Source organism: Mixophyes fleayi, chromosome 1, assembly GCF_038048845.1.
Source record: "Mixophyes fleayi isolate aMixFle1 chromosome 1, aMixFle1.hap1, whole genome shotgun sequence".
Taxonomy (NCBI): domain Eukaryota; kingdom Metazoa; phylum Chordata; class Amphibia; order Anura; family Limnodynastidae; genus Mixophyes; species Mixophyes fleayi.
The window spans coordinates 196,557,046-196,701,224 of NC_134402.1; the positions used below are offsets into that span (position 1 = coordinate 196,557,046).

General features: G+C 43.1%; 1 protein-coding gene across 1 annotated transcript; it reads right to left on the reverse strand.

Annotated features, from left to right (window-relative positions):
- Nucleotides 1-15,045: 15,045 nt before the first annotated feature.
- Nucleotides 15,046-88,014, reverse strand: LOC142147615 (AP-1 complex subunit mu-1). The gene is made up of 12 exons (XM_075204731.1): nucleotides 87,807-88,014; nucleotides 75,375-75,531; nucleotides 74,322-74,389; nucleotides 66,389-66,519; nucleotides 64,469-64,616; nucleotides 51,912-52,038; nucleotides 44,146-44,288; nucleotides 43,851-43,922; nucleotides 35,907-36,065; nucleotides 16,891-17,016; nucleotides 16,669-16,744; nucleotides 15,046-15,608 (listed from the first exon to the last, which is right to left on the reverse strand). Exons 1-12 carry the CDS (start codon nucleotides 87,846-87,848, stop codon nucleotides 15,586-15,588), a joined length of 1,272 nt encoding a protein of 423 aa, XP_075060832.1. The 5' UTR covers nucleotides 87,849-88,014; the 3' UTR covers nucleotides 15,046-15,585.
- Between the last annotated feature and the right edge of the window lie 56,165 nt (nucleotides 88,015-144,179).

Here is a 144,179-nt window from a genome sequence, read left to right on the forward strand (position 1 = left end):
TTTTTTCCTCTCCTTATGTCTGATAAAGGGAAAGGCGCACAGGTTACATTTTATACCTGTTCTAAATGTGCTGCCAAACTTCCTGTGAGTCAGCAGGACCAGGGGGCTGTTTGTGCGCTGTGTGAAGTGGGGGCTAGTGGAGTGCGGGCGCTGGGGAACGCCACAGTGACATTCGGGGGAACCAGCATGGGTTTCCTCAATAGCACAGTCTGTGTCTATGCTAGCTCAGCTTAACAGACAAGACGATCTGCTGTTAGGGTTGTGGATGCTCTTACAGGTTCTATTCCTAGTGCTTGGGGGGAGCTCGTAGCAACTGTCAGAGATGGCTGGGAAAGACATGGCCCAGATGTCTTGTCCTTCGCCACCAGTGTTCTCAAAGTGAACCAGCGTGGTCCTCTTCCCTGAGGAAAAGGCTAGACCGATTGAGTAGAATATTAGATTCCCCTAGGATGCTGCCCCCTATGCCTAAGCGGCATCGATCCTTTCACTTTTTTTCTCGCTGTCTGACTCAGAAGGCTCTTCTGAAGAAGGAAGTGGCGAAGGACTCAGATTCCAACCAACTCGGAGACTGTCCACACGGTCAGACCCTTGACCGTGTGGACACAGAGGACCAGCGTAGGATTTTTACTCACTGTAAAATCTGTCTCTCTGACTCCATTGGGGGACACTGCGAGACATTGGGGTACAGTAGCTGGTACGAGGAGTTTGGGCACTTACATTTGTTTAATTCGCACACTACTCCCCTACTATGCCCCTCCTCTCCTGCAGATACCTCAGTTTTGTATAACCAAGTGTATGGGAAAAAGCCAACAGGGCAAAAATAGAACCTAATAAACATAACTGAACTGAACTATGGACAGAGCAAGGGAGGGTGCGCAATGTCCTACAATGGAGTCGGAGAAACATTTTACGGTGATTAAAAATCCTATTTTATCTTTCCTACCACTGGGGGACGCTGCGAGACATTGGGGACACACCAAAGCTGCCTCTAAGGGAGGGATTGCTCTGGAACAGCTGCATGCAATACCCTGCACCCAAAGCTCACATCAGCAGATGCAAAGTCCTGCAACCTGTAAAACTTAGCAAAGGTGTGGACAGATGACCACATTGCCGCTCTGCACAATTGCTCAGCCGAAGCACCAGGACGTGCCGTCCAAGAAGCGCCAACAGCCCTGGTAGAGTGAGTTTTCAAAGTCACCAGGACAGGCTCAGAGGCCCGAACATAAGCCAAGCAAATGGTGGAAGTGATGCAGCGGTCAAGAGACTGCTTGAGCATCATAAAGGAGAAAGAGATCCTTAGGGCATGCGGTCAACATAACACCAAAGAACACGAACCACATCCAATAATTGTGTCATCCAAAGAGGAAGAACGAAAATCTCCTGGTTTAAGTGGAACCTGGACACCACCTTCGGAATAAAAGATGGCTTAGTGCGAAGCGCCGTCTTTTCCTCATGGAAAATTAAGAATGGGGGATTGCAGCAGAGCGCTTCCAATACCGAAACTCTGCAAGCGGAAGCGATCGACTAAAGGAGCACTTTCTTCCAAGTAAGATGCTGCAAATCAAATGGAATCCAGGGGTTCAAATGGGGCCACAGTAGGTCCATTGACCACCAAATTGAGATCCCATGGCTCCACAGGATGAACAAAGGAGGTTGAACGTGAAGAACCTCCTGAACGAACGTCTGAACATCTCTAAAAACCCCTAGCTTGCGCTAAAAATAAATGGAGAGCGTCGAGACCTGAACATTAAGGGATCCAAAGCAGAGCCCCTTATCCAGGCCGGCCTGCAAGAAGAATACCAGTCTAGGAAGGCTAAACCTGGATGTGTGAAAACCTTGGGATTCACACCAAAGGATGTATACCCTCCAGACACGATGGTATATGACTGAAAAAGAAATCCTTCTGGCCTTGATCAGGGTCTCCAACCAGCTTCTGCAAAAAAAAAAAATCTCTGGCCCTTACAATTAGGGTTTCAACAGCCACGCAGTCAAATCTAGACGCTCTAAAGCAGGCCTGTCCAACCTGCAGCCCTCCAGGTGTTGTGAAACTACAAGTCCCAGCATGCCCTTCCAGCTATCAATTGGTTGTCTACTGGCAAAGCATGTTGGGGCTTGTAGTTTCACAACACCTGGAGGGCCGCAGGTTGGACAGGCCTGCTCTAAAGAGTGGCAGAGAAGAGGTCCCTGAACCAGAAGATCTGGGCGCATTGGTAGATGAAAGGGAGGTGGTGCTGCCCGTCTCAGAACCGTGCCGTGCAAGGCCAATGAGGGACTACCAGGAATAGGAAAACCTGCTCTCTTTAACTTATTGAGCACCTGTGAGAGCATGGGTATTGGAAGGGAAGGTACACCAGCAAAAAGTGCCATGGAATTGTCATGGCAACTGTGAATCCCGCCTGAGGGTCTCGAGACTTCGAGCAGTATAAAGGAACCTGATAATTCAATCTAGATGCCATGAGATCGATGTTTGGCGTGTCCCAGTGCTCCACCTGGAGGGCAAAGACCTCCATGTTGAGAGACCATTCCCCTGGGTGAACTGCCTTTTTGCTGAGGAAGTTAGCCTCCTAATTTTCCACTCCAGGAATTAATATAGCTGATATATTGGGAACATGATGCTCCACCCTTACCATGATCCTAGCTGTCTCCTGCAATGTCCTTGCACTGTGAGTTCCCCCCCTTGGTGAGTCAGGTAAGCCACAGCCATGGCATCGTATGACTGAACCTGTAGATGCTTTCCTGACCGGAACCTCTGGGCCTGCGTCAATACCATGGACACTGCTCTGAGCTCCAGCACGTTGATTGGGAGAGCCGCTACCTGGGGTGACCAGAGACCCTGGAATCTCAGGGATCCTAACAGACTTACGTCTATTCTAACAAAGGTCCAAGTGCAATAAGAATGACCTTTCTCCAGATTATGTCTGGATTATCTCCACCCTATGGAAAGGTGAGTGGATTTTGACAGGCTTAAGATCTGCCTGTTCAAGTGCACCTGGGAGCCTTACCACTTTTGAAGAATCTTCCTCTGGAGATGTCGAGAGTGGAATTGTGCAAACTACTGTATTGAACACTGATACCATCGTTCCCAGAAGCTTCATGCAACTGATGAGAGATACCTCTCTCTCCGTGCCAGCAGTGTCCTGGTCTTGCACTGAAGCGATAGGACCCTGTCCTCTGGTAAGTACACTCTCTGGGTCACAGTGTTGAAGATGAAGCTCCAGCAATGCATCAGCTGCGCCAGAATGAGCAAGGATTTCCCCACTGTTGCCACGTCATGATCGCCATTATTTTGGTGAAAACATTGGGTGCAGTCGCTATACTGAAGGGTAGGGCCCTAAATTGAAAATGAGAGCTCAGAGAAGACACTGGTGTCCCCTCTATATTGGTACATGCAAATAGGCATCCTTGATGTCCATGGAAGGTAGGCACTCTGTTCCATTCAGGCACCGACGGTAGGAAGGGACTGCCTCAGAAATGTTTGAAGTCTGACCTGCTTGGTTAAAGACTGCACGTTTAGAATGGGACGGAAAGACCCGTCTGGCTTGGGTACCAGGAAGAGGTTGGAATAAAACTCCTATACCCGCTTTGCCAGCAGCATCTAGATGGCCTCTTGCAGTGCCTTGCGCTTAATGGGACAACGGGACAGGGCTGCCGTGCAGAACCCCCGCTGTGAAAATTGGACTAGGTCTATGACGTGTCCCGGGGCTATAATTCCACTCACCCAAACATCAGTGGTGGATGCCCACTACTGACTCTGGAAGTAAAGACACGCCCCCACCAGACTCTCCCGGAGGGAGTCTCATGCTACGAGCTTGTCACTCAGTCGCGTGGCTCCTAGCCTAACAGCACCTCTGCCTCTACTATGCGCTCCACTGGGAGCTGAAGATTGAACTTGCAACAGGGTACCCGGACCTCTTCCAAAGGAATGAAAGGACCGGGAACGTCCCTGTTGTGGTCTAGTGGAGCTGATGGGATGAGAGGTACTCTTACCTCCAGTGCCCACCGGGATAACTTTCTCTAACTCTGACCCAAACACAGTAAAACCATCAAAGGGCAAGCTTCTAATCTTTGTGTCAGTGTCAGTGTCCACTGCCCAAGAGCGTAACCATAAGGTACGACGGGCTATTAACAGCCACAGCATCCATGATTTCCAGATCCAAATAATCTGAAGTTTCTTGTATAGGTTCAGCTGAAGTGAGAAGTTTTGATTTTGATAAAAATATATGTGACCTATCTCCTAGGCACTTAGAAAGAAACTGAGGTAGCTGCAGGAGAGGAGGGGCAGGGTAGGGGAGGAGTGTGCGACAAAACAACTGTAATAAAGTGTATGTAAACTCCTAGTACCACCTACTCTACCCCAATATCTTGCAGTGTCCCCTAATGGCAGGAAAGAGAAAAAGGTATTCATTTTGTAAGCCATGTCACAGGATATATTGACTAGTTCTTTAATAGTTGTGGGGTGGGGCCAGGATGATGCAATTGCGGAAGGTTGTACTGCTTTCCTGGGAGAACTCCCATAAATTCTGGAGTCTCCCAGGACGTTCTGGGAGAGCAGACAACTATGCAGTAGTGTGAACAAGTGCAGGCAAGGGCAGGTTAAGACATGAAATAGCAGCCGGCCACGCATGCTGGCTTGCGCTCCCTGCCCCTATAATTAGTCACCGTCACTCAGTTTCTTTCTTTGTATACAAGCAGGGGAGAGGGGTTGTCCTTGTATTGCAAACCATCAGTGTCACCAAATTGCTGTGAGCAGAGAAACTGCAATGACCAACACGGCACTCCACTTGTTCACAGCCTATCGATGACCTGGGGAGAAGTGTGGTGTGTGATGCTTGGTGTCTCGGTCAGCAACAAGTCTCTTCTTTCTGAGCATACCGCTCTTTACCCAATGAGGTAAATCTCTATGTCTAACGAACCCATCGGTACATATTTTGCCACCTTAGGTAGTAAACTAAGGAATTAAATAACATGCTTACTAGATACCCAGTTACTAATTTGTTCTGTGCAGTCACAGACCCTCTTTCTAACTCGGGGGTGATATCATCAGGTGGCACTGACAGCAGTATAAAAGGGATTCTCTATCATCAGTCTGTACAAGGTTAATATATCATTATAGAGTTCATTCCCTTGCCCCTTTCCTGATTAGTGTCTATTTATCCATGTTCTGACTTGCATAGGGCCTGCAAGCTGGTATAGAAGTGGCTACTGCCATAGATTATAAACAGCAGGCCGCCCTAGGCTAATACGCTTTCTATTCCAGGCTAATTTGTGGTATTACATTAATTACAACCTTGCTATTTTTGCTGTTTATAATCTATGGCAGTAGCCACTTCTATACCAGTTTACAACATGCCTCACTAAGTTATGTACAGATGGCCAGCTTCTTAGTTGTTCATTTATGTTTGTTGGTATATATGTGGAGCCTCCAGAAAAATATTTATATTTACACGTGATTAGTGCCTTACTCCCCATTAGGATGAGAAACTTCTCTTTTTCTGTGAGTGGCTCTCAACATTGTCAATCTACGGACTCCCTTGCGGATTGGCCTTTCTTTTACCAATCAACGACTCACTTTTCTAAGGCACTCTTTTATAAACCATTACCTGAAGATACAGGATTATTATGCATCCCTGAGGAAAATGTTAAGCGAAACGCGTAGGTGAAGACCACGCGCATCATTTACCTGTCCGGAGCATTACCACGATAGCCCCACTGAGGAACAATCAACTTTTTTGATCCGACACATGTGCATATACACCAAGAACCCAGCCTCGACTATAGAGGTTCATATTATCCCTCTATGCAGCCGTGTTCGTATACCAAGAGAGGCGGAGTGACCTCTACATAGCCCTTCTACAAGGGTAAGTTCCACCATAAAAACCCTACTACTGAGTTTACTTTTGGAGCGTACAGACTGCGTAACTATTTCTAAGATCTTTATTCTATCAGAGATCTCCCATTGCCAGCATATATCTGCAACTTTAAATTCTGTCACAAATTATTTATGCCACCCGTGCTACAGATATACTGGAGCCTTTTGGACTTTTTTGGCTATATCTGATATTCACTGATCAAACTACCAAATGTTTATTTTCAGTGGGTTTTGAATATCTTTGCAATAATTGTTTGAACTGTCATTATACAGGTCTCCTTGACCGATATCAAAAATCACTTAAGTAGCTGATATCAACTACCATTTGATATACTTTCATCAAGCCTTCTGCCTATTTATGCAAGACTGTTTATCTGATTTTATATGTTTGTTTCTAGGCTGTAATCTATATTTGTCTACTTATTGCTTATTTCTGTGTAACAATAAATTCATTCATTTTACAATATACATTGTTTCCATTTGCACCAAGGGACAATATCTCTTCTGTTCTCATTACATTGGAAAGGGCTGGAACTCCCCTTCAACTTCCTATTAGTTCCTATGGCAGCATTAGGCCTCTTATACAGTAGGGAGCGCAGATCCCCAACACATTTTATTTTCTCTACTTGCACCCTAGGCAGCCTATTGGATAATCAGGCCCTGGACCTGCAGCTATTCTTTATGCATTTGGATTAAACCTTGGTATTCCTAACAGTTTGGTACTAAACTGCTGCTATCCATTTAACGACTGACATTGGGATCACTGTCTTATTTATCTGAGTAACAAACGGTTGCTTGTCCCAAATATTGTTTCTAGACTTATCCTCACCATTCTGATTATTGAACCAGCTACCAGTAATTGGGATCCTCCGCAAGAGAAACAGGTAAAAATTCTTCATGGGGAAAGTAACAATCCAGCAAATTTTGATATGGTAACAGAGCAAGGGACAGTTAGTTACTTTAGTATTGAACATTTACAGAGAATGACCTTGGTGCAGCAAGTAAAAATAAAATATACCTTGAATCACATACAGCAAATACAACTTAACATGTCATTTATTCAGAATTTTACTACACTACTACATAGTCCAGTCAACCAACTATCTCTACACCATAACTTTGATAAAAATGATATTTCATTAAAAGGGTAAAGTTTTGCATATTTTGTTGTTATTCCAAAATATTGCACTTTCGAAAGTGATCACAACGTGTTGGTCCCTTGTTCCATAGGTGTAATTCACAAAATGAAAAAGTAAGTAATTTATTAACGTATTAGCTTAGAACGTAGCCAATACCTTGACCTAAATTGCAAACATTTTGGATGTGAAAGAATTAGGTATGTGCACCGGCCACTTTTGGTGTCTCGTTTTGGATTCGGATTTGTTTCGCAAAACACCTGACGAAAGGTTTTGGATTCGGATTTATTTTGAAAAAAACAAAGTGCTAAAAACCAGTTTTGTGTTTGTTTGTTTTTTCACTCCTACGCTATTATTAACCTCAATAACATTCAATAACAATCATTTCCACTAATTTCCAGTCTATTCTGAACACCTCACAATATTGTTTTTAGGTCAAAAGGTTGCACCGAGGTAGCTTGAGCACATAATGCCCAAAAAAAAGGTACAAGATGGAATTGTTCTGGGCCCTCCTTCCCACCCCTCATGAGATTTAACGCGAGACTTGGACGACAGAGCTTCGTTTTCAATTTTTTGCCTGCCTGAAATATCCGAACAGTGCTCGGATCCCGTTCGGATCCGTACTGTTCGGGTGGGCTTGGATTAGCGGAATCTGAGCCCGCTCATCTCTAGAAAGAATAGCACATAAAAATAATGAAACTCGGGGGCGTGACTTGGATGCCATTTCAGGAGGTCGCATGATCTGTGAGCTCTCATAAACTTGTGGCCAAAACCCATAAATATCGGGGCTTCCCCCTGTCCTAAACAACCCACAGTGTCCCCCACACTATCCCTATAACCTCAGGACACTTTCTAGCCTTCAACTGGCACCGGGCAGCTGTGGATGAACGGCAGCTGAACTTCAGCCCAAGCTGTGGTGCGCACTTGAGCCTGGGAAAGCACTAAATATAACAAGCGATAGGTTACCCCTGCAAACACCATCGGCACCCTCCTGTTTCATTGCCGACTTCCCCGCTACTTATTTGACCACGTCGGGAGCGAGGGAGAACCCGCTGGAGCAGCTCACGATCCGCCTCTGGCTTACACAGAGCAGACAACAATCTGCAGTGGGCATGAGGCGCTGGTGGGGGTGGGGGTGCGGGAGCGGCTAATGCCTACCTGAATAGAGCGCTGGTGAGCGGTCGCTCGTTGGAGGGTTTCCTTGCTTTCCTCAGTCGGACAGTGAGTGGCGGAAGTGGACCGGATACTGCGGGCGCCATTGCCACCTTTATTTCCGATATAGTCGGAGCAGAGCCTGCTGGGAGGTCCTCGGCGAGAGGAGAGGTGAACGACTAAACTGCTTGGGTGGTCCAGAGGCGTCCCTGCGCAGGAGTCCAGGTCAGCACAACACAACATACTAAGGTGCACATTCTCAGCCTGGCTGGTACCGTTTCCTAGAGCCCACACTAGCTGCTCTGCTTATAAAGCTGTAGGAGCACCTAGATTACTTGAGCAGGGTCTCATCAGTTACTTTACCTTCAATATTACTATCTCCCATAACTGCTGTAGTGAATCTCTGCTGCCACCCTGTGGTGAAGATTGCAAAGTACAAGTGTTATTATACATTAATAAACCTTACATAGGTTTCGCAGTGTCAAGCCCATTCAAGATCATCTAACCCAGAGGGGTGGAACATCCTAAGTTTATATGAACGGCACATACCTCGTAACAGTATAGTGCTATTTAGCTACTCAGAGGAATCTGGCTAGCAGTAATTTTATAACGCTGGGACTCAGACTGGTCTATTGGCATTGAAAATATAGCTCAACTGTGCCTATTGGCACGGCTCTATTGTTTTCTTCAATTAGTAGAGACACCGTGACAGAGAGGCCACGTCGCTTCGCGCCGAGTTCTGCCCTGGCGGTGGTTGGGGAACAGGAGACCAGAATGCCACCTAGCGACTAAATGAGATGTTAATACATTGGGACACGGGGGAATCCATGACGCGCTAACTTCATAGAACCTCTGCTATAGTAATGGGAGAGAGAAAGGTAACCAACCACTAAGCAAGCTCGCCTATCACACTCCCTAGATCCTACGGACTTTGTCTATCTTTAGGTCTACACTTTTGAAATGCCGCACGAGAATAAAAAACCATCTACTCCAGGTACAGCCTCAATTTTCACTTAAGCTAGAAAAAAAAGCATATCTCGCAAACTTTAACATCTTCAACAGCGCAAGAATCAGACTCTAAAAGCGATGGTACTATTCTGTCAATATCTACGGAACTGAGAGACATCATCAAGACTACTATCCAATCGGAAGTATGTACTGTTATTCAGGAAGAAAACAAAAAAGTAGTAACGGAACTACATAAGGAAATAGCAGCTATTGTCATAAGAACAGCAGACTTAGAGCAAAAAGTGGACGAGGTCTGTCATTTTCAGGAGTTTGTGTCTACAGAACTATCAGATATTCATACGGAGATGGGAGGATTCAGAGAACAGATCCAGACAGAATAACCTCCGCATACGTAATATCCCGGAAGCAATAGACAATGATCTCCTGTCTAAATACCTGAAGACGCTATTCCGGCACTACCTCCCAGATGCATCCGTGGAAGAAGTCCAAACAGACAGAGCTCATAGAGCCTTGCGTCCTAAACCTTCACCGAACCAACCACCAAGGGATGTCAGCGATTTCACTATTATAAATTTAAGGATCAGTTTGTCGCTGCTACCCGAAATGCCACTTCGCTTGCTTTCGAAGGAGTGAACCTCCAAGTATACCAAAACTTGGCCCCCACCACTCTACAAAAACGACGGGATCTCGCTCCTATTACCAAACTCCTGCGTGAACATAAAACTCGTTACCGCTGGGGAATCCCGTTTCACCTCATGATAGGACATGAAGGCCAGTCTCATAAAATTAAGCCACTGGAACAAGGAGTGGCCCTTCTTCCCACCTTTGGAGTAGCGGCATCCTCGATACCAATAACAGCTGCAGCAGAGACTCCGAGACCAACAGCTCCTACGACATCGTGGACGCAAGTACGATGAAGTCAGAGGAAAGGACATATACTTTCGGACTAATGGCAACAAATGAGCACCAGCTATTGGAGATAAACAGAGAGCCCCTCCTGGACGTTAGCCTAGATGAAACATGAAGGGTTCTAATCTCTACACTGATATGGAACATTATGTCTCTCTCCAGTTCTGACTCGGAAACGCTCCGGAACTTAAGTACCTTTTATTATGTTAATATGATAGTTGGTTAGCGACGAGGTTTGACAACTTTGTTTTAAAATAGTTAGAATATTTTAATATTATAATCTACCATTGTATGTTCCAAGTTGTTAAGAAAGGTTAGATAGCATGTTCAAGAGAATAACTTTATGCTTGAGCCTTTTAGCAATTCTTAGATTTCGATTTATGGAAGGCAACTCTTGCCCATCAAGTGGTCTTCTTCCTTGTACCTATGCTACCAAACCCACTTTACCCTTATCCTATGCCTTCTTTACCCCTCCCCCTCAGCCTGGCATCTTGTCCCTCCAATTGCTTTATTGTAATCGACTATGGTCTGACTACTATTGCTACCACCCATGACTTTTTCTGTTATGACTATTAATGTTAATGGTCTCAATACTCCACAAAAACACACGGTATTGATACAGTATTTAAGACGACACTCCCCGCAAATTGTAATGCTCCAAGAGACACATTTTAAACATACTCATCCAAATTTACAATATAAACAATACCCCCAGGTATTTTACTCTACCTCTTCTCAAAAGGTCAAAGGCACAGCAATTCTTCTTAATCATACCCTCAGGCAGCACGGTGGCTAAGTGGTTAGCACTTCTGCCTTACAGCGCTGGGGTCATGAGCTCAATTCCCGACCACGGCCTTATCCGTGAGGAGTTTGTATGTTCTCCCTGTATTTGCATGGGTTTCCTCCGGGTGCTCCGGTTTCCTCCCACACTCCAAAAACATACTAGTAGGTTAATTGGCTTCTATCAAAATTAACCCTGGCCTCTCTCTCTCTCTGTCTGTGTATGTATGTTAGGGAATTTAGACTGTAAGCTCCAATGGGGCAGGGACTGATGTGAATGAGTTCTCTATACAGCGCTGCGGAATCAGTTGCGCTATATAAGAAAATGGTGATGACACCCTTCCCCTAACATTATAATCCAACCATATAGACCCCCCAAGGACGATTTATCATTCTCAAAGGCTCTCTTTCACATACACCCATAACTCTAGCTACATTATATGCTCCCAACACCTCCCAAAAGGCGCTCTTTACTCACTTCTTTGCCAGACTTTCACAGCTTGGGGCGGGGAGAGTAATCATGGGTGGAGACTTTAATACCATCTTAAACACTCAACTAGACCGCTCGCAATCAGCACGTGGTGGCAGTCCCACTACTGATGAAGGATTAAAACTGCAATCTTTGCTTACTCAGGCTAATCTATACGATGCATGGAGAGTACTTTACTCCAGTGATAGAACCTTCACACACTACTCAGTGCCACATGGTACTTACTCCAGAATAGATATGCTCTTTGTAGATGCTCAGACGACACAACACTTGAAAATCAGCCTCCACCGCACCGGTCCCTTGGTCTGACCACTCAACTGTGACTGTGCGACTTGACATTTTGCCAATTTGTGTCCCACGTATTAGGTGGAGATTAAATGACCACCTGTTCTTAAAACAGGATAATGTTAACACAATACGACAAGCCTTAGATCATTATCAAGCAGACAACAGTCAGGATCAAACTATCGCTGCCATAAGATGAGAAGCTCATAAAGCAACTATTAGAGGCCGACTGATTAGCCTAACCACATACGAGAAAAATAAACATAGCAGACAGTCACTAAATTGGAATCCCAAATACAAACCCTCACTTCCCGACACCAGAAATATCCTAAATGTACAACTTACCTTTAATTGCTGGCTCTGAAAGGACAATTAGGCAAACTACTCTCCACAAAAGCTACGAAGACCCTTCAATGACTTCAGCAGCGTTTCTATGAAAAGGGTGATAAGGCCGACACGTTACTGGCTCGTAGGCTTCAGAATCAACGTGCCCGCAACCGCATTGTCGCCATTAGAGATCAGACACAGCAACTATTATACGACCCACAGGCTATAGCGGATAGATTTAGAACTTATTAGAATACATTATATAACCTTCCTTTGGCTGAAGATCCTCCAGATATTAGACATGCACAAATTTTTAACTACCTCCGAACATGTTCTCTTCCCCGCCTAACAGAAACACAATTAGCAATACTAAATGCTGATATTACAATAAAGGAGGTTAAAGTAACCATTAAATCCCTTAGAAATTCAGCAGCACCGGGCCCAGATGGCCTTACAGCATTATATTATTAAAAAAAATTAGAGCTGAATTGGCACCTATGCTAGTTTCCCTTTTCAATACAAACTTGAATGGTAAAAAATTCGAGAGGGACACCACCAGGGCAGACATTGTTATTGCCAAAGAAGGACGAGAACCTAGTCACTATGAGAGCTACCGACCAATATCTCTACTGAACGTAGATCTAAAGCTATTTGCCAAGATATTAGCGAACAGACTAGCCCGAATGATACCCGCACTGGTCCATCCTGATCAGGTGGGCTTCATTCCTACCGGCCAAGGAACAGATAACACAAGACGTGCGATTGCCCTAATTGAAGCTGCTAACCAGTCATGGACCCCTGCCCTGGTGGTGTCTCTTGATGCAGAAAAGGCTTTCGACAGGGTGTCGTAGCCGTTCATGAGAGCTACTCTCAAGAAAATGGGATTCAAAGGGCAATTCATGTGTGCACTAGCCTCCCTATACCATAACTCCTCAGCAGCAGTGTGGGCTAATAGCGCCGCATCACAACCATTTCAAATAGCGAATGGTACCCGTCAGGGCTGCCCACTTTCCCCTTTGCTGTTTGCCCTAACAATGGAGCCACTAGCATCCCGAGTTCGCAATAACCCAATGATAGTAGAGATTCAGACAGATGTAAATGACTATAAAATCTCCATGTACGCGGATGATATTTTACTGACAATCACCAATCCTCTCGCTTCTCTTCCCTCTTCACAGGAGGAACTAGACAAATACGGAGAAGTCTCTAACTTTAAAATGAATATGAATAAATCTGAAATCCTCCCCCTTTATATATATCCTCATCTATTAGACTCTCTCAAACGTCAATCAACCTTTAGATGGCAGTCGGATAAGCTTAAATATTTGGGGATTTAACGAGCCAATATAGTCAGCTATATGCGGCCAACTTCCCCCGGCTCTTGAATGCACTTAATAGAGATCTCGAGAAATGGGACAACTTGTACATCTCGTGGCTAGGCCGCATAGCGACGGTAAAAATGAATTTACTGCCACGAATCCTTTATCTATTCCAGGCGTTACCTATTCGAGTCCCTTCACTTGCGCTAAAGACTTTACAGAAGCAGGTCTCTCGATTTATTTGGGCGGGGAAACGACCTCGCGTGCAAGCCCGCGTGCTTCATCGTCGAACCTCGGAGGGGGGAGTGGGCCACCCAAATATTTCTAAGTACTATATCACTGCACACCTAACTCAACTAATCCTGTTCCATTCTCCTCTTGGTACGAGGTTATGGGTTGACATAGAAGCCAACCTTATGCATACTCTCTCGTATGGATATCGATCAAACGGCCGCCTCTCTCCTCACTTCCAACTAATACCCGTTTTTCACTCCAGATGTGGGACTACTGTACCTGAACATTCCACTTGGTAGCGCATCGCGAAATTATGCTTCCATTATGGAATAATCCAGCTTTCCCTCCTGGACAACAACAATCCTTTTATCAGCTCTGGTCTTCATGTGGATTCAGGTTCTTGAGAGACGTAGCCCCCTTAGGTATTTTTCCTGAGTTTGCAGACCTCCAACGTCGTAACGGCATCCCACATAACCGATTTTACCAATACCTACAGCTAAGACACTTATATCATTCAATTCCAGCACTTAAAACCATTTACTATCTTACACCCTTAGAATCCTTCTGCGAAAGCAAATCCCTCCCTACTGGCTTAATCTTGACATTTTACAGCATCCTGGTGGCATTTCGTCAACCCGACAAAGATCGGTATGAGCTTAAGTGGGAGGAAGACCTTGGAGAGGTATTAGAGGTTAGGAATGGGCTAGGATTAGAGCATGTGTCGCCAAGAGCTCTATATGTGTGAAGGCCAAGTAGAACGCTTATAAATTGCTGTATAGATGGTATTTGGTCCCCACTCGCCTAAAAGCCATTTATCCCTATTCCTCTAACTTATGTTGGAGGAACTGCGGGCAAGAGGGCTCTTTCCATCACATATAGTGGTCATGCCCTAAGATGGTGGGATTCTGGCAAAAAGCCCATAATCTAATACACAGAGTCACCAAGCTACAACTACCCCCCCCCCTGTCCTTCCTACACACTCCTACATAGAATTGACCCAGACACTGGTAAACAAACAGCGCTTGTGGGCCATATTCTTAACGCCACTAAAACTGCAGTGGCAGCAAACTGGAAAAAAACAGAACCCCCCCCCCCCCCCCCCACTTTAGCTGAAATCATAAACAGAATATGGCAGACTTATCGTCGTGAACATATTACTAGTATAATAAATGATAAACCCATTAAAATTTCAAAATACCTGGCAACCTTGGCTGGCCGTCTACGGAACGGATCAACCAGGGATCAATCAAAATCAAAAGTCTAAGTTAAATGAAAAGAAAGATATTGTGACCTTGATTGCAAATGATTTACTGAACAGTTAGCTGACAACAGGATGTCGGGCTGAGTCCCCCCCCCCTTCCCCCCTTTCTTTTTATTCTCTTTCTGTCTTCTTTTTTCCACCTTCAATTCATTTGATATTTAACATTATAACAATGTTCTTATTAGTTTACTTTTATTAACAAACTGTTTGATTTACAGTCTAACCTGTATGCTGTTGAAACTGTAAAATTGTCAATAAAATAAACTTTAAAAAAAACTAAAAAAAAAAAATAATGAAACTCACTTCTACAAAGATTGGAGAACAGCTTTTACTGAGTTATACTTTCATACTCTTCTTTGTAACAGATATCCAAGATTAGGAAGGGGGTTGTCGCATGGTAGCAGGTAACTGCAAAACTCGCTTTCTGCCCTTCAGAGCAACATAAGCCTGGAATCATCTTCATACAAAATGCATTTAAGACAATGGCACTTTGATACAGGCACATGGCAAACATATAATTGGCTTGTGCATTGCAAGATAAGTCAAACATAACTGTTATGGGCTTGCGTTATCCCCATTGGGAAAAAAATAAAAATAATGACCATGCATGCACACAAAACATGTTTTCTCAACTCAAATAAAAGTGTATGAAATATATATATGCAAGATCAATGGCCCATTCTCTCGCTCTCCCTTGCAAATACAGATATTCGTGCAGCAGCTTGTATAATTTTTCTTGTGACCTTCATATTCTGCACATTCCTTCCATGTTCCATAAAGAATTGAACTAACCAAACTTCCATGTAATTATAGATTCTACTAAATTTAAACGAGGAGCAAAGATAGCCACATCTTTACTGTGTTCGAAGTTGATAATCTATTAGAGGGAAGGGAAAACAAAAATTTTGTAAATGCATTGCAATTGACATGTTCTTTTTTTTTTTAAAGATGTTCAGTTTGTAAATTTGAACCATGTGTAAAATATGAGTAACAATCTATAGGGCAGGTCTATGCTATAGCCTTACACGTGCTAAAAATCTTCTTGAGTCCTTATTTGAATAAGGAGGATTAGAACAAATTTTTGGTGTAATGGATTTTGTGGATTACAACTCTATATACAATACCATACAAATGGTCAAGACTAAACTGTGCAATTCAAATCTCTTTCCTTTAGAATGTTGCTACCTAATACTATTCTTCTTCACATCCAAGACAACTCAATTTATTTGTGCAGAGTATCAATAAATTACCATGCAATAAATTTATTCTATTGTGTATTTTTAGACTAAAACAAATAAAACAGCGTTGTAGCGTCCAACTTGTGTTCTGCACATTAGTTCTTGCTTAAATGCCCCTTTTATACTTCCCGAGTCCTCTCTCGCTACAGAATGCCTGGAAGAAGTCACTGCTTCACTACTACAGTGATTACAGAAGTAAACACATGGCAACACTCATAATTGTGGGAGCATGTAGAATGAAAGTGGCTTGACAATGTTCTCTGCACCTCTTCCACCTGTGCCATCAGTCTCCATGCCCTGCAACTGCAGGACGAAGTAAACTGTCCTTGTAGAAAGAGACCAGTGTCAGCTACTGGATAAGGAGCATCTAATTAACCATAAGGGGGAAGAAATGAAGATGTCCCCATCTTCCTTTCTACAGAAAGGCTACAGAATTAGGTCAGGATGGTCCATGTGTGAGCATATTTATATTTGTGAATCTTGATAACAGCTCTTTTCGTCACTGAAACGTATACAATTTAGAGATTTATTTTCAAATTGGATTAATTAGAATTTATATTGGTGGCCATTCAAAATGATCTAATCTGTATTTATGTGCTGATGGCATCCCACCTTTATAAATTAAGTCATTCAACATTTTGTTCAATTCACTTATGTTTCTAAAGAATATTGCTGTGCCATCTGCACAGATTAATTTACCTCCATTCTGGGTTATATACCGCACCCATGGCAAAGCCTGGTATCCACTCTTCTCAATTATTTTCAAGTAACGGACCTGCAGAAAGTTGTAATTGAAAATGGTCTCTGAATAAAATAAATGAAGTTACTTACATTTATAAGAAAAAAAAAAAAAGGGGAGCAAAAATAATGATTTCTGTTTCTGTGTGGAGTTATTACACATTGGTATTTGTTGATACGTACCTGGATTCCAGAGGTGGTAAAGTATGGGATCTCAAACTTCACACTGATAGGTGGTTTTCCCTCTTTATCCTCTGCCTCAACACTTGGCAGGCCAAAGTGTGCTCTCATGAGGTACTCCTTTCCACCCTGCAAGAACATAAAAAGATTTCAAAATTGTTTATAATATAATATATAAATAATACATACACATTTTCTTTGAAACAAACATCTGGGTGAAAGCACTCTTTGATAATGTGCACAGATGGCTAGTAATACACTAAGACCCTTTAAAGATCTGCAGCTTGCCCTTGAAACAACCATTCTTTCTTTAAGTAACGCAATCTACAAATAAGAAAGAAAGAAAGTGGGTGCTCCCTAGTGTAATCAATCATGTTTAATACTAAATAATTCATGGAAATGTGTACCAGATTAAAAGACAGTAAAACACATAGCAAAGAAGCAGTTTAAAAGCACTTCAGCTACTACTGCTTTATCTGTGTTGCAGAGTAATGGAGAACAATGAAGTGTGAATGCCAGGCCACAGATAGTAATTATTTCATAAAAAGGAATGATTGCACTATGCAGCATCCCCTTTTTACATACAGAAGGAATTTTTTTTTTTTGTACTTACTGTAAAATCCATTTCTAAGAATCCATTTGGGGGACATTGCTCACCTTGGGCTATAGAGGGTGCTGTGCTGGGAAGTAAGGCACTAAATAAATAAATTACTTGTCAGGCATGTTTGCTCACCTCTAGGTCCCCATGTACAGAGGTCCTTCACTTTTTAAACTAACAAAGCCCTAAGGAAAGGACTAAAATAACACTCAAACAAAGACAACTAAACATAAAAAGGTGGGAGGGCAATGTCCCCCAAATGAATTCAGAGAAATGGATTTTACAATGAGTACAACAAAAATCCTCTTTTCTCATTCATTGCATTTGGGGTTCAGTGCTAACCTTATGGATGTACCAAAGCTGCCCCTAGTGGTGAGTATGCTCATATAATACTGCATGCATAACCTTTTGGCCAAATCTGGCATCCTTTGAAGCAAACACGTGGAACCTGTAGTAGCTAGTGAAACTGTATACGGAAGGCCAGGTTGCTGCCAGACAATTGTTCAACCGAGGCTCCATGCCACACTATCCAGGATTTTAAATTTTGACACCAACTTGGACTGTAAAGAAGCCCTGATGCACAGAACAGCTGTCAATGTGAAAGATAAGCTATGGGGACCTACTGGACAAGGAAGCCAATTCAGACACTTTCCCACAGAAGACATGGCGAGAAAAAAAAATTAAACCTTCCAGGTAAAATTTTTTAATCACAATTCTTCCAAAGATTCAAAAGGTGGCTTCTGTAGTCCCAAAAAGCCCAAGTTCAGATCCCACGGTGCCACATGTATAACAAAGGGTGGATGTACATGAAAAATTCCCTGAAGAAAAGTCCGATCATCAGGTACAGTGTCCAGTTTTTTCTGGAAGAATATGGACAATGCCAATACTTGAACTTTGAATGAAGCTAATCTCAACTCTTTATCCAGGTTATCTTTGTAAGAATGATAAGAATCTAGTCAATCTAAAAGAAAAAGTGTATACACCTTGCATTCACGCCACCCAATGTAAGTTTACCACACTCTGTGGTAATTTTTAGAAGAGGTCGGTTTCTTGGCTCTGATCATGGTCTGGATGACCTTCTCAGACCCTTTTTATGAAGAATCTTGACCTTGACCGCCATGCAGTCAAAACCAGTTAAACAAAGTCACGAAAATGGCCGCTGGCTTAAAAGATCTTGCAGAGGTAGTTTCCATATTGGTTCTGCTGCCATGCTTAAAAGATCAGCATACCATGACTGAATGACCACCTGCAAAGCCAGTCTCCTGACTTTGTCTCTTGGAAGGGGAGTGGGAAAGAATGGCTTTGCAGGTGGTCCTAAGAGGTCCAGTATGTAATCTCTTTCCATAATGCCTCTCACCCATGTGTCTGCTCTTTCAGGACCAGTGGATCCGTTCTCTTTCAGAGGACGGGCCCTCACCATGGAACTTTTTGAGTGCGGAAATGGAGCAGTCATGCAGATTGATTTTCAGCTGGCTTGGAACCAGGATATCTGCCTAGCCAAGCTTGCTCTTTGAAAATTCCCATATGGGGCTATGGATTGGCACCTTGTGGAATTTCCTATTTACCCATGTAGTGAAAGGAATGAAATCTCCTGCCTCTAGGTCTTTGGTTATTAACGGGAAAAATTTAACTTTTTCCTCCTGTAGCCTGAGAGATAATCTTGTCCAATTCTGGTCCAAAAAAAGACAGTCCCCTCAAAAGATAAGGCTTCCAGAGTCTTTTTGGACATTGCATCTGCCTCCCTAGACCAAAGCCAGATTGTTCACCTTACTGCGACCGCTAAAGCAGAGGTTCTTGATATACCATTGCCTGCATCCAGGACAGCATCGACCAAGTACTCCGATGCTTCTCCTATTTAGTCCACTAACTGTGTCAATTCTGATTTCGGCCTCCCGGACTGTATGTCTTCACTTAGTTGGCTAGCCCAATTTTCCACCGCCTTGACAATAGTATAGGAATAGTAGTAGATTTTGTAAGATGGGTAATTGAAGCATCCACTTTTGGGGGAATCTCCCATTTTTCTGTGTCTGTTTCAAAAAATTGGTAGCTAAACCAAAATCTTCTCGGAACTTGAAATCTCCCATGTTTTCTTCCAAGAGTTCAGACAAATGTGAAGGAGGTAAAGAAACTATTTGTTTCTTTTTCTTTTTAGATAGCAAAACATCAGAATCTACCGGTTCTACATCTTATATAAGGTATTAAGGACCTGTGACTGCTAAAATAAAATCCTCAACCCCCGTCTGCTGGAGGAATCATCCTCCCAGCCAATAGAGTCCTCATAGTCAGAGTTTCCCTGAATCTCACCCCCTTCTTGAAAGGAGAGTTCTGATTCTGAGTCTCTAAAGAAATGTTCCTGGGGGTGAGCCTGGCTCTTACGAGGTTTGGAGGATGATGCAGTCTCCCACAACTTTTCAAGCGAGGAATGCACACGCGCCATACCACATACAGACTTCTCAAAATTCTGATGCCAGGGGGGTTCCTGTACTGTAGCTACAGAATCAGAATCCCTTACAATCTAGTTGTCTAGAGCAAGTGGTGCTGCTAATTTGTCTGTTTTCACTTGCTGCTATTGATGGCACAAAGGAGCTCTTTTGCTGTGGATTTTAGATGCAATAAAAAATGGATTTATATACTTACGTTAAATCCGTTTCTCTGATTCCGTCTGGGGGACACTGCTTACCATGGGTTGTGGAGGGGAGCACGGGAGTTGGCACCTAGCTAGTTATGCTTTAGCACTGCTGACAGACCCCTCCCCTCTACAATCCCCTTGCCTCTTCCTCCTCAGTTAATTCAAAAAGCCTCAAGGAGAAAGGTCAATCAACCAAGAGCATACAGAGGAAAGGCAGAAGGGAGGGATCGCAGTGTCCCCCAGACGGAATCAGAGAAACGGATTTAACGTAAGTATATAAATCCTCTTTTCTCTTTCATCCAGTCTGGGGGACACGGCTTACCATGTGGACGTTCTAAAGCAGCCCCCTAAGGGTGGGACCGCTCTGAAAACCCCGCTCGTAGAGCACCACAAGCGAAATTTGCATCAGCGGATGCGAATACATTAAATTGATAGAATTTGGTAAATGTGTGGACAGAAGACCAGGTGGCTGCCCTGCAAAGCTGGTCAGCAGAAGCTCCATTTCTGGCTGCCCACGACGCCCCTACCGATCTGGTGGAATGGGCCGTAAGTCTCTCTGGCACAGGACGGTTAGCCCTTATGTAAGCTTGCTTAATAGTTGCCGTAATCCATCTCGCAATGGACTGTTTTGAGGCTGGCCAGCCTCTTTTGTTAGAATCATAAAGAACAAACAAAGAATCAGTACGTCAAATCTGAGATGTTCTTTTGACATAAATACGGAGAGCCCTAACCACATCTAACTTTTCCATAGACTGCAGATCAGAATGAGAAGTAGATGAAAAAAACGGAACTACAATTTCCTGGTTCAAATGGAAGGAGGACACTACTTTGGGAACAAAAGAGGGGAGTGTTCTCAATACCGCTCTGTCCTCGTGAAAAACCAGATATGGTTCCCAGCAAGACAGAGCTCCCAATTCCGACACCCTACGTGCCGATGCAATTGCCAATAGAAAAACAACCTTCCAGGTCAAACACCTAAAATCTGCCTCAAGTAAAGGCTCAAAAAGAGGCCCTTTAAGCATGTCCAGTACCAGGTTAAGATCCCATGGTGCTGTAGGCGGAACATAGGGTGGTTGAATATGTAAGACTCCTTGACATCTGGCAAATCCGCTAATTTCAGTTGAAAGAAGACTGAAAGTGCTGATACCTGAACCTTTAGGGAACCTAAACAAAGCCCTGTTTCCAGCCCATCCTGAAGAAAAGCCAATAAGCGAGGGAGGTGAAAAGAAGACGTGTGACATGTCCTATTTTCGCACCATCTGATATAGGCTCGCCAAATCCGATGATAAATGTAAGCTGAAACTGGCTTTCGAGCTTGCATCATAGTGTTCACTACACTGGAGGAAAAACCGCTAGCCCTCCAGAGGCTGGCTTCAACAGCCATGCCGTTAAACTGAGTTGAGGTAAATTCTGGTGACGAGGACCTTGAAGAAGGTAGTCTCGTTGTCCTTCCGCCATTGAGATTATGTCCGCGTACCACACTCGACGCGGCCATGAGGGAGCTATTAGAATTACCGGCAGACCGCCCCCTTGCCTTACTCGTCTGAGCATGCAAGCAAGCATTGGAATCGGAGGAAACGGGTATCCCAACCTGAATTCCCATGACATCGTCATTACGTCCACTGCTACCGCTAAGGGGTCTCTTGCCCTTGCGCAAAACCTGTGAACTTTTTTGTTGTGTCTGGAGGCCATGAGATCTATATCCGGAAGACCCCATCTCTGAACTAGAGACTGAAATACTTCCGGATGGAGTGACCACTCCCCCGGCATCATTTGATTTCGACTTGGGTAGTCGGCCTCCCAATTCTTTATTCCCGGAATGAACACTGCCGAGATTGCTGGAACTTACTGTTCTGCCCAAACAAAAATCTGAGCTGCAATTTTCATTGCGGCTGCACTCTTGGTTCCTCCTTGCCTGTTGACATATGCCACAGCCGTGGCATTGTCGGACTGAACCCTGACAGGGTGGCCCCGAAGGAGGGTCTGTGCCCCCGAAGAGCTAAAAGAATTACCTGAAGCCAGGCTTAATTATATACACATCAAAATCAAAAACCATTGCGAACGAAAAAAAATATACAGGCCTTATGGATCACTCGAATAGTGAAGCAACAGCACGAGGTTTGCACCCCAGAAAATCTTTGATCCTTCCTTCCTTCATTCATTCCAAACAAGCCCAAGAAATATGGTGCAAAATGACCAAGATTCAATGGCCATTGTTTGCACGTACAGAAAGCCAGATCATTTTATCACAATGACATGTGATGTGAAATGGCCCGAAATAATGGATAACTTGGCATATATTTACCTGATCCTGTTTTTAGTCACTGTCAACTTTATGAGGCACTATCAGAGTAGGGTGATCTGCCGACGTGAAAAACAAAATTCTTGGTGGCATGGAACAGGGGAAATTGGTGAAAGACTCACCAATTTACACAAAAAATGTGGTATATAAAGAAATATTTGTTAAATAGGAATTCATTTTTTGTTTTTCTTCTGTGAGTCAGTAGTTGATTCCACATTTGTGGGATAAATGATGCACGGAACTTACCAAAAAAAATGGTTATGGTTCAACATAATCTTATGCTTATTTTTTGGGTATGTATGTGTGCGGGTGTATGTGTGTATATGTGTGTATATAAGCCTGTCCAAATAGAACTGAAAACCAGCACTCAATATGCAAAAATGCTTGTTTCTCTTTCATCCAGTCTGGGGGACACTGCTTACCATGGGTTGTGGAGGGGAGCACGGGAGTTGGCACCTAGCTAGTTAATCTTTAGCACTGCTGACATACCCCTCCCCTCTACAATCCCCCTGCCTCTTCCTCCTGTTTTTTCTAGGTGCCCAAAGGAGTTGGGCTTATTAGAAATAGCTAGTAATTTATTTCATTTATTTTTATATAACTTTAATTTTTCTTTTAATTTTTACAATATAGTAAGGTTAGGGCAGAGCTGGGAGTGTGTTCTATATATAGAGAACACACTCACAGAAGCTGGGCAGCGGTGACAGGACTCTGTCAGAGGGAGCAGACTGCTCTCAATGGCAGAGCATTAGCGGTCACAGTACAGAGTGACAAGCGGTCTCAGGACCGCTGTCACTCTTATAGGCTCCAACGATAACCGGCGCTGCCATTAGGCATAGAGCGCCGCTTATTGTATTACCTCGCTGGCGACCATGATTACATTAACGGACTGCTGAGGTACACAAAAAGAAAGATGGAGAGTCGGGGGCCATACCAAGATTCCCCCTCAGGTGAATAGGAGGAGGCATCGGGGGTATTAACGCTGCAGGAGACCTCTTCAAGAGGCCTCCATAACTCTGCCAGAGACATCGATAAGCTCCTTAAAAAAAAAAAAAAAAAAAAAAGACAGAAAGCTGCAGAGGGGGAACTATCACAAGAGCTCCCCTGCTCTTCAGCACAGATGGTACAGTCCGGTCCTCTGGCGCCAAACAGAAGCCCGGGAAGGAACTTTTCTCCAAGGGAGCAGGCACCAGGACACTGCTGTTGGACTTCTCCCCTGAGTGGCCCTTTTGGCTAAGTACCAAAACCTTTCTTTAACCATTTACAGACTGTTTTTGTGGTTACAGGAGGGAGGCTAGTAGGATTGTTGAAATCTTCTTACTTGCACATATACCTTTTAATCTGTTACACACATACAAGTACAGCTTTTATTACACATTAGTCTGTTACTTGTTGTCTACTCTGTCTCTCTCAAAATATCTCTTATCTAAGTGTGTTTGGTGTGCTTTTCCTTTTTAAAATGTCAGAAAAGGGGAAAAGGCCCTATGGCAAAATATTTTACATGTTCCAGATGTAAAGTTAAATTACCAAATGGGCAGAAAGACCCATTGGCGCTCTGCTCAGTCTGCGAAGGAGAGGTCCCCTCTTCGCAAACCCAGCTCCTTCCAGCCCCACTGACGGAGGAACCGGCCTGGGTAGCTTTCTTGATACAGTCTGTTTCCTCTTTAGCACAGATGATCTCCCAATCTACTCAATTGTTATCTAGTGTGGCAGCCTCTGTGACAAATAATGCTATTACACCTGTGGGGCTCCCTGCTGCCACGGTTTCTACTGAAACGGCTATAGCAGGACCTTTCTCTTTGCTTACGGACCAGCCGCCTGTACCCACAGAACAGGCATGGTCCTCAGCATTTATAAAGTGTTTGGACAAACTTAACCAGTTACTTGAATCCCCAAACCTGCCCCCAGCTAAAAAAAAGCGTCTTAGATCCGCTAATCCTCTCATGGTCCTTTCAGATTCAGAGGGATTTTCAGAAGAGGAAAGAGAATCAAATTTGGATTCTGACCAGGTTCAATCCTTGGAACAGGAAGAAATCACTAAATATCCGTTTATTGATGATTTGGTTTTAGTGGTGAGGCAAGCGTTGGACCTCCCAGAAATGGAGGATCCTAGTCCTAGAGACAGAAGTCTCTTTAAGAAGGCCAAAAGGAAGGTTATTCGTTTTCCCCCTTCTGTAGAACTCAGAGATATTGTTGAGGGAGCCTGGAAACAGCCTGATAAAAAGTTCTCTGTTCCAAAGAGGTTCTCTTCCCTGTATCCGTTACAGGAGGAGGACGTGGTTTGCTGGGAGGAATTTCCGAAAGTAGTTACTCGAGTAGCCCGTTTGGCCCGACACACTCTCCTTCCAGCCCCGGGCTCAGCAACTCTGCAAGATACCACTGACCGCAGAGTGGAATACCAGTTAAAATCTATATTTGTAGCAGCGGTTTCTTCCTTTAGACCCACTTTTGCTTCAACTTGGGTTGCTAAAGATTGGCTTCAGTTTTCATGTAAGCATCAACTAAATATTGTCGAGTCAGCTTAACGGCAGATAGAAAAGGGTTAAACTGGTTACGGATTGATATAACCGTAATATTGCAACTGCTACTTGTTTGTATGTGGACATGCACATATATGCATACATACACACACACACACAGTGGTTGGACAAACAATTAGGATTTTTTTTTTTTTTTTTTTATTTTTTTAAGGTTTGTACCTCAAAATAAGAGACTATAAATCAGAACATGTTTTCTATATATTCAATGATGCAAGTATACAACATAATAGTTTAATTTAGGCAGTTTGCTGCCATATTGTTCCATCAGGTGGCACAGCCACCTGGTGAAATCACCTTCCCGATGCAAAAGCAGTTGTAAAATTAAGCTCAAACAGGATAGACTGCTCAAAAAATTGAGAACCAAAAATTGCCAGGAGAACGTGTGAGGCGCCTTGCAGAGTTTGGGTTTAGAGTTTGTTGACCAGGCAAGAAACTGAAGCAGACACCGGGAAAAAACGTCTAGCATGGGCCAATAAGTAAAAAAATAAGTTTATATAAAGTATTACATATGTGTATTTGCCATTATTTTATCAAACTTTTACAAGAAACTAAAAAATTCCTCACTTACCACTAGGATCACCATTAACGGTAATGTAGGAGGTAAGTGGGATTGTCGATGACATGTCCGAACTACCGTTCACGATAATTACAGAATAAAATTTCTACTATCAGAATCAACAACAGAGTGATACTAACGCACAAGATCCCCTTATGAAAGTAAAATATTATTGTTGACTGCTACGTGTTATTTTATAACATCCTGTATTTGAATATTACATATCGTCGTCATCAGGGAGGTGATGTGTACTGCAGAAACAGATAACGTATAATTGTCCTTATCGTTCAATAGAAATCCATTATGAACATTCTATATATTAAAATGAACGTCATTGCTATATATCTTCTAAAGAGTGTACATATTTCTCTTCCTGAGTGAAATTTGAAATAGAAACAAAATAATAAAGATGTACAGATTGATTTAAAAAGGTATATTAGAGTATATTTGTAACCCCAGGTCTTATCAATAGAAGTTTTTAACATCACTTGCAATTATCTTTACTTTTGATTACTATTTAGGATTAGTAACATTTAGCATAAATGAAAGATTATACACTGCGTATCATTTTTATCTCACTAATATATATTAATATTTTATTGTTATCTCTTTAAAAATGCATATTCTCATAATCACTATTATATAAAAGTTGTGATTTTAATATATAGAGGAATGATAGTGGATTCCTAATGAACTGTACAAGACAATTATATTGTATCTGTGTGTGCACTACATATCTATTGGTTTTCTAATTTGTTTACCAAAAGAAAAAGCAAGAATTAAGTACTTCTTAACATATATATTTGTAGAAAAGTGCATAATAGAGTGCTTTCTTCAACTTAAGAGACAGGCCAAAACTGCTGTTCTAGTAAATGTGGCATTGTAAGAGAGGGTGCTAGAATGGACATATTTTAATATACTTTAGTGCACAAAACAAACCAGGTGGTACATAAGGTGGCATTACAAAGGAGTACTGTATACATTTACAAATCTAAAATTTAAGGAATTCATAAAAATCACATTACATATTCATAAAACAGTGTAAACAATGCAAAATTATGTATGCAATTATCAATCATAAAATATCATCACACAAACATCAAACACTTCATTGAGACTATGAGGGACAAATAACCATTTCAGATATACTCATTAAGTAAACAGAAGTTGATGGATCAGTAATAGTTGATTCATCATATAGTTTCTTAAATACCCAAGCACACAGTTCTCATTCAAACCTGCAAATTAATCAAACAATTCTATGCTGTGCCAAGCTAGCACTGCGTTTATGGATGAGTTAACGATGGTGCCTTAAAGTCAGATAAATATTACTAAATAGAAACTCACTATGAAGACTTGATGGTGCAGAATGTAAACTTACTTGGGGTGTCAGGATGTAGTATGATACCCCATAGGATGTTGCTCTGCTCTTCAACTTCAGTTATGGCATGTGTGGCATTCACGACCAGAAGGCCCACTGAATACTTAAAGGAATTACACAGGTTATGTGTAGTGGACACTAGTGGTGGTGCAGTGCAAGCTGTTTTATTTGAACTGAGATGGTCTGACCCCCAATATTTTTTAAAAGACAATTTTATTCTAACAGTCATAACTGTTGCACCTACTGCTTAATGTCAACTCCTCTAGTACAGTTCTTTAGCAGATGCTACTTGGACTCCACACTCCTCCTGCACATACTTAGTCACAATAGTAGCTGATAAAAATGAATAACAATCACATATAGTAGTTTCACAGCATGACATCAGTTCCTCTCATGTGCAGACACAGTGGACTGAGAATCAAAAGTTCTTGGTATCCTTCACCAGAGACCTTCTTCCTGTGCACAATATCCCTTACAACAGGAACCCTCTTCTCCATTCATTATACCACTGCTGTCAGAACTCCCCCCCTTCCCCCCCTTAAAGTTCTTTATCCATGCAGAAATATAAATGTAACCCCCGCCACTGTAAATAGTATTTGGGTGCATAAGTGAATGATGTGCCTCCTTACTTCAGCTTTCCTCTGCCCTGGTTAGCTCTAGCCTGTGGGCATAAATGACCAAAGGGTCCCTGCTTGTGCAGGTTTTAAAGCAATGTCTTTTAAGTGTAGACACAAGTGTTGTAGGGTAGCAGTGCAGTGCAATAGATATCACAGTAGATTGGGCACAAACTATCTCCATTATAAAATAGAATATCTTTATTTACACACCTTCTTCACTACATCACATTCTTAAACAGTTCCCTTTGTTCTCCTGTATAGATCTTAATGGTCACAGTAAGCGGTTTAGATGTGGTAATAATCACCCCACCACCAAACTCCTTACTCCTCCTGCACTTTACTGCCAGTCTCAATTTAGCCACTCCGTGCTCTCCTGCCCGCAGCACATTATGGGCTGTTTCTCTATTTTTCTCCTGTGTCCACTTTATACAGGCTGCAACACACTTTAACTTAGCCTCTCACTCCCAAGAGTGCTCACAGACGAGGGATCACCCCCATTCCGACAGCTACTCGATAAGCACACACAAGTCTAACACCTTTTTCACAGTGTAGCTTCTAGCTGTAGCTCTCCCCTCCTCTATGTTGGTGATAACTCTTGGTTGGGGTCTGACATTCTTAGATGTACTCTCAGTTCCCAGCTTCCTTGCTTGTTAAATTACATGTTTGTTTTTGCATGTTCAATTACTTAGAGAGTCCTCGCTATCTTTGTAAGCTGATTTTCTACAACAATTTTTAATGCGCAGGCTTCCTTTAGGGCAGACTTGAAATGTGCAGTCACATTATTTCTAGCAGGAGGATGGCATTCTCTAGCTTGGGGTCTCCACTTTTGCATCAGGGTTCCTCTACAGTTCTGATGCCTTGTAGCATACATTGCATTTCCCCCCGAATACCCGGGATCTCCTTCCTCCTCCTGTGTCCTGGTACGGCCTTCCACCAACTGTTACCTCTCCCCACTCTCTGCCTCACAAAGGCAATACGTTTCTTCTCTGCATCCAAGTGCTGGACTGCACCTTCAGTCATGGGAGAGGTGTGAAAAACAACACCAGAGGGGATGTTACATAAATAATGTTCCAATATCCAGAGACTCTGCCATGCTCCTACATCCCATACAACAAGGACCTTTCTAGTGACCATGTTGGAAGTGTTCACGCTCTCACCACTATAAAAAGTTATTAGATTGTTTCTGCTTTATCCATCTCAGTATCTAGGGAATCTCCTCTTGCAATCTAACAGTAGCATAAATACCATGCCTGTGACCACAGTGATATCACGGCTGTTCCTTTGAGGCCAGCGCCTCACTCCTACATGCCCTCCTGGTGACCTTGCCTGCCGTCACCATGTCAACGCTGGGGGCATTACTGTACCTTGACTTACCACTGCAGATTTGTAAAAGTGTGTTGGTGTATTCCACCTTTCTATTACAAACAATAAAATACACATTTCAATATGTTGTATATACTGACAAACTAATTAACCCTTAAACATCCACCCACAGTAGCTTAATATCTTGTTATGCATTAGCACAACCAGGTGTAAATCCCTGTTTCTCCTTCATCCACTCTGGTGGACACTGCTACCATGGGGTTGTATGATGGTGCATGGAGTTGGCACTTAAATAGTTAACAACTAAACATGCTGCTGACTCCCAACTGCAACCCCCGCAGACCTCAGTAATACTAAAGCCCCAAGCAGTGAAGTCAAACAATCAAAACCAAACAGTAGAACAACAAAAGGGAGGGAATGCAGTGTCCCCCAGATGGACTCAGAGAAAGAAATTTAACGCAAGTACAAATATTCTCTTTTCTCCATCATCCACTCTGAGGGACACTGCTACCATGGGGACCTTCTACAGAAGCCCCAAAGGGAAGGAATGCTCTGGTCTACCAGCTTGCAAAAGTCTGCAGCCAAAACTGGCGTCTGAAGACGCAGAAATGTTGAATTGGTAAAAACAGGTAAAAGTATGGACAGAGGACCAGGTTGCCGGTCGACACAGTTGAACCACCGAAGCCCTGTGTTATGAACCTCTGGCACAGGACAGTTCACACTCACATAAGCATGCTTAATCATAGATCTAATCCAACAAACAATAGTTTGCTTGGTGGCTGGCGAACCTCTCTTATTAGAATCAAAGTGCAAAAAGAGTTGGTTTTACGATAAGCCAAAGTCCTATCCACATAAAGCCTCAATGCCGGGACTACATAGGGAGAAAAAGAAGAAGATGGTCCAGGACATCCCTTCCTGAAAAGCCAGAACCACTATATCCTGATTTATGTGGAACACCAAAACCACTTTCAGTAAGAATGCAGGTACCGTCCTTAGTACCGCTCTATCATCATGAACCAGGTAAGGGATCTTACATGATAGGGCTCCAATCTCTGACACTCGACGCGCTGATGCTACAGCCAACAAGAACACCACCTTCCACATCACATCACGCAATTCAGCAGATTCCAGGGGTTCAAAAGGAGGACATTGAAGGACCCAGGGAGCTACCAGTGGTACGAAAGGAGGTTGAAAATGTAACACCCCCTGAAGAAAAGTATGTACATCTGGTAATGAAGTCAGATGACATTGGAAGAAAATGTAAACTGCTGAAACCTGAATCTTCAGTGTACTGAGCAGAAGCCCAGCTTCCAAACCCTCTTGAAGAAAAGCCAGAAATCTGGCCATTCTGAAGGACTCAGGGCTATAAGACTTTCACTCGCACCAATATATATATATATATATATATATATATATATATATATATATATATATATATATATATATATATATATATATATATATATATATATATATATATATATATATATATATATATATATATATATATATATATATATATATATATATCTCCCACACCCTGTGATAGATCATTGCCGAAACAAACTGGTTTACTAGCTCTCATAAGGGTCTCCACTACCCTAGTGGAGAACTCTTTAGATCTCCAGAGTCTGGCTTCAACAACCACGCCGTTAAAGCCAATCAAGGTAAGTCTGGATGATGGAAGGGTCCTTGCCTGAGAAGATCGGGTCCGTGGGGAAGGGCCCATCTGGGTCCTTACGCCAGCAGACAGATGTTGGCGAAACAAACACGCCTGGGCCAATTCAGTGCTACAACAATTACCAGGAGAACTCCCAGCCTTACGCGCCTGAGAACCAGTGGAATCATTGGAATTGGCAGAAAGCGATATCCCAAACAGGAATTCCCACCGCATGGATATCACATCCACCGCAACAGCCTGGGGATCCCCGGTTCTTGCGCAAAATCTTGGAACTTTTTGATTGCGTCTGGACGGCCTCACCTCCTGACAGATTCCTTATAAACCTGAGGTTGCAGTTCCCATTCTCCCAGGAGGATTGCATGTCTGCTGAGATAGTCTGCTTCCCAAATGTCCACTCTGGGGATGAAAACTGCTTAAATTGCTTGGAAAACGATCTCTGCACAAAAGAAGATCTGTTCCACAACCTGTATGGTCCCCGTGCTTTTTGTTCCTTGCATATATCACCACTGTGGCATTGTTGGATTGGAGGTGGACCAGATTTCCTTGAAGGAGGGACGGAGCTCCCCTGAAGAGGTAACAACATGGCTCTCAGTTCGAGAATGTTTAAAATCGGCAGAAAAGCCTCCTTGTCGGTCCAAAGACCCTGAAGTCGAAGATGGAGAACAACAGCTCTCCAGCCCTGCAGACTGGCATCCGTGGTTACCAGGATCCAGAACCACGGGTTGAAGGATCTGCCAGTCATCAGATGTTTGTGCTCCAGCCACTAGCCCAGGGAACGACGGGTTTTCCTGGAAAGAATGATCCATTATGTCTCCAGATGAAGAGGGGATCCAGACCATTGTCTGACTAGATCCCACTGAAAAATACATGAGTGGAACTGATTGATGGCACTATTAACCCCAGAACCCTCATGCCCAAGCGCATGGAAGCATGTGGATAATTTAGGATCACCCGAACAGAGTTGCAAAGATTGAATCTTCTGTTCCCGTAGAAACACCTTCTGAAGGGTGGTGTCCATAAGAAGTCTCAGGAACATCATCCTTTGTGAGGGTTCCAGTTGGGATTTTGGATAATTGATTATCCAACCGTGTTGTTCCAGTATCTAAATAAAAAGTGTCAGGTGCTGAATCAGGAGGGGATCCGAGGAGGCCTTGAGAAGTAAATCATCCAGATATGGAACCATGTTCACTCCCTGGGCTAGCAACCTCGCTGTCATTATTGCCATCATTTTTGTGAAAATTCTCTGGGCGTTGGAGAGCCCAAAGGGGAGGAGGGGGGCGCCCGGAACTGATAATGGGATCTTCCTACTGTAAAAGGAAGGAGGGATTGATGCTCTTCCCAAATGGGAACACGTAGGCAAGCGTTCCAGACGTCTATAGATACCATAAATTCATGGGGTTCCAATCCGTTGATCACCGAGCAGACTGATTCCATGTAAAACTTGTCTACTGTTAAGTGCTGCTTGAGGTCCTTGAGATTTAGGAATGTGAGAAACAAACCGCCCGGTTTTGGCACCAAAAATAGATTTGAATAGAACCCCCGGCTTTAACAAAACCCGTTGAACATGTACTTTTTATCCCCGTGTCTCCCTAGCACACATTCTGACTGTGTATGCAGTATGTGTGTTTTCACTCCCATAGCACGTTTTTGCTCACCCCCATACTGTGCTTGGATATCAGCCTTAAAATATGTAATATATGAGACTGCGTTACATTATTATTACACTGTAGGTGAGGTATTCATACTAGTCTTAATGCGTCCTATTGTTTACTTGTGCCAAAAGAGTAATGCTGGGTACACACTACACGACACCACACGATGGTCGAAAGTCTGCCCAAATGGACGATTATCGCCTCATTTGGTTGGTCGTACCGTTTAATATTTTCGTTCCACTCTCGTTTCCGCTGTGTAGTATGTAAAAAATTCTGAACGATCCACAACAGTGAGTACGAAATTACAGTCATTGCTCACGACAACATGGCTGTAAAAAGTCGCTAAAGGGACGTCCGCTTTTCCCTTTATCGTCCTAAACAAGGCTAGTGTGTATGCAGTCCATGGACCGAGCGATCGGAACAATCGATCGCATGTAAAAAAATCTAGCTAGTGATAGTGCCCCCCCCCCCCTCTCTCTATTCCAAAATCTAGTCAGGCTAGTGTTATGCAAAATGGAGTGAATAGTCATCATGACATTATAGATTGTAAATATTCTGCTATTTAGATTGTTATTTCACCACAGGCTAAAAATTAGAAACTTTAAGATGTGCTTTTAGCTTCATCTGTAGGCAGACTAGATAATGTTTAGTAGTGTATTCACAGGCCAGACAGGGTGACTTTCTGTGTCTGATTTAATCACCTTAATTAGGAAATATGTATTGTATTCCTATGCCTTAATATCCTAAGACACAGCAGACAGCCAAACACACCCCTACAGCCTGAGGCTATTCTGTGGGTATAAGAAAGAGTAGTGGAGTGTCAGGGGGAGATAAACAAATCAGGCTACTGTAGGACGTAATGGTTACTGCCAGCTGACGGAGAAAGGAGTTCAGGAGAAGGACTGCGAGGACCCTTGTTTCTCTTCCTTTGGGTAAGTTACCCTAGAACTTGTGAATCTGTGTTCTCGCCAAAAGTGAGGTGGCAGTGAAGCCAGACCGCTGCCCTGCTGGCAGTCACTAGGGCTTCGCATTCTCAGGAATGGGGCCAAGGACTGTAGGAGCTGGTAACAAATCGTAATCCTACAGTCAGATTTCCCAAGGTGGCCATAGTAGGACGGCATCATATTGTATGTACTACTCTGTCCATTGTGCATACTTGTAATTAATACTCCTGTATATATGTTGGTTTTGTGCCTGTTGTAGTTGTTCCATTAATAAAAGCTACCATTGGTTAAGTTGGGTATCTGTCTGGGTGTAAGTATTTACCCACGTACAGGTCTTTCTGGTATTCCGGACCCTGCAAATAACCCATACCGAAAGAAGAGAAGCGACCATCTGAAGCGTCGCCCATTTTCTAACTAAATTGCGAGGTAAGGAAGTACAAATCAACCACTGAGGAGCAGGTCTTATTATGTATATTATGTACCCTCTGAATACGATTCCCAAGAACCCGGTGTCTCGGGTGGACGCCACCCACTGATATCTGACCAACTGTAGGTGACCCCCTACCACTGCAGCAAAGAGGAGAGGGGGAATCCAGTCATGCAGACGGCTTGACAGAGACCTTGGTGAAGGATCATCTTTTGACATAGGAAACGCTGCCCTTCTGAGACTGTTCGCAAAGGGATTGTCCCTGTTTGCGGACTGGCTCCTGCAGGCTGTTTCTGTGAAAGGACTGCCAGAAGGACCCAAACCTCAGGGTCCTTGGCTTGTGAACATTCACCGGTAGGAATTTACTTTTACCTCCTGTCGCTTGGCTGATCATGCTATCCAGTTCCGCACTGATCCAGAGTAAGCTAAGGCTTCTAACAAATTCTTAGATTCTCCATCTGCATCCCATGACCAAAGCCAAAGGTTCTTCCTGGCTGCTACTGGGAACGTGGAAAACGAAGAGGAAATGGAAGCCACATCTTGAGCCGCTTTGAAGAGATAACCCGAAGCTTCCTTCTGGTGTAAAGCCAAGGGAAGAAATTCAGAATACTGTAGCCATGGCGCTAATTGGTCAGCCCAAGATTCCATAGCTCTGGCAACCCAGGCAGATGAGAACAAGGGTCAAAAATCTGTATCTGCTGCAGAAGAGATGGTTTTAAGAAAACCCTCAAATTTGCAGTCCGTTGGATCCTGGAGTACCTCAGAGCTGGGTACTGGCAGGGTGGGTTAATGGGCTAAACTAACCACCAGGGTGTTCACACCGGGTAAATGCTCCCAATGCACCATTTCTTAATTCAGCAGGGGATAAATAGAGTAGCATACCTGCGAGGGACTGAAAATTTTCTGGACGGTTGCTTCCAAGCAGATTTCGCTATCTCTGTAAGTTCCGCTGAATATGTAAAACAAACAAACAGTCTTGGGCTTATTGCGTTTGAATAACCCCTGATCAGTAAGCTCCTGATCTCCTGATTCCACCATTTCCAGGGTCTGATGCACCACCATCATCATCAGGTCCTGTATACCCTGATTCCTTACATTGTTATCACAGTCTCCCAATGTCCACCAATTCTCCCTCCACATATTTAATTAATTTGGGAGCTTTTTCCTTTATCAGACATCTGTTTATCTTCTCTTTTTCCTTTAACAGAGAATAAATAAATACAGTACAGGCAATACTGTATGGAGCACAGCAGTATCAATCACTAGTTCTGACCCTGGCTAAAGCCCCCAAAACAGTAAAAGATGTAACAGAACCAAACACTGTAATGTCTGTTTCTATTGCATATAGAGTCTGAGTTAATCACCTTATGTGCTGTGAACTAATAAGTCTATTAACCAAGACAATGTTCCCCACTGGGGTACTTAACTGACAGACAGTTTTAGATGGTTCAGATTAGGGCAGCCAGCTGCAGCACAATGCTCTGTGGTGTCCTCCAAAAGTCTGCTGAATTATGGCACGAATGTTCCCGCTCTGAAACATACCAAATAAGCAGGGAAAGTCTCCTCTCACTCCCCACACTGTCAGGCTCCTCTTAACACTCTGCTAAGGATCCCTTTTAATACCCTATCCACAGTACCATAGACTGCCTGTTCCAGCCTCCTTTTTACCTGTACTGACATTTTTTCACAGCCGACGCTGTGCTCTTTGTATGTGCCCCAATGAGCTCCATGTCCCCCTTCGCCTTAGCAGGGGACTTGGTATCACCCTGAAAATGGCCGGAGTCCCAGCACTCTCTGCTACAGGCAGCGCCGAACCAGTCGAGAGATAGCAGTGATAGTGGCTGCCACTGTCCGTCGATCTGTACAAAGTAATTTTTTTTTTCTTTTTGAAGAAAAAGCAATCCGAAAACGGAACTCTGTTCCATTAAACCTATAACGAAAACTGTTTGCCAGCAACACTTATCCCCCTAACCAATCTAATAGAACAAGCTCTAATAAAATAAATAAATCTGACCTAACAGCAATTACTACAGACCAGTACCTAAACAGCACAACTCCTTGGACACTTAAACAAAACTGAGGTCTGTGGGGGTTGCAGAGGGGAGGAATCAGCAGCAAGTTTGGTTAATTTTAAAAGTGCTAACTCCATGCTCCCTCATACAACCCCATGGTAGAAGTGTCCCTCAAAGTGAATGATGGAGAAAAGTTTTATCCTAGTGAAACTGGCATATGTGTATGTGAAATTTCGTCTGATCATTAAGGTATGAAATACCCCTGTTCATTAAGGGGATAAATAAGCACAAATGTTTATTTTAAATCAGTGTAGGCACAACAGAGCTAAACAATACACTCGATATGGTAATGTATCTTACCGGGAAAGACTTTATAGACCACACAATCTCACTATTTTCTGGCACCCATTTCACGCTCCCAACTGTAGTCTTGAACTTGGGAGAATCAGCATCATTTGGAACTGGAATGTGAATCTCCACGTTGTTGGCAGTTGACCTTCGTTTGAACTGACTTTTGGCCTATGCAAAGAGAAAATAGGGCAAATGTTTAACATATTTTTAACAGTTACTCCAAAAGGTAGCATCATTTTGAGAATTGAAAATGCCCTTCCTCTAGCTTGCGAAGGGGGGGGGGAGGAGGGGGGACGACAACACAACCATTGACAAATCTGAAAATATTTTGGTACCTTCATATAGTCTATAGGTCCTACTTTTGCCATTTAACCTACAGTGGATTAACAAATGCTAGCTGATGTAAAAACTCTGTTACAAAATTTTACCTGCTAACTCATTTACTACTTAACTCCTAAACTACCTCATGTATAAGTATGTTTAACATTAACTGATAGTTGTACATTGTGTTAAAAAAAACATTATTCAGAATTGGCAGGATATATAGATTATTTTACAAAGAACAAGACGTCTAATAACTACAGACATTTCAGTCATTATTTTCAACATCTCTACTCCTCCCATAGTGCACTATTTTCTTAATCTACCACAGTACATTTATATATTGAATCTCCCCTGACTAAAATTATTACACCCAGTGTTGCTGTGCCTATGTCTAATAGTCTCTAACAGCAGCTCACATATCAGCTATTAGATCAAAATAACACTATCTAGTAGTGTTAGCATACTAATACTCATTATTGGGTCTCCCCAAAAAGTGTTTATCTATTAAATACAAAGAATCTTCTAACCCTGGCTTAACCCCACCTCTCAAACTAAATCAGTTGAACCCCTGTGCAGCGATATACCATAAGGAGGGGGTAAGGTAGACGTAAACAATAAACATTAGATTTTTGGTCCCATAACAGCATCAAGTTTTATAAAATTCATATGTTTTAACACTATAACTGAGAAACTAGTTTATTAAAATTGAGGGTGAAAACCCTGTTTTACATAGTAACATAGCTGATGAGGTTGGCGGAAGGGGGGGGGGGGGAGACACCAGTCCATCACGTTCAACCTATTTTGGATCTCCTGCGATCCTTCTTATATTTGAAATTGATCAGGCTGAAGAAACCCCCAATCTGTTTCAATCGGGTAAAATCCCTTCTGACCCAATATTCCAGACCTATTTATCCCTAGTTCTCTATATTGACCCTTAATGTATTTGTAGATAGTAATCATATCCCCTCTTACGACGCCTCTTTTCTAAAGTAAATATAACTAAACTAGCTAACCTTTTTTCATAACTTAATGACTCCATACCCTTTATCAATTCTTTCGCCCTTCTTTGAACCCTTTCTAATTCCAAAATATCTTTTTTATAGAGTCGTGCCAAGAACTGTACTCCGTATTCAAGATGAGGTCTTACCAACGAATTATATAGTGGCTAAATTACACAGTCTTCCCTTGCATTTATGCCCTGTTTTATGAATGCCAATACTTCATTCGCCATTGCAGCTGCTGCTTGACATTGAGCACTACTGCCAAGTCTGCTGTCTATGAGCACTCAAATTCTTTTACAGTATAGATTCCCCTAAATTTAACGCATTTATTTTATAGATGTTTTATTAAATGTGTGAAATTAATTCAACCATTGAAAGTCGTATTTTTTTCCTAGTTTAGCTTATTTGTGCATATACAGTGCATCCGGAAAGTATTCACAGCGCTTCACTTTTTCCACATTTTGTTATGTTACAGCCTTATTTCAAAATGGAAAAAAATACTTTTTTCCCCTCAAAATTGTACACACAGTACTCATAATGACAAAGTGAAAAAAGTTTTTGGGAGATTTTTGCAAATATAACATTTACTTGTGTGGACTAAGACCAAAAAAAAACTGCCTATTTGAAATTGCAACTGGAAGTGGTCATGATTCTCCGCAGAGATCCACTTACAGAACCTTCTATTTCTTCCTGAGCTCAACAGTGCAGACACCAATCTCACTACTCAAGAACCATACTTTAAAGAAGACCTGTCTTTTTTTCTTATAAAATAGTTAGCCTTTTAAAATGCTGTGCACTAAAAAGTGTCCCACTGATCTCAAGACAAGATGGCAAAGTCTCAGTTCACTATATCCAGATGTGTACAGTTGGCTGCAAAGAGACTTACTCCTACAGCACCTCCAAGTCAAAGGAGTAGGGGAGAGGTGACATAAGACAAAGTCGACCAGCAATCAATCTCTGCAGTAGCCATTCAACATTAAGATTTCATGCTCTCCTGATCAAACAAATAGTGTAGTGAGGAACATAGTTCTTTGAACATCATACAAACTGCACAAGGTACTATTTAAAGGATCTTTAAAGTAAAGATGACCGGTTGTCAAAATATAGGAGTGTCGGAATGTAAATTGTGCATTAATATGTTGTTAACATATAATGTTTAATTGTTGGATCACTCTATATTATTTCTCTCTATTGTTAAAAGGTCATGGGTGGCAGAAGTTATAAACTTTATCTTACTAATGGTCTGTTCCTAATAGTTGGAGGGAGGTTAAACACCAAATGCTAAGTGTTGTAATTACTCTATTTGCTTGTTCCATGTGCAACTATTTAATAAAAGAACTAATGTATCCGAGTAACACTGCATGGTTAATTGTGGTATATGTTTAAGTGTTTTTGTTTTGTCTCTTTTTTGTTATTTGTGATTGAAAATTCAATAAAAAAGTATCCGATTCAAAAAGATGACTGGTTGTCTCTTTTTTTTATATTCCATCCGTTAGGAGGTTATACCAGTGTCCAAGCAACACTTTTCCCTCTCTCTACAAAATTGCTTTTGTCGCGTAGCAGAGTATGAAGTCTCTGCCCTTCTTTCCTCTCACACCAGTTCAGATTTCTCATCTATCTGCATTCTTTAACCTTCCACTCATCTCAAAAAATTCCGTTTTCCTTTTAGTATGCAGTGACTACTCCCATCCTAAAGAAGCAGTCTTTTGCTTTATTCACTCCCTAAACTTCTCTGTCTTTATCTTTACTTTACCTTGAATACCTGGTATATATTCAACTAGTCTGCTATATCTCCACCACCTCTCTGGAATCTCTTCAATCTGGATAGCATGCACATTATTCCATTGAAACAGTGCTTACTAAAATTTCTAAATCTTCTGGATGACAAATCCAAGAATCATTACTCACTATTCATTTTCTGGATATTTTTTGCTGCTTTTGATACGGTAAACTATACCCTACTCATATAAACCCATTGCTTCATTGCTCTTAAGGACACTGTCTTTTCCTATGTTCTCATTGTACAGTCATGGCCAAAAGGTTTGAGAATGACACAAGTATTGGTTTTCACAAAGTTTTGCTGCTACAGTGTTTTATACCTTTTTGTCACACGTTGCTATGGTATGCTGAAGTGAAATTTAAAAGTTATGAAATTACACTTCATAAGTGTCAAAGGCTTTTATGGACAATTACATTACGTTTATGCAAAGAGTCAATATTTGCAGTGTTGATCCTTCTTTTTGAAGATCTCTGCAGTTTGCCCTGCTGGCGTTCTGTCAATCAACTTCTGGGACACATACTGACTGATGGCCACCCATTCTTACCTAATCAATGCTTGGTATTTGTCAGAATATGTGGGTATTTGTTTGTCCACCCGCCTTTTGAGGATTTCTCAATGGGATCAAGGTCTGGGGAGTTTCCTGACCATGGACTCAAAATTTTCAATGTTTTGATCCCTGAGCCACTTAGTTATCACTTTTGCCTTATGGCAAGGTGCTCCATCATGCTGGAAAAGGCATTGTTCATCACCAAACTGTTCTTGGATGGTTGGGAGAAGTTACTCTTGGAGGATGTTTTTGTACCATTCTTTATTCATGGCTGTGTTCTTAGGCAAAATTGTGAGTGAGCCCACTCCCTTGGCTGAGAAGCAACCCCACACATGAATGGTCTCAGGATGCTTTACTGTTGACTTTTTCTGGAGAGAAGTGCCTTCTTTGCTGGCCCTCTTGACACCAGGCCATCCTCGAAAAGTATTTGCCTCACTGTGTGTACAGATGCACTCACACCTGCATGCTGCCATTCCTGAGAAAGCTCTATACACTGGTGGTGCCCTGATCCCGCAGCTGAATCAACTTTAGGAAATGGTCCTGGCGCTTGTTGGATGTTCTTGGGTGCCCTGAAGCCTTCTCAACTATTGAACCTCTCTTCTTGAAGTTCCTGATGATCCGATAAATGGTTAATTTAGGTGCAATCATACTAGCAGCAATATCCTTGCCTGTGAAGCCATTTTTGTGCAGAGAAATGATAACCATGGTTATCTGCAAGGAAACCTTCAGTCAAGAGAGGCAGAACAATTATTTCAACCTCCTTTTAAAGCTTCCAGTCTGTAATTCTAACTCAATCAGCATGACAGAGTGATCTCCAACCTTGTCCTCATCAACACTCTCACCTGTGTTAACGCGTGAATCACTGACCTGATGTCAGGTGGTCCTTTTGTGGCAGGGCTGAAATGCAGTGGAAATGTTTTTGGGATAAAGTTCATTGTCATGGCAAAGAGGGACTTTGAAATTAATTGCAATTAATCTAATCACTCTTCATGACATTCTGCAAATAGCCATCATAAAAACTGAGGCAGCAGACTTTGTGAAAAATAGTGTGTGTGTCATTCTCAAAACTTTTGGCCATGACTGTATATCTCCAACCATTTTTTAACCCCTTCAGTGCTAAGGACTATTAGGACTCATAGTTAGCACTTTTGAGGTATATGTTGAGGATGAGTCCCTCTAACAGAAATCACTCCTAAGACAAAAACAAGCAAAAACAATAACCACAAAGTATTTGTTGATTCTGGTTAGGGAAAAAAACAAAACAAAAAACACACTTGCTTTTTGCTCACTTTCTTGAAAATTCAATTTCAAAATTTTTGGGGGTTTTAGTGTGTCTTTGCCGCGTGAGGAGGAATAAGCAAAATAATGGTATTTTATGAAAATTCAGAGTCTTACAGAAAAAAAAAAATATATATAATTTGTGTGGTTACAGCACAAACAAACTACTTATATTGATGTTGGAATGTGCTTAGCCCAAAAAGTGCCAAAATAGGGTGAGCACATGGGTACAGCAACTATGTTGGATTACCCCTGCTATTAGTACCACCCTTAGGGTTCTCCTTAGGGATGGTTTTTACTACCATCTACAACAAACACCAGCTACTGTGTTGCAGCTGCCATCTCAGTCATGTCCTTCTACGTGAAACAATCTAAGACTGAACTTGTGTTCCCTCCTTCCATGAACACTCCAAAACACCTGAAATCTCTATTCGTGTGAGCACCACGTCCAAAGATTGACTGTTTCTTCACAACTCCGAATCAATTCCTCACAAAATCATGTTGCCTCAGAAACATCCCACCTCCACTTTTACACCAATGCAAAAATGGGAGTTTTGCATTTACACTAAATAATTTTTTGTTAAACACTGGGGTTCACTGGAGTACATTTGCTTATAGATGTGCGAGTAACGAGCTATGGCACTTTAAAAAATTCTTCAGATAAAAGAGCTCCTCACTCCCCCTCTATACCTCTACAGAACCTCAGTATGACAAAACCCCAAAATGGAGCCTTACAAGTTTAACAACCAATAGAGGGGAGAAAGAAATGTTCAATATCAAAACCTGAACTCAAAACATGAAGAGCAGGAAAACAGAATAAAAGGAGCTAAACTAGAAGGGTATCCAGTATCGCCTGGAGAAAAGGACAATTTTACAAAAATCCCAGTTTCTCCTACATTCTATGGGGGATCGTGCAGTACATTGGGGACGTCCCAAAGCTGTTCCTAAGAAAGGAACTCTCCTTAACCGTGCACAGTACTTTGCACCCAAAAGAAGTATCTCTGGGCACAACCAACAGAATTTTGTAAAAAGTGAGCACAGACAACATGGCTGCTCTGAACAGCTGTTCAGCAGAAGCACCCAGCCACGCCACCCAGGAGGTACCCATAGAGTGTGTAGGATGAGCTGTCACACACCCCAGAACAGGCTGATATGCACTGATGTTAGTCTGACAGATTAAAGACTTAACCCATCTGATAATACACTGTTTAGTGGCAGGCCAGCCTCTCTTCTGCGCATCATACATGACCAAGAGATCATTCGAATGACACACTTCCTTGGTCCACTTTATGTAAATCTGCAAGGTGCATACCGGGAGTCCAGCCCATCTAACAAGTTATCCACTGCCTCAGACCTATCCTGCCCACTCTCCCCGTTAAATGTTCTGGCAGCTGAGATAGTCTACCTCACAGTTGTTCACCCTGGGGATATACACTGCCCTTAAGGCCTAAATGTTTCTTTCGGCCCAGCGCATGATGCAAGCCATCTCCCTCACAGTCTGGGGACATCTGGTGTCTCTCTGTTGGTTCAGGTTGTCCGATTATACCTTTACAACCCCTCACAAAAGAACACAGTGCATTTAGTACTGCTTTCAACTACATTACGGTGATTGGGAGCGTAGACTCTTCCATTGTCCATCAACCCTGAAACCGGTGTTGCAAGAAGACTGGCCCCCATTCCAAGAAGGCTAGCGTCCGTGGCAAGAGGAGTACAAATCGAAATGTTGAACATTCTGGGTGACGGAATGCACTGAGAAGTCAGCTGTAAGAAACGTTCCACTTCAAGATAAGTTTGTTCCGCAACTCCCTTGAGTGGAATAGAGTGAATTGGACTTTTTCAAATTAACCCTCATGCAATAATGCAGTGTTTTCCAACCCTGGTCCTCAAGTACCCCTAACAGCGCATGTTTTCCATATCTCTTTGCTGGAGCACAGGTGTAATCATTAATGACTGACACATTTTGAAAAATCCACAGGTGGTATAATTATATCACTGGTCATCTGAAAAACCTGCACTGTTAGGGGTACTTGAGGACTAGGGTTGGGAAACACTGCAATAATAAAATGGCCAGGAGGGACTTCACTAGGCCCGGAAGAGAGATGATCTGGTAGAGATGATACAGCAGAAACACAGTTGTTGAAGGGTGTCCTGGCTGTCTGTTACATGACTATAAAGAATAACTGGGGAACTTGCTTTTTTCAAAAAGTTGTCCAGATATGGGATAACTGTTCCTTCTTGGCCCACAAGGCCACCATAACCGCCATGGCCTTGGTGAAGACTCTTGAGGCTATAGACAAGCCGAAAGGTAGGGCGCTGAAATGGAAATACTGAAGCCGCACAGAGAACCTGAGGTGACAATGGTGTCCTTCTCAGATCTGTATGTTCAGGTAGGCGTCCGTGCTCTATACTGCTGATCTCAGTGATCCATTTTGAACTTTTCCAGATTTGAGTTCAAGGACTTTAAATTTAAGATTGGTCTAAATGACCCATCCATCTTTGGATTAAGTAAATATTGGAATAAAGCCACTCATTCATTTTCTGACCTATTACGTATCCCCTTGAGATGATGCACATGATCAGAGTCCGATGTCGAACAACCTGTCCTGGAACAGGACAGGTTGTTCGCCAGGGGTCCCTGTGGCTCTCCCACCACAGGGACCCCTGGGTGCGCATCCAGCCTGTCACGCCAATTGCTTATCAGCAGGTTTAGAAGCGGGGCAGCACGGTGGCCTAGTGGCTAGCACTTCTGCCTCACAGCAGTGGGGTCATGAGTTTGATTCCCGACCATGGGAGTTTGTATGTTCTCCCTGTGTTTGCGTGGGTTTCCTCCGGGTGCTCCTGTTTCCTCCCACACTCCAAATTAAAATTTGAAAAGCAAAGTTCTGTACGTGTTAGTGTTTAACAGATATATCTTAAATGATTGTTATTTGTTTCTTAAGAACAAGAACATCTTAATAAATGCTGACGTTTTAGTGCTCATGAGTTTCAATGGATAAGTCAAGATTGTGGATAAATGTACCAACCTTGATCATGTATTCAATACGACTGTGGGAATGTTTTTCTATTACAGATTCAATCCAGATAAGTGGTTTCACCTGAAAGTTTTTAAAACATTAAAAACAGACATTGGTTAATTGTAATATTGACAGCAACATATTTCTCATCTCAGAAAAATATGTTTTGCAATACTATTTGACAGTTACTTGCAAATTAAAAAAAATTATATAAAAAAATAGAATATAGACTACAACAGAGTTTCAAGCTCTGATCAGTATGCTCCGACAGCCCAGTACATCAGTAATATATAAAAATACTTGCATGAGTGTTCAAGCGATAAGACATGAGTTCAAACTCCCCGTCAGGAGGTATGAAAGAAATAGTCCTGTCATTTTCAAATCTAGAAAGACGAACACACTGGTGGAACTTGACATCTTCTAGCTCCACAGACTTGCTCTTCCCACCTGGGAGGGGATAAAATATACAAAGTCATTTATCAAAACCGGTAATTTTTTCCCCCACATGACGACTCTTATTTGCAAATGCTACATTGTACATTTACAGAAAGTGGTATTTGGCTTTTTTTTTTTTTTATATCAGATACTAGTTGGGCTAATTTACATAATGGAAGAAAAATGCTGTCAATAAGCTCCACCTGGGAGGTTAGTGCATACGATTTTAATGGAGTTTTGAAGAATATAGGTCAGTGTAGGACCTGCATATAATGAGGTGCTCTTGACGCTGGGTTGCAGGCGTAAATGTTTTGATCAAAATATGAACTAATACCTCATGTTTTCATTTTGCTATATATACACACACACACACAGATATGCAGTGTTAAGGATAAGTGCTGACAACTGTCTTTCTTTTTTGTATACATATATGGACATTTATATTGCCACGCAGCTGGTACCATATACAATATTGGATATACCGAGCACAGGCTTATTGCCATGCAGATGGTACCAAAATTAATATGGGATATCTGGAGCGTGGGCTTATATTTTCTCTGGAAACGAACTTGATTTCAGTTGAGCTTGGACCGTAAAAATACTCATGCAGGGCAGAACATGGCACGTTTTGCTGCTTCTCAGTGCTGGGGACATGGGTTTTATTCTGCTGGAGGTACTATATGTCTGGAGTTTCTATGTTTCCACAGGTTTGTGTGTATTTGTCCGTGCTCTTCAGTTTCCTCCCACAGTCCAAAAACAGATCAGTAGGTTATTGTTCGTGTGTGTTTAGACTATAAAAGGACTGATTTTTTTTAATAATGATAATAAGTATTATTATTGGCACTCCCTATAAGGTTGGAGTCTGGTTGCAGGTAAAAAACAAAACCTGACCAAAAGATACAGTATATAATTTTAACTGTATTTTTCAGATTTGTGTTTCGGAATCAAAAAAGAGGATTTTTGTACTTACGTTAAATCCGTTTCTCTGATTCCGTCTGGGGAACACTGCTTACCATGGGTTGTGGAGGGGAGCACGGGAGTTGGCACCTAGCTAGTTACCTTTAGTACTTCTGACAGATCCCTCCCCTCTACAATCCCCCTGCCTCTTCATCTTCCTCTCAGTTAATTAAAAAGCCCAAGGAGAAAAGGCCAATCAACAAAGAGCACACAGAATAAAAGCAGAAGGGAATGATCGCAGTGTCCCCCAGACAGAATCAGAGAAACGGATTTAACGTAAGTACAAAAATCCTTTTTTTCTCTTTCATCCAGTCTGGGGGACACTGCTTACCATGAGGATGTTCTAAAGCAGCCCCCTAAGCGTGGGACCACTCTGAAAGCCCGGCCCGTAGAGCAGTATGGGCAAATTTGCATACGAAGACGCAAATACATTAAACTGATAGAACTTTGTAAAAGTATGGACAGAAGACCAGGTGGCCGTTCTGCACAGTTGGTCCGCAGAAGCCCAATTTCTCGCTGCCCAAGACGCCCCCACCGATCGGGTGGAATGGGCCGTAAGTCTCTCTAGCACAGGACGGTTAGCCTCGATATAGCCTGTGTAATTGTTACCCTAATCCATCTCGCAATTCACTGCTTAGAGGCTGGCCAGCCTCTATGAGATTCATTAAAGGACAAACAGAAAATCGGTACCCTGAATTTTGAAAAGCTCTCAACATAAATGCGGAGAGCCCTAACAAACATCTAATTTCTCCATATACACCTGATCAGACTGAGAAGCTGTCCGAAAGACCGGAACCACAATTTCCTGGTTCAAATGAAAAGCTGAATACCCTTCGGAACAAAGGAAGGGAGAGTTCTCAATACCACTCTGTCCTCGTGGAACACCAATTATGGTTGTCGACAGGACAGAGCTCCCAACTCTGAAACTCTACGAGCGGAGGCAAGTCAAGAAAAAAACACCACCTTCCAGGTCAGAGACCTAAAATATGCCGAAATTAAGGTTTCAAAAGAAGACCTTGTAAGCGTATCAAGCACCCGGTTAAGATCCCAAAGTGCTGTAGGAGGAGTATAAGGAGGCTGGATCTGTAAGACCCCCTGAAGAAACATCCTGATGTCTGGCATATACGCTAGCTTCAGGTGGAAGGAAACTGACAGGGCTGATACCTATACCTTTAAGGAACCTAAGCGGAGACCTGCCTCAAGATCCTCCTGAAGAAAGGCCAGAAGTCGGAAAAGACCAAAAAAAGAGGACGCATGAAGAGACCTATTTTCACTCCATCTGATATAGGCTCGCCAAATGCGATGATAGATGTAAGCCTGTTTCGGCTCACGAGTTCGTAGCAGAGGGTTCACTACACTGGGGAAGAAACCCCTAGCCCTCCAGAGCCTGGCTTCAACAGCCATGCCGTTAAATTCAGGCAAGGTAAATCCTGTTGACGAAAAGGACCTTGAAGGAGAAGATCGTCTCGCGACGGGAGACGATGCTTTCGCTTTTACCGCCATAGATTATGTCCGCGTACCACACTCGCCGCGGCTCTGCAGGTGCTATCAAAATTACCGTCAGAACACCCTGCACCACTCGACTGAGTACTCGAGGAATCATGGGAATTGGGAGGGGGGGGGGGGGGAACAGATATCTCAACCTGAAGTCCCCTCGACATGGTTATCACGTCCGCTGCTACTGCCAAAGGTTCCCTGCCCCTGCGCCACACCTGGGAACCCTTTTGTTGTGTCTGAAGGCCATGAGATCTATATCCGGTAGACCCCACCTCTGAACAGCTTCCGGATGGAGGGACCCTTCCCCTGGCATCATCGCATTGCGACTGAGATAATTGGCCTCCCAGTTCTTTATTCCTGGAATGAACACTTCCAAGATTGCTGGAACATATTGTTCCGGCCAAGCGAATATCTGAGCTGACACCCGCGCTGCAGCTGTGCTTCTCGTTCCTCATAGCCTGTTGACGTATGCCATAGCCGTGGCATTGTCGGACTGAACTCTGACTGGATGATCCAGAAGAAGGGTTTGGGTCCCCCCAAAGAGCCAAAAGGAATTGCCTTCAACTCTAACGTGTTGATGGATAGGGAGGACTCCTGGGCTGACCAAAGATCCTGGAGCCTGAGGTGAAGGGCTACTGCCCCCCCAACCTTTTAGGCTGGCGTCTGTGGTGACTATGATCCCTGACCATGAAGCAAAAAGACCTGCCCACCAACTTGTGATCCGGAATCAGCCACCCCTGAAGCAACTTTCTCACATCCGGAAACAGAGAGATCTTCTGGTGGTCCAAATGTAGGTGGGATCCCGACCATTCTGTCAAGAGGTCCCACTGAAAATACCGGGAATGAGCACAACCGAAGGGGATCGTCCCGAAGGAGGCCACTATCTTCCCTAGAAGACCCATGCACAAGTGAATTGAAGGAGTGGGAGAGGACAAGACATGAGATGTTATCCTCTAAACCGACCTGATTTTCTCTTCTGGCAGAAACACCCTCTGTTGTTTGGTGTCCATGATGAGTCCAAGGAAGATCATGCGTTGGCTCAGAACCATCTGGGATTTTTTTTTAAGTTTATTAACCACCCATGGCTCTCGAGAAAAGCTATGGTGAGGAACAAATGCTGTTGCAAGCAAACCTCCGAGGCGGATTTTATGAGAAGATCGCCTAAGTAGGCCACAACCTGAGTTGCCATAATTGACATGATCTTTGTGAAAACCCCTGGAGCCGTAGAGAGGCCGAAGGGAAGAGCCCGAAACTAATAGTGGAAGGTCCCCACCCTGAATCTCAGGAGAGACTGATGACTGCTCTAGATAAGAACGTGAAAGTATGCGTCTTTTATGACTATGGAAGCTATTAACTAATTCTTTTGCAATCCAAATATTACTGACCTCAGGGACGCCATCCAAATTTTGTCCACAGTTAACTGCACATTTAGTTTCTTTATATTTAGGATGGGTTAAAAGGAACCGTCCAGCTTCCTGACAAGAAAATATTTGAATAAAACCTTTTTCTTTCTGGTTTTCTGGGGCTCTGCAAATAATTTCTTGCTGAAAGAAGAGAGGCGACACAACTCTATATTGCCTGTCTTCTCTGTGGATCTCGGGTAGCAGGGTTACAAGAACTTTGTGGAGCAGGACCCAAAAAGATCTATCATTTACCCCCTTGTTATAATGCCCCGAATCCCAGGGTCCTGAGAGGACACTGTCCATTGTTAGGACCTACCTCTGTCTGAGAAGCCTCTAGAATTTGTTTGTTGTCTGTCCCTGGATGACTGGCCCCTAAGAAGGAGGTCCCCCGAAAGGACTGCCTCAAGGAGCTGAAACACGTGGGGCAGCTTTGCCTGCGTTCACTGGCAAAAAGGTGTCTTTGCCACCCTTTGCCTGAGAATGATACTGTTTAATTCCGGGCCGAACAAACCTGATGGTGAAATAGGAATGGTTTCTAGGAATTTTCCAGATTCTGAAACAGCCTCCCAGGATTTCAGCCATAAGGTTTTTCTTGCTGAAATTGCCGAAGCTTGAATAGAGGAAGACACAGACGCTGTGTTCTGAGCTGCCTCATAAGGATAACCAGATGTCTCTTTTAAATGTAAAGCTAGGGAAAGCAATTCTGAATTCTGCAAGGCCTCAGCCAGCTGCTCTGCCCATGTTTCCATGGCTCTAGCGAACCAAGGCAAAACAAATGTGGGTCTGAATGAAGAACCCGCTGCTACCAAATTAGACTTTAGCTGAGATTCAATTTTGCAGTCAGTGGTGTCCTGCATAGTTGCAGTGCCCAGGACCAGCAGGATATTGTGGCGTGCTAACGGGCTATAGGATTATCCACCCTAGGGATTCCTTTCCAGCGAGCCAGATCCTCTTGTTGTAATAGATCTACGTAGGATAATCTTTTTGGTATAGAAAACTTTTAATCAGGTTGTTTCTATATTCCCTCAGCAATAACTCTCCATTCCACCAAAGGAGGAAAACTAATAACCTTTCTTTTGGCTTTTTTTTAAAGAGACTTCTGTTTATAGGACTAGGATCCTCTGCCTCTGGGAGGTCCAAGGCCTACCTCACCGCTAATACCAAATCATCAATGGCCCGATATCTGGCAGTTTCTTCCTGATTAGATACGTGAACCTGGTCAGGATCAAAATTTGCTTCCCCTTCAGAAAAGGATTAGTGGATCTAAACCGCTTTCTTTTAGTAGGGCCCAAATATGGGGATTCAAGTAACTGGTTTAGCCTGTCTAAACTCTTTATTAATGATGAGAACCATGCTGGTTCTGCCGAGACAGGGGTCTGATCAGTTATCAAAGAAGAAGGGCCTGCTATAGCCGTCCCAGTAGAAGCAGCCACAGCAGGACCACCCCTCAGTCATGACAACATTTTGCAATATAGAAGAAAGCGTTGCCGAGCTTGTCAATAACCAAGTAGATTTAGTGAGAAGCTGGGGTAAAGAGGGAACTGACTGTGTAAAGCCACCCAGGCCGGTTCCTCCGACAGAGAGGCTAAAATCTGCTGTGTTTGCGCAGATGGGGGGCCCCCTTCGCAATCAAAAGACAGCGCCAACGGGTCCCTCTGCCCATATGGTAATTTAACCTTACCTCTATAACAACAGGTAAAATATTTTTCAATAGGACCTTTTCCTTTATCTAACATTTTACACCAAGCACACCAGACTTGAGGGAGACTGAGAGAAAAACAAGTAATCAACTAATCAACAGTAAAATTTGCACTTGTCTCTTTAAATAAACAATGTGATTTTAGGCAAGTAAAGAGTACAATAATATTACCCTACTAGCCCCATTTTGTCAGTAAACAATATACAGTTTTTATAAATCTTCAATAAAAATATAATACTTAGCCAAAAGGCCAAACACAGGAGAGAAGTCCACCAGCAATGTCCTGATGCCTGCTCCCACAAGGCTGTCTCTGTTCCCAGGCTTCTTCTTGGTTACAGAAGACCGGAATACTGCCAATAAATTGAAGAGCAGGGGAGCTCTATATAAATTTTAGCTCCCCCTCTTCCAATATTCTGTCTCCATTTTTTATTTTTTATTTTTTTTATTTTATTTTAATAGAAAAATAAATAAATTAGCAGAGTAATGGAAACCTCGAAAAGATTGAGGTCTCCTGCAGCGGTTGGACCCAGATGCCCCCTCCTATTTCTGAGGGGGGATCTTGGTCTGCCCCCTTCATATCTTCCCGGGCTTCTGTCTCATGCCTGCCCGGTTCTTTCCAAAATGGCCGCCGGCTGATGCTCCGATAACCGGCGCTCTATGCCTGCAGTGGCAGCGCCGGTTATCGGGGAGGCTGAAAGGGACAGCGGTCCGGATAGACCGCTTGTCACTCTGATGTAAACCCTGCAAAAAAAACTCAGTCAGTGAGAGCCCTCGGCTCTCATCTGACAGAGCAGGGTCTATGCTGCGGTCTTTTGGGAGTGTGCTCTCTATGATAGAACACACTCCCAAGTCTGCTGTCAAAATAAAAGTGTCTAAACTAAAAATTAAAAGTTAAATACCTGAAAAAATAAATTAAATTAATAATATCACTAGCTAAAAATCTACAGCCCAACTCCTTTGGGCACCTAGAAAAAACAGAAAAAGAGGAAGAGGCAGGGGGATTGTAGAGGGGAGGGGTCTGTCAGCAGTGCTAAAGATTAACTAGCTAGGTGCCAACTCCCGTGCTCCCCTCCACAACCCATGGTAAGCAGTGTCCCCCAGACTGGATAAAGGGGAAAGGGTAATTTACGTAAAGACAAAGGTGCAGTGCAAATTCACAATTGTGCCATCACATGGCAACTTTTGCAAATTCACCTGATTGAACGGGTAAGCGCATGGAGTTGAAAGCTAAGATAACACCCTCTGTGGGGATGAAAAGTTTACACCATCTGATGGGAAGAATTGGGAGATTCAGGGGTGTAACTTGCATGTGAATCAGGTGCAAAAGTGCACTTAATTTTGCACAAAAGCCAAAACAAGAGATTTCATTTAGCAAATTACTATCATTTCATCAGTTGGTAGAGAAGGTGCATTTAGAGGTTTATTGTTGTACGGTTAAGCGCCAAGTCTTTTCGTTACTGCAAAAACCTAGAATTCTCTGGCTGAATAGATATGCCAGAATCTTAACCTTTCTCTATACTCTTATCTACTTGCGTTTTTTAAAACGCATTTCTAGCTGCACTTGGGAGTGCTAATTCAAATACAATTTCCCATTTGCAACATTTTAGATATCTAGATGATAGAATAATGTATAAAAAGATATTTATATTTTGCAGTCACCAAGTGCTAATACAAAAGTGCTAAGATAAGAAAGTCAACTACAGGTAACAATTTGCTAACGCAAAATCAACTGTTTTATTTAAAGTCCCATGACCTCTCTTTAACGCAGGCCTGTCCAACTTGCAGCCCTCCAGGTGTTGTGAAACTACAAGTCCCAGCATGCCCTTCTAGCTATCAACTGGTTGTCTACTGGCAAAGCATGCTGGGGCTTGTAGTTTCACAACACATGGAGGGCCGCAGGTTGGACAGGCCTGCTTTAACGGGTCCCAAACATATTACATATAGAATTTCTCTCTTTTTTTTTTTTTAAATAAAAACAAAACTTGCACAAACTCACACCAGCAGCTCTAGCATGACAGACTGCTAACTTAATTATCTTGGTCCAATAAAATAACAATGTACAAAATCAAATTTACTTACGTCCTGTATTTTCAAAGAGAACTTTGTCATTTAACCCAAGGCGCAGTTCGGGCATTCCAGAGAGAAACACACGCATTTTTATGGAACCTACTATCTCACTGCGCAAGACGTTTCCATTTGCACTCACCTAGGATAAATGTATATTTTAGATTCAGAATTGGTACCAAAATGGAAAATAAAAACCATCAAATACAATACCAATACAAGGGAAATTGCCTAAGATCTGGATGGTCTTGCGAAACTAAAACTGCTTATATGAATATTTAAAAATGTTGGTAAATCTGTTGAGTCCAATTCTAACTTGCATGGTAGAAAATTAAACCAAAAAAACTGATTAATCCATTTTACCAATTTGTTTCAATTACAGCTAGGTTGAAACCAAACATCGTCTATGGGCTTCTCAGACATCAAGAGTTAGCATTAACAAACCTCTATTAAAACTGCAAAAAGAGGATTTTAACTCACTGTAAAATCAATTTCTTTTACTCCATTGGGCGACACTGAGACATTGGGGTATTTACCATGGACTGGAGTTTAGGCACTTAACTTCTTTACTCCTTACACTCCTGCCCTACTATGCTCCTCATCTCCAGCTCAGACCTCAGTTTTGTATAACCAAGCCAGGAAGAAGGGCGAAGCAATACAGAAATTGGCACCAAAAACAGCACTACTTTCAGAGCAAGGGATGGTGCGCAGTGTCCCCCCAATGGAGTAAGAGAAATCGATTTTACGGTGAATAAAAATCCTCTTTTCTCTTTCCTACCATTGAGGGACACTGTGAGACATTGGGGACATACCAAAGTTGCCTCTAAATGAGGGATTGCTCTGGAACGGCTGTGCAACATCCTGCGCCCAAAACTCGCATCCGTGGAAGCAAATCCCTGCCACTAAGAACTGTGCAGAAAATGTGGGCGATGCCACCCTGCACAACGGCTTTACTGAAGCACCTGGATGTGCCGTCTAAGAAACGTCAACCGCCCCGGATAGTGAGATGTAAAGTCACCAGAACAGGATAAAGGGGGCAGACATTTCCATCAAATGGTGGAAGGGATGCAGTGGGCCTGAGACTGGGAACTGACTAGGCCCCCTATTGAGCGTCCTAAAGGACAAAGAGGGCCGTAGTCTCATAGGTAGGAGAGCACGAACTACGAGCAGCCAAAGAAGATTGTCACAAGCAAAAGGAGAGCGCATAACAGAATGCTTGGCTACAAGCTCTAAAATCAAGAGCGATGCAGACACTATCCTCTGGAGCAAAATTAGCCGGAGCGACATACTTCTATATCCTCATGGAAAAGTTAACTGTCAGAGTGCAGTGCACACAATGACACCAGGGGCGATATAAAAAGGAGCAACCCTACCCTGGGATTAACATTTTTTCCCATAGTCTGAATGTCAAAGGTGGCCAAAACACAGACAGACCAACCCCAAAAAGGGTGGGGGCCCTTGAACAGGAAGAGACCTCTCGAAGAAAAGGCTTAAGATACCAAGACCCTGTACACCGGCACTTGAGACTGATGTAGAGCACCTGAAGCTACCCCTTGCGGGAACTTAGGCGGAGTCCTAAATCAGGACCCGCTTGCGAAGGAAGATGACGTAAGGATCCATTGTTGGGACGTGTGGAAACCCTGGGATTCACACCAAACGCTGTACTGTTTTAGACCAAGAAGCCCCTAAGCTTAGGGTCTCCAACGCCACAGAGCCCACCTATACAATAAATTAAGTGCCAGAAAGAGGCCTGGCCACAGATGTAGGCGGACGGGAGGTGTCGCCACCATCTGCCAATGCCTGAGAACCATACTCTGCAAGGTAAATGAAGGACTCCAGGATCGCTGGAAGGGACACTGCTTTAGAAAGCTCTGTACCCATGAGGACTTGGGACCTGGAAGCAACAGGTACACCAGACTGAATTTTCAGGGAACATCCTGAAGTCGGACAATTTAACTAAAGGGTGTATTGATTATGAGCAGTAGAGCAACGGCCTGAGAAAAAACAGTATGGGCGCCCTGGGAACTAAGTCCGGAGTGCTCTGGCTCATTCCCCACTGAGACTCTTGGCCTCCCACTTATTCATGTCAGGATAATGGTGAATAGTATGGGAATATGACACACTGCTCAGGCGATAACCTGGTCGTTTGTGCCCCTGCTCTCGGGCTGTGTGTTCCCCCATGATGCTACAGAAATGCAACAGCCGTGGCATTAATCTAACCAACTGTGTAGAGTTTTCCTGATCAGGCCCTTCTGGGCCTTACGCCCCATCCTGTGCACTCTGCGCACCAGGTTTGAACGTACCGTTCCTCTTTGGGAGAACCCAACAAAAAGACGCTGGAACCCTAGGGATCCTATTAAACCGCCTCCATCTAACGGCCTGTTAAGACCAGGGTCCAAGCCCAGGGGAACAACTGACCTCACTCCTAAATCTGTGGCTATCCACTGCAAGAGAGATCAATGAGAGGATTGGACAGAGAGATGATTAGTGGGTCCGATAACCTGGGAACCAAGCCAATTATGTAGACTCTGTCTGGAGATGACTAGAGAGGAGCATGGAGGCAGACCTTACTGAAAAGTTGCTATGCTGCCTTCCAGAAGCCTGAAGCAACTTCGTAGAGAAAATTCCTGTAATACTGCGCTAGCCGAATCCCTGTTCTGCACTGAACTGAGTGGGCCCCTCTTTCTCCGGAAAGACCCTAGAAGATGGGGTCTAAGAAACGTATCTGCTGTGGCAGATTGGGTGGGGGCCTATGAAATCTTTGCCCCCAGACGTGCGGTTCCAGAGACAGGATTGAGGTTTGTTTGAGAGAGAAAGATGAGGGAGCCCTCAGAAAGTGGCTGTCCACACAAGGTTCTATGGTGACTCGCCAGGTGCGGCGTAGTTCTGTAAGGACTGCTATAACCTCGGAATTCCACGAAGCGCAATGACCTGAGTAAACAAACAGGATTCTGAGCCGGCACTGCAATATCTGTACCGCTGAAGCGAAAGAGACACTGGTGGGTTCTTTCCGACCAGAATGTAAAAGACCCTTATGATGTAAATTGAGGACAGGAACTCTCTCTGCTGCAACCGTCTCTCTCCACCTACCTCTCTGAACACTCCCTCCTTGACCCTCTCCAATCAGGCTTCCGCCCCCTCCATTCCACTGAAACTGCCCTGGCTCAAGTTACGAATGATCTCCTCTCGGCTAAAGCCATGGGCCACTACTCCCTCCTGATTCTCCTCGACCTCTCAGCGGCCTTTGACACCGTGGACCACCCCCTCCTGCTTCACACCCTCCAGTCCATTGGCCTCTCCGGTACTGTCCTCTCCTGGTTCAACTCTTACCTTGCTGACCGTTCCTTCTCAGTTTCCACCTCTGAGTTTCTCCCCCCCTCTTCCTCCCTTCCAGCCGGGGTCCCTCAGGGCTCTGTCCTTGGACCCTTACTATTCTCACTATACACCTCTTCTCTGGGTGCACTCATCAGCTCCTTCGGCCTCAAGTACCACCTTTATGCTGATGACACCCAACTCTACCTTTCTTCTCCTGATCTCTCTCCCTCCCTTCTCTCCAGGGTATCCGCATGCCTCTCTGCCATCTCCTCCTGGATGTCCTCTAGACTTCTTAAACTCAATCTTGCTAAAACTGAACTCATTGTCTTTCCTCCCTCTCGTACCTCCTTCCCCTCTGACCTCTCTATCACTGTTGACAACTCCTCTATCTCCCCTGTTCCCCAACTCCGCTGCCTAGGTGTCATCCTCGACTCCTCTCTTTCCTTTGCCCCTCACATTCACTCTCTCGCCAAATCCTGCCGTTTCCAGCTTTGCAACATTGCCCGCATTCGGCCCTTCTTCTCCCAGGATGCCACCAAATCTCTCATCCACTCTCTGATTATCTCCCGCTTGGACTACTGCAACCTTCTCCTTATCGGCCTCCCCCTCTCTCATCTCGCTCCTCTTAGATCTGTACTTAACGCCACTGCTAGGCTTATTTTCCTCTCTCGCCGTTCCACCTCTGTCTCCCCACTCTACCAAGCCCTTCACTGGCTCCCCTTCCCCTACAGAATCCTTTTCAAGCTCCTTACTCTCACTTACAAGGCCCTCGCCAACTCCACTGCTCCTTACATCTCTATTCACACTCCCTCCCGCCCTCTGCGATCGTCGCCTCTCTTCCCCCCTGATTACATCCTCTCACGCACGTATTCAAGACTTCTCCCGCGCCGCTCCCCTCCATTGGAACAAGCTCCCCCGCTCCATCAGAACTTCCCCTAATTTGTCCTCTTTCAAACGAACATTAAAAACCCACCTTTTCCTAAAAGCCTTCCAGTCTCATGCCTAAACTCCCACTGGTCGGCTTCCTCTCTTTCTCATCCCTTCTTCCCCTTCCGTCTCCGTCTCATCCATGTGCTTGTCTGTCTTCCCCTCCCTTTAGATTGTACGCTCCTTTAAGCAGGGCTCTCCTACCTCCTGTTTCCATCACTTTTAACTGCGCTCTCCAGCTACTCAGTTCACCTCCTCTCCAACCCTCTGCCCTCTGTCTCCTCTCGCTTCTCTCCGCTCCCCTCAGTGACTCTTTACCTGTCATCCGTGCCCACCCTCTTGGGCCATAGTTACCTGCCTGTACTCACTTTTCCCCTCCCTCTCTTTCTTGCTGTGACTGAGCCCCCAGAGTTATAGTGCTTACTTATACTTGTACTGTGCTGTTTCACCTTGTACTGTGCCATTGTTTGTCCTTGTACGGCGCTAAGGATACTTTGTGGCGCCCTATAAATAAAAATTATTAATAATAATAATAATAATAATAATAATGCTCACTGCCTGCCAAAACCGAGCAAAGTGACTACATGGGAAACAAGCAAATGCAGGCCTGTCTGTTGAGGAACTGGCCGCGAAAATGAACCGAAAGGATCCGTTTGTAGACTAGGAGGAGCTTGTAACAAAATACCCCAACCTATGGGAATACCACCAGGTATATAGGTTCCTCACTTAACTACACCTGTATAGGAATTATGTGCTCCTATGGGAGTCTAGAAGTGAGTACACAATGAGTTCTCACTCCTGGCTATGCCCCTCTGCTTAAGAAAACAAAGGCAGAAGGGTCTAAAACGGCCCTTGATGTGGCCTAGTGGAGCTGACGGGAAGAGACGTACTCTTACCTCCAGTGGACCTTGGAGGCTACTGTAATTGCAGCAAATATAGAAGCTCCGTTCTTGGGCCATCCTTCCAGAACCGCCTTGGCTAACTGCTTGGCAGGGGCTGTATGATTCTTATCAAAATCCAGCTATGACCCTATTGGGTGTACACAAACTTCCAGCTTAAATTTGAAATGAATGGAGGGTAGATAACACCCTTCATGTGTGCCTGCCTTGCGTAGGAATAGCTGAATAAGTGAATAGACGAGTCACAGGGTTGTTAACCCTAGAGGCTTCTTACTCTCTAACTATTATCTCTGTCAGGAGAGAGAGATGAGAATGTGTCTAGCGTAGTAATCGCTTATTTGGCTTCCTGCTCAGTATCTGAGAAGGTGCGGAGAAGGTGCGGATGGGACCGCAGACTCAAGTTTCGCATGGGTTAACGGGAGTCTGATGCTTAAGCTGAGACTATCCCTTCTGAGAGTGGATGTGGGACTTTCAGCATTAAGCATTTTTTATTTTGTAAATCAAGAACCACTAGCCATCCTCTATTGAGGAATGGACCATATCCTGGAAGTGGCTGTTAAAAACTCTAAAAAAAAACAAAACAAAATTATACTTACCCCTGTGAGATGGTGAGCAAATGTGTGTATGTCTGGGTGGCCTCGGACCTGGACAGACATAGCCGCTTCAATGTGGGCAAATGTGCCTGCGACAGATCTGATCTGTGTGGGCTGAGTGTGTATAGAAGCGTGAGAAAAGGGGGATTTACGCACCTTTTCAGACCCAAACATCACCTTAGTGAGCTTGGTCATTGATGCTGCTGATGATTTAGGGCAGACTGGCCTTCGCAGAGCTGCTGACACCAAAGTGGGAGCACCTCGTTCACAGACCTTGGGTCCCATAAGCTGCACAGAGAGCATCCGGTCTAAGCTGTTGAAAAGGTAATATATAAATATATTTGGCACAGATATAATGCAGCTCAGACGTATCAACGAGTCCGTATGAAACATAAGGCAATGATAATTAAAGTGTCACAGAATAAAGGTGAATCTCGTCATTGAGGTACATAAATAATGTCAGTACAGACTGTGACTTACTTCTGGAGGTGCCTCTCCAGACATAATATAATGGTATGACACTTGTTACAGAATACATCTGTATGCTATTATACACACACTGCAATATGGATATACCAGCACAGAGAACTGTAGGGCATAAATAGAAAAAAAACATATAAAGAGCATCTTGGCTCGGCTGTTCCAAAGGTAATCCAGAAATACATTTTAGGCACATGTATATTAAAGTACAGACATACCAGAGTATGTCTACTATTCTTGGAAGCTCTTTATGCAGACATATTGCAGTATAAAGGCACAAAGTCACAATAACAAGCCCTGTCTATCTATTAGATGTTCTCTGAAGCATAGGAAATTACAAAGTTTATATACTAGGTAATTCCTAAATATTAGACACCAAGTCCCAAGACTCAAACAGTTCTGGTATATGTGCAGATAGCGCTGAACAGTGTAACCTAAACAGGTAAAACAATACAGAGGTACCGGCAGATCAGAGGCAGAGCGATTGCAACACAACGTATCTGTTTGGCCAGTATCGAAGAATGGCCGCCGTCCATTCCAGGATGCTGAAAGAGGGAGGGAGGAGGAAGTTCCACCCTCCATCCGTCCTCCAAGATGGCTGTCTCCATGCCACGCCGAACCGCACATACCAAGTATGGCTGTCGGTTCTTAGAATGCATCGTCCACTATTGTTATGGTGCCCAGGCTGCGGAGAGCATGAGAGCAAATCGCTTCCTATGGAGTGCGATTGCTTCGCTGTCCCCCTGCTCGTTGTGTAGGGGAAGGAAGGGGGGACTTCCCGGCATGTCCGACGGGCCGTGGAGGAGAGGCTATTGTAGCTTCACTCCAGGCCGTACTAAAGATTTAGACCTTGGCCGTCTATATGGCCGTCCTGATTGCAGTGCTGACTATCACCTAAATGCTGCCTGTATGGCAGACTTATACCTTGTGGGCCAACTCCTCGTTTCAATGGGGAAGACTGCCAGCAAAGGTGCCTATACCAATGTGACATAACTCCTAGGCACTTAAAAAACAAGGTGAGGTGTGAGCTGGAAAAGAGGGGCATAGTTGGAGAGGAGTGTAAGGAAAAAAGAAGTTGTTAAGTGCCTAAACTCCAGTCCCACCTACTATGCCCCAATGTCTCGCAGTGTACCCCAATGGTAGGAAAGAGAAATACAGATTTGGAGGCTTTACGTCTTAAATAATGATCCAAAATGCACTCAAAACAGATCCGTCACACCTGTATAACTCGATTATATTAAAGCTGCTTTGGAGGGAAAGAGTGGTTAAAGTATTTACTAGGTAATAAATATTGTAACATTGTTTTGAGTTTCATTCATCTTATCATATGTTGTACTGATCCTCTATATAAATATTGTGAATAAGGGAAGATCATTGTAATCTACGACAGCCGGGGGTCAACAGCAGTTAGCTTTAATAAATTACTTAAAAATAAATAAATCTGAAAGCCGAGGATGGTGCTTTCGTGCCTCTAGTGCAAAAAAAACCCAAAAAAAACAAACAAGCACAAGGGTGTGGCAATCTTCAGGCCCCTGTATTCCTGAGACCAAAAGGTCCCTTACGGAGAAAGGGTCTTCAGATCTCACTTCATTGCAAGGCTATGGAGGATTCTTTTACCTGAAAAATCGCAAGAAGCGAGGGCATCAAAGGTGCAGACGGGTGGGAACCTTAGGGGCACATCCGCTTAATTCCTGTGGTATCCCCAAGACTTATTTTCTGGGCATTCCGTCTGGATGTTTTTACTTGCCATCAGGCTGTAGGAGCCTGACGGCAAACATACGTGTTGCTGCAACAGGCACCAGAGATCCCTCCCACTCTGTCAGTGTGATATTATTATACAGGGCGCATATTGGAAGGCGGGAACACATCTGTGCAGGGAGTCAGAAACTGCAGACTTAGCGTGCAATAATCTTAATACTTCTCATTCTGAGTTGTCCATCCCAGCACCATTGTTTGTCCTATTATAATATATAGTGTGTGAGCACGGCATCCCGCAGTTGTAAATAGATATGTAAACATGTATATGAGAGAAATATTATGGAAGTGTAATGACCAACTTATGATAATTTATAATAAAAAGGGTGTTCTATTAGTACCTGATTCTGTACATACAATGCATTATTAAACAGTGCAAATAAACAAAGCCTAAATTTCTGGCCAGAAACATATATAAATTACAAATATATCAAAAAAGAAGAACACTGATCGCAAAGTACATATTATTTTGTACTACACATTGTTTATATTCATGCATATAGTTCAATTAGGTTCTAGGGATAGTCTGTCAATCAGAGGCCATAACCATAGACAATGTTCTAGTGTCCATTGAATCCAAAAGTAAAGAGTCACAAGTCTCATGGGCGAAGTTTTGTATTCTACAGTTATTGGATGGAGTTCTACAGTTATCCAATTGTGGCAAAGCTAAACTCCGCCTTCCTCATGATCCTGCATCGCAAAACATCACAGATGCAGGGATCAAGTTCTTATCAGCGGCAAGGGCTTCCAACAGCAATTTGCTTGCAGCCACTACACAATAACCAGGGAACGTACAACTGGGTGAAAAAGATAAAAAGCACACTGTATCAAGACAGTGTAAAATTCATAGTCACAATGCAGATATATATGTTTGAAATAGAATCTTTACTTATACAATAATGTAACAAAATAATTTCAATAACAATCTAGTGAAATGCCTCAGGTACAATTTTCCTAGCGCAAAGTTACTAGTTTATGTATGTTTATCATCTGTAACCCCACATACAGAGTCCCAAAATTATACAGCATTACCGGGGGTAACAAAACATGACACAAGGTCAGCCATCTTGCCTATTGTTTGCATAACATATCGAACACAAGCTCTATTATATGCACAGTCAAAATCTATAAAACCTCAAAAACTCCAACCATTTTGTAATATACAACTTTACAGCCAATGCAAACAATCACAGTATTTAGTATAACTCACTGTCCCCAGCATTATCAGACATGTACAATATATTCCAAGCACAATGTATGTTTAATATCTCTTAAACAAATCATCTATAATATCCAAGAACAATCTAATGCAGAGCATCACTGCTACTTCAATATAATGTACACATCACATAACAATCTCTCTCAATTTCCACACAAATTATTTACAACTCCTATTACTAACCTCCAACACAATTATCTATGATTCCCACGTTACAATATTTACAGTCTTAGTACATACTAATACTTATATTGAAGTCAATACTCCGTGTACATCTATGTGTTGATGCAGGAAGGAATGGGGAGAGAAAAATAGATGGATGTGGTCTTTTCTGAATCCATACCAGTAAAGTGAGTGACAAAGACTGAGCCTAAGGGGTATAGTTACTAAACTGCGGGTTTGAAAAAGTGGAGCTGTCGCCTCAGATTCTAGTTGTCATTTATCTATGACATCTTCACTTTTTCAAACCTGCAGTTTAGTAAATATATCCCTATATCTTTTTATTGCACACCTATTGCGGACAGAGTCCCTGTACAGGAAGAATTCCAGATCTATCCATATGAATCTAAAAAGGTATTTAGTTGAAAACTCAGAGAAAAACTCTGAAAGACTAGTAACATGCCATATAAGGTGGGGGAGGAGAGTAATCTTTTTCATTCACTTTATATGCAATATCAAGCACTTTTATTCCCTCTCTCACATTCTAATTCCTCAAATTGCACTCCATTCTCCCCAAAACATTTAAATGAAATTTTCTCCCAATTTACTTTAACAGCTGATACACAGCAGAATATGCCAATAAATAGTTGCCCTAGATAGTGCTTGATTCTCACACAAGTGTCACATTATCCCTATAACCCATCACCATATGACCCACACTACCTGGAAGTGGCATCCCTAACTACTTTATTCCTTCTAATAATACACAATAGTAGTGCAATCACACGTATAAATAGAAAAGGTGATTATGAACACACCAGTCTCACTGCTGGCTCAACCGCAATTTCTTTACTCTCATTCATGTTCACTAAAATTCTACTTCTGGCCTTTAAATACACATTTTTTATTCCTTCAACCAAACCATCCAGGAACCCCATCTTCATTAACAGACAGAACACAAAAAATTGGGACACTCAATCATACGCATTCTCAAAATCTAACACAAGCACCTTATACCTCTTCTGCCTTCCCATACAGTCTCCAATCACATCTCTTAAACAATATGTAACAAGCAGTGGTTTCACCTTACGTTCATCTATGGCAGGATGGGCAAACTACGGCCCGCGGGCCACATCCGGCCCACTTAGACGTTCTATCCGGCCCGCCAATATTTAAAAATTTTTTATTAAAACATGCATAAAATTATTAGGGCCGACCCTGTGTATTAGAACCTTCATTTTTATGCCTTCCCAGCTATTTCCTCCATTACACTTCATCCTCCTTCCTAAAAGGACACTTCATATGTCAATCACTCAAACACCTGCCCGTCCCCTAGTGGATGAAAGTCATGTGAGAAGAGATGGGCTGGGCCATATACTAAGGCGGATTTCGATTGGCTGCTGTGTTGTCAGTTAGAGGCTCACCAGAAAGACGGATCTGCAACAACCTGCTGAAATAAGTGCTGTGTCTGTACGATCGCTGCACTTATAGAGGTAACACTGCTATATAACACCCTCCCGTCCCATTCAAAAAATATGCATTATATATTTCGATATGAGTTTTTTAATAAATTATATTGGCCCGCCTAAAGTTGTTTTTTTATTTGGCCGGCTCCTGAAATAGTTTGCCCATCACTGATCTATGGAGTCAGTCACGTTACATCAATTTTTTTCCCCACTACCACCTACACCCTTGTCCACAACACAATTAAAATCACCAATCAATATTATAGGCAATTGCCTATGTATGAAAAACTTCATCTTCTCAAAAAGCTCCCTCCTTTGATTTTTTTTTTTTTTAAATCAGCCAATGCCTGGAAAATACCCTTCTCCCGAGTAACTGGGAGTACATGTCAAACCCCAATGGTATAGGAGGGGTGATGAATCCCCTTGGAAATTTTTTGATTGCTGAGAACAGAGGTTATTTGTACTACCCTAACCAACTAACCTTTAATAGGAAAACAAGCTCATTTCAGGTACAGTTTAAAACTGCAGTTTCTATTACAGCTAAATCTACCCACGGCTCTTTACTTGAGCTATCAGTTTGTTCCTGGCACTTGCGTGTCACCACAGCAGAATTTTTGTCCGAATAAGTCGTTTTCTCCTCTCCCTCAGATGCAAAACTCAGGACATTCATGCGATCTACATCAGATACATCTTCAGGGCAGCCATAGCTTGCAATCTCCACACTCAGCTGCATAGCGTCACATCCTTCCATCGCAATTTCTACCTCTGTGTACCTCTGTGTTCTACAGAGTTCGGCGTCATCTTCTGCTGTCCTACCTGGGAGCACAGTTTCACTTGGATTAGCGCATTGCTGGTTTACATACCTCTTCTCCACAAATCAAGTACTTCAATCCCCCCTCACAAGTCGTTGCTCTTGGGATTTCCCAGCTTTGTGTCCTCCCATTATGCAATTTCAGCAAACTTTTACGAATTCTCACGCTCCTGTTTTCTGTGGCCAACTTTGTGACAATTTCCTATTCAAGGTTAGTTGGTTAGGGTAGTACAAATACCCTCTGTTCTCAGCAATCAAAAAATTTCCAAGGGGAATCATCACCCCTCCTATACCATTGGGATCTGATTTAAATAGAGACATGGTTGATTTATTTACCCCCTTCACACTTAAATCGACCACACATAAAGCTGATCCCTCCTCACATTCTCAGTTCCCACGCTCAAGGACCCCCAAATACCTAAAGGCTCTAACACTTTATCACAGTCAAAAGGCAGAGAAAATATTCTAATATTGTTTAGTTTCATTATTTTTTTCATGGCTAGACAGTTCTGTTATCCCTCTGTGCAGTCCATAAATTTAGAGAGTTGTGTCCATCACATATTGGCCTGCGCTCTTGTCATATGTATGGACTTACCAAGCCCCCATTGACATCATACCTCACCACAAATGTCATCACCACACATCCCTTGCCATTAGGCCATTCCCAGAGAAGATAAACAGAACTCTGGAATGGTAAAGCAAAATAATGGAAGTGTACTAAATGGTGAGCTATGCAAGCAGATTTACCATTATAAAAAATTAGGTAAAGCCCTAAAATAGAATATTTAGCATGCAATATTTGTAAAAGAAGATTAATTTAAGCTTTAAACGCAGCTCTATTAAAACTTAACGGAAACAAACTGCATTCATTTGCATCAAAATATTAGCCATTATGGTGTCACTTGTGAGGGAATATGCCGACGGTCTGATAACATTGTGATTACTTACCAGTAGGTTGACAGACTCAATGACATCTAGAAAAACTTCATTCTTCCTATATTTAATCCCCTCTGATCTCCAAGACACAGCATTGGTGACTGTGGCAGGAGGGCGAGGTGCTCCAGTTTCTAGCTTGTGTCCTTCTTGAGTGATGTACCTATAAAAAAAAAAAATCTTCAATTAAAAAACACATTGGGCCTTATTAATTAAGGAGAGCAAAGCATAAAAAAGGAGTAGCTTTGCACCTGGGCAAAACCATGTTGCATTGGAGGGGGAGGTCAATTTAAAATGTGAGGACAGATTTATAGTTGGGACAGGGCATGCCCTAGATTAAGTTTAAATTTCAGAGTAAAAATAAAGCTCTCAAGTATGTGTGTGCTAGAAGAATAAACAGGGCGTATTTAACTTATGTGCAAAATAATAAACTAATTTGCACCTCTTGCATCGTAACATGCTATGTCCCGGAGAATAATTACTCCTTTTTTTGCTTTACTTTCCTCAATGACTCAGGTCCATTGTACTTATTTGTAACAACATAATAAAGGATAATTACATCCAAAACCGAATTATCTAATACAGTGATTCCCAACCTTTTTTTACACTGGGAACCCCAAATGTTTTGAAGCGCTTCACCACGAACACCACACTGTGGTTTTGTTTGCTCTTGATGCCCAGTATATGTAAAACCAATTTTGATATAAAAGTTATATATTTAGTTTTTTTTTATTGCATTTTGAGAGATTATATTTTTTTTTGTCGGTCATAACAATGTTTTGTTAAGGAGGAATTGGCAATTCAGCACATGGCTGATCAGATTCAGAAGTTGATGCTGCTGCCAACATTTTTTATTTCCCTTAAATATAGATCAAAAGGTGGCACTCCTGCAAATGTGGGATGCCACCAAAATAACCACACTAAAATTATATATATATATATATATATATATATATATATATATATATATATATATATATATATATATATATATATATATATATATAGTTACTACTATAAAGTTTCGTATCTCCAGATCTGTCGCAACCTGCAGCTCTCTAGAAGGTGTCAGACCATTCTGATCATTCTAACTCCTCCCTTCCTGACCGGACTTGATATGTCACCTGACAGGAGACCTCAAAGGTAGATCCATACACTTGACAATAAAGTACAATAGTGCAACAAATATATTATATATATTTTTTATGAGGACCCCCAGTGAACACTTCAAGTACCCCATAGGGTTTCCTGAACCCATGCTTGGTAATCACTAATATAATATTCTAACAAAAAAAGTTTACCGATGTAGCCCCGCAACCTCTTAATCATGCCCCCACTGGTCAGCTCAAATCTACATGCTGTGGCTGAATGTCTGAAAAGAATGCTGGGTGAGCAGAATGAGTGTCCTGCGATGTCTGCCGCACTCTTCACACGCCTGCCCCCACAGTCTTCTTTCAGAAAGGCTGTGTGTTGTCCACCATCAACATACATGCAGGAGTAGAGATGCAGCAGGGGCAAAACATGAGGAACCCTCCAGGTCTGAACGCCGGACCCCAACTAACCTACCTTTTGGGATCAGGTTTTACTCAATCTGGGTGGAATTATATTTTATATATCAAGACAAAAACAGTTAGACTTTAAAGCTACTCCCTAGTGACAACAAATACATGCATCTTGGTATGGAAAATTATATCATTAATAGGGAATATTTGCAGAGGGTACAATCCATTAAAAAGAAAAAAAAACAATTACTGAGGCAGCCCTATAACTTCATAACAAAGACAAACTAAACTGAATGGTTAAGTGTAAGACTTTTAGAAAAGTCCACTTAAAATATTCTCAAAATATGGTGAAACTTTCATGTAAAATGAATATGGATGTAACAAGTAAACAAGCAGCAGTCAGGTTACATTCTATAACACCCTCAATACTCACTCTTGCAAGATTTTGCTGTCTGTGGTTTGTGGGTAGCCAAAATCCATTAACTCATCAAGTAACTCATATATAATAACAAAATTATCCCGGATGCTTTCTTCTTCTAGTTCTTTAAAGTATTCGGAAAACACCTGAAAAAAAATTAACAAACATGTTAAAGTAAAAATGTTCTTTGTACATGAAAATTCTGTTTATGCTAAACATAACTTGTAAATATCAACATTGAACCTTTGACTTAGAAATTTTTTATATTAATTTTTTTTTTTTTTTACCTGACTTCCACAGCATCAGTTTTTCTATAGTTCCCCCCCCCCCCCACCAAAATTTCACATGTGCAACCATTTCTGTGAAAAGGTCGTATTTAACGCCCACCATATATTGCTGAATGGTTGACAGTCTTTGTGCAAAAAACCTAGGTAAAGTAGGATTTACTATGTCAAAATTCTATATAAAGCTTGACCAGCGAAACGAGTATATGGAATACCAAAACAAGCTAATAACCCTGTAGAATATATCCATTTTTTTTTTTCTTTTACCGCCAAAATGAGTCTAATAACATTCCATACTCGACTCTCTGCAATCAGGCTTCAGCCCCCAACGTTTCACCGAAACTATTCTCACAAAAGTGAGCTACTAAATTACTTCAAATATAAATATCAATATAATACAATAAAATAAAAATATAAAAAATAAAATCCTCAGTAAAAAACGTTAGGATTTTATTTTTTATATTTTTATTTTATTATATTGATATTTCTATTTAAATGATTTAGCAATTTAGGGCCCAATGTGATTGGCTGCTTCTACGTATATATACTGTTAAGTTTACCTTTCCCCACAACCTTGAGAAAGACTTGTATTGATTTGAAACATGTCGGTGCGTGGAAGGAGAGGCTATCAGTTCCTAAAGTGTTTCTGAGAGTTCTAATTTATCTGATGTCAGTTTCTTTTCCAGAGAGGAGCTGATCACACATTGAACACAATTTACCTTATTCAATCTGGTACGAATTTTTATTTGAATGTATATTCTTTACTTTTTGATCCATGTAAGTGCAATAAACGTGTTTTATTGAAAAACCACAGGTATACACTATGTTTTCCTTTCTCTCTTTTTCCTATGTGTGGATTTGAGCTCAATCACTTATGCACCAGTAGCAGATGGTTATATGAACAAAGCTTCAGCCGAAGAGTCGTGCATAGTATTGTGATGTACAGGACTGGATCATTACATCTGGACATTAAGATCTAGTACATTTAACGTGTTGCTACTTATTTGATTTTATTTCATAGCTGGCTTTTGGAATAGCACCTTTTTTTCTATTTTATTTTGATATATGTTATATGTGGGAGGTGAAACCAATGTGATTAGAATGGACTGCTCTCTCTCCATTTTCGCCTATATATTCCTATTTCTCTTTCATCCAGTCTAAGGGACACTGCTTACCATGGGTTGTGGAGGGGAGCTTGGGGAGTTGGCACCTAACTAGTTAAATTTTAGTACTGCCTACAGACCCCTCCCCTCTACAATCACCCAGCCTCTTCCTCCTCAGGTTTCTTTTTAGGTGCCAGTGAAGGTGGGCAGTGTTTTTTAGTGCTTAGTTTAAATTTACAATTTTATTTTATTCTTTTGAAATTTTATTCACAGATGGCAGCGCTGGAGTGTGTTCTACTATAGAGAACACACTCACAGCAGAGCAGCGCAGGCATTCCTCTGTCAGATGAGAGCCAGTGGCTCTCACTGACAGGGACAGAAGAAACGAGTGCCTGAATTGGGAGTGACAAGCGGTCTCACGGACCGCTGTCACTCCTGGAGCCTCCCCGATAACCGGCGCTGCCACTGCCAGGCATAGAGCGCCGGTTATCGGACATTTCACATAACAGCGGCCATCTTGGATTTCGGCACAGGAGTGCTGCGGTGGCTGAAAAAGAAGGTGGCTATACCTGGATCCCCCCTCATGCATAGGAGTTGGCATCAGTTATTATCTGCTACGGAGACCTCCCCTGGAGGTCTCCACTACTGTGCCTTTAAATGCCTCTTATTTTTTATATGGAGAATCGCTAACAGAGGCAGCATTACTGAAGGGGGGGAGCTAAGAAATAGAGTTCCCCCTCCTTTCAGAGAGAGAGATGGTCTAACCCGGTCTTCTGGCGCCAAGGAGAAGCCCGGGAAGAAAGAACTGATCTGAGGGAGCAGGCACCAGGATACTGCTGCTGGACTTCTCCCCTGTTGGGCCTATGGGCTAAGTATCAGATTTATTTAAACACATATTCTGTATTGCTGTATACAAGTGAGCTAGTAGGGGTTATGTTATAGTTCTCCTACTTGCTTAGGTATTATTTTGTGTTTAAAATATTACAAGTACAACTTTTATATGTAGATTAGTTGATTACTTGTAGCTACACTTTTCTCTCCACACATTTATCTCTCTCTCTACTCAGCTAAATTTATCAATTTAGGTCTGTGTGTTTGGTGTGCCTTCCTTTATTAAAAATGTCAGATAAGGGAAAGGGCCCTATTGCAAAATATTTTACATGTTCTAAATGTAATGTAAAATTACCCTGTGGGCAGAAGGACCCGTTGGCGCTCTGCTTTGTCTGCGAGGCAGGGGTCCCCCCTGCGCAAAACCAGCATGTTTCAGCCCCACTGACGGAGGAACCGGCCTGAGTGACCTCCCCGACACAGTCGGTTTCCTCTTTAGCACAGGTGGTTTTTTTCAATCTAATCAATTGCTGGCTACTTCGGTGGCTAATAATTCTAGTACTCAGTTGGGCCTCCCTGTTACCACAGGTTCTATTGGAACGTCTATACCAGGACCTTCCACTTCTCATACAGACCTAGCCCCTGTTCCCACAGAACCGGCATGGTCTGCAGCATTTATAAAGGGTTTGGATAAACTAAACCAGTTACTTGAATCCCCAAACATTCTGCCTGCTGAAAGAAGGAGGCCTAGATCTGATAATACCCTTATGGTCCTTTCAGACTCTGAGGAGTTCTCAGAGGAAGAGGGGGAAATTATTTCTGATCCTGACCAGGTTCAACCTTTGGGACAGGAAGAAAGCTCTAAAAGCCAATTTATTAATGATTTGGTTTTAGAAGTGAGACAGGCGTTGGACCTCCCAGAACCGGAGGATACTACTCCTAGAGACAGAAGTCTCTTTAAGAAGGCCAAAAGAAAGGCTATCCGTTTTCCCCCTTCCGTAGAGCTTAAGGATATTGCAGAAGGAGCCTGGAAACAGCCTGATAAGAGGTTCTCTGTTCCCAAAAGGTTCTCTTCCCTGTACCCATTGCAGGAGGAAGATGTCGTTCGCTGGGAGAGTATTCCAAAAGTGGATATTCCAATAACCCGATTGTCAAGCACACTTTACTCCCAGCTCCAGGTTCTGCATCTCTGCAGGATGTCAATGACCGCAGAGTGGAATCCCAGCTGAAATCTATATTTACGGCTGCGGGTTCTTCCTTTAGGCCCACATTTGCTTCGGCTTGGGTGGCTAGAGCCATGGAAGCATGGGCAGACCAGCTGGCAGAGGCCTTGCAGGACTCTGATTTACTTCCCCTGGCTTTGCATTTGAAGGAGGCATCGGGGTACCTTTATGAGGCGGCACAGAACACAGCGGCTGTATCCTCTTCTATTCAGGCTGCATCTATTTTAGCAAGAAGAACGTTATGGCTGAAATACTGGGAAGGAGATGCGGAATCAAAAAAGTCAGTGGAAACCATTCCTTTATCTGCAGCAGGTTTGTTCAGTCCGGAATTGGATACCTTGATCTCCCAGGCAACGGGGGGCAAAAGTACTTCCTTGCCGGTATTCCCTAGCAGGAGCCGAAACCCTCGGGTCAGCTCCTTTCGTCAGCCTTTTCAGGGGACCTCCTTGCCTAGAGGACAGTCCTTTAGAGGCAGACAGCCCGATTCTTGAGGCTCCTCTGCCAGGGGGAGATCCTCGTTTGCAGCTAGACGCCAGGCCTCCAAGACCCAGGAAAAGCCTGCGTCCTGACGAACACTCTGTTCTCCTGGAAGGGGCGCCAGTGGGGGGACGTCTGTCTTTGTTTCAGGAACAGTGGGCAGCATCCTCCCAAGATTCTTGGATTCGGGGCATTATATCAGAGGGTTACAGGATAGACCTGCTGGGCCCGGTTCCACATCGCTTCTTCATGACCCCTCTCCCCCGAGATCCATCAGGAAGGCAGGCGATACAGGATTGTGTCGCCTCTCTTCTTTCTCAAAGAGTTATCTGCAGGGTCCTATATTACCAGAAGGGACAGGGGTTTTATTCAAACCTGTTTCTGGTCAAGAAGCCGGACGGCTCCTTTCGTCCCATCCTAAACTTAAAAGGGCCTCAATGTGCACTTACGGGTGGACAAATTTCGGATGGAATCCCTAAAGTCAGGGATAAACGGATTAGAGAAGAATCAGTCTATGGCATCCATAGACATAAAAGATGCATACCTCCATATTTCCATTTGGATCCAACATCAGTCTCTTCTAAGGTTCTCGGTGCAATCCTTCCTCTATCCGTTTTGGGCCCTTCCCTTCGGCCTCTCAACGGCACCGAGGGTTTTCACGAAGATCATGTCAGTTATGGCAGCATGTCTTCACCTTCAGGGAGTTCAGGTCGTGCCTTATTTGGACGACCTGCTCATCTAATACTCCACAGAGAATTGCTTACGTCATCACTTATCCCTCACCTTGGCGGTTCTCGAGGGCCATGGATGGCTAATAAATTTAAGGAAATCCCAGATGGTTTCGTGTCAACGCATGGTTTTCCTATGGCTCATTATGGACACCAGCCAGCAAAGGATGTTCCTGCCTGTCGAGAAGATCAGTTCTATTCAGAGTATTACTACTCAGGTCTTGTCCTCTCCCAGCCCCTCAATGCACTTGTGCATGCGGCTTCAGTAAAAAATATGGTGGCCTCCTTCGAGACCATCCCCTTCGGTCGAGCCCATTCTCGATGTCTTCAGTGGGATCTGTGGACGAAATGGTCAGGATCCCACCTACGTTGGTTCTCCAGAGAATCTCTCTATCTCCAGGGTGAGAGATTCACTTCAGTGGTGGCTGATTCAGGATTACAAGACAGTGGGCAGGTGTTTCGCTCCATGGTCTTGGATCATAGCCACGACGGACGCCAGCCTAAAAGGTTGGGGGGGTGGTAATCCTGCACCTCAGGCTCCAGGGACTTTGGTCGGTTCAGGAATCAGCCCTATCCATAAACGTGCTGGAGTTGAAGGCAATTCTACTGGCCCTCAGGGGGGCCCAGTCCCTCCTCCAGGGCCACCCTGTCAGAGTTCAGTCAGACAATGCCACAGCCGTGGCATATGTCAACAGGCAGGGAAGAACCAGGAGTGCAGCTGCAATGAATATTGCAGCTCAAATTTTGGTTTGGGGCAGAACCGGGGGAGTGGTCACTCCATCCGGAAGTTTTCCAGTCCCTGGTTCAGACATAGATCTCAGGGCCTCCAGACACAACAAAAAGTTTCACAAGTTCTGCGCAAGGGCAAGAGACCCCTTAGCAGTGGCAGTTGACGTCATGACGATGTCATAGGAGTTCAGGTTGGGATACCCGTTTCCTCCGATCCCCATGCTTCCTCGCGTACTCAGACGAGTAAGGCAGGGAGGTCTGCCAGTAATTCTAATAGCTCCCTCATGGCCGCGCAGAGTCTGGTACTCGGACATAATCTCTATGGCGGAAGGACAGGTTTTCCGTCTTCCGTCTCGAGACGACCTTCTTCTGCAGGGTCCCTTCCGTTACCAGAATTTACCTCAGCTCAGTTTAACAGCATGGCTGTTTAAGCTAGCCTCTGGAGGGCTAGAGGTTTTTTCCTCCAGCGTGGCGAACACTAGGATGTGAGCCAGAAAGCCGGTCTCAGCTCGCACCTATCTCCGGATTTGGAAGGCCTATATCAGATGCTGCGAAAATAGGACATGTCACACGTCCTCCTTTCGTCTTCCTCGTTTATTGGCTTTTCTTCCAGATGGCCTGGAAGCAGGCCTTTGTTTAGGTTCCCTAGAAGTTAAGGTATCGGCACTTTCAGTCTTTTTTTCACCTGAAATTAGCGGATTTGCCAGATATTAGGACTTTCCTTCAGGGAGTCTTGCATATTCAGTCTCCCTATGTTCCGCCTACAGCACCGTGGGATTTCAACCTGGTGCTGGACATGCTTAAAGGGCCTCCTTTGAGCCATTATTTGTGGCAGATTTTAAGTGGTTGACCTGGAAGGTCCTCTTTCTTTTGGCTATTGCATCTGCGCGTAGGGTTTTCAGAATTAGGAGCTGTCTTGCCAGGAACCATATCTGGTATTCCAAAAAGGACAGAGCGGTTGAGAACCCTCCCTTCCTTCGTTCGTTCCTAGAGTAGTTTTGGCTTTCCATCTGAAACAGGAAATTGTAATTCCGGTCTTTTCTCCCACTTCCCATTCGGATTCAGAGTCTATGGAAAAGTTAGATGTGGTTAGGGCCCTCCGCGTTTATGTCAAAGGAACTTCTCTAATGAGGCTAACTGTTTCCTTGTTTGTTCCTTATGATGCTAATAAGAGAGTCCAGCCAGCCTCAAAACAGTCCATTGCAAAATGATTTACGGCTACCATTAAGCAAGCTTACATAAAGCTAACCGTCCGGTGCCAGAGAGACTTACGGCCCATTCTACCAGATCGGTAGGGGCGTCTTGGGCAGCGAGATATGGGGCTTCTGCAGACTAGCTTTGCAGGGCAGCCACCTGGTCCTCTGTCCACACCTTTACAAAGGTTTTCCAGTATAATATATTTGCTTACGCGGATGCAAATTTCGCTCGTAATGCTTTACGAGCGGGGCTTTCAGAGTAGTCCCACCCTTAGGGGGCTGCTTTAGAACGTCCCCATGGTAAGCAGTGTCCCCCAGACTGGATGAAAGAGAAAAGAGGATTTATGTACTTGCGTTAAATCCGTTTCTCTGATTCCGTCTGGGGGACACTGCGATCCCTCCCTTCTGCCTTTCCTCTATATGCTCTTGGTTGATTGACCTATCTCCTTGGGGCTTTTTAAATACCTGAGGAGGAAGAGGCGGGGGGGGTTTTTGTAGAGGGGTTTGTAGGCAGTACTAAAGTTAACTAGTTAGGTGCCAACTCCCCAAGCTCCCCTCCACAACCCATGGTAAGCAGTGTCCCCCAGACGGAATCAGAGAAACGGATTTAACGTAAGTACATAAATCCTCTTTTTATTTAATTCTTTTTGCTCCCGATATCTGGCATTCCCGACAACCATATATCTACACTTCAATCCATCCTAAATGCTGCTGTAAACCGGTCTTCCTTTCTCACTATTCCACATCTGCTGCACCACTTTGGAAATCCCTACACTGGCTCCCTGTGTCCTCCAGAATGAATTTCAAATTACTCAGCGTTAACTACAACAACATTACCCCCCTGCATACATATCAAATCTCATGTCAAAATACTCTTCCTCCCTCCCTCTTAGATCTACCTCTAATCTGCGCCTTGTCTTATCTCTGGTAACCACCTCTCACTTCCGGATTTCTGCAAGACTTCTCCTGTGCTGCTCCCCACTTGAAATTCCCTACTATGCTCAATCAGACTTTCCACACACCTTTCAAATCTTTAGACGCTCTTTGAAACCCATTTCTTTTTTTTTTTTGGAGATGACCTCATCACCGATAACACTATCTACACGCCCCCTCACAACTGTCCCAATTTCCACTCCGAAGCACATTTGCTCCTCTTGTTTCAGCCGTGTTCCACTTAGAATTTAAGTTATAATGTGAGCAAGGTCCTTCATACCCTTTGTTTTCATGTCTGCATTTAGTCTACATTTTATGTCCCTGTTTTATGTACGTACGGTTTTCCCTACTACGGAGCTGCGAAACACTATGGCACGCTACAAATAATAATATATACAAAAGTCTAACCTATTACAACAAGGTAATTTAACTAGTACAAATACATACCTGGACCACCTTATAAAGGAACGAAAATACCAATGACACACAGGCATTCTTTTTTGATGTTGCAACCACTAGAGGAGCGTTAAGGATCGAACGTTAATGGAGTACATTTATGTCACGAGGCAACAGTACATAAAGAAACGTGCTTGAAACAGGAAATAATGTGAGTTTTTGCATTACACTGATCTGTGCAAATTGTTATAACGTTTCAAAAATATGTTGTCACTTATTTACAGTAAAGTGCGTTACATTACATACATTTCAACAAAAGAATTTGCAGAATGACTTAAGCAATATTCTGAACAGATTTTTCAGAAATTTTGTTTAATGAAATAATGGTAGCCATTTTTTTACTTAGACCATGTAAAGAGAGTCCTTATCTACTGCAAGTGGATTAGTTTGAAAATGATGAACAAACATATGCTTATGTTTCGAGTGACACTACATTGTCAAACTACTTAATTGGAAAATAATACATATTTGCCAATGATGGAAAGTAAAACAGTAGATTTGCTGACAAAGTTACTCATTTTATAATGGGCCAAAAGCTGTTTTCCATGGCGCAATAGAAAAACAGGCAACAATCAATTACACAATTATGAGCAAATAAATTGTATTAATCATACTTACCAACAGTTTTGATCTCCCCTCCCGAATATCTTGAAAGGAAGATTCTGGTGCAGAGTGCGGAGCAATGACTGGGCAAGTCATGTCAAAGCAGCTTCATGTGAGGGGGGGTTAGGTGCAGGATGCCGCGGTGACTTGACTTGCCCAGTCATAGCCCCACACTCTGCACCAGAAACTTTCTTCCAAGATATCCGGGAGGGGAGACCTAAAATGTTGGTAAGTTTATCTGTGCGTCACTAAGGCCTGCCCCCACCCACTTCACTAGGGAAGTCCAGGAGAACTACTATAAATTATGGCATTCATGCATATATAGCACCATCTCTTTTTAGCGATAAAAATTTACACTCCTGAATTCTAAAAATAGTTATTTAACTGATTTAACTGAGGCATTTCATCAACCTATAAAACTATGTTATAAACAAAGGATACAATATAAATTATTGTGTTTAATCCACATGAAGCGGACTCCTCCATGAGCCAATATTGGCGAGAGTGCACCTTCTTCCTCTTTCTCCATTAAGATTGGCATGAAGTGCTCTACTTCAGACATGTCCACATCTCCACGGTAATTGCGACAAATGAGGACCTACAAAAAAAAAAAAAAAAAAAAGACAGAAAATGGTTAACTAAAACACACTATAAAATAACCTTCATTGTGAAAATCTGCTTCCATTTCAACCCAAAACAATATTTGAGTTGGTGAATAAAGACAGATGGGTAGAAATCATTTATATCACTGTAATTATGCTCAAAAAGGTTTGTACATCCCAGATCTGATTCACTCAGATCAGGTGGGCTTTGTTCCGGATCGCGAGGCACGGGACAACACCACCAAGGTGATAGATTTGATTTACTCAGCCTCATGCTCAACAACGGCTTCAATGCTCTTGTCTACAGACGCTGAAAAGGCCTTTGACCGTGTGAGTTGGCCGTTTATGAGAGGGCTCCTGGAGCATCTTGGATTAGGCCCATTGGGACTACATAGAATCTTAGCACTTTATCGACAACCCAGGGCTAGAATTAAAATTAACGGCGATCTGTCGGATTCGGTGATGATCAATAATGGCACTAGGCAGGGGTGTCCGCTGTCTCCACTCATATTTGTGCTATGCATGGAGGCGTTGGCAAGGGCAATCAGGGCCAATCCGAATATATCCGGTGTCCAGGTGGGTGAGAGAGAACATAAACTCGCTTTATTCGCGGACGACCTTTTGGCCGTTATTACCAATCCGGTTGTTTCCCTACCTAACTTAGTTAAGGAATTCCGAAGGTTTAGCTTTCTATCTAACTTCAAAATTAATTATGGCAAGTCAGTAGCTCTGAACATTAATACCCCGGCCCCCGTGGTGGAGGGTTTAAAATGTGCATTTCCTTTTATTTGGCATCCCACCCAATTGAAATATTTAGGTGTTGTACTTTCTAACGATCTCTCACGCCTATACGACCTCAACTTTAAACCACTTCTTGGGAATCTCCGGGCTGACTTGAGAGAGTGGCAGAGCAAGAATTTCGCATGGATAGGCAGGGTTAACATTATAAAAATGAATGTCCTACCCCGACTTCTCTACCTTATACAGACGTTACCTATCTTAATTCCCGACTCCTGGTTTCAGGGCATCCAGCGTCTGGTGCGGGACTTTGTGTGGAGTGGGAGGCGCCCAAGATTCAAGCACGATACATTATTTAGACAAAGACACTTGGGGGGTCTCCAGCTTCCCCATATTCCCTCGTACTATGATGCTGCTATCTTAACTAGAATAATGGAGATGTCAGTCCAGAAGGGAGGGAAACAGTGGGTAGCGATCGAATCATCATATCTCGACTCTTCTAGTAAGACAGTAATTTGGTTATCCAAGTTGCCCAGGGTCTCCCACCCTACCCTAGGACCCACTCTTATTAAATGGTCTAAGTTAAGAACTCTTACTCATATTTCATCTTTAATATCTCCACTAACGCCATTGTTTAATAATCCTAAATTCCCCCCAGGAACTACTCCATTAGCGTTTAACCTGTGGTCACGGGCAGGGATCCATCGTGTCGGCCAGTTGGTGGGAGCTACTGGGGTCCTCTCATTTGCAGAGATTCAATCTAAGTGGAAACTACCGAATATAGAGATCTAGCGATATCTTCAGCTTAAACATTTTCTCGCTTCTAGTCTCTCAAAACAGGATATTAATAGGAATTTGACAGTCTTTGAATCCCTCTGTAGCAGACCGCATCACACCCCACACTCCTTATCGAGTATTTACAAACTCTTAATTGAGTTCCGCTTTAGATCTCCCCCGAAATTTCTCTTGGAGTGGGAAAGGGATCTAGGAATAGAATTAAGAGAGACTGATTGGTCGAAAATTTTCCAAGCAATCCATGCTTGCTCACCTAATGTCTCAATATTAGAGACCCACTTTAAGGTTCTCACCAGGTGGTACAGATGCCCGGTATACATCTTGCAAAAATGTTTCGCGGACTGTCTAGTGTCTGCTGGAGGTGTGGGTTGGGATCAGGTTCCTTATTACATATCTGGTGGGACTGTCCCATATTACGACCCTATTGGTCGCAGGTTATAGACATCACACGGAAGTTGCTTGGACAAGCTATTCCCGACACCCCGGAGTATTGGCTCCTCAATAAAGTAGATATGCCTATTTCCTGCTTTAAAAAATCTCTATTAAAATTTGTGATATCAGCCGCCAAGGCAGTCATACCTGTGAGATGGAAAACAACCACGCCACCAAATATCCGGGACTGGATTAGGAGATTAGAATATTACAGGTCCATGGACGAATTATATTTGTCAGATAAAGACTCTTTTGTAACATATTATACTATATGGGGACCTTGGGTAAAATTTATAGATTCACCAGAGTTTGCGGCCTTGGGTTCATCCACCTGATCCATCTATCTTTAGGTACAAGGTTGTATCAAACGCTTCTGATTGTTGGATTAGGCTTTGTCATATACCTACGCTATGTATGTTGTAGACCTTTTACTTTGAAGACTTACATCATGTCATCCCCCATTCTTCCTTTTTGTTTCCTCTGTGTCCTCTCCCCCCTGTCTCTCTTTGTGCCAGGTTAACAATACCCTCCTTCCATGGCTGGGAAAGGTATATTCTCATTGATACATTCAATTCTTTTTTGACTTAGAGTTATGTTGTTATGATGTTATAATCTCTTTATCACCCGCCATCCAAAACGAATATTGCTGAAAGTACATTTATATAACCTGTATTTGTTGTTAAATCTCAATAAAAACTTATTTTTTTTAAAAAAAAAAAAAAAAAGGTTTGTACAGTACTATAATGCAGCATAAGCACAATTGACAGCGTAAATCTGTAATATATTTTGTACCACACTAATCATTTTGAACAATTACAGGGTGAAAACTTCTTCAATGAATCAGATGTATTTCACAACATCCAAGAGTGTGCTCCATCTCAAATATAAAATGTATGTACACATAAATGTACATTCAGACATTTCCTTCGCTTCAGTTTTTTTAATCCACTAAAACGTGCTGAATAGTTAGAGTCATCCAATGGATAATTTCTAATCTTCACCTCTGTACACAATGGAGTTCAGACTTTGCATTTAACATGGTCTCCAACGCAAGATAAGCACAAGCCGTTGTACCAAATGAATTGCTGGAGTTTGTATTTTGCTTTGTTTTTTTTGAGAGCCTCTTGTTTCATTTCAGTGCATCAGAAGCTCACTTACACTTGACTCTTGGGAGCACCTTGTAAAATAAATGAGATACAGTTAAGAAGCATTCCAATATGTACAAAAGAGGACGTTATCTTATTTTAATCCAGACACTTGTTTAATAATATAGATTGTAAACGCATATTAAACATGTAAATAAATAAAAATATGGGCTGACTACACCAGTGCGTTCTCAATAGATTTTAATGAGGGAAAAAAAAAACATTGAGCCTTCCAAACAGTAATGAAAGTCACCGAATTCATGTGAATTGCTCCATGTGTCACTAAACAAATTTGTGTATGTTGACAGTGTAGACACATTACATGAAAATTGCGTTAAAAAAATAACCATATTAACTAGACCAAAGAGTAAAGCAATGAAATAAACTGTTCAACGCGTTAGTCTACTTCTCGATTTAATTTAATGTTGGGTCTTCATTTACAACAAATGCATCCGCCACAATTCATCAATAATAACCGTCCCTTACACAAAATCTCTTGTTTACAAAGAATCATTTAGAATAAAACAAGGAACACCAAAGTGTTTATACATAGCAAGGTCATCAAACAATTTAGACCAAACTGTCCTGAATTTACGTAACAAAAAAAAGTATGTACACATTCAGGGCTGCCAAAAGGAATCCAGGGCCCAGGTACAACAACTTCATGGGGCCCCCCTTATAGTTGAGCATGGCAAAAAAATTAGTTGAAGTGTGTGGTCATAAAATTGGGGAGAGTTTCTTGTTAGCGAGATCTGTCAGGGGCTTCACTACAGTACTAAAGTCTGGGACAGAATGTCTGTAGTACCCTGCAATCATTAGGAATGCCAGTACATGTAACTGGGTCGTGGGCTGGGGCCAGTCTCGGATTGTCTCTACCTTAGCTGGTTCTGACCTAACCCTACCTCTCCCCACACAATGACCCAGGTACTGTACTTCTGACATCCCCATCTGGCACTTCTCCGCCCTAACAGTCAGACATGCCAACCCAATCTTCCCCAACACTAGCCCTATTTGCTCCAGATTGTCTTCCCAAATCTTACTGAAAATGGAAATGTCTTCTGGGTAACCTTGAACTCTGTCCAACTCATTTACAAAACCGTTAATACAGGGCATGGGGTAGGTGTCAGACATGGGCACATTATTCAACTGACGGTAGTACATGCAAAACCGCGTTGCCCTATCATTCGTGGGAACCAATACACCAGAGGAGGCAGATGGACTGCACAATGGCTGGATCATACCTTGTTCAAGCAGCCCCCACATCTCCCCGTTTAGAACCTCCTTGGCCACTGGCGAGACTAGATACACGGGTTGCCCAACTGGTCTATGCTCACCAGTGTCCACATGGTGAATCACCAAGGAAGTCCAACCGGGCTTCCTACTGAACTGAGTCGCAAAGGGCCACAGCACTGCCTCAAGCTGCTTCCTCTTGTGGGCACTCAACTGGGCACAGCCAACTTCCTCTACACCACCTTCACCTCTGGCATCCGCGAGGAGTTCAAGTAGTGGGTCACTTTCCGATTCATCAGTTGGTAAGGAGCAAACCACTGCTACAGACTCCACAGGCTCGTGGTATGCCTTCAACATATTTACGTGGTAGGTCCACTGCTGCCTACCGTCACTGTCACAAAACTGGGTGCTACTGGACTAAGGACTTTTTATTCAATCACCAGTTTCTTACAGTTTAATGTACTTTTTAATCATTGGCCCAGTCTAAGTATATAGACCTGAGCACTGGTGTATTATGTGTATTGTTTCATGTTATTAGGTACATTTTGGCCATGCTATTAACTGCAATATTGTATGTATTAGAAATATAAAGAATATTGTCATATTGTGTGAAAATAACAGGACAGCAGAAGACATTTTGCTTGTGTTAGCCAAGGTAATTACCATATGTCTCAAATGTCCATTGTTATGAGGTGTGGCTTAGATCTCCTTGGAAAAGTAGTGCAGGGGTTAAATTCCACCTCCACAGGGAACAATCAGGAGCTGAGTGAAATAAGCTACCATTGTTATTTCTGTTTGCTCCCTATTGTCCACTAGTGAGCTCTACAGGCAGCCAGGAGCCGGACTCAGCTGGGGTCACCTGAGGGAAGACACCTGGGGAGGTAGAGGAGGGGGCTGGATAGTGTGAGAAGCCCACCAATCGAGACCTTTTGCAACTCCCATGGGCAGGCAGTTCCCAGGGTGGGATTATGAGGTGATAAAAGAGGCTACCCTAGGAGCTGGACATATAGGTGACTGACTTTGGCCAAGAGATGATTCTCAGCCAGAGATGTGCTGTGGAACCTATCTCACTGGATTTATTTGAACGGATTTCCTCACTTGTTGGACCTGCTATCGCTAAGGGGCCATCCTGTATTTAATCCTGTTCTGCAGAATAAATCATCCTTCTATTTTTCCTCTAATACCGTGTCTGAGTGATTTAGGAACCACGTATCTTCACAGTACTCTAAACAAGAAATGGTGAATAAAACACTCCAATAGATGTTGGTTGTGAACCAGGATTATACTATAAAAATAGGCAATACCAAACTGTCAAACTGGGGTGGATGTTTAGATGAACAATTTCACCTAAAGACTCAAAGTATGCAATAGCACAAAATCGGTCGGGGGGGGGGGGGGCGGGGGAGAAAAGAAAGGATAAATATGTAGCGATACATAAACCTATAAGTACCATTTTACCTCAAAATCTGAGTTTAACCCATTGAAGTCAGTGTCCAATTTAAAAATTCAGTTCATCTCAGATTTTTGTGCACTGGAGTGAACTTCTTTAAAAGTAGTTAGAGGATGAGTCAATATACCTCTTTTTATATTTCTAAGATGGCCAGTCATGTGGGTTTTAAAGGGACAAGTGGTACGTCCTATATAACATATTACGCAAACTCATTTCAAAACATAATACATTTTTAGAGTGGCAGGTAGTGAATTGATTGATTTTATATGTATAACTAAGTTTCAAACTCTACTATTTATTTTTCAGACTTACAAGATGAAGGGTTCCTGCACATGAGCCATAACACACATTTACGGAACCCATTACTAATTTCGCTTTCATGTTTTGAGACTTCCTAAAAAAAAAAAATATATATATATATATATATATATATATATATATATATATCATTTTTTTTTAATTGTATAGGCATCAACTTGTGTAATTAAGATAATCATCTAGGGTCAATTTGATAGCAGCCAATTAACCTACTAGTATGATTTTGTGTTAAGCGAACATCCTGGCCTAAAGGAATCTAAGCCAATTCTGGTGGTGTTCCATAGATGCCAGTATAAAGTTTGGGTCAGTTAAATTTTGGTATGGATAAAACCCTCCTTAATATATATGGTTAAATCTAAAAAGTTGACACTCAAGGAACTAATTTCAAAGAATATATATATTTTGTAAGTATTTTGATTCAAGTATACACAAATGTAATCAATATGAACATTCTCTAAAGTCCCTTCACACAAACATGTCATCAATGAAACAATGCCAGCATACCAGGTTCACCCCAAATGGATTACCATGACAAAATGTTTCATCCTCCCAGTAGAGTTGCAAAGCTTGGGGCAAATCTGGTACCAATCACTGTAATTATCGATTTTTCATACAGAAAGAAGGTAAAGTGGAAATAATTTTAAGTGAGAATGAATGAGATGCCCTCTGTGACTGGATCACATAAATAACTTATGGTGTGAATTTATTTAAAAGAAATAGCGCGGGGCGCTTATTTATATAAATTGCCAATCCACTTATTTTTAATATTGTGTATATTTTGAGATAGGAAATCGTTATTTCTGAGACCAGGGTAGAAAATGTGTTTTTTCGGTTTAGCCTCTCTAGAGGAAATGCATTATGTCTGATGCATATATCTCATACAATGAGCCTTTGTTTACAAAGCCTTTGGTGTATTGTGATGTGGGGGAAGTGGCTTGGAAGTGGGGTTTTTGTTGTTCTGTGGAAATGTGTATTTGGCAACTGTCTGAAGAAGGTATTCATGTCAGATAGACCTTTTGACTTGCTAGTGGGTCTCCTGCCTCTGAAATAAAAACCAGGAAACCACAGCAAGGTTTTTAAGTATTTCATAACTAAGTGAAAATATTAGTGGCTTTGCAATTCATATAAATCCATGTTTGTGTAAATAGGTTATATCCTGATGCTAAAACTAGCCTGTATCTAAATTGTATAAAAGGCACTAGATTGTATTGGAAACTTGTGTTTCTGATTTCAACATCTGACCAGATTACTGGTACCTCTAACCAGCGAGAGCCAATAAACATCTTGCTTCAAAGACCTGCTTGAAAACATCTTCAATATTGCTGTTATGACTTGCCAAGCTCTCTGTCAGAGTAACTAGATAGATAGTTAGCTAGGGATAGGTAGGTAGTTTGGTAGGTATTAGATAGCCACTTGGGTGTTTAGATAGGTAGTTAGTTTAGTTCTTAGATAGATAGTTTAGGTAGATTAGATAGGCAGATAGATTAGATAGGTCTTAGATAGGGTGTTAGGTCTGTTCTCTGTCAGAATCTGCCCTCATTCATGCTGTGATTGCTATGTAATGCCTCTCACCTGGCCAGCCTGTTTCTCTGAGCTCACTCACCTGGCTCCTCATTATTACTTGCAGCCTATTGGTTCTACTCTCCTTAAATAGCCTGCTAATCCTCTGCAGGATTGTAGGCAATACATTTACCATAGTCTTCTGCTCCCGTGTGTTTTCCATGTTGCCTGTTCCTGTCGTTTCCTGCAGGCTTAGTGTATCCCGTGTACCAGACCATTCCCGTTCCTGTCTACTCTTCATTGGATTTGTGTAACGACTCGGCTCTGCTTTAACTCTTCTCCTGTGTTGATATCCCGTGTACCAGACCCGATTCTGTTCCTGACTATTCTACTCACCAGTTCCAGTCTACTATCTCCTGGACCCCAGTAAAGATGTGCTCCCAGGCATTGCTCCAGCGTGATCTGCAGCTCCTCTGCTCATCCTAACCTTATACGGTGACACAGCCCCTGCAGCATCTCTGCGCTCAGATTTCTATAATCTTCCACCGGCTCCGGACTCAACCTTACCACAGGTACTTTTGACTGTTTACATATATCACTGTGTGCATGCAATTGTAGTTACCCCTGGCAACCGCCTAAGAACGGTTTCCCCTTAAATCTCCGGACTCTCACCGGTACTGTGGCTTGTAGTTACCCTTGGCTACTGCCTACGTTCAGTGTCATCATCTTTACCTATCACTGCAAGTTCCGTTCCTTTCCGGACAAGCACCGGTACAGAAGTTGCTGTGTAGCAAGGGACTTCTCTATCAGCTGTTCCTATATTTATTCCAGTGGCCACGAGCGATATATCAGTCTTGACACCATCCACTCGGTGTCTCACCTGACTCCCTCCTGCACTTCCTACACTACGGCCTCGGTAACTCTATTCCTGGGTTCTCCCCAGCCAGTGCACATTTCACGACCCTCTGTCTGTCTGCAGCCAAGTCTGTCCCCACCACTAGGGGCAACAGTGAACACCAGACTTTCGGAGCAGACTCCGAGTTTTGCTGTACTGGCTGGAGGGGTTTCTAACAATTGCTGTATTCCTGTGACCTGCAGATTAGAACCCAACTCTAATCCGTTCTCCGGCTGTCTCTGAGGTTTGGACGCAAGCTTTTCCAGTACCACCGCTCTGCCTGCTACCCATGCAGCCCTGGCCAGTGTGATAGGCCAGGGGGATCCATCCACAGCTTCCCTGATCCATAGTAAGAGGTCAGGAGTACCAGCCCAGGTACACCAGCAACGAGATACACTAGCAGTATCAGGAAACCCGTTTCTGGATGCCGCTAAAGGAGTCCAGTGGTGGCAGGCTTTGTAAGCCCCTCCTACTGCGGCATTTGGGATAACGAAATGGAACGGTGGCAAAGTAAGCCCAGCCGGTTCCCACCCAGCAACAACAGACAGGGTAGCATAGGCGGTCCATCCTGTCACACCCTCCAATAGGATTTTGTTTTAAATTTAATTCTATATTTTCTTTAACAAGGAAATTTTCAGTAGCTTTTAGTCCCAATGTGTGCTCAATAATTGTATAGAATGATCAAACATGGGCTTTGACTAGAATACATTCCTGGTCCCAGAAATAGTTTGATCAGAAGTATCTTTTCAGATATGATGTAAATGGGCATCAATAAACTGAAAAATTTCCTGTAATTGAATTAGTCCCAGGCACAATGGGTCTACCAGGTGGGTAGTAACATCCTTGTGAATTTTGAGCAATATCCGTAAAATAGGGTTGGAGATTTTCAAAACATTTAAAAACTCTGTTTCAGAGATGACTCTGGAGGCTTTTAACTGACCAATAAAAAGTTCCATTTTTTTCTGGATAGTGTCAAGATGGTCTTATTTAATTTTCACAAATGTGTTACCATCTTTTAATAACCAATTAATTTTTTATAATTATCTATACCCAGAATTAAAGATCGAACCGGCTTTATCTGCTGGCTTATTAAATACATTTATATTGTTCTTATATAGCTGACATCTCTTTGAGTTTGAGGTTTTTATATATCTTATTTCTATTTATCCCTTTCTTTTTGGTATTTTCATCATTCACCAATTTGCTAAAACTGTTATGAAAACTCCCTCTAATATAAGCGAGTTAGTATTTAGACTTCTCTCTGAACTTAAAACTGGATGTGGCCGCAACATCACACATAGCTGAAGCCTTTTGGTTCAAAAAAAAATTTTTTTTTTTAAATATATAGTTAATTTCATCAGAATATTTTGCAAATCAATGTACAATTCAAAAGAATTATCATACCAGAAGAGGAAATCTTTAATCCTCTTTCCAATATTGAGGTTTCAGCTTCAGTTAAGATATTGGAGCTGAAGTTAAATATTTTAGTATTACTAACCTCATCGCTTTCTTTAATAAAGCTCCTTCATTTGTATAATGATTGTTTCAAAGATTTCTTCCTATTTCCCCTTTTATTCATCTTTCTCTTACATACGGCCCAGATTCTCAAAAGAGAAGGAGAGCACTGTCTCTGAGTAAAGGAATCAAATCTATTATATAGGGATGAATTATTATACACTAGAAATATCAGGCTGCACTCATGATAGACTTTTTTTTTTTTAGCATAAAGCTTAAAATGTCTAAAACTAAGCTCAACAGCTTCCCTCCTACTTTAGTCTCTGATCTCCTCCCCTCTCCTATCTCTCTCACCATGGACAAGACCACAATCATCATCATCATTTATTTATATAGCGCCAACATATTCCGTAGCGCTTTACAATTGGGGACAAACATAGTAAACTAATCACCAAACTGGGTAAAACAGACAAAGAGGTGTGAAGGCCCCACTCGCAAGCTTACAATCTCCTCTGTTTATTAGGTCTGCTACCTGAGTGTCACCCATGACTGCACCCTCTCCTTTCACATCACATAATCAGTCTTTGCCCAGACCTGTTGCTGCCACCTTCAAAACATTGCCAGGATATGACCCCTTCTGATCCTTTAGTAATTTCATACACTTCATTTTTGACTCCCCAGTTTGCCAAACCCTACACTGGCTGCCCAATCCCTATAAGATCTAATTCAAATTCCTAACCCTCCCCTACAAAGCCCTCAACTACTCCTCTATCTTCTACATCTTCAACCTCAGAACACTTTCCACTCCTTCCTGCTGATCTGCTCTGCCAATGACATATGCTGCAGCACCCCACTGATAACCACATCCCACCCCAACACTTCTCTTGTGCCACTTTCCACTTATCAAAAAAGCTTCCACATCCAATCACAATCTCCACCATCCTTTATGAAAGCTTAACAGTCTCCCACCTAATTCCACACTCAATGACCTGACCCTGTCTGTCATACCCTTTCTCACAGTCCCTCTCCTAACTGTAAGCTCTCACATGCAGGGCTCTCTTCTTAAACATCCATGTGGTCTTGCATTAAGCTTCTTGCATGTTCTGTATTATACCTTACATTTCTGCAGTACCTTCACTATATGTCTTTTATATTATTGCATTTATGCTTCTTCTACATTCTGTAGTTTGCTTGTTAAGCCTCTACATTTTATGTACTATGCTCTATATATACACTGTATGGTGCTGCAGAATTGTACAACGCTTTATAAATAAACAATAATGTGTATTACAATATGCTCACTATTAACTATTAAACAAAGTGATCTGACTAATATACAGCACACCCACTTTATAACACCACACAGAATTATTGAGTAGACATCTTTATTTATGATACTTACATGGATTGTCAATGTATATATTTTTATTATCCCTGCTTAGAAACACACATTGGGGCTTTTGATAAATTGACCCCACAGTGTGTAGGTATGTTTCACACACCCATGGACAACCTTCTGCCTGACTAACTGCTTTGGATGCATTTCAGGAAGGGAGAAATCATTTTCTGAATGCTGTTTTATCTTTTTTTCTGGATGCTAAAGATACCTTTATGAAGCAAATGTAGCACTATGACAAACATCCAAACCTTTTGTGTAAGCAAAGCTTTTGAAATTGGGAGTTTGAGAATAGTGTTGGTAGTACGTGTTTTAAGAGATCTTCTATTTGCAAAGACATTTACTCAAATAAGCAATCCAAATAATTATACAGTACAAACTCATTTCTTTTTATAGAACACCTTTGTTAGCTTGTGTTTGTTATTTTAGCTAAGCATTTTAACAAACCTACACAGCAAGACAAGACCACTTGACCCATTCATTGCTAAAACCAGAAATGGGGAATATGTAATTAAAGTACAGGTCGTGTGGTTTAAAATAAAATATATGAAGACATTAAAATCGCATCTCAATAATGAAAGTCATTTTATATAAAACTCCCACTTCAACGCCTTTTCTTTACATATGTTTCATTCTTTAAGTAGCCTACTATGCAAAGTAGTATACGCTGCACAATCTGTCAGTTTAAAGATTAGGGTTACTTAACCTGGACTAAAACGCTGCATACACTATGCCGGCCTGGTCAAGCGCAGGCATCAACCATGCTGGTTACAGGACATTTTACACATCAACTTGCAAAGGCAGAGGGGAAGTTGCTGAGAGGCTGAGGCCAGCATCTGACAGCTCCCCCCACCCCAGGGCCTGTAATTCTCACACCCAGCAGCTCACTATCAGACCGAGATGTGAGCGCCTCTTACCTTCCCCTTCAGGTCCAGCACATAGACCGCACTCGCCGACATTTTCCCTCCGCAGCCTATAAACTCCCAAGCGATCACAATGTCCGTCCTCAGCCTTGGATCATCCCGTTACACTTCTGTATAGCGGTCTGCACTTAGAGGAAGCGTACTCACATCCCTTCCGGGCATCATTGTGCTCTCCACCACTAAGATGGCGATATGAGAACGATATCCCACTCGCCATCATTTGTGTAGCAAAATTACGTTCCCTTTCCAAGATGGCTGCCTCGGCGCACTATAGGCAAATTAAAAACTCGCCTAAAATAGAACTAGAATATTTTTTGTAAATGAAAAAAGACAATAAAGAGCAGCGACACTGATAAGAGAGAGAAATATGAACACATTTGGTTCATATTCGGTGATATGTCATTATTAGTTTCCTTTGCTTTTTTCTGATGTGTATGTATAGCCAACATATAATACACAACATATTCCATAATATGGCCCTGTTCTAAACAGCTCATTATTTGTTCTTATTGTAAATACGTATATTTAGTTACTATTTATTATCAGGAAAGGGTTGATTAGGGCTTATTTATTAACATTGCATTTAGGTACAAATTTTGCTGGAGGTTGTGTACGCCATACTTGCCCACATTTTAGACATCCCCGTGGATGAAGTGATGATGAAATTCACCCGCTGTGCAATTAGGCAAATTACATTTAGGCAAATTACATAAACGCAAAGTTTTCATAAAGGCCCCGCCACTTCACAAGAAAGAGAAGAGTCCAGGAGGGTGCCATACTCCTACTGGAGGACTCACTGAAATTCGAGAGTCTCCCAGAGATTCTGAGAGAGTAGGTAAGTATGATTTATGAAGTATACCTGTTGAGTACAGTAAAACACCTTAGGTGGTCCACTCAGCGCACTTTAATATGCACACATACTGCTCTTTGAAGATGCCTCTGAACCACAGAAGCTGCATGGGTGTGGTGGAAAGTTCTGTAAACATAAAATTAAATGCCAAGTTCTTATCGCTTTAGTAAACACCCCTTTCAATAAAATTATTTTTTTCAACTAAAATACTGCTCAGTTTAGCCTCATTTTGGCTTAAATTAATCATAAAAATGAGGGGGACTGGCATTATTATTATTATTATTTTTTTATTTATAGGGCGCCACTAGGTGTCCGTGGCGCCGTACAGGGACAAACAAAATTACAATACAAGGTGAGACAGCACAGTGCAGTAAACAATAATCACAGTAACTCAATGAGCTCAACGCTAGGGTAGGGGGAGGGGAGAGTCCGCATACGACGGAGCCCAGAAGGGAGGGTACGGGTGACAGGGAAACTCCCAGAGAGAGAGGAGGGAGCGAGAGGGGATGGGGGGGAGGGGGGGGGAAGAGGGTCCTCGAGGAGGAGGGCTGATAGCTGGAGAGCAGAGTTAAAAGTGGTGGAGACAGGAGGAGAGATGACCCTGCTCAAAGGAGCGTACAATCTAAGGGGCGGGGTAGACAGACAGATAGACACAGGGGAGGGAGAGAAGGAGGAACGGAGGATAACTATGAGGGAAGGGGAGTGAGGGGGAAGAGGCAGAAGAAAAGGTAGGAAGTTAAGTGGGAGACTGAAAGGCTTTAAGAAAAAGGTGGGTTTTTAAAGCCCGTTTGAAACTGGACAGATTAGGGCAAGTTCTGATGGAGGGAGGGAGCTTGTTCCAGTGGATGGGGGCAGCGCGGGCGAAGTCTTGGATACGCGCATGGGAGGAGGTGATAAGGGGGGAAGAGAGGCGACGGTCATTGGCAGATTGGAGGGGACGGGATGGAGCATGAATAGAGAGGAGGGTGGAGTTGGCGAGGGCCATGTATGTAAGAGTGAGGAGCTTGAAGAGGATTCTGTAGGGGAAGGGGAGCCAGTGAAGGGATTGGTAGAAGGGGGAGACAGACGAGGAGCGGCGAGAAGGGAAGATGAGCCTAGCGGCTGCGTTAAGTACAGAACGAAGGGGAGCGAGATGAGATTGGGGGAGGGCAGTGAGGAGGAGGTTACAGTAGTCCAAGCGTGAGATAATCAGAGAGTGAATAAGACATTTGGTGGCATCTTGGGAGAGGAAGGGCCGGATGCGAGCGATGTTACGCAGCTGGAAGCGGCATGATTTAGCAAGAGAGAGAATGTGGGGGCCAAAGGAGACATTATGATATTTGGCAATTGTGTGTATGTGAAAATTTTCTTACATTGCTTAGAGTGCGCCTGTAAATGCAGTTTTTGACAATGTGCATCATAGCGTTGCAAAACTGGACCCATTAAAAGTATAGGAAGAGGGGTATAGGCCAAACAACTGGCGTCCCACACCGTGCACTAATGAAGAGAAACTCTGAAACAATTATTTGGCAAAAAATGTTTTGGTTACAGCTTTATTAAACACTTTCCAACTTGTATTTGTCAGACAAGCGGTGTGAAAGGCTAATAAAATATACCAATTTTTTTTCCAGTTCTATCTAGAAAATAGGATGTGTTCTGCCCAGAGCTGTAACTTAGAATTCTAGAGTGTGGGGCGAGAAAGACAAATGCTGCCCCCCTAGCCCTCAATTTTAACCAAATGAACCTAAAATATGCCTAAATTGCGCCCCCCTTCAGCCCTGCGTCCTGGACGGTCGCCCCTGTTGCACAGCCCTAGTTACGGCCCTGGTTCTGGCTACTATGTAGGCACTGCAACAACGTCCTCCGGAGACCAGTCACTTGGCATAAATCACTCTCCAATTGCTGAAACCAGGCACACTACCCGTATTGACCCAACTGTTGTAGCTGGAGCCAGACGTGCAGCCATCTACCCAGGGTGGTACTGCACAACCCTGTTGACTCCCCCTTTTCTATGCCTTGCTCGCCACTCTTCCGCCAAGCAAGGTCCTCATGACCTCTTCCATGTGGACAGAAGCCCCCCAACTGCTGTGACCTCCTGCAACAACAACCTCTCAAAATCCTCCTGCACATTATTGTTATACAAATTAAGTGTAACATCTGAAAGGTGCACCCATCACTCCTATAAAAACCTGCACATTAACCCCAATTTGCTTCTGCTGCTGCTGCCACGGGAGGTAATAAACTTGGCAATAGCAGGGTTCACTTTCTTATCCTATCAATTCCTGCCCCTGACCACACAGCAAACTACTCCTTTCACAACTTTCTCCACTGCCGAATTCGCATTTCTATGTGTCTCATCTATTGCGGGACTGCCCTTTGGGTCATGCCACTTAATCTTTGATATTATCTCTGACCAAACTATTTGGGTGTAGAGTCATTAACTCATCACCTGGGCAATGTATTTTTACTCTCAAAATCAGATCAATGGATTTTCTGGTCCACAAATCATTCACACCAAATCAACTGCAAACCTTCTTCATGCATCTTTCAACACATTTATCAAACTATGACTTCATTCCTCCTCTGCCCAGCCATCTAATTCCTTTTGCTCCAGGGGAGTTGGCTGTGTCTTCTGTCCTTGAGCTACTAGCTGCCCAATGGATGAAGGAATGTCCCAGTAACCAAACTTTTAGGGGAGACTTCATCTACACACCTGTAAAACAAAACTGCAATTGTATAGCTCTTAACCTTTAAACATACATTTCCATAATTGTCAACTAAACAAAGTTGGCCTATCGCTGTTAATTAAGAAGGGATAGAGGTGATCCAGATGAAGGTAAAATCTAAAAAACCTCCTTGGACCAATTTGCCAATCTAGACCCCTGTAGGAGGATAAATTAGGTAAATCCCTTCATGCCTCCACAATCAACGGTGGCAGGCAGTTTTCACCCTGAATCAGCTCTTACGGGAAGCACAAAAATGTTTTAACCTTTTCTAATGCAACCCATAAAACTACTGCAAAGCTTCCTCCACCAATCCCTCTATGCCAGCCTGATAATCTGTCAGACATGAGCTGGACATTTTAATCAACTGCATGAGTCTCAGGTGCCGCTTCCTTAAATACATTCCAATTAAGTCTTGACAATGCATCAGCAATTCTGTTCTCTGCACTCAGTACTTGTTTCGCTGCATGCTAAGGTTTAGGCATTTCAGAACGATAGGTCTATTTAGCCTGTTAAAGAAGCACATTGTTTGCTTTTCGCCAGTCCCACTCCCAAAATACAATTTTAATTTACTCCCCACAATTCTACTGCTACTACTGTTGGTAACAACTCTAACATCAGCACATTCTTTGTTAACCCATCCTTTACCCAGTTTTGAGGCCATGGGCTGCACACCATTCACCTTACAAATAAGCACCAAGACCCTTTGACCCTGTTGCATCAGTAAACGACTATAATTCCCTACTAGATGCTAGTGGAATCGGCCATATTTTAGTACCATTAAAAAGTTTCACAAAACTACTCCATATCTTTGTCTTTCATTTCTTTACACAATCCTATATAATAATATGGCATCTTAGCTCCTGCCGTACCACTTTCTCCAAAAATTCTATCCCCTGGGATCATTCTACAAGTAAAATTCAACAATCCTATCATTGCAACTTTTTCAAAGTCACCTTGTCTGCCTCTCTCCCACCTATTGAGATCCTCCTCAAGTCTCTTCTCTCTTTTCTACGCAACTTCTCCTCAGTAACCATCTCTAAATGACAATAGTTGGCCCCTCTGTTTTTCCTTATCCTCTCTTACTCCAAAATTCTGAAAATGCCTTCACTGAACATAATAATTTGTGACCCTGCCGATCCCACCACCAAGACATCATCCAAATATAGTGCCACTGATCTACCAGCCATACCCTTTCTCAATACACCGATGTCGAAATTTACTGAATTTCTCAAAGAAAGCACCTAAAACAGAACAACCCATAGGCAAACATCAGTCCACAAAATAACTATTGTCCAACTTAAAAACCCATAAACTTAAATCTCTCTGGGTGCATTGGCAGAAACCTGATTAAATATCTATCTTGGCCATCAATGTTAACAAATATCTTGTAACCGTTACATTCTCCTCTAACCAAATTTGTATCCCTTTTCCGGAGCAGCCTGCTTCTGCTACCATTGCTTGATATGAGTGTGTTGGGTGGTTCAGAGATAAGGTTTTAGCTATATGGTGCAGACTTGTGTACGTTTTTTCTGTAGAAGTATAGGACTGTTAACAGAGATTTATGACAACCAAATCAAATAAATTAATTAGAGCATAACTTGGTAGCTAGAATAATGGCAATGTGATTGCTTCTAATATCTATAACAAACACAGTTGGGAAATAGCACAAAAGACTTCCTTCTATTGAAAATTGGGTATAGAGAAACAGCTTCCCTAAAAAATATAAAAATGGTGTTACCAAAATGTGATTAGCGTATAATAGAGAATACTAGATATTTACATAAGTTAGTATAAAAACATTAACTTTTATTATTAAAACTATTTGGACAGCTGAAATGTATTTGTTATAACATGTTATTCCAAGTATAATCTTATGTAATCAGAAATGTGATGCATATCAAACAATAAAAGCTAAAAAGTCTATAGGAGAAGAAGGACTAAAACACCACCTATTATGAGGAAAGGAAAATCAAGACAATAGCTATAATACTTTGGAACAATGTCTCCATTTTGCACCGTGAGTTGTGATATACTCTCCAATCAGCAGGACTTCTGAAAAATATAAATGAAATTTCCAGACCACAGGATCCTTATATAATAATATCTTATTAGTGATATGCAATTTTTAGAAGGGATTGTGCATGTATAGTAAGGAATAATAGCACTTGTAATTATTTTGGATGTAACAAGACACCTCCCAGTACTGTGAACTTGTCCCCATGTGCTGGTATGGCCACAGAGCTCCCAAGTGAATAAACAAACATCTAGCAAGAATAGATTAAGGCTGGGTACACACTATAGAAATTTTGTACCAATGTGTTATCTGTAACAATTTTACCAAAAACTGAAAAAAAAAGTCCCGATCAGCATGCCCATTAATGTGTAGTTATGGATAAAAGTTTTGAGACTTACACAAATATTATTTTTCACAAAGTGTGCTGCCTCAGTTTTTATGATGGCAATTTGCAGATACTCCAGAATGTCATGAAGAGTTAGTGATCAGATGAATTGCAATTAATTTCAAAGTCCCTCTTTACCATGACAATGAACTTTATCCCAAAAACAATATTTCCACTGTATTTCAACCCTGTCACAAAAGGACCAGCTGACATCGGGTCAGTGATTCTCTCGTTAACACAGGTGAGACTGTTGATGAAGACAAGGTTGGAGATCACTCTGTCATGCTGATTGAGTTAGAATAACAGACTGGAAGCTTTAAAAGGAAAGTGTTGCTTGAAATCATTGTTCTCCCTCTGTTAACCATGGTTAACTGCAAGGAAACACCTGCAGTCATCATTGCTTTGCACAAAAATGGCTTCACAGGCAAGGATGTTGCTGCTAGTAAGATTGCACTTAAATGAACCATTTATTGGATCATCACGAACTTCAAGGAGAGAGGTTCAATAGTTGTGAAGAAGGCTTCAGGGCACCCAAGAACGTCCAGCAAGTGTCAGGACTGTCTCCTATAGTTGACTCAGCTGCGGGATCGGGGCATAACCAGTGCAGAGCTTGTTCAGGAATGGCAGCAGGCAGGTGAGGGTGCATCTGCACACACTGTGAGGCGAGGACTTTTGGAAGCTGGCCTGGTGTCAAGAAGGCCAGCAAAGAAGTCACTTCTCTCCAGGAAAAACACCAGGGACAGACTGATCTTCCAAAAGTTACAGGGATTGGACTGCTGAGGACTGGGGTGAAGTCATTTTCTCTGATAAATCCCCTTTCAGATTGTTTGGGGCATCTGGAGAAATGCTTGTCCGGAGAAGGAAAGGTGAGTGCTACCATCAGTCCTGTGTCATGCCAACAGTAAAGTTTACTGAAACCATTGAAGTGTTGGGTTGCTTCTCAACCAATGGAATAGGCTCACTCACAATTTTGCCTAAGAACACAGCCATGAATATAGAATGGTACCAAAACATCCTCCAAGAGCAACTTCTCCCAACCATCCAAGAACAGTTAGTTTTATGTGGCCCAGAATTTGATTGACAGCATGACACCAGGGCGAATTGCAGAGGTCTTCAAAAAGAAGAGTCAACACTGCAAATATTGACTCTTTGCATAAACTTAATGTAATTGTCAATAAAAGTCTTTGACACTTATAAAATTCTTGTCATTTTACTTTAGTATACCATAGCAACATCTGACAAAAAGGTCTAAAAACACTGAAACGGCAAACTTTGTGAAAACCAATACTTGTGTCATTCTCAAAACTTTTGGCCATGACTGTACTATAAATTGCTTTCCAGGATACTTCACATATACACAAACCTCCATTCCATTAAACCTATAGCTTCTGTCAGCTATGTCTTTTGAGGTTGGAAGTAGGCAGCAAAAGAGACTCCAGTGTTTTTTGTTACATGAGATTAAACTTATCTTCTGGGTGGAGTTAACCTTCCAGAGGAAGTTAGTCTGAGCATTTCATATGCAAATTCAAAGCAACTTTTCAGGTTTTCACATAAGCCTTCTCGAACCTCATGTTTGTAGTGGGGAATGGAACTCACCCTTGTTTACCAAACTAATTCAAGCATGACTGTAAGTGAAGATAAAATATTAGAAAATGGATTATCCTTATCACTGAGCTTGAGGTAGCATCATACCATCCAGGTGGAGATGGCAGAGAGGTAGTCGGAAACACAGGAGAGAAGAGGTCCGGGAAGGAAAGGCAGGTTAGAGTGTCATCGGCAAAGGGATGGCTTGACTGTTCCACAGAAGAGAATCGATAAATTCCTCAACACTCAAAACATATAGTAGGTATCCAGCCAAATATTTGTAGAAAGAACATCCAGACACACATTGACATGCAATAATAATGAACAAAATTCTTCACAAGTAAAAATGACATAAAACATATCAAGTCTATCTCACAATGTTAAATATGGGCTAGCCCATCAAAAATTAATAAATTATTTGTCAGCACAGACATAATACATAATTTCCATAAATGATAAAGATAAATGAAAATCCCATCATTCAAAAGGATTGAGATATAATGAAAAATAACCATACAGACACAGCAGCTGCATATGCCACTGAGTGTAGGTGCAGCATTACTAGTGGTGCAATGTAATGCAGACACCGTAAAGCAGGAGGGTCAAACAAGCCAGGGGTCAAAACCACAATACCAAGGAGAAGGCAGAAGAGAAGTCACAACAAAGCCAGGTTTGGGTCTTAAAATGAAGTGCAAAACGAGGAGCCAAGCAGAGGTCAAAACCAGGAAATCAAACAGGATTCATAAACAGGAAAACCAGCAGCAGTAAGGGCAACAGATGAACTGGCAAAGGCTGCTGGGACAGGCAGGCTTTTATAGGCCAGGGACAGGTGATAAGCATCCTGGAATAATGAGCTTAGCTCTGGCAGGTAGGAGAACAGTCCAAGTACCACAGTGGCCCCTTTGGTGGAACAGTGGTACTGCAAGCTGGATACATATACATTTAAAAGTCCCACATAGTACTTGGCAGACCGGAGCTGCTGGAGGCAGATCATGAAAGAGGCACTGGGCCCACGATGTGGAGGAGCCTCAGAGAGAAGAAGCAGAGACCATTCCTCAGCAAACTAATTCACTTGTATGAAAACCTCAACCAGTCCAACTCACACCTTGTAAGCACTACCCAGGAGATCAGCACTACACTCACCCGTCTAGATCACAAGTTGGATACAATCCTCACAACTATTAATTCCATGCTCTCAGACATCCACAGCATCTTCACAGGTTTCACCGACCTTGTTTCCCACTATGTCACTTCCACTCTTTCTACTGAAATGTCCCAGGTTTCCTCTCCATTATCCCAATTATTCACTCCTATCCATTGTCCTAATTTTCCCACACCAGACTCTGTGCCCCATCATCAAGGCCGGATAAAGGGAATGGAGGCCCCTGGGCTAAGGGGACCTCCATTCCCCCGTGAGGGCCCCCCTCCCCGTTATCTGAGCCACCCCTTCGGTGAGCTGAGCTGCCCCCAAGGCACTTACCTCTTTCTCCTGGCATTGCAGTCCTTCCCCGGCGCACTGTACGCTCTTTACTGAGGAGATCTCGTGAGAGTGAGACTCACAAGATCTCCTCAGTAAGGAGTCTACAGCATGTCGGGGAAGGACCGCATTTAAAGTGCTCAGCAGCATTGATCGCGGCGCGGGCGCCCCCGACCGATCAATACTGCTGCTGAGCACTTTCAAGGGCCCCCTGGATGCCCGGGGCCCCTGGGCTGTAGCCCAGTTAGCCCTAGGGTTAATCCGGCCCTGCCCATCATGCATCATTTTCCCCTGTCTCTAGTCCCCACTTTTCTCCTGTTGTTCCACTACCCTCTCCAACCCCAAAAAACATTCTGTTCCCAAATCATCGCACCTCTCAGCCCCATCTGCATCACTACCAGCCACATCTCGCCCCCCAGCCTGCTCTGTATCCCTACCAGCCACATCTCGCCCCTCAGTCCCCTCTGCATCCCCACCAACCAGTGTTGCCAACTCTGGAATGAAAAATAAGCCCAAATAAGCCTACGGGTAAGTGAAAAACAAGCCCAAAACAAGCCCAAACCAATCCTAAAAAGCCCAACACCCAGCCCCCGAAAAAAAAGGACCAACTTACAGGGGACAGAACGTTCTTCAAGTGAAAACCACAAAGTTTATTGTTTGTTATTATATCAATACATATAAACATTTCTACAATCTCTTCAATTTCTCTATAATGATATTTCTCAGCACACATTGGCTTTTAAAGTTGACTAGAATTTTCATAATTCTTTTGTGTGATAAAGATTATTAAAACAGTGTAACAGTTGAGTAAATATAAGATTTTACGCTCATGTTTCCTCCGAAGACAAATTTCAATTGGAGGTAGATAGTACCTACTGTATATATTTTCACAGTCCTTTGTATGTATAATATTGTTTCTAAGTAAAGAATAAAATATCTTACAATATGCAAGTTTGTATTAAATAAAGAGGCCAAACCAAATTAACAAAAAACAAAAAGAACTTTATTATTTAACCACTGTAACATTTTTGCAGTATTAAAATCATAATATTAAAACACATACATAAATATTAAATAGCAAGTCAATTCAATAAATTAATCTGTGTTGCCAAATTCCTTTATTTGCACAGTTACATGAAAACATACTCAAATAATAGAAGTGTGGGGGTAGCAAAGTGCAAATAATAAATACATTAAACAGAAGATTTACTAAAGTTCATCTAAGCTTTCTCTGTCATCTAAACCAGCTTCCGTGTGGTACATTCCGGAATTAAAGCTCTGTAGCATACTGGAACTAGGATTAAAGTTCTTGCAGCAAATACCCAAGCGATTTAAACCGTAGCGGACATAAAGAATGCCACATAAAGTCTTCTGACCCATCCGGTTCCTCAGCTTTGATTTCACTATGTTCATTTGAGAGAAAACCCGTTCCACATCGACATTGCTGAGAGGCATGGCAAGTAGTGACAGGGAAAATAATGCCAGCTCTTTGAAGCACCATTCATCACTGCTGTCTTTGAAATTTAAAACCTTGATTCAAAATTTTTCTGCGTGCTTATCATCGGCATTCTTCCAGTGCTGAACATTAATCCCATGATACTAGGTATCCAAGGCTCCCATGTCTCCTTTGAATACCTTCAGCATCGAGATGCTTGCAAGTGGTGGTTTGGCCTGAGAAAGAATAATTGATGGACTGAATGCAGCCATAGATTTCCACAGCTCAATGTTGGCTTGAAATCTTGCCTGAACATGCTTTGTGGCTTCTAGCAGGAAAACTCTGCACCTGGTTTGTAGGTTTGTTTTACTGTTGTTGCTGAGCTGTGCTCCTTCAACACCAATGGTAAAAAGGACCCCAAAATTCAGAGCACATAGGGGCAGGTGGTTGGATGGGTCATTTAAATTGATATCAAGAAGCTTGCTGTCACTGCCAGGAATCCTGTGTGGAAAACATACCCTTGACAGAAGAGTACGGAAAAATGCATGTAGACAGTCCAGCATCTTGAATGCATTACCAGTCTCTAGCTGGAAGAGCTTATTAATCCATTGAAATTCCTGCAGAACAGGTGTCAGAAACTGTAATACAGTTTGTTGATGGGGTCACAGTACATCTGGTAGAGGACTTCTGCATCATAAGATCACTGTTTGTCCTTACTCAGATGAAAATGTAACTTTAGTTCCTCCCACTGGCTGAGAATCCGCTCACAACAAGGGTACATTGAGAGCCATCTTGTAGATGACAATTGCAGCAGCTTCATTGGTGTTTCCCCTTGATTTATTTGCGATGCCGCAGGGAGCTGTGGGATAACCAGTTGTAGGAGTGGGGCACCAGGTAATCCAGATTGCGTGGCAGTGTCTCGACAGCTTTACTGGCACAAAGTTAGATAGAGTGGCATACACATTTTATTAGGTTGAGATCTTTATTCTTCTGAAGGAGATGCGTATACACAGAATTACTACTTCCAACCATGACGCTAAATCCATCCGTTCCAATGCCGATACAATTTTGGAAATTTAGTCCAACAGAGTTAATAAAACGTAAGAGAGCTGTAGCTTCTGCAGTTTCGCCTTCCAGATTCACCATACCCAAAAATGTTGTCACAATCTTGTCCAAGGAGCAGCTGAAGTAGTGCACTACTAAACATAACTGCTTTACTGCAGAGATGTCTGTACTCTCATCAATGACAAGAGAATAACAGGACTGACCAATATCTGTAATAAGATCAGACAGCATGTAGGGACCAATTATACTGTTTATCAATGATGTACACTTGGTTCAATGTAGATGTAGTTATTTTTCAAAAGTAGATCCTACAAGCTCCCCAAGGTGATCCACAGACTGTGTAGCAGAATGGCATGCAATATAACAAGCCAGTCTCAGTTCTGCTGTGTGGTTCGTTGCTGATGCCTTAGCAACTGTAAATCCCAGATTTGTCAATCGCATCCAAGATAATTCTTTGCAGTTGGTCTTGTGCCTGTCTGTGCTGGCATCCTGCACAAGGTCTGCATGATGGGCACGGATCATGGTTTTACAAAACTTGCAGGTAGCTTTTTTATCATCCCCAAACACTGGCCTGATCCAATCCTTCAGGCCATTTTCTTTTTCCCAGTTGTATCCCTTGCCATACTTTGCCCATTTGGTTGGTGCCATTTTCGATATCTTTAGAATATAAGAAAATGGGAAATATTAACATACATCTCCAAATAACGTAACTGTACTAAAGAATCCAGATGATAATATGAACGGACAGCTGACACTAGTACAGGGCACAGGAACAAAGTCCACCCAACTTATGTGCCCTATAGCAGCTGACGCATGTAAAATCCCCTCGCCCCCGTTCTCAGCTACAGAAGACATGCATTATGGAGCAAAACCTGACTGGGGGTAACCCAATATGTGCCTTAAAAACACACAAAAACCCTGCATTGGTGCAGGCTCAACTGTGCACCATACAGGAAAAAAAAAAAAAGAGGAAGAAAAGTCTCTTATTGTGGGTGCACCAGCTGAGTTTATAAAAAAAAAATGCATTACTTTCTTTCAAATATATTGTAAAACCAAATTATATTTCTGCATTATTTTAAGCAAAATCTTAAAAATGAGAAATCTCACACAGACTGGGGAACCCCAGCACCAAGAATTTGCCTTGTTGTCAGCACGGCAGAGAAATCTGCAACACATGGACGACAAGTATCCTTACCTTGTGCAACGCTAGTACAGCACCGTTATTTGCCTTTGTGTAACAGCTGCTCACACATGAAAAACAAGCCCAAAAACCTGCGATGAGCAAAAAATACAAAAAAACACAACAATTAGCTTTAAAAAACATAAGGCCAATTCCACTTTTTAAAAGCGGAATTGGCAACTATGTCCAGGACCCTCTCCCCTGTAAATGTCTTCACTCTCTTAGTGAGCGAGGATGTATATACAGGTATAGGATCTATTATCATGAAACACTCTTTATTATTATTTATTTATGATGTGCCACAGATCCCATAGCACCGGACACAGGAAGCATGTCAAATAGATTAGGTAATACACATAAGTAGTACAGAGGAGTTAGAGTAGTGCAATGGGGACTAACACAGAGTGTAACAAAATACATCGTAGGACGTACAACTGAGAGTCAGACAGTAGACAATAGGAAGAGAGGACCCTGCCCATGAGAGCTTACATTCTACGCTATCCGTAACGCTATAAAAATCAAGAAAGAAAAAAGGAAAGTATTCATTTTAACTGGTGGAAAGTTGGTCCGTACAGACGAGTTATTAAAAATTTGTAAAAACTAACATACAATATAAACGTCATAGCTGCATAGTGGCCACCAATACTGTAAACAAGACCAATTGCAATGGTGTACCTTAACCACAAAAATTACGTACACTGCGGTTAAATATCAATATTCTTACTTTTTCATTATTAGATTATAAAACATGTAAGTTTTGCAAAAAATTCATATATATCATAAATATTGCCACTGATGTAATATAACACAGCCCATGAATGTTCATACATCCATGTGAACAGAGCCGGATTTAGACCTCATAGGGCCCTAGGCAAGATACTGGTTTGGGGCCCCCTCCCTGAAAAAAATCCAAAGCACTATAGTTTTTAGCATAACATATACCCCTATTCAGTGGCTGGCTGGCAGACTTTAGCCCAGTGGGGCAAGCACATAGCACTGTCCCATAAGTAGCAGCCCATTTTTAAAGGTTGGTCTCACCGCCGGCCCTGGGAGGGCCCTCTGGGGACCGCTGGGCCCTAGGCAATCGCCTAGGTTGCCTAGTGGTAAATCCGGCCCTGCATGTGAACACTTGATTATATGCACTGAGAGTAGTCTTTTAATATGTTAAAATGTCTACCAGAAACAAAGGTATTTGGAGCAGTATTTTTCGCAAAAGCATGAAGAAATTCTTGCCTACAAAATTGTAAAGGCACGCTGGCAGCAATAAAGCCATCTTCTCTGTGCCCACTCCTGGAGACTGTACATAAACTGCTTATAGGGCACAGTATAGGCCTGCATGTTAGGACAATGGATAATAATGAGCAATGAAACTCTCACTAGCAGCCACCCCCAGCTACACATGAGCTGATATAATACCAATACAGGACCATTGGGGACTATAAGGGCAGGGAAAGGGGTGTAGGGGTGCATGCTCCCTCATATACTCTCATATACCCACTCACCGTTAATAAAGCTGCTGGAGATGATGAGCTGGAGATGAGTTGGAGTCTAGAGATGACCTGGAGATGAATCTGATGATGAATGATGAGGCTGCTGTGGATCGCCGTCTCTGTGTTATCCCTGCTGGCTTCTGCTACCTGGCTAACAAAACTGTGCCCACTTCAAAATTTGCCACGTGTTTATACTACTACAATGTATGTGATATATTCCACGTATCCTCCTCTGACTCTGCCCACCAACCAACAAAACGCCGCTTCATTGGAAGAATTCCAAAATGGAAGCAGACAAAAAAAAAGATTATGCAGCCTGAGGACATGGAGACCGTGTCCAAGCCCAAAAACAAGCAACCCGTGGCAGTAAAATAAAATAGCAACTCAAGAAAAAAGAAGCCCAATTCCGCTTGTTATAAGCGGAATTGGCAACTATGGCACCAACCCCCTTTGCATCCCTACCAGCCCCCCTCTGGCTACTCCCCAGCCCCCTCCGGCTATCCTGCAGCCCTCTATGCCTACTCCCTAGCAACATCTTTCCCTCCAGCCCCTTCGGCACAACCTCGGTCACTCACTGCTGACCCAATGACCTCAGATTCTTCTACACAGCCTTCAACATCACGGGTAACCAGAAGCCAGGTGAAAAAGCGGAGCACACAGCTATGGTGCAAGCAGAAAAGACAAATTTCATAATTTGTTATTTTGGTTTTGTGTGTGCTTTCAGATTTATTTCTTTTTAATACACAAAAAAACTAATTTCTTTTTTCATATCATAGACTTTAAAAAGTGACATTTATTCCAGATTGTATAAATTACTTACCTTAGACATAGGTGGCTAATACATACTGCCTGTAGCGGGCTGCCTCCACCATTTCAGGAGGGCTGCTGTCAGCATTTACCTCCTCATCACCAGCAACCTCGGCATCCACCCCTAGAGCCCCACTCCTGATGCCAATAGTTTTTAAAATGTAATTTCCTTAATGAATCAGGCCCCTAGGTGTCTAATTATTTAGGACAAGCAAAGCATCCTAAAATTGGTGATTTGCACCTAGGCTTAACCATATGGCATTGGAAAGGTAACTAACTTTAAAATGTGTGTACATATTTCTATTTGGAGTAGAGCATGTCCAAGATCATCTGGGTTTGTTAGTTGGGAAAGATGATTAACTAACATTACTCCTGTCACTTTCAAATAGAGATGCTCACTGAACCCCGTGTTTTGGTTTTGGTTTTGGATCTGGATTACCGTCGTGTTTTGGTTTTGGTTTTGGTTTTGCCAAACCGCCCTTGCGTGTTTTGGATTTGGTTTTGTTTGGTTTTGTTTTGCTATTTTTGAAAAAAATAAAAAAAATTTGGTCTAAAATAACCTAATTTAGTGTCCCACCAGTTTCTTGGATAAGTGAGGTAATTCTAAAGCTAATAAATTATGAAAAAAACAGTTAAATCCCTGGTAGGCCGTCCTTAATTCTAACACTTGCCTGCAAATTACACAGACAAACCTGGTTGTCTACCTCCTCCATCTTTGATTATTGGCAATGTTGCCATTGTCTTTGGGTGTATATTACACCCTCCACTTGTAGTTGAATAGAAAAAAAGCAGCCTGCAGAGACTATAGAATTAAAATATAAAAATAAATGGACCAAAGTAGTTTGGTGGCTATCTATGCCCCCCCGCCCTCCACTTGTATTTGAATAGAAAAAAAGCAGCCTGCATAGACTGTAGAATTAGAATGTAAAAAAAAATGGACCAAGGTAGTTTGGTATCTGTGTGCATCAGACCCCCTCTCCACTAGGAGTAAAATATAAAACCATTCAGCCGTTAAAGAGTCTAGAATATAAATAGAAATTGAGAAAGGCAATTTGGTATCTGTCTGCATCATAATCATCAACATCATCATTAGTGCCCTTGTCGCCTACACAAATCTCCCCCTCATCATCTTCTAATTCCAAAGTGGCATCCTCAATTGGTGTATTACCTGCTACACTCGGGCGGTTAAAGCACACATCAGCAGAACTACTGAAAGGAACCTTCTTTATGGGTACACTGTCACTAACAGAATGCTCACCATTAGACATACCAATGGTGGATGGACTCTCCACAGGGATTGGTGTCATTTCTGAGTCAGAGCATACATTATCCTCTAATGCCTTACTGTTTTCTTGCAGCTCGGCTTTCACGCGTAACAGTAGTTGTGCACCACTTTTAGACTCCAAATTACTTGGTTTTGCTTGGTCACGAGTGACCGTACAAGAAGAAGGCTCAGTAACATTTTTTGATCTGCCACTAATAGAGATAGGCGAAGGCCTCATTCTTTATTTTCCACTGCGTGTGTAGAATTGTATGTTGGCAAAAAAAATTTTTATCCGCACTTAACTTTTCCTCAGTTACATTTTTTTTTCGCTTCAACACAGTAAAATTTTTTGGGGTGTGTGTTTTTTTCCCTGATTTAAAAAGACTATGTACTTTTACATCGCCTTTCCCAGATGACGTACTAGGAACACTACCATCAGGACTGGTGACAGAACCTGGTTGCTGATTCTGCTCATATGTGGACTGCTTTGAATCCATTTTAATGAGCCCAAACTACTTGTAGTGCAAAAAATTGTAGAAATACTGCTGACAAATATGACTTTTGACAGCCAGAACAATTACAGTAAAACACTGGGGAATATGGGACACCCCAAAAGCACTGGGAGTGCTAAATATTATTTTTGTAGACTGCTGACAAATAGAACCTTTGACAGCCAGAAAAATGAATGCAAAAGAATGGGGAACACCCCAAAAGCACTTGGAGTGCTAAATATATTTTTTTACACTGCTGACAAATAGGAATTTTGACAGCCAGAAAAATTAATGCAAAAGAATGGGGAACACCCCAAAAGCACTTGGAGTGCCAGAAATTGAACAAAAACCCTCCTCTATCCTCCTCTTACTGCTGTAACAACTGGTATTAAGATTAGAATGGTATTGAATAGAAACAATAATGTGTCCAATTACTGCTCTGTCCCTGCGCTGATATAGCCTGTGTGACCTAACCCTGCTCTCTCCCTCTGTCAAATGGCGATGGATTGCTGTGGAGGCGGGTATTTATGCTTTTCAAATCTCGCGAGAACCGAGCTCAGAAATACGAATACGTCACGATGGCGTTTTGCCTCGATTTTGAATCCGAACGGGCGGGAGAGTACTGAGCGTGCTCGGCTCGGTACTCGGATAGGCTAAATTTGGATGAATTCAGATCTCGGGGAACCGAGCCCGCCCATCTCTACTTTCAAAGGAAAACTACTGAGAACAAACCTCCACTTGCATTGTAACATGCATAATATAACAGAGCAGTCACAATTACCTTTGTAGTTTGCGTGAAAACTAAAGAGTTGTAACATACAAAGGTACAAGTGGCCTCATCATGATCTTTATAGACTTGTTTGAGGGAAAAAAAAAAAGACATGAAAGCATCTGCAAAAAAAATAACTTTAAAAAACAAAAACAAAACAATATCTATGTTGCAAGCCTTCATACACCCCCCAAAAAAACAGAATGCCAATGTACTGAAGCATGTGGATTATAAATTAACAAAAGAATGCACAGGAAACAAACAAATATTGAAATATTCACATGGTAGTAATATGGACATTTATGATAAAGTTTTATAAAAATATATTTTTTTCAATTAAATACATTTAATAGAATGTTGTTAATGTCTACTGAACATAAAAATAAATTTTACAAGGGGCAAGGCCTGGCAGCCATCGGGAACGGTCGCAGAAAAAAAGAGCTCCATCCCGATGTACGGTTGTCCCTGATTTGGAGCCTTAATCAGCCTGCTACAGACCCTGCAGAGAGTCCCGCTGACTTCCGCGTCTGTAGTACTACTGCCTGTCACTCAGTGAGATGACATCTTCTGCCTGTGGCTATACAGTCGGCTGGGTGCAGTGTGCCTAGCCAAGTCGCTGCTGGTACTGACGCAGCCCGGGAGTGAAATTAGGTGGTCCTAGTCCCCACTGTCTGTGATCTGGAGCTCCAATAAGGTGTCATAACAAGGTCAGAATTCACCTCTGAAACCACTGTGCCTGTCGCCTCCTTGGAGACCTGCCGTCCGTGGTTCATCTTATATCTGTGTGGGGGTCGCTACCCTGCATACCTACCAGGGCGTTCCCTGGTCTACACTGGAGGTACTCAACCGATCCCGAGGGACTGCTATGGAAGGTGTGGCTTTTTCCGGCTGTAGTTAACCCACCACCGTACTTCGGTCTGATCGCTCCCCTTTCTCCTGCAGATGAGACAAAAGAGAGAGATGTGCCTACAAAGAGAGAGGGGAAGGTGAAGGCGCTGTCCGGGACTACGACCAGGAATGCTCGATTCTGCCTGCCATCACCCGCTCTTGCTCTGGCCTGGACACGGGGGCTGCGAGTATTTGGGACAGAGAACGTTCTCGCCCAAACACTCCACTCACCAGTAGTGAGGGTCACCCAGCAGCTTAGGTGACAGGGCTACGCTTGCCGGCAAAACAGTGCCGGGTCTGGTGGTTCCCACCTGGAACTGTCAGTGGCACTGCCGGAACTCAGGTGAACACCGCCCGACCCCATGGTACACCGTCTGCACTGGAACCGTCAGGTTAACCTGCCGGAACTCAGCAATAGGCACCCAAATGGAAAAGCTGATAGCACCCCCGGAACTCAAAAAGGGCTGTGCTGCAATGCCAGGGAGGAGCTCAATGACTACCTCTGGATCATTACGGGTACCTTGGGGACTTACTGGACGGGAATACTACCGTGTGGTTTCTCCTCTGGCGTGGTGCTTTGACCATTCCGGACCGGGCACCAGATCCTACCAACCACGGGTGCCTAGACTACGGGCGGCGCCCTTCCCTGATTATGGGGCCTACTGCCCAGACCTACTAACTAAGGGCCTTGTGCCCGGAGCCCCCTACCTGGCTGTGGGCCTAGTGCCCAGTCCTAACTGGTGCTCAGGCCTAGTGCCTGGGGCGCCACTCAGAGCCCAGAAAAGATTATGTCACAGAGTGTGGGTACAGGCCCGGGATAGGTGGTGCCCAGGGGGCCTTACCTGATCCAGGGAGACCTCTCATTACCTCAGCGTAGGTCCTCTTCCTGCCACCACCGTCCTCCAGGTACTGCCACCAGGACTCTTCTGTTCTTCTGGTCATCGCCGTTTCTTCACTAGACAGAGTAGCTCTCAGCCCTTACTGAGAGCTACTCAGCAGAGGAAGAGAGCTCTCTGCCTCCGCTGGCGGCCGGTCTTCTGACTTCTCCTGCTGCGGTCCCACGCCGTCCTTGCTCACCGCCGCCGAGTGACTTCTGGTGCGCCGGCGCGGGCGTCTTAAACAGACGCCAGAGCACGGATGCCCGATGATGTCAGCAAGTAGCTGCGTCAGGCCGCCCACTTTGCGCCAAACTTTAAATTGCCGGTCGGAGAGCGCTGATTGGCTCCCCGACCCGGCAACTTGTCCAGGCACCGCGGCTCTCACACCCGGTAACAACCCTGATCCACCTGTAACATTGTCTGCAGAGCTGACACCCTGGTAGAGACGACAGAAGAGTCCTACTTATACTATATAATATAAATTTGGTGAGTCTAAATGCAGTGTTATTAGAGGGTTTTTTTTACACACCTACAAACTCTCACGAGACGCCATCTTAGGTCTCATGTCCCCATATTAAAATCTCAGTGCTCTTGCACTAAATATATTGCTGTGTATTTTTACAGCTGAGTGAGCTGTAATTGATTTACATATTGTACAAGTAAGTAATATTTTTCAGACAACTTTGCTCTTTCATTTACCCTGCAAGATCTGCAAAATTAATAAGAGCATCAGTAGTAGAATCTTTTAATCGGGACTTCCTGCTTTTTGTTGGATATTGCAAAATTGAGATATTGATCAAGATATATATTAAGTTCTCACTTTGTACACCAAATTTAAAGTCATCAGATTCTTCACATGTATAAAACTTAGTGGAACTCTGCTGCCATCTAAAGGCCCTGCGCGTTATTACGCATATCAGTTCCCAACTACTCAAGCTTGTTTTCTCTCTACATATTGGAGAATCTTGTCTCTTTTCTAATTGTGCGCATACATTTGGTTGTATATCCCCGGAAGTCCTGTCTGTTTAACTTTGTGATTAGAGTTTTTGATTCTTCTATCCACTTCAATACGCAATTTTTCATGAACATGTAATGTACCTCCACTGAGCCGGGGGGTCATCTTACTATTCTTTTACTTTTGTCTCGCTACTCACTTTATTTTTTCTGCACTAAGGAAATCACTCGATATGACGCACAGACAGAAAAAAGTAGTCCAACCCGCGATGTTCTCACGCAAAGAAAACCAAACCCAGATTCTCAGTGTCCTCCCGTTCTCCAAGATCAAATCACGAAGAATCTCAGCCCTCTGGCCTTGTATGTTCCACTCCGGATCTGATGAAGCTGATACAGACCACCATCCAAACAGAAATGAGGGCAATTATCCAAAATATTAAATCTGAGGTTGCAGCCTTAGGTACCCGCAATGACTCTCTATAACACAAAGTAGACGAAGTCTGTAATTATCAAGAATCTATTGAGAAACAACTTGCGGATCTGCATCAAACTGTAGCGGACATGCAAGATCACATAGAAGATGCTGAGAACCGCTTAAGACGCAATAATGTACAGTTTAAAAATATATCTGAATCAGTCAATGCCGACGCCCTTCTAAAGTATCTTCCAGATTCCCCTCTCTCAGACTTCCTTCTAGATCGAGCTCACAAAGCTCTCCGAGTCAAGCCATCAGCAGATCAACCTCCTTGAGATTTAATTGTGAGATTTCATTATTACAAAGTTAAGGAACTTTTCATCGCCTCAACGTGCAATGCCCCAGTTATTTTATACTCGGGTCATAATCTACAAATTTTCCAGGATCTAGTCCCCTCCACTCTTCGAAAACGCCGTAGCCTTATTAACATCACGAAGGCTCTCAGAAATCATTGAATCCGCTACCGTTGAAGGTTTCCATTTGCTCTCCAGATCTCTCATAATGATACCACCTACAGAGTCAAAATCCAGGAGGAGGGCCTTTCTGTTCTTGAGAAATTGGGAGTGCCTTAATCTCCCCCCAACTCTACAAATGATGCCTCTTCTTCTACTCAGAAAGCACCCTTACCTTCCTGGAATCAAGCCTAAATTTCAAAGTGGGCCTCATGTCAGCTGATTGATGTTGTAATGCATATATAGTTGTTTTCTATTGCTCTTTTGTTTTGTTTTTTTGTTTTGTTTTCTTGTTTTCTCTTGTTATTTCCTTTTCCAGGTTCTTCAATTTTTCTTAATGCCTTCACAAATGCAGTTGACTTGGTCTTGCTCAAGAATTTCACTTTGAACTGTTTCTTCTACAAAGTAATTAATGAGGGTTTATATAACTTTTTTTATTGTATATTTACAATAGAGCAGGTAACAAGTTAGTCTCGCTCAGTTTTTCTGTTTTCACCGACATGGGCCCACCATTTGATTCTTCTTTTCAAATGTTCCAATGTTCCAATGTTCCGCTGTTTAAATGTTTACACATTGTTCACTTTTAATAATTTACTTGGTTAGAAGGGATAAACAGAAAATTATTTGTTTGACTGGTTTAAATAGAATTGTCGCCGATCTGTTGTCCTCTGTTAACATTCTACTTAGTATGATGTGACAATAAGAAAATTTTATGTTAGACCAGTTTAACAGAGTTTTTGTTTCCTGATGTATTTTTCCTTTTGTGGTTGACATATTGGCGTCTAGAATGACTGACTACGCTTTTATCCTTTGCGATGAAAACTTTCACTTATTGTTGCAAACTGATTATATAGCGCTTTATTCGTCTGGATGCTGAGATGCCTCCCATTATGTTGGTATATCAGTGTTTATCTAAGTGTCCCATCTATTTTTTACCACCCCTTCATTATTTCATTAGACATATAAATGTTCCGCCATTTGGTTTTCTTTTCTTCGCCAGTAAGCTCCCCTCCCCTCCCGGCTCAATAACTCTCACATATTCAGTTATATGTTCTCATTTCCTCCTCACAATATCTCTTTAACTTTCAGTCACAGCCCCCACTACCCCCTTGACACACAGGATGTGTCCTACTATCTGCAACAAGCTGGTAGTTTTTCACTCGACTACTAGTCCCAACCAACTTACCTTCCCTCTCCCTTACTAACACCCCCATTTCCTTATAACTCAATTCTTGGCTTCTCAATCTATGTTTTCAGACTCGATCTATATAGCATCCATCTTCACCTTCCACCATGACTATCAGGATAATTTCTCTAAATGTAAACGGCCTGCATACCCCACAGAAACGAACCATGGCACTTCAACATTTAAAACGACTGAAAGCTCATATTGTACTACTACAAAAAACACACTTTACTCACTCTCACCCTGGCCTTACAAACAGAACCTTTCCCCTTGCATTTTATTCCACATCCCCTTGTAAGACTTGTGGCACTGCCATTTTAATTCATCACTCAATTCCACTTACAGTTCATTCCACGATATTAGCTGATCAAGGAAGATACACAATCTTAATTGGATCGATCTCCCAGACATCCATAAACTATAGCTACTCTCTACGTTCCAAATGTGGGATAGGGCCCCTTCTTCACTGACCTTTTTGCCAAGCTCTTCCAATCTGCTAAGGGCCATATCTTGGTGGGGACTTTAATTCCATAACTATACGGACAAATTCCCCCAGCACACTGCTATAGCCAGCAACAGATCTGCTATTTCTACTGTAGATAAAAATGCAAAAGTCTCGGTTGCACACATTTGCAAATGTATGTTGAAGCCACCCACCACTCCACGGTGATTTTGCTAATAGGGTGGTCCTACTCTAAACAATGAAAGTCCCATAAATTTGGGCCATACATATGTGTTTTTAAATTGAGAGCTAACTTACCAAAGAGGTACCTCAGAAACCTCCAAATAGCAATCCAATATCAGTACTCCCCCTCAGCTACTGACACCAACATGCCTCTCAGACAAATAAAGAACTGGAAGTTGCTCAAATCAATTTATAGGCTATAACAGGTGCATGAAAGGGTGGGGTTATCCTAAAAGGAAAAAACACAGACAAATTCCCCCAGCACACTGCTATAGCCAGCAACAGATCTGCTATTTCTACTGTAGATAAAAATGCAAAAGTCTCGGTTGCACACATTTGCAAATGTATGTTGAAGCCACCCACCACTCCACGGTGCTTTTGCTAATAGGGTGGTCCTACTTTAAACAATGAGAGTCCCATAAATTTGGGCCATTTATATGTGTTTTTAAATTGAGAGCTAACTTACCAAAGAGGTACCCCAGAAACCTCCAAATAGCAATCCAATGTCAGTACTCCCCCTCAGCTACTGACACCAACATGCCTCTCAGACAAATAAAGAACTGGAAGTTGCTCAAATCAATTTATAGGCTATAACAGGTGCATGAAAGGGTGGGGTTATCCTAAAAGGAAAAAACACAGACAAATTCCCCCAGCACACTGCTATAGCCAGCAACAGATCTGCTATTTCTACTGTAGATAAAAATGCAAAAGTCTCGGTTGCACACATTTGCAAATGTATGTTGAAGCCACCCACCACTCCACAGTGATTTTGCTAATAGGGTGTGTCGAAGTCAGCAAATTGGATAAAGTCATTTCAATTAAAGTCTAGCAAACTTGGTTGTCTTTGTCTGAAAAGATGCGCACGGTACGCTACGGCGTACAAGGGCATGCTACGGCGTGAAAGGGCGTACGCATCCACTACACGTGGCAGCAACAGTAATCGGTCTTTTACCATACATTCGCACAAACACGCATACTTATAAAATAGCACACATTAATGGTAGTTGCAACACATAGTCAGTTATGTCGAAATATAGTAGTATTTATATGTTATATCAGAGTTACATGTATATTAATGAAATACACTGAACTGGTTGAAGGAATCACATCATGAGTGGTATCATAATGAACCTCGTTACATATCCTACTGTTTGGTTCACTCTGCGAGGAAGTCGCAGAGTGCATACACAAGTTATGAATGATAGGGAATTATGAACTACTTAAGACTAAGGAATCTTGGTGGGAAGAGCAGAGCATACCCCCTGCAGAGATGACCCCCTCCTTTGGATTCCTTTGTATGAACTGGCCAATGATGACGACCCCTTGGACCTTCCTGAGACCTGGACCAATAGATGCAAGCTATTCCATCTTCATTGTATTACTGTATTTGATTGTGTATATAAGCAGCAGCTTGTGATCCAGAGTGCAGACATCTTGTCCCCAGACTTCAGGATTGAATGACTGCACTGGATCCAGAGCGCCTGCGATAAGTAACGGCTGTATTTACTATTACTTCGCTTGAGTATATATATTCTATTATTTGCGAATAAATCTTTGTGCGTTGGAAACACAACTCGAGGTTCGACAATCATTATTGGTTAGCGATGATACGCACATAACAATTTGGGGGCTGAGAAGCATGGCGAACTCAGTGCAAGCGCGCCCCCGCCACCTTATGTGGCGGGAGGGGTAAGTACAGCCGTTGTTTAAACTGAAAATAGAAAAATTGCTAAATTGTACCCTGTTTTAAGCCAGTTTCAATCAAGTGTATCTGAAAATGAAGATGAACCCACTGTGATTTCTGCCATTGCTCATGCTGTTAGTGTACTAGAGGTTCAGCGCAAGTATGAGAAAATGGCTGAGATAGGTGAGAGTAGCGTGATCACTAGGAGTGAAAGCGTTCTAAATCTAGGACCAGTAAATCCTGTAGTGTCCCCTGAAGTCAGTGTACCAGAGGGTGCGTTCCCGGTCCGCACAATATCTGTTCCCAATGGGAAACCGGATAAGGATGGTGTAGTTCCTTTAAGAAATGTTACAATGCATTGTCCCTGGACTAGATCAGAATTACGTTCCATTATGACTGAATTCCCAGACCCTAGAAAGGAGTTAGCTAAATGTCAGAAATTTGTTAAAGACTTAGGGAATGCTCACGAACCAACCAGTAAGGATTGGCGGGTAGTGTTGAGGGCGTGTCTTCCTCCCAATACTAACATACAAAAATTTATTGAAGATTGTTTGTTGGAGGAAGATGACACCTTGACTGATGAGATTAACCAACGGAATATAGAACAAATTGTCAAACACTTAGCCATCTGTTTTCCAGTAGTAGTAAATTGGAGTAAGATTTTCACCATTAAACAAAAGGATAGTGAAACTGCCTCAGATTACTTTGCTAGAGCTATAACAGCGATCGTACGATTTACTGGGATATCCAACATAAGTGAGGATCCACATCACAGAGAGGTAGCTGTAGGAGTACTGATGGACGGCCTTAGAGAAAATTTAAAGACGAGAGTACAAACCACATTACCTAATTGAAGAGGCGTCACGGTAGACTCTCTTAGGGAGTCTGCTGTGGAGCATGACAAGAACCTTTTTAGAAAAAGGGAAGAGAAAAGTGATAAGTTAATGACGGTAAGTATACAGGCTCTAGAAGGGGTGCATACACGACCACCAGCATACAACCCATATAACAGGAAACCTAAAGTGATCAGGTGTTTCAACTGTAACGAGGAAGGACATTACAGGAGAGATTGTAAAAAGGAAAGACTCAATACACATAGGGGTGGGTCACATAGATATCCTCCAAGGAGGGATTCACATAGACAAGAAGACTCACATCTACCCGCGCATATTACGGCAGCAAATGCTGCGCGGGAAATCAATAGTCAGCGCTAGGGGTCAGGTCATACCTGTAGTCTACAGCCAGTGAGGTTAACTGAGAGTCAGAGTGAAGAACCAACAATGATAGTTGACATAGCTGGTAGGAAACAAACTTTTCTTGTAGATACAGGGGCGGCCCGATCTGTGATAACCTCTCCTTTCAATCTACAGATGACCAGTAAAACTATTCCAGCTGTGGGGGTAACGGGAAAAGTGTTACATTATCCTCTAACTAAACCCGCTGAAGTTACTATTGGCCCTCTGCATACTAAGCATTCGTTCCTCTTAGCTGCAGCGGCTCCTACTAACTTGCTAGGGAGAGACTTGTTATGTAAAATGGGATGTGTCATATACTGTACTTCAGATGGTGTGTTCCTAGATATACCCGAGAAGGTTGCACATGAGGTACAGGACATATTGGACACCCCTCAAAGGTTAATGTTACACTCTCCTGTTATAGAACAAAGTCCATCTCAAGTAAAGGGGATGTTGCTGGAAATACCAGGTTCCCTATGGACCAGAGATGGACAGGACACTGGACTGATGGCAAACGTAGCCCCTGTCATGGTCAATCTAAAAAGTGGTAGGGTAGCTCCAAAAATCCCACAGTATCCATTAAAACCGGAGGTGGAACTAGGGGTATATCCTGTTATTGAGAGGCTGTTACAACAAGGGATTTTAATTCGTACAGCCAGTACAGCAAATAGTCCCATTTTCCCTGTGAAGAAGAGTGGGGGGAGGTGCTATAGACTAGTCCAGGACTTAAGGGGAATTAACAAAGTTGTTGAGAGCCAATTCCCCGTAGTGCCGAATCCAGCTGTCATCCTCATGCAGATTCCACCGTCTGCCAGTCATTTTACTGTCATTGATCTATGTTCTGCTTTCTTTTCAGTCCCTCTTCATCCTGACTGCCAATACCTTTTTGCATTCTCCTACAGGGGAGTGCAATATACATGGACCAGACTACCCCAGGGGTTCATTGACAGCCCCAGTATTTTCTCCCAAGCCTTACATGACTGTTTGCAATCCTTTCAACCCCACAATGGGTCTGTTCTAATTCCATATGTGGACGATTTGTTGTTGTGCTCTGATTCTTTTATGTCATGTTTACATGATACTAAATTGTTGTTGCTTCATCTTTCACAAACAGGGCACAAGGTGGCAAAGGATAAATTACAGCCATGTCAGACTAAGGTCAACTACTTAGGACACTGCCTCACTAAGGGGCTAAGACACCTGACAACCGACAGAATTGAGGCCATACAACACATGACCCTACCGCAGAGCCAGAAGCAGATTCGTACTTTCTTGGGGATGTGTGGATACTGTAGGTCCTGGATCCCAGGTTTTTCTATTCTGGCATTACCATTGCAGGAGCTAGTCTCTTCCTCAAAACCAGAACGTGTTCTACACACAGAAGAGTCAGAGCAAGCGTTCTTTAATCTTAAAGATAGTCTGACAAGAGCACCTGCATTGGGAATACCTGATTATGAAAAGCCTTTTGAGCTATTTTGTACAGAAGCTGATGGCTGTGCAGCAGGTGTCCTCGCACAGAAACATGGTGACGCTAGCAGACCGGTAGCATACTACAGTGCACAATTAGACAATGTGGCAAGATCACTCCCAACATGTCTCAGAAGTGTAGCAGCAACGGCCCTTCTAGTAAGTAAGAGCGAGGATGTAGTATTAGGACATAATTCAACCATCTATACACCCCATGCTATATCAGCTCTGTTAAATTCAACCCAAACCAGACATGTTTCTTCAGCTAGATTCACAAAGTGGGAACTAGCCCTGATGGCACCCTCAAACATCACCATCAAACGATGTAGCACCTTAAATCCAGCTACATACCTTCCGTATGTGTCGCTAGAGACACAAAGGGTGGGAGGTGAGGAGACCCTGGTTGATGATGAGTTAGGCAAGAATACTGACACGCATGACTGTATGGAACACCTGAATCAGACCTTTACTGCAAGGCCCGACATACGTGACACCCCCTTAGAAAATGTAGATTTTACGTTTTATACAGACGGGAGTTGTCATAGACAGACAGAGACAGGAGAGCTATGTACTGGTTACGCTGTTGTAGACGATCAGGATGTGGTAGAAGCTGAACCCCTTGGTCCACCTCACTCAGCACAGGTGGCGGAACTGGTAGCACTAAGGAGAGCGTGTGAATTGGCAGAGGGTAAATCAGCCAATATATATACTGACTCTAGGTACGCCTTCGGGGTAGTGCGCGATTTTGGGGCCCTTTGGCGTCTTAGAAACTTTACGACAGCAGCAGGTACACCAGTAGCACACTCACAACACATAAAAGGACTTCTGACAGCGATACAGTTACCCAGAACAGTAGCCGTCATAAAGTGCAAAGCCCATACCTTTGAAGAAGACCCAGTGTCATTGGGCAACAACAGGGCAGACGAAGCTGCTAAATGGGCAGCAGGGCAACCTATAACTGTATCGACCGAGACTATGATGGTTTTTCAGACATTAGACATGCAGAAATTAATTGAAATGCAAGATTTGTGTTCCCTGCAGGAAAAGGCGGTCTGGAAGGAGAAGGGATGTGGTCAAGAGTCCTCAGGACTCTGGAGGGATGAACAAGGTAAGCCCGTAGCTCCCCGAACATACTATCCAAGCCTGGCTGAAGCAGCACACGGCCTGACTCACCTGGGTAAAGAAGGTATGTGCAAACTGGTGAGAGCATACTGGTTTGCTCCCGGATTTTCCTCTCAAGCTGGTAAGAAAGCAATGTCATGTCTTACTTGTTTGAGGAAAAATGTTGGGAAAACTATTCCAACTGAGCCATCCCACATCCCTCCTAAAGACGGACCTTTTCAGGTAATACAAATTGACTATATCCAATTACCACCGTGCAGGAATCTAAAGTATGTGTTAGTGTGTATTGATGTGTTTTCCGGTTGGGTAGAAGCATATCCGGCAGCCACTAATACTGCTGTGTTCACTGCAAAGAAAATTGTACAAGACTTTGTGTGTAGGTTCGGTATCCCTAGAATCATTGAAAGTGATAGGGGTACCCATTTTACTGGTGATATCTTCCAAAATATGTGTAAACTCATGGGAATCAGTAGCAGACTTCACACCCCTTACCGACCACAAGCCAGTGGTAAGGTGGAGAGAGTAAACGGTACTATCAAGAACAAACTGGGTAAGATAATGGCTGAAACTGGGTTGGCATGGCCTGAGGCTTTGCCGTTGGTCCTCCATAGCATTCGAACCACTCCTAGACCTCCTCCTAATCTGTCCCCCTTTGAGATACTGTTCGGACGACAACCTCATTTGATCGTGAGTCCACAAGACGACTTAAAGTGTAATAATGAAGTGACTGTACAATATCTTATAAGAATGAGTAGACAGCTGAAGCAACAACGACAAAAACTAAAAATGCTGTCACCTGTTATGCCAGAGACGAACTGTCATGATGTTGAACCTGGAGACTATGTTATGATCCGCAATTTCTTACGTTCAGGTTGTTTAACAGACCGTTGGGAAGGCCCGTACCAAGTGCTGCTGACCAGTACTACATCACTGAAGGTTGCAGACACTTGGGTCCATTCCACCCACTGCAGGAGAGTCCATAATCCGGAGAAAGTGCAAGACAAAACTCAGACCGACGACATAGAGCTGTCACTTGTGAGCCTGTTCCGGGAGACCTAAAGCCTGCAGTTGAGACACCTGAACCAGAGACGTTGCCTCAGAACTATCTTTCCAGCGATGGAGTGGCGGTTTTTGTTTTTCTTTTGTTCCAGGATTTTCCTTGTTTTTACTTTTTCTAGGACATTCTATTTTTGTGAAGGAGGACGGAGGAGAGTTCTGGGAGTGATACGGATGAAATGGAGGCCGAAGAAAAGTTAATAGGATACTCTGAACAGCCCATTATCAAACCTGGTCCAGGGGTTATGAAAAGGTCTGCTAGCTCAGGAACTCGGAGGCAGTGTGAGGGGCTATTGTCTGATGAGTATTGTATCTGCAAGTTCTGCGACTCCCTAGTTGAAGAGAGATGCATCCAACGATGCCAGTCCCCCAGTACTCTGAATATAGGCGGGCATCCTTTGGAGGATAATCACTCCCTGGTGGGTAAGGTGCTAAACCAAACCGAGTGTTGGGTGTGCTCTCACGTGCCTCAAGGGCAGCATAACATAGGACTAGTGCCATTCCCTCTAAACATATCCGAAGTACTCAAATTAAGGGGTGGGAGGCCCATAGAAGGGAGGTACAATAACACTAGGTCCCCTAGTCTGACGCTTCGACAATACTCCATAGGCAGATCTTTGCTGTGCCTAAACATATCTCATGCAAAGCGCCTGGAGAATTGGGAGGCTGACCTATCAGATCAGACAATGGCTCGCCACACTCATTTTAGAGGAAGACTCACAAGGTCACTACTAGGCAGGAATGTTGATGGAAGTCACAAGTTAGGGCGTATAACCAAACATAAGAAGGTATCCATTGGAAAAGTCTCTACAGATAAATGTGAAAATGTCATTAATGCCGACACGTGTCTAGAGCAGATGGAGACACTAGGCATGGGTAGTTTTATCAAAACTCTGTGTGATATAATTCATGGGCATACTGTTCCTTATGTTCTCCCTGAGGATGTGTATTTTGTTTGTGGAAGAAAAGCTTATTCCTGGGTAACTCCGAGTTCCAAGGGCTTGTGTTTCTTAGCTAAACTGGTTCCTGAAATCATGACTGTTACTCATGAAGAAATGGTTGGTATTCACAAGACTACATCACCACCATACATACACACACCGTATGAACACCGTGGCAAGAGAAATATGATTCCTGGTGAGGAACCCATAGCTACAAAATTGATTAGTGAAACTGCTGGTTTCCAAGTTATGGTTGCTCTAGAACTCACCAGGACCGCTCGGGGAACATTAAACTTTAAATATATCCAAGACCTAGCTAAATTAATAGATAATATCACTGAGATGTATGATGACACTTTCAGGTATACTGGAAGGGAGCTACAAGCGTACAAGAAGGAGTTGGTGCAACATAGACTGGTACTAAATTATCTCACCTCTATTACTGGTGGGTACTGTGTGACACTGGCCACCCAGTTCGGTGTCAAATGTTGCACGTACATTACTGATAATACGGATGACCCTAAAGAGGTTATAGACCGGAAGATGGATGAAATTTTGCAGCTGAAATGGGAATTTCGAAAGAGCCATAATTCTTCGTTATATGAGGTCGAGAAAAGGTGGCGGGTTGGTTCTTATGGTTGAACCCAGCAAAATGGTTCTCCGGTCTGGGGGAGTGGGTACAGGAAATGATTGCGAGTGTAGGTAAGCTCCTTCTCCTTTTACTGGGTGTCATCTTAGCAATTGGTTTAGTTGACAAATGTGTTCCTACTGTGTTGAAGTGTGGAAAATGGTCTCATAGGAGTAACACTGAGAAAGCGACTGAAAGGGTGGTACCAGATACCGAGATCATGGTCTGTGAAGAAGTATTGTATAATCCTGAACTTGAAACTGTGATTGGGTGATAGTTTATTACACTATCAAAGGGTGGAACTGTCGAAGTCAGCAAATTGGATAAAGTCATTTCAATTAAAGTCTAGCAAACTTGGTTGTCTTTGTCTGAAAAGATGCGCACGGTATGCTACGGCGTACAAGGGCACGCTACGGCGTGAAAGGGCGTACGCATCCACTACACGTGGCAGCAACAGTAATCTGTCTTTTACCATACATTCGCACAAACACGCATACTTATAAAATAGCACACATTAATGGTAGTTGCAACACATAGTCAGTTATGTCGAAATATAGTAGTATTTATATATTATATCAGAGTTACATGTATATTAATGAAATACACTGAACAGGTTGAAGGAATCACATCATGAGTGCTATCATAATAAACCTCGTTACATATCCTACTGTTTGGTTCACTCTGCAAAGGAAGCGCAGAGTGCATACACAAGTTATGAATGATAGGGAATTATGAACTACTTAAGACTAAGGAATCTTGGTGGGAAGAGCAGAGCATACCCCCTGCAGAGATGACCCCCTCCTTTGGATTCCTTTGTATGAACTGGCCAATGATGACGACCCCTTGGACCTTCCTGAGACCTAGACCAATAGATGCAAGCTATTCCATCTTCATTGTATTACTGTATTTGATTGTGTATATAAGCAGCAGCTTGTGATCCAGAGTGCAGACATCTTGTCCCCAGACTTCAGGATTGAATGACTGCACTGGATCCAGAGCGCCTGCGATAAGTAACGGCTGTATTTACTATTACTTCGCTTGAGTATATATATTCTATTATTTGTGAATAAATCTTTGTGCGTTGGAAACACAACTCGAGGTTCGACAATCATTATTGGTTAGCGATGATACGCACATAACAGGTGGTCCTACTCTAAACAATGAGAGTCCCATAAATTTGGGCCATACATATGTGTTTTTAAATTGAGAGCTAACTTACCAAAGAGGTACTCCAGAAACCTCCAAATAGCAATCCAATGTCAGTACTCCCCCTCAGCTACTGACACCAACATGCCTCTCAGACAAATAAAGAACTGGAAGTTGCTCAAATCAATTTATAGGCTATAACAGGTGCATGAAAGGGTGGGGTTATTCTAAAAGGAAAAAACACAGACAAATTCCCCCAGCACACTGCTATAGCCAGCAACAGATCTGCTATTTCTACTGTAGAGAAAAATGCAAAAGTCTCGGTTGCACACATTTGCAAATGTATGTTGAATCCACCCACCACTCCACGGTTTTTTTCCTTTTAGGATAACCCCACCCTTTCATGCACCTGTTATAGCCTATAAATTGATTTGAGCAACTTCCAGTTCTTTACCATAACTATACGACTTACAGGCAGATAATCCTTCTCCTACGGATCTCAGATTTAGAATTAAAAACTTTTTGGAATCTTGTGATCTTCCCGTGTTGAGCGATGCACGGTTATCCTCTCTAAACCAAGAGATAACTCCCTAGAAACTGAAACTCACTATCAAATCCTTCAGAAACATGTCTGCTCCAGGCCCTGATGGTTTCACAGCTGCATATTATAAAAAAAAATACTTCCTGCCCTTTCTCTTATGCTCATAGATCTTTTTAATTCTATTCTCCTTGGAAGGAAGCTTGACGGAGCCACCACCAGAGCCAATATAATTGTAATCCCAAAAGAGGGGAAAGACCCGAGTCAATGTGCAAGTTACCGAACATTTTTTTTTTTAAATGTTGATTTAAACTTTTTTGCCAAAATTTTAGCAAACTGACTTGCCCATGTGATTCCCTCCCTGGTCCACCCAGATCAAGTGGATTTCATCCCCAAACGCCAAGCGGCGGATAACATGAGAAAAGTAATTACTTTAATCCATGATGCTAATAAATATAAGACCCCTGCTCTGGTGGTGGCTCTTGATGCAGAGAAACTGTTTGACCGCATCTCGTGGCCCTTTATGCGCAAAGTTCTTAACGCAGCCCATATCCAAGGTCCTTTCTGTCGGATCCAAAGTTTGCTACCAATTGACCGATTCTCAATCCATACACAAACAGAGAGGATGATATCCTTTTTACGTCCGGAGAACGAGAATTACACAACGCAGTCAGTGGTTAAATATTCTGTTTAACGCATACCAGGTTTACATTTTTATAGTACTTCTGAAGAACTTGTTGATGTGCAAAAACAGTTGATGAATCACAAGATCAGTTTCCTGACATGCCTGTGGTTGTACTTGTTCTAACCTTATGGTGCAATTTTCGAAGAAACCTTAAGCTAGCACGTTATTTGTAATCAGCCAATTCTGCAAATGCCATCTTTACTTCTGCTTCTAACATCCTCTGCAAAACTTCTTACAAATTCTAAAATATATACATATATCCCTGAGCATATTAAAATGTGAAGCATTCTAAAAGGTACACTACATTTCATATAAAATATATTGTCATTCCCGTCTTTTGATTCACCTTTTAATCTAGAACCTCTAAACTATACCCTGCCTGTAGTCCTATTTGGCTCCTGTGTAGACCCTACTTCACAATATAATTCCCTAAAGGTTTTATACAATGGAATCTTATAGATTCATTCAAGCCTAGTGGCCATACCAAATAAAATCTCACCCTAACTATGGATTTCATGGAAAAGTAAATAGGAAAGGAAAGGAGAAAATACACAGTGCGCCTGGCTAGTGTTATATATTACTTATTTCACAATAGGAGGAATTATCCATTGTGCTGTATATCTTCATTTGAGTAGGTTCCATCATCAGTAATATTCATGCGGACTCCATGAAAGTGGTTCGTACAATACGGCAGTTAAGACAGGTGTGGTAGCTTTAATTTTTCTGGACAAGAAACACTTAGCTTTAATACACTTGTTGATAAGTCACATCTTCAGTGTTATTAGTATATATATATATATATATATATATATATATATATATATATATATATACAATAAGGGTTAATAACAGTCCTTGAAATACAAAATGTATCAGATCTGATATCCATATACCCTTGAACTAATTGACCAGGTTCAGCCACATACACCATCCTTCTAGATAAGAATCTCCAGTGTGCTCCTTTGAAAATTTATATTTCATGTCTATTATTTCATGTAAGTGTTCATCAATTATTCTCTCTGGGTCATCTGTGTCATTAATGAAAAAGGTGCAACACTGGGCTCTTTGTTAGTGGGGCTCTGGCACCATCTGATACACCTTTCTTCTATATACAGAACGTGAGGTGGAGGAGGTGGCTGTAGACAGTCCAGGAGTGGGGGGTGCCTGCCCGTGATGTGGAGGCCCCTTTGGAGAGAGGATGCACGACTCTTGAGGCAGCAGACACTGTTGCACATAAGTCACCATTTTGAATCCGCCACTCAGTCTTTAGACCTGCATGTTGCAGAAATTTCCACAACCCTCACCCATATGAAGCACAAATTTGACAACCAACTGAGCACTAAAAATGCTACACTCACAAATATTGCCACCCTCTTGCACAAAATCTACCAGGACAACTCACAACGCCCTCCACTAACTGTCACTTCTTCACCCATTTCAACTCTAACCCACACGCTACCTTCTCCACCCCAGACCACCAGCTCACTCCTCATAATATTTCACAAATTTCAACTTCTCCTGCTCCTTCCCCTTCTGTGGTTGATGCCCCTGGCCCTTCTCTGGCTCTCGCAGCCCTCTTCGTCACACCGTCGGTCACAACCTGTTGCTTACTTTGAGTCCTCCACATCATTTGTGACTCGAAGCCAGGCACAGGTTGTGAGACCTAAGCAGGGGAAAAAAACGAAAAAAAAAAATAATGTTGTTACATTTATTTTTGTGTAAGTTAATAATTTCCTATATGTGAAATACATATATACTGTAATTAAAACTAAATTACAATTGAGTTTATAACTGTTTGGTTGTTGGTTATTGTAACATATTAGGGTTTTAGTGCTAATTTCAACATATTGGCTTTTGTCAGTACATTGTTACATCAGTATACTGAGTCTACATCACTTAAAGCACTCATTTCCAAGTGTCTTACAATACATATCAATTTGAAATGGGCCTGCAAAGTGTTTGCAAACTCTAATCCTAAGTCTTATTTCGACATAGTTTGGGTGGAGTGAAATCATACACATACTCAAGCATCCTCCTACAACAAGACAATAAACTCCAAACTCCAAGGTACATAGTAAACTACGAAGCATACTTTAGGATCCTCAAATTGTTTGCTCCACAGGGCCAAATGTGTAACGTCAGAGTACACTACAACATTTAAAAGTGAGTATCATGGATGTTTAATTGACGCATTTCTGACCAATCTCCAAACATTTAGAGCTGTCTGTCCCTTATTGCGTGGTCCAGAAATGTGTGTACTACTTAGATGTAGTGCAAGGAAAGTTTTCATTGTCCTGGACTCTGTGTTGCATGTACATGTTTATTTTCGGCCCTTATGTCCCTAATTTAGTACTTTGTAACTGTGACGAGCCGCGGTTGGCTTTCTCCTCCAGCGTCCCAGCTGCTATGGCCACAGCCGGGACATCATTTCCGATTCCCCTCGTCCCGACTGGTGCCATGGAGACAGTCAGGACACTTTTTAATTCAGGGCCGCTTCCCGGCAACACTGACAGCCGGACGCGCACAAAGTAAAAGAAACAGCCTTTGGGCTAATTAATTACTACTAAATTAATTAGGCAGGTCCTGGGAATAGTTTCAGGGTTTTGCGCTGATTGGCTCTCAGTACTATTTAAGGCAGTGAGGACTGAGCCTCACTGCCAGTTATAGTATTCTGATACCCAGTTTGCTTACCTGCTCCTGTGCTGTGTTGGTAAATACGTTTGGATTGCTTTTCTGTGTATGACCTCTGCCTGTTACCTGGACTCTGAACCATCGCTAGTTGCCTTGACCTTCTGCCTGTACCTGGGCTCAGAACCATTGCTAGTTGCCCTGACCTTCTGCCTGTTACCGGATTTGCATCATTGCCTGTGGCCCTGACCCTACTTGTACCTGACTTCCCTGCCTGTGCTCTGTTAGGCCAGTCAGACATTATCATCTCTGTTCCAGTCCGCAGACCTCTGGCCTGTCCCTACTCCGTGTATTACCTCCCACTTCTGAGTGCTGCTGTGTGACCATAAACTTGTACTACACTGAGTGTAAGACCTGGGGGCATTTGAATACCTGTGAGCATAACCAGTCTCTACCGGAAAGGTGGCTGCTATAGGTGAAGACCTCTTCCGCTAGTTCTACAAGTTTATGATGCACTGGTGGCCATAACATTATAACCGGCCAGTGAAGATTGGAGGTAAATTCTGTAATGGAAGACAGTGAGACAAAACTTTCCCCAGCCCAGGTCCTAGTGAATCAGATCCAGACCTTGTCACAGGTAGTACAGAGTTTGTCTCATCGCTTGTCAATACAAGAAGAGTCCTCCAGAAATCCACAGGTTCAACAAGCCTCCTCTGGCATTATTACAGAGCCAAAATTGAACTTGCCCGATCTATTTTCTGGAAGCAGATCCTTCTTCCGCAAACTATATTCTGACCTGAGACCACGCTCCTCTGGCTTTGAGCAACAAAGAGTTGGTATTGTAATGTCATTACTCCAGGGCAATCCCCAGTCCTGGCTTTGAGCAACAAAGAGTTGGTATTGTAATCTCCTTACTCCAGGGCAATCCCCAGTCCTGGGCCTTCACTCTCCCACCAGCAAGTCCCTCTGTCAGGCGCCGTCTCCGCACTGACACTTGGTGCAGGAGACGGACGCCTGCACCTTCTCAGCAACCACGTCCTGTTGCCTAGCAGCAGGACGCTATCTCTGCTCGCCTGTCTGCAGCCAGCATATCTTACCGCCAAAATCTCCGTAACCCAATCAGGAGGCACATTAGGGTATATAAAGCAGCCTCTGACACATGTCTAGTGCCAGAGTATTGGTTCACTCCAGCTCCAGCGTTTCCTGAACTTCTGATCCAGTGTGTTATTCGGTCCTGACTCGGCTTTCTGTGACTACTCTCCTGTGTTTCGTTTTGGTACCAAGCTGCCTGGCTGGTTTGACTATTTGGCTTGACCTGACTTCTCTCTGGATCCTCCCTCTGTACTGCACCGCTCGGTTGGCTCTGACCTGGATTGCCTGTCTACTACTGTCGCTACACCGGTGACTGTCTTGGAGAACCGCGACCTGCGTACCCTCTGCAGCTAAGCCCAAACCTCCTTGCGAGGGGTCCCTGTTGAATACCAGGGGTACGTTAGACTCCGCGCCTCCCTTTTCAGTTGCGCTAATACCGGTTAGCGGCCATCTCTGCAATTCCGTGACAGTATACTCTGGCCATATGAGTGGACAGGACGAACCCTCAGCTCGGGACCTTCTGCTCCACTTAGCCCACAGGGTGGATCAGCAAGACTCCAATCAGGCACAACTCTTGCAAAGACTTCATGGGGTTATTTCTTGTTTAGACACCCTTCAGGGGTCTCTTCCAGCAAGCCAGACGGGCTCAGCAGTAATGCTTACCTCCGCAGCCACAACGTCTACTGCCAGGACCGCTAGTTCCAGAAGCCTACGTATTCCACCGCCGGAGAAAAATGATGGCGATCCTAAGAAATGTCGTGGGTTTCTTAACCAATGCGGTATTCAGTTTGAACTTTCTCCAGAAAATTTTGCCTCCGAGAGGACTAGAGTGGCTTATATAATTTCCCTCCTCTCTGGTCAAGCCTTGTCTTGGGCTTCTCCCCTCTGGGACGTGTTTCCTCCGCCGCTTATGGCCTATTAGCTCTCCGTCAAGCTTCACTCACTGCTGGGCAGTATGCCGTACAGTTTCGCACCTTGGCTTCAGAACTCCGCTGGAACAATGAGGCTCTGGTAGCCACCTTTTAGCAAGGGTTAAACGACCATATCAAAGACGATTTGGCCTCCCGTGAGCTTCCGTCTAATCTTGACGACTTGGTCTCTCTGTGTATCAAGGTGGACATCCGCCACAGGGAACGTATGCAAGAACGTGAACGGACCCAGCGCTCATTCCCTCGCCTGGCGCCTCAGTTCCAAGCTCCATTGATTCTTCTGGAAGAACCTATGCAAATTGGCCGCTCTCGTCTTTCCCAGGAGGAGCGTGACAGATGCATCAAAAACCGTCTTTGCCTTTATTGTGGGGACTCGGGTCACCTCCTCTCCTCATGCTCCAAGAGGCCGGGAAAACGCCCCATCCTAGCCGATGACAGAGAGGTCGTCCTAGGATCCAAGTCCCTCACTCCCTATTCCTTGAGAGATTCTGAATTTCTGATGCCTATTACGTTATTTTCTCCAGATGGCCCCCAGCAATTGAAAGCTTTTGTGGACTCTGGATCCGCTGGGAACTTTATCTCCGCTGAGTTGGCTTCCAAGCTTCCTCTCTCCATTCTTCCAATGCCACAGCCTCTGGCGCTGACTGCAATTGATGGTAATCGTATCAGTAATGGTTCCATTGATCGCATTACCAGTCCCTTATGGCTGGCGGTAGGAGCGCTTCACACTGAGTGGATAAGTTTCCTGATTCTTCCTCAGTCCGTCAATCCTGTTATTTTGGGCCTTCCCTGGCTTAAAGCTCCCAATCCGCAGTTCGATTGGTCTCGTGCCCAAGTCATTTCTTGGGGATCCATCTGCAAGCAACATTGTTTGACTGCTGTACATCCTCCCAAGTCTTCAATCTCTTGTCTAGCCTCTACTCCGCAGCCTGCTCTTCCGAAGGCCTATGCCGAGTTTGTAGATGTATTCAGCAAAGCTGCAGCAGAGTCCCTGCCTCCTCATCGACCCTGGGATTGCCCCATTGACCTCGTACCTGACAAGTGCATCCCTAGAGGCAGAGTCTTTCCCCTATCTCTCCCAGAGACCCAAGCCATGTCTGAATACGTCACTGAGAATCTTGAACGTGGTTTTATCCGCAAGTCTTCCTCTCCGGCGGGTGCAGGGTTCTTTTTTGTCAAAAAGAAAGACGGTACCCTTAGACCCTGTATTGACTACCGGAAGCTGAATGCTATTACGGTGAAGAACCGTTACCCGTTACCTCTCATATCAGAACTCTTTGATCGGATTCGTGGAGCACAGATTTTCACCAAACTGGATCTTAGAGGGGCCTATAACCTTATCCGCATTCGTCAAGGTGATGAGTGGAAAACCGCTTTTAATACGAGAAACGGACATTATGAGTACCTCGTGATGCCCTTTGGGCTTTGTAATGCCCCTGCCGTTTTTCAAGAATTCATCAACGAAATCTTTAGAGATCTTTTGTATCTATCTGTAGTTGTCTATCTTGATGATATCCTGGTCTTCTCCCAGAACATCACCTCTCATCGAGATCATGTCAAAGAAGTTCTGTCTCGCCTTCGTATTAATCACCTATATTGCAAATTGGAGAAGTACCTTTTTGATCAACATCAGGTTCCCTTCCTCGGGTATATAATCTCTGGCATGGGTCTCCAAATGGATCCAAAGAAGGTAGAATCTATCCTTAGTTGGCCTCAACCCTCTGGCCTGAAGGCTACTGAACGTTTTATTGTATTCTGCAACTATTACCGGCAATTCATTAAAAACTTCTCTTCATTGATCTCGCCCATCACATCACTTACCCGTAAAGGTGGGTTAGCCAACAACTGGCCTCAGGATGCAGTCTTGGCCTTCAAAGTTCTTAAAGAAGCTTTCTCTACCGCTCCTGTCTTGAGACAGCCTGATCAACTAAGACCGTTCTTTCTAGAGGTGGATGCTTCTTTGGTGGGAGTGGGAGCAGTTCTCTCTCAGAAGAATTCTGCCGGCACTTTCTCTACATGTGGCTTTCACTCCAGGAAATTTTACCCAGTGAGGTCAACTATAGCATCGGTGACAAGAAGCTCCTGGCCATCAAGATAGCCTTAGAAGAATGGCGGTACCTGCTCGAAGGCGCTCTCCATCCTATCACAGATCATAAGAACCTCACCTATCTGGAATCCGCTCAGTGCCTTAACCCTCGTCAGGCACATTGGTCACTTTTTTTTTCCAGATTCCAGTTGATCCTGACTTACCGTGCTGGGTCGAAGAATTCCAGGGCCGATGCACTTTCCAGGTCTTTTGATCCTTCATATTCTTGCCAGTCTGGTGTTAGACCTATCATCAGTCCTCTGAAGATCTTGGCTTTGACTAAATCCTCTGTTAAGACACCCCCTGCTGGACGTTCTTTTGTGGAGACCCATCTTCGTCCCAGACTGTTGGCGTGGGCCCACGATTCCAGATTTGCTGGTCATACTGGGGTCAAGAAGACTATTGCTCTTTTGTCCCGCAGCTATTGGTGGCCATCCTTGAGTGCTGACGTTCATAAGTATGTTGCAGCTTGCGGTTTATGTGCCCGTCACAAGACACCTAGGTGTCCACCAGCAGGGCTTCTTCTTCCACTCCCGATTCCAGACTCACCTTGGGCAAGCATCAGCATGGATTTTATTACTGATATCCCCAATAGTCATGGCTTCAATACTATTTGGGTGGTGGTGGATCGTTTTTCCAAATGGGCACATTTTGTCCCTCTCAAGAAATTGCCATCCGCTGCTGATCTAGCCACTCTTTTTATTAAGAATATTTTTCGGATTCACGGTTGCCCCATTGAGATCATCTCTGACAGAGGTGTAAAATTAATTTCAAGATTCTGGAGATCCTTTTGCAGCAATCTAGGAATTAAGCTAAAATTCTCATCGGGATACCATCCCCAGACCAATGGTCAGACTGAGCGGGTCAACCAGGATTTGGAGACGTTCCTCCGTGAGCGGGTCAACCAGGATTTGGAGACGTTCCTCCGCTGTTACTGCTCTGATCACCTATCCTCCTGGAGTGATTATTTACCTTGGGCAGAATTTTCACATAATATCCATGAACATAAATCTTCTGGAACATCTCCCTTCTTTACCATCTTTGGCAGACATCCCATACTTCCCACCATTTCAGAAGTTCCCAGTGCATCGGTACCTGCAGCTCAAGAGATGGTCGGTGACTTTTCGAAGATTTGGACTCAGGTACGATCTAAACTTTTACAGTCCTCGGAATGGCATAAACACTTTGCTGATCGTCACCGTAGGAGGATTCCAGTTCTTCACGTTGGGGACAAGGTGTGGCTGTCCACGCGTAATTTCAGGCTCAAGCTACCTTCAATGAAATTTGCTCCCAGATATATTGGTCCCTTCCGCATTGCTCATATTATTAATGCGTTTACCTATAAGCTCCATCTACCTCCTTCACTCCGTGTGTATAACTCATTTCATATTTCCTTATTAAAACCTTTGGTTCTTAACGAATTCTCCAATCTTCAGCCTCCGCCTCCTCCCATCAAGACAGCCTTGGGCGACGAATATGAGTTTGAACGCATCTTGAAATCCCGATCCATCCGTGGTAAGACTCAGTTCCTTGTCCACTAGAAGGGTTATGTCCTGAAGAAAGGTCCTGGGTAGATGTTAGGAACTCCCAAGTCAGTACAGTGAAACTCGGGAACTACTCTGAAGGCCAGGTGTTCGCTGGAGCCCCTAGTGGTGGGGACAGACTGGGCTGCGGGCCGACCGAGGGTTGAGTGACGTATACTGACTTAAAGGAGTTCCCAGAAGTGGAGTGATTGGCGGACTGTACTTAAGTAGAATCCTAGGTCAAAGAGTCACAGGCACAGATGCAATATCCAAAGACAAGCGAAGGGTCAAACACACAGGCAGAGAAGCAAAATCCGAAGTCCAGGCAAAAGGTCGAGGTCAGAAGAGAAGGGTCACAGGTCCAATAACAAGCAGGGGTCAAAACACGGGTAGTGAAATCCAAGGTAGCAGGAACCAAAACAGATAGCACAAGCAGGCAGCAGGACTGAGGACAGAACGCTATAACCGGCAGTGAGGCTGCAGACCTCACTGCCTTAAATACACACAGGGACCAATCAGGGCTTGCCCCTGAAGTATACCCACTTGCAGGCTAATGCCTGCTAATTCAGCCCACAGGCTGAATTCAATCATAATTTACAAAATGCGCATGCGCGCCCGGCTCTCTATACCGCCGGGATGCCGCGCTGAAGGAGCGTCTGACCGTTGCCTTAGCAACGGTCGGGTGCTGGGCGGAAGTGACGTCCCGGTCGTCAAGGTGACGGCCGGGACGCTAGAGGAACCAGGAAGCGAGCCGCGGCGGCTCGTAACAGTACCCCCCCTTGAGGAGGGGTTAAGGAACCCCGACACCCAGGTTTAGTGGGAAATTTCCTGAAAAATTCTTTAATGAGTCTCCCAGCATGGAGACGCCTCCGCGGTATCCAGCATCGCTCCTCAGGGCCATAACCCTTCCAGTGCACCAGGAACTGAACTTGGCCTTGGACCCTCCTTGAGTCAAGGATTCTTTCAATGACATATTCCTGGTCTCCATTCACATCCAAAGGCCGAGGCCTGCTAGAGGAAGGCTGGCTGAATCTGCTGGGAGCAGCGACTTTCTTCACAAGCGAACAATGGAATGTCGAGGGTATTTTTAAAGACGGTGGGAATTTCAGCCTGAAAGCCACTGGATTTACCTTTTTCTCAATTGAAAATGGTCCAATGTATCGAGGCCCCAGTTTCTTGCAAGGTTGCCTCAACTTGATCTTCCGTGTGGACAACCAAACCCGATCTCCCACCTTCAGAGAACATGACACCCAATGGCGGTCAGCGAAAGCCTTGTATTTTTGCGAGGCTTGACCCAGTGCAGAGTGCACCTTTTTCCAGATAGATCTCAACCTGGCCGTAAAAGCAGGTGTTCCAGAATCCCCACTGGGAACAGCAGTAGAGAAAGAGTTAGACTTCGGGTGAAATCCGAGGTTGCAAAAGAACGGAGATGTGTGTATTGTGGAATGGCAGGAATTGTTGTAAGCGAATTCCGCCCAGGGCAAGAGAGAGGACCAGTTATCGTGAAATTTTGAAACATAGATGCGTAAAAACTGTTCCAAGGACTGGTTGGTTCTTTCTGTCTGTCCATTCGACTGCGGGTGATACGCTGAGGACAGACTGATACTGATCCCATTGGACTTACAAAAAGATCTCCAAAATCATGCAATAAACTGAGATCCTCGGTCCGAGACGATGTCTTCAGGAAGACCATGGAGACGAAAGATATGGGTCAGAAATAAGGTAGCCAAGGTCCTGGCATCCGGTAGTTTGGGTAAGAATATAAAATGTGCCATCTTACTGAATCGGTCCACGACTACCCAAATGGTGTTATGGCCTGCAGATACTGGAAGGTCAACAATAAAATCCATCGAAAGATGGGACCAAGGTCTGCTTGGAGCAGGCAAGGGTAGCAGTAGACCAGAAGAGCGGTTTCTAGCAGATTTGTTTCTAGCACACTCAGGACAGGCACGAACGTAAGCCTCCACATCATCCGATAAGGTGGGCCACCAAAACCAGCGAGAAAGAATTTCGATAGTCCTACGAATTCCCGGGTGACCAGCAGAGCGGTTGTTGTGACCCTCTATGAGGACAGGTTTCCTTAGATGAACCGGGACAAATAACTTGTTGAGAGGTGTCTGTACTGGAGCAATTTTCTGGAAGTGTTGGATAGTGGCTCCCAGATCCTGGGTGAGTCCGAGATGAATTGAAGTTGAAGGAATAATAGACTGCGAGTCAGGAGACTGAGGATGATGGGCCAAAAAACTTCGGGACAAAGAATCAGCCTTAATATTTTTTGAACCTGGACGAAATGTGATGATGAACCTAAATCTGGTGAAGAATAGGGCCCAGCGAGCCTGCCTGGGATTCAGAGTTTTTGCAGTCTGAATATATTGGAGGTTTTTATGGTCTGTGAAGATGGTAATGGTGTGTGCAGCTCCCTCCAACCAATGTCGCCATTCCTCCAATGCCAACTTAATGGCCAATAATTCACGGTTTCCGACATCATAATTACATTCCGCTGGCAGAAATTTTCTTGAGAAAAATGCACAAGGATGTAGCTTTTTACTCTGTGGGTCTTTCTGAGAGAGAATGGCACCAGCACCGACATCCGAAGCGTCCACCTCCACAATAAACGGAAGTCCTGAGTCAGGGTGTCTAAGGACTGGAGCGGAAATGAAGGCAGCTTTGAGAGCTGAAAAACTCGCCAGTGCTTCTGCGGACCACTCCGCTGGGTTTGCTCCTTTTCGAGTGAGGGCAGTGATAGGAGCCATTAACGAGGAGAATGAGCCAATAAACCTTCGGTAATAATTGGCGAAGCCAAGGAATCTTTGGATCGCCTTCAAGTTAGTAGGTAGGACCCAATCTTGAATTGCCTGCACCTTGGCGGGATCCATAGCAAATCCTGATGAGGAGATGATATAACCCAGGAATGCCACTGTGGACACCTCAAATTCGCATTTCTCCCGTTTTGCGTACAGATGATGTTCTCGTAATCTCAATAAAACCTGGCGGACGTGCTGACGATGCTGAGATAAGGATTCAGAATAAATTAGGATGTCATCCAAATAAACAACAACTGTTTTTCCCAAGAACTCATGTAATACATCATTAATCAGGTCCTGAAAGACTGCCGGAGCGTTGCACAAACCTAATGGCATTACGAGATATTCGTAATATCCCGAGTGGGTATTAAAGGCAGTCTTCCACTCATCCCCTTCTTGATTCGGATAAGATTGTAGGCCCTTGAAGGTCAATCTTAGAGAATACAGTAGCTGCTTTCAGTTGATCGAACAGGACAGAGATCAAGGGTAAAGGATACATGTTCTTAATCGTGATGCTATTCAGTCCACGGAAATCGATGCAAGGCCTCAGGCTGCCATCTTTTTTGGAAACGAAAAAACAGCCTGCGCCTACCGGAGACTTAGAAGGGCGGATGAACCCTTTCTTCAGGTTTTCTTTTACGTATAATTCCATTGCCTGTGTTTCAGGAAGGGATAGTGAATATAAACGCCCTTTGGGCGACTTAGAACCGGGTACCAAATCAATTGTGCAGTCGTATTCCCGGTGTGGTGGAAGTGAATCAGCTTTCTTCTTGCAAAAGACATCACTGAAGTCCTGGTAGGGTACCGGCAACAATTCTGGACTAGGCTGTATAACTCTAAGAGGCAGGGTCAAGCAGGACGTAGAGCACCCGGGACTCCAACGGACAATCTCCCCTGTTTTACAATCAATAAGGAGGTTATGACTGCGTAGGAGGATTCCAGTTCTTCATGTTGGGGACAAGGTGTGGCTGTCCACGCGTAATTTCAGGCTCAAGCTACCTTCAATGAAATTTGCTCCCAGATATATTGGTCCCTTCCGCATTGCTCATATTATTAATGCGGTTACCTATAAGCTCCATCTACCTCTTTCACTCCGTGTGTATAACTCATTTCATATTTCCTTATTAAAACCTTTGGTTCTTAAAGAATTCTCCAATCTTCAGCCTCCACCTCCTCCCATCAAGACAGCCTTGGGCGACGAATATGAGTTTGAACGCATCTTGAAATCCCGATCCATCCGTGGTAAGACTCAGTTCCTCGTCCACTAAAGGGTTATGTCCTGAAGAAAGGTCCTGGGTAGATGTTAGGAACTCCCAAGTCAGTACAGTGAAACTCGGGAACTACTCTGAAGGCCAGGTGTTCGCTGGAGCCCCTAGTGGTGGGGACAGACTGGGCTGCGGGCCGACCGAGGGTCGAGTGATGTATACTGACTTAAAGGAGTTCCCAGAAGTGGAGTGATTGGCGGACTGTAGTTAAGTAGAATCCTAGGTCAAAGGGTCACAGGCACAGATGCAATATCCAAAGACAAGCGAAGGGTCAAACACACAGGCAGAGAAGCAAAATCCGAAGTCCAGGCAAAAGGTCGAGGTCAGAAGAGAAGGGTCACAGGTCCAATAACAAGCAGGGGTCAAAACACGGGTAGTGAAATCCAAGGTAGCAGGAACCAAAACAGATAGCACAAGCAGGCAGCAGGACTGAGGACAGAACGCTATAACCGGCAGTGAGGCTGCAGACCTCACTGCCTTAAATACACAGAGGGACCAATCAGGGCTTGCCCCTGAAGTATACCCACTTGCAGGCTAATGCCTGCTAATTCAGCCCACAGGCTGAATTCAATCATAATTTACAAAATGCGCGTGCGCCCGGCTCTCTATACCGCCGGGATGCCGCGCTGAAGGAGCGTCTGACCATTGCCTTAGCAACGGTCGGGTGCTGGGCGGAAGTGACGTCCCGGTCATCAAGGTGATGGCCGGGACGCTAGAGGAACCAGGAAGCGAGCCGCGGCGGCTCGTAACAGTAGATAAGAAAGACCTACATGCCCCTCATCTGCTTTCAAAGTTTTTGAAGAACCAGATTTCCAACTCCTCTTCTTCAGGGGAGGGAGGTACTGTCAGGCGCCGTCTCCGCACTGACACTTGGTGCAGGAGACGGACGCCTGCACCTTCTCAGCAACCATGTCCTGTTGCCTAGCAGCGGGATGCTATCTCTGCTCACCTGTCTGCAGCCAGCATGTCACGGGCACTAGGAGTCTTTACCCAGTATCACCCGCTGATGGTCTTATGAGAGCAGTTGAGTTGGTATATGATACTCTGATGGCAGGGTGATAATGGAACTGGAAACAGCAGATGGTTAGAGAATGCTCAGAAAGTCTATGACTAGCAGCACTGGTAAACAATAGGTAACTGAACACGAGGATCTGGATGGACAAGGGCACGTGAGGGTAGTCAGTGGTCTGCGCACGGCAAGTTGTACCACTGCTATAGTGAGAAGAATGTCCAGGAGTAATAAGGAGGTGGAAGTCAGCGGTCTGCGTATAGCAAGTTGTACCGCTGTCTGTAGTGAAGGAATGGAATCCAGGTGAAGGTAACGGGGAAGTCAGTGGTTTGCGTGTAGCAAGTTGTACCACTGCTTATGTGAGAGGATATATGCAACTGGTGACACAGGGAAACAGGAATCAGTGGTTTGCCTCTAGCAAGTTGTACCACTGAATATATATGTGAGGAAGGACATGAGGAGATAAATGCAATGCAGAGTCTACACGGGTACACTGAACTTGATCCCACGTTGAACTGCACACAATAATAATAATGAATGAACAGCACTGCACAGATAAACAAGTCACTCGAATAGTCCAGCAAAAGGAAACACAGTCAATAATAGCAATAGTCTCAGAGGATGGAAACTCCGGAGGAGAACAACTCAGTCCAGATGGATATGCAATACACCAGCACAGTCAATGAGAAGTATGCATACCGTGGTTCAGATGAGCAGGCTGTTAGAGATAGCTGCAGGGATACCTGAGCGGCAGGGAACAGACGAGATGAGAAGTCCTTGCAGAATGGAAGCGGCAGGTAGGTGCAGCGCACTGTAGGTAGGCCAGCAAGGACGACAAATACTCAGGAAGCAGTAGTATATCGAATTGAACAGCAGGCGACCATGGGCGAGTTGAAGCGATGTAGCAGAGCTGGAAGCCGAGGAGCGTAGACTCGATGCTAACAGGCAAGTTGACACAAATGGACACACTGTAGAAGCAGTAGGCAGCGGGTCAGCTGACGGAAGGTAGAATGCAGACTGGAGCGCTGAGACGAGCAGGACTCTGTAGACACGCTGAAGTAGCTAACAGGAATCAGCTGGAACAGTAGCGAAGTAACACAGGAGAGTTTGAAGTAATCTGTAACTGTAGATATACGGAGACAGCGATTAGGAATCAGCTGCTGGAGTCACGATGAAACACAGGAGAGTTTGCAGTAATCTGTAACTGTAGATACACGGAGGCAGCGGATAGGAATCAGCTGCTGGAGTCACGATGAAACACAGGAGAGTTTGCAGTAATCTGTAACTGTAGATACACGGAGGCAGCGGATAGGAATCAGCTGCTGGAGTCACGATGAAATACAGGAGAGTTTGCAGTAATCTGTAACTGTAGATACACGGAGGCAACGGATAGGGATCAGCTGCTGGAGTCACGATGAAACACAGGAGAGTTTGCAGTAATCTGTAACTATAGATACACGGAGGCAGCGGATAGGAATCAGCTGCTGGAGTCACGATGAAACACAGGAGAGTTTGCAGTAATCTGTAACTATAGATACACGGAGGCAGCGGATAGGAATCAGCTGCTGAAGACACTAGGAACACGAGGAATAGAAGTGGTCTGGAAACCACAAACGGCAAACAGGAATCAGCATCAGCTGAACACACGAGCAGGCACTGGAACACCTTCAGAGACTCATGAGGAATGAGACTCCAAGATCAGGCAACGTGGTATTGACCACAGGTGCTTAATATAGGGAGTGTTGCCTGATCAGCCAATTAAGTTAAAGGAACAGAACTGAAGGTTAAAAGGGGCTGCACATGCGCAGTACCTCATTATAATGGACGGACACGGTTCCTAGCTACCTTAGAAGTAGCACTCACAGTCCGGTGAGTGACACAGCATGTCTTACCGCCAAAATCTCCGTAACCCAATCAGGAGGCACATTAGGGTATATAAAGCAGCCTCTGACACATGTCTAGTGCCAGAGTATTGGTTCACTCCAGCTCCAGCGTTTCCTGAACTTCTGATCCAGTGTGTTATTCGGTCCTGACTCGGCTTCCTGTGACTACTCTCCTGTGTTTCATTTTGGTACCTCGCTGCTCGGCTGGTTTGACTATTTGGCTTGACCTGACTTCTCTCTGGATCCTCCCTCTGTACTGCACCGCTCGGTTGGCTCTGACCTGGATTGCCTGACTACGCCTTTCTACTACTGTCGCTACACTGGTGACTGTCTTGGAGAACCGCGACCTGCGTACCCTCTGCAGCTAAGCCCAAACCTCCTTGCGGGGGTCCCTGGTGAATACCGGGGGTACGTTAGACTCAGCGCCTCCCTGTTCAGTTGCGCTAATACCGGTTAGCGGCCATCTCTGAAATTCCATGACACCCTCCTTACAAACCGTGGATGCTTTCTTCCACGTCTTAGACTTGCTATATGATGACCCAGACAGAGTGGCCTCAGCTGAGTCTCATCTCTGTGCTTTGAGACAAGGATGGCGCACGGCTGGGAAGCATTGGTGGTCGACCGATAGTGAGTGGAATGATCCAGCGCTTTGGATTAAGTTCCGCTTAGGCCTTAGGGAACAAATCAAGTGCTCTTTAGTACAATATCCCACGCCATCCTCACTTGAAAGTTTGATGTAACTTGTTATCAAAATTGATTGCAGAGATCAAGGAAAGGAAAGCCGAGAGAGAGTTGCTCACCACCAAAGTCACGTTCTACCTTTCTGGACACCCCTGAGCCCATGCAGATGGGCGCTTACCGTCTGCCTCCAGAAGAGCGTTCCAGACGGTGCTCCCAGGGTCTCTGCACGTATTGTGGTCAATCGGGCCACCTAGTTCGTTCTTGCCCTATCAAGTTGGGAAACGCCTAAACCTAAGCGCTGGTGAAGGGGTGCGCTTAGGTTTCCAAATAATCTGTTCATAAGATTCTTTGTTAGTCCCTGCACACTTAATCTTCAGAGATCATTCTACAAATGTGTCAACCTTCCTCAATAGTGGTGCAGCAGGTAACTTTCTGGATATCAACATGGCTCAGTCACTTGGTATTCCTAATATCAAATTGGGTTCAAGCGTTACCGTCTGTGGCTTGGATGGTAACCCCTTGGTTGGGGTAGAATACTCGCTAAGACTCCATTGGTTCGACTCTGTAGGAGTCCTCCATATGGAGGAACTTTCATTCTTCCTGTTCGCCTGTCCCTCTGCTCCTTTAATTCTGGGGTATCCTTGGCTTCAGAGCCATAATCCCCTCATTGATTGGAAAAGGTGGGAGATCATCCGTTGGAGTCCAGAGTGTTCTGCTGCATGCTTGTCCCTACCTCTCAGAGTTCTTCAGCCTAGTCCGGAATTGTTACCTGCACCCTACCAGGACTTTAGTGATGTGTTCTGTAAGAAGAAAGCTGACTCTCTCACGCTTAATCGGGATTATGACTGTGCAATTGATCTTGTACCTGGTTCTAAGTTGCCCAAAGGGCGTCTGTATTCTTTATCCACCCCTGAGATCTGTTTATGGTCTGTGCCTGCTTCTTGGACACTGAATCATCGCTAGTTGCCCTGACCTTCTGCCTGCACCTGGACTCAGAACCATCGCTAGTTGCCCTGACCTTCTGCCTGATACCGGATTTGCATCATTGCCTGTGGCCCTGACCCTGATTATACCTGACTTCTCCACCTGTGCTCTGTTAGGCCAGTCAGACATCATCTCTGTTCCAGTCCGCAGACCTCTGGACTGTCCCTACTTCGTTTATTACCTCCCACTCCTGAGTGCTACTGTGTGACCATAAACTTGTACTACACTGAGTGTAGGACCTGGGGCATCTGAGTACCTGTGAGAATAACCAGTCTCTACAGGAAAGGCGGCTGCTATAGGTGAAGACCTCTTCCGCTAGTTCTACAAGTTTATGACGCAGTGGTGGCTATAACAGTATCACAAACCATTAGGCAGTTTACCCTAAAAAGGTGGCCTTGTAGTGTGTTTTAATTGATAATTTTGTGGTGTGGAGGCCTGAAACATTTAGTTGATTGTGGTTAAACTGTCATACTGTAACTTAGCTTCGAAACAGAGACATCATTTGCAACACTTGCAGTGTATCATGGTTTGTGCGAGGGTACAGTGTCTACCAAAGGCTGAACAGCCTACAGTGTTCCCCGATACATGTGGAAATACTTCCAACAATACCAATGGTATTTTTAATTAATGTAACACCAACAACAGGCACAAAAACAACATATGGTTCAGGAATATCAATTGCAGATATGCACAATGGACACAAGAGTCTTATATACAATACAATGCTGGTCCTATTATGGGCATCTTTGAAAATCCAAATAAAAGCTTACGCTTTCCTGGTAGTGCGAAGCCCCAGTGCCTGCCAGCAGGGCACTGGTTCAGCTTCACTATCACCTTGGTTTTGGCAAGCACACAGAATCACCAGACCTGTCATCGCAGTCCTTATACCAAACTCCATCCTCCGTCACCTGGCCGGGACCATTACCTCTTACAGCAGCCAGATACTTCTGAGAAGAGCCTCAGTCTGTAGGGGTGTGTTGACTGTCTGCTGTGTCTCAGGATATTAAGGAATAGGAATACAATACACATTTCATAATTAAGATAATTACATCAGACACAGAAAGCCACCCTGTTGTGCTTGTAAATATACTATGAAACATCATCTAGTTTGCCTAGTGATGTATCTCAAAACACAATATTCCAAAATTTCTTTGTTAGCCTGTAATGTGTTACTAATTAGCAATGTTAATAGCAGGGCTAAATATACACCATATATATATATATATATATATATATATATATATATATATATATATATATATATATATAAATGGTTACAGCATAATGTAATGTTGGTTATTCACTTCATTGTGTTTGAAACAGAACACTTGCCTGACTACATTTTTACAGAGGACAGGTCACTAGCCCTAGCTAGATCTCCTGTTGTTTATGTTAACGAAGAGGTAATGTTAAGCCAAATTCGGCGAAAGCTGAAAATGGAATTATTGATGTATGCTTCTACAGATCGATAATACACATACACTTACACATTTGCCATAAGTGAACAATAGGAAGCCTCAGACTAACATGAATACATGACCTACAGTGTAGTAGATAATGTTACATCGTCTCATATATTACCAATCTTAAGGCTCATATCCAACCACAGTATGGTGCTGAGCACAGACATGCTATGGGAATGAAAACAGACATACTGAATTTCCAGTGTTAATGTGTGCTAGGGTAGACACTTTAGGGCGACATGGGGATAAAAAGTACATCTTAAACGGTAAAGGGTCAGTTTGGTCCTTGAGTTAATTTGTATTAAAATATATTAGAAAAATCCTTAGGGAATGGGTGGAAGATTTGAAGTAGGGTTAGGACTTGTCCGGGTCTAACTGTAAGTGAAACAGAAGAGGATGCTCTGCACAGGGAAAAGGAAAACCGCATGTAATGTATAATGATGTCGTATAAGCCATCAGTGAAACATGCGGGGGTGCTAGTCCTAATATATTAGAAACACAAAGAGCATGAACAAAAGTTCATAACAGAAGGACAAGTCAGCACTCCTTATTCCATTAACATATAACTTTTATTGATTAATTTAAAATAAAACGTCCTCCCGGAATAAACGTGTGAAATATTAACAACAACAAGTGCACACATACATACATGTGATTAAAAATGAAAACACTATTGGAGAGGGGTCTATGATAAATAGGATTGTATAAATATATCCCCATATAACCATGTCTCTTTTAATGTGTGTAAATAAGGGTAATAATCTCTCCACAGTTAAAGTCTATATGTTGGCAAGCAAAAGAAATGCAGCACTTGGTTTGTCTTTCAGACAGACAGTCTGCAATGTCAGTTGCTTGAAAGAAAAGTGAGAGCCTAATAAGGCTGTCACTCAAAGATTACAGCTTATAGTTCCAATTAGGGTGCAGGGTTAAGCTGGGTACAAACTACAGAAATTTCAACCAACTATTTATGCCGAGCGATTTTACATGCGACCGATGGTCCGATTGCTCGGTCCATGGACTGCATACACACTAGCCTTGTTTAGGACGATAAAGCAAAGAGCGGACGTCCCTTTAGCGACTTTTTACAGCCATGTTGTCGTGAGCAATGACTGTAATTTCGTACTCACTGTTGTGGATCGGTCGGAAGTTTATACACACTACACAGCGGAAATGAGATTGGAACGAAAATATTAAACGGTACGACCAACCAAATGAGGCGATAATCGTCCATTTGGGCAGACTTTCGACCATCGTGTCACTGCACACGCTGACCTGACTTTTGAACGAGCGGTCGTATATCGGCTGATTCAGCCGATTATTGAGCGAAAACTGTGTAGTGTGTACCCAGCTTTAATTCGTCCAGGACAGTCTACAAGTGCTGCTGCAAAAACGTTATTGTGAAGCACCTGATGGAGCAATATGTAACAACTCCGTTTGGTCAGAAATAGCCCGTTATATACGAGCTGTACCAATGTGGTAAAGATAATCAAATGAAAGTGATTACCGCATTGCTGGAAGTAATTAATTAAGTTGGAGCCTATTATGTTAGGAGCCCTGATTGCTCATATATATTTTTCTCATAAAACTAGTACTTCTAAGATCTGAGTCTTGCGGGAAGTATCCCTCTTATGTAAAATACACTGTATTACTGCAACTGGTCTCTTAGCGGTGTTTCACGTTGATTGCGTGATCTAAGAATCAGAGTCTTAGGATGGTTATAAACTTCAATAGCGATAGCATATGTCAGTTGCTTGGAAGAAAAGTGAAAGCCTAATAAGGCTGACAATCGAGGATTACAGCTTATAGTTGCAATTAGGGTACATGGTTAATTAACCCAGGACAATCTAAAAGTGCTGCTGAAAAATCGTTTTTGTGAGGCAACTGATGGAGCAGTACGTAATAACTCTGTTTGGTCAGAAATGGTCCGTTGTATAGGAGGTATAGCAATGTAATAGAGATGATCAAATGAAAGTGATTATCGCATCGCTGGAAGTGATTAATCAAGAGAAAATTAGAGCCTATTATGTCCAGAACCTTGATCGCTCATGTATATTTTTCTCATGAAACCAGGGCTTCTATAAATGAGCCTTACGGGAAATATCCCTCTTATGTAGAATACACTGTATTACTAAAACTGGTCTCTTAGCGGTATGTCACATTGATTGTGCAATCTAAGAATCAGAGTCTTAGGATGGTTAATAACTACATTAACGATAGCATATGTTTGTTAGTCTCAATATCAAAATAGCTTTGATATCATCAGCATGTGGCTAAGGAAATGTGTCAATCGTTGTTTAGGAAACTATGTCTCTATGTGACGGAGTCTTCTGGCATAAATACAGGCTGATGCTAATAATAAATAAATTCACCGGACTGAAACTGTCTTAAATCCCATTTGCAATTAGCTACAATATTCTTTATGGAACTGCAAATAAACCTGCCATTGAACGAGAGTGGTCTGTGACCCCTATCTAAAATAGTGTTTGGCGCCAAAAGATGCTGGCCCCAACGTACGTTTCACCCTGAAGGCTTTCTCAAGGGAATCACCGTTTGCCCAGATAAGAGAATCTTTTTTCTTTCGACAGCGGGTTCTGATTTTTTGATTGATAGTCCTGTCAGCCAAACCACTGTGGGATTACCGATTACCTCTGAGTCATATTGTGAGTTAGACCAATGATAGTTTGCGGGGAAGCCCTGTTAAGAGTACACAGGGAATCCTCGTGCTGATCCTATGAGCGGAGGAGGTAACTGATTGACAGGGGATTGGGCCAATGAAAAAGCAGTGATGTTTGGAAAGAAAAGATGAGAGGGTGATGATCGTGCCGGGGTGTCCCCGGATCGGTTGTACTGCAATGTGTAAAAATCAATAAAAAATTTGTATGCCATAAACCCTTCTAGACAGGCGAACATGTAAACGCAAGCTTCTATTTTTATCAAGTATTGCTTAGCTGTAATATCTTGTAGACAAAATATAGTACTGTTGAAGATACCACACGTACTTCGAGAAGCGAGTACAGCAGCACTTATTGATATTACGTACACATAGAATATATAATGCCAGCGTTAAGACATGTTGTACACCAAAATAATTAATTAATTGTCGTGGGTAGGGTTAAAAATCGATCACAGTGAGAAACCAAATGATTCTGATCAAGGGACTGCTGGTAATATCCCAGATAGTAGTATTGTTGGAAATAAACAGTATAAAATAATAAAAGATCAATAATGTTATTATATGGAGAACATTAACTTTGTGACTGTCTCTTAGTGCAGTAAATAGGAAACTGTTCAGAAAAAGACCCAAGGTTGTAGAAAACATCATGTTGAAGATATCTTGCAATTAGTGAAAAAATGTGAGGCACATATGAAATAGAATTAAAGATCTAATGGCAAATATGTTCATAAAAAACAGGTGTAACTGTTATTTTCATTCAGACCAAAGGGTTGTATGGAGTTAAGTAGAAATATCCATTTATTTTCTTTCTGTAATAATACTTTGTCCTGATCCTCTTATGCCCATTTTTATGCATTCATTCCCCGTCACTGTGAGTAATCTGGGATCTCCATTGTGTGTCTTATAAAAGTGTTTGGCAATAGATGTTAATTGCCTCATGTGTTCCCTGTCACGCAACTGATGTGTTCCAAAACACATTGTTTAAGTGTCCGGGTGGTCTTACCCACATAGAGTTTATTGCAGGGGCAGGATAACAGATACACAACTCCATGGGTCTCGCAGTTTATGAAATCCCTCATTGTGTGTTTGGTACCATATCTGTCATTGATGTCATATGTTTTTTTCATATATAGGCAAGCTCTACAGTTTCCACATTTGTGAGATCCTTTGAATTTAATTTCCATTTTTTTGTTGGAAAAATTACTGTGCACTAATCTGTCCTTCAGATTTTGTGCACGTCTCCAACTGAAATCGAATTTAGAACCCAAAACTTTACTTAGTACTGTGTCAGATAATAGAACATGCAAATGTTTCTGCACTATATTTTGGTTCTGTCACTATTCTCGGCATAGATCTCCCACAAATTTAATGGTGGATTGATTTTCATCCTTCTTCTTATTGTATATGATTTCATTGCGTTCTTTACCCTTACTCTCTATCCAAGCTTTGGAGATTGATTTTTTGCTGTAACCACGATCTTGTAAACGTTCACTCAACTCCTTGGCATGAATATCAGAACAATTTCTCCTCATCCTAAGAAATTCGCCTTTGGGAATGTTTTTAAGTGTGGAAGGGAAATGAAAGCTGGTCTTATGTAAAATGCTGTTTGCAGCAGTGGATTTTCTGTAGACATCGGTGGATATTATCCCATCTGAGCCTCTCTTTATTATGAGATCCAAAAATTTAATTTCATTTTTGTCAATGCAATGGGTAAGTCTCAAGTTCGTATTATTATCATTCAGGATGTTTATGAACTCAACAAGACTGTCATGACTTCCGCTCCATAGGATGAGTATGTCGTCAATGTACC

Bases quoted from the DNA above. Each gene is read 5' to 3' on its own strand.
- LOC142147615 (XM_075204731.1), bottom strand. From the start codon at position 87,848: ATGTCGGCGAGTGCGGTCTATGTGCTGGACCTGAAGGGGAAG. The intron at 16,745-16,890 runs GTACGTATCAAC...AACTTTCTGCAG, and splicing joins TTACCACCTCTGGAATCCAG to GTCCGTTACTTGAAAATAAT. The intron at 15,609-16,668 runs GTAAATTAATCT...TCCCTCTAATAG, and splicing joins GTATATAACCCAGAATGGAG to ATTATCAACTTCGAACACAG.